The sequence below is a fragment of the Glycine soja genome, chromosome 6, assembly GCF_004193775.1.
Source record: "Glycine soja cultivar W05 chromosome 6, ASM419377v2, whole genome shotgun sequence".
In the NCBI taxonomy this organism is placed as follows: domain Eukaryota; kingdom Viridiplantae; phylum Streptophyta; class Magnoliopsida; order Fabales; family Fabaceae; genus Glycine; species Glycine soja.
Window position 1 is genome coordinate 36,749,837 of NC_041007.1, and position 122,260 is coordinate 36,872,096.

Consider the following 122,260-nt stretch of genomic DNA (forward strand, 5'->3'; position numbering starts at 1 on the left):
GTCAATTTTTATCATTTAAGACAAAACTAATTGTTAAATAAATATTTGTAAAGATATTTCAATATATTTTTATTATAAAAAATAGCTCACATCAAAGATGGAGAAGACTCAAGCTACTTCAAATATGGAATGGAATTATTTGTTGTTGGAGATGTTTAAATTTCATATTTTAGATTTATTGCTTGAATTTTTTTTTGTTAAGACATTATTTATTTTATTGATATAATTGACTAATTATTGAGATTTTATTTACATTTATATTGAACTTAATTTCATTGTATTGTATTTTTATTAAAATTAAAATTATTTTAAAATTAGGCCCGCAGACCGGCCCGTTTGACTCACGGACCCCATGAGGCGGGGGCTAGGGGTGAGAATAGGTCAGGCCAGGCCAGGCTTTAAAAGGCCTGAGCCTAGCCTACGATTAATTTTTGAGGCCTGAGCCTGACCTATAGCCTATCAAAGGCTTTTATTTTGGCTCGGCCTGACCTTTATAAAAGTCTAGCCTGGCCAGGTAGCCTATTTAAAAGCCTATTTAAAAGTCTTCTTCACATTAAATCTTTAATATTCCTAGTTGTTTTTACCAAAAAATAAATAAATAACACACCTTCTATAATAGACTAAACACAGAATGTTAATTACCTCTATCAAAAAGCTTGAAGTGAAAAGGATATGATTTTTGTTTGGTTAGGAATGTAATAGGAAAGTTAAAAAAATAAAGAAACCTGATAGAAAAAAGATATGATTATAGGAACTTAATAGAATATGATAGGATATGATTTTTGTATAGGAACTTATGATAGGATATGATTTTTGTTTGGTTAGGAACGTAATAGGAAAGTTAAAAAAAAAACCTAATAGAAAAAGGATATGATTTTTGTATAGGAATGTAATAGGATATGATAGGATATGATTTTTGTATAGCAACGTAATAGGATATGATAGGATATAATTTTTATTTGCTCTAGAATACAAGAACGTAATAAAAGAAAAAAGAAACCTAATAGGGATAGAAAAAGGAACTGTTAATAGAAATATAAAAACTAATAAAAATAATGAGAAATATAAAGGAACATCTGACTCACACCTTGTAATTAAAATTTTACTTAATTATAGGAATGGAATCTGCTAGTTTTTTAAAAAATAATATATATATATATATATATATATATATATATATATATATATAGGCCGGCCTATCAGGCTTATAAGGCTTTTTAATAAGCCTAAGCTTGGTCTATTTAATTTAATAGACTTTTAAAAAAGTCTGAGCCTAGTCTTTTAATTAAATAGGTCAGGCCAGGCCAGGCTTTATGTAGGCCAGGTCGTAGGCCCCTGTAGGCCGGCTTAGCCTATTCTCACCCCTAGCGGGGACGAACCAATTTATTTGGTTTGTGTAAGAAGCGGGGCAGATTGGCCCGGTCCGCTGCCAATGCAGATTTATGCGGGCGGGCCTTACGCGGGGCAGGCCGGCCCGCTTACCCACCCCTAGATAAAAGACAATAAGAAGATTATTCATATAAGATAGAAGAGAACACTGCCTTATTACTGGATCCATATAACCAATTTATGTATTATGTCATGTACGTAAACAAAAAAAAAAACTGAAAACATGATAAAGTGATGCACACTGATACACAAAACATAAACACATGACAATAGCTTACATAAGCCATAACCTTGTATCTAATCGTAAAGACCCTTCTTCTTTCTTTTTTTTAATAAAAAAAACTACATGCACAAAAACTTCGTCAAATATATATCACAAGCAACATAAATAGAAGCTATCAAGAAGAGAAGTCGTGCACAAAACCAAAAATGATACCAAAAAAATACACTCAAATTTGAATCAAATATCCAATATGACAATATCTTAATTTATCGACAATTAATATGTGTTGTTAAAAAAAAAGAATTCATATAACCAAAACAATTTAGGTATAATTAGAATCAAGTAACTTTAAATTTTAATAATCTAACAGTAATGATGGTTCTAATACCACTTGTTGGAATTTTAGGGGATCCTTATAAAATACTAATAACCACCAGGAATACATTATGTTAGATTATCAAGAGGAGTTATGAAGAATACTTGGATCCATAATGATTGATCAAACAAACACAGCGGAATCTGGACAATAGTCACGAACAATTGGTTTAATGACATTCTTTAACCAAATCACCTTATTCCTTATGAGACTGTCGTTTTCTCTTCAGATGATGAGAAGAGAAATTGTTTCTTGATTTGGTATGTTAGGAACCATAATCGTGCCTTAGGTTTTAAATATATTAGGATTCTCATTATTCCCTAACGGGCCAAACTGATTTCTGCTGATCAAGTCCATATCAATTTTCTATTTAGGTTTAATAAGTTCACTAAATTAGATCACTTATATCAAACTCATCTAAATGCAGATAACAAATATAAATGACAGTATAATACGTAGTCCATATTAATTAATTATGAATTATAAAATTTCTAACATTAGATACAATGTATGAGATCATAAGTTTTAATAGTGCGGCCATTTTTAGAGTATAAACCAATTCATTATAATGGTTTTCTTTTCTGTTAACCATGTAAATTGCATTCTTTTTTTCATATTATACATCAAGTTCTCTGACTTACTGATAATTGCTTCTCCCTTTTCTGTTTTATTTGTAAATATCATTGTCTAATAAGTTCCTTACCACATTTTCCAAAGGAGAGAAAGAAAAGGGCTCTTAGTTATGTACTTTACAGTTTTGCACAAAACAGTTTAATTTGTCCACCCTAATGTTCACTTGTTCTGTATGTAAAGCATGCTTAAAAACAATTAGAAAAATGATGATGCCTCTGTTGTTTTTTTTCCTTTCATTTTTTTAATATTTGAAAATTGAAAAAGATAACATAAGGTGTTTATAAGACACCCCAAGTAGTGTTACAATCACAAAATGTTCCTTCCAACCCTTACAACATGGTTAAAGAATCTAGTTATCTATCTATCAATTGTGCTAGAATTTGTTAGTGTGTCTGATTTTCATTTGAAACCCACTTAAGCATCTTATTTCCTGGTTGGAAGAGTATGCTTTTGTATTATTTTGAATTCAACTTTTTTTTTCTTTTACTCTGATTGGAGTTGTAAGCTGGATTACATCATGAAAAAAGAAAAAACTAGAAACTTAAAATTGATAGATCTGCAAAAAAAAAACCAAAAAAGAGAAAAATTAAATAACTAAGTATACAAACCAGATTTGATCGATTGCATATATATTTAAAGATGATGATTAAAGAAGTTGAATAAAATGATGGTTTAATTGTAAATTTTATCACTCAAATTTTATTGTTTTGTAAATTTTATTATTCAAAGTTTTCAATTCTTATGCATTTTATCACCTTTAATGAAAGATGAATGATTGACTTTTGACATCAATTGTAATTATAACCAATGTAAAAATGCGACTTTTTACGTCCGTTATAATCACAACCAATGTATATAGATATTTTTCTACATCGATTATTACTATAGTGTACAAAAATTTATAAAAATAACCTTTTATATCATTTTGTTACCAATATGATGGTTAAAATGCAAAAGAAAATGGATGATAAAATTTATAAAATATTACAATTTGGATGATAAAATTCGTGAAAATAAACTTGAGTGATAAAATCTATGAAATTATGAAAGTTGAATTGTAAAATTCATAAAATAAACCTTGAGTGTGATAAAATTTATAAAAAAATAAAAATTTAATGATAAAATTTACAATTAAATATAAAATAAACAAACTTCAATTAAGTTGGATAGCAGTTAGGGTGTTACCTATCATGAAAATGAACACCTTCCTCTTGATTGACTTTATTGATGCGTTTGATCTTAACTCTATGACAATGCAGGAGATTTTAATTTTTTCTACGCTTTATTGGAATGTCTACAATGTTTTAAAAAGACCACTAAAATATATTAATTTGTGCTCTTGATAATATTGTCTTTGCAGTAGTTAATTTTATTTTTTTTGGATGAAAAGGATTAGCACTGAAATATTTCAATGCTTTTGTGCAATTTTCAATCACTTCTCATAATTACACATTGCAGTGGTCATGATGCAGTAATTACTAATCTCAAGTAACTGTTTATTGGGTAGTGAAGGAAATTGTAGAAGCTAAGCATCATATATACAATCATTGCAATTAATGGTTAGAAGGTGTTCACTTGGGGATCCAAATAGAGCTAAGTTTTACAGTACTCTTATCTGTGAATGTCTATGCTATGACTGCAAACTACTTTTGTGAAACCAAAAATTTATGGTAGCATATGCTGATGCATACGATTTTCTAGAAGTTATATACTCTTATATAGTTTGGTTTTACCTACAATATAAGTTTTGTCACTTCAAATGTGTATACTGTGTTGTATAATAACATTTTATCAGTTAATAATATGTTTCTAACTTTCTATGAAGAACTCAATTCTTAATTAAAGCTACAAATTACTAAAATGATGACTTCGTTTTTTGTGATACTAATTCTTTCGGTTTGTATGACAGTACTCATGTTCTGTGCCTATTAGAAATATGACATGAAAGTATATATTTTTCCTTGATAGTTATTTATCCATCTCTAACAAAACAGAACATCGAGCTTATACTTCCAAGTGTTAAATTTATTGTAAATATATTAGTCAACGTAGATAAATAGCTTCCTATTTTATAGCCTTCTGTTAAGCGTATGTTTTGGGATATTGCTTCCTATTTTATAGCCTTCTGTTAAGCGTATGTTTTGGGATATTGATTCCTAGTTTGTAGCCTTCGGTTAAGCTTTTTATTAGGCATATACATTGTATATATTCTGAGGAAATCAAGGTGAATGGCAACGAGAATATTCCTGATATTTTACATGGTATCAATTTGCCTAGGGTTTTTCTTTCTTTGTCTTTCGCTTGCCCTAGCTCTGTGTTCCTTGCCCGTTGTCTTCCTCAATCTCCCTTTCCTCTCTTTGTTCTCTTCTCTCAATGGCTACCAACAAATCTTCTTTTCATCCGGCTCTTGCCGTATCAAACATGAGGAATCATGTTTCCATTGTTCTTGAAATGGAAAACGTTCAATATTCGACGTGGGCAGAACTCTTCAAGATTCACGCATGCTCAACCAAGGTGCTTGATCATATCATACCTCCGGCCAACGGCACGGGGACGGTTCCTTCTACCGAGGAAGAGAGGGAGCTATGGTCAACTTTGGATGCCACGGTTCTTTCGTGGATTTATGCTACCATTTCTAGTGACTTACTGCACACCATTATTGAGCCCGACTCAACGGCTATGGAGGCTTGGGATAAATTATGTGATATATTCCAAGATAATCAACATTCTCGTGCCGTTGCCTTGGAGCAAGAATTCTCCGCCACTTCTATGGAGAATTTCCCAAATGTTTCCTCTTATTGTCAACGTCTCAAATCTCTAGCAGATCAACTGAAGAACGTTGGGGCTCCGGTGTCTGATAGTCGACTGGTATTGCAATTGGTTGGGGGTCTTACACAACCGTACCGTGGAGTGGGTACGTTGATCCGTCAAAGCAACCCCCTTCCTCCCTTTTACAAGGCTCGTTCCATGCTCACTCTTGAGGAGGCCGGGATGGCAAAGGAAGCAGCCACTGAGTCTGCTATGATCGCCTCTTCGATTAATGATGGGTCCCCACAACCTACGAAATCAGGACATTCGAAGGGAAAAAATGGTGCGCAACATTCTGGTGGCGGACGGCGCAACAATGGGGGAGGTCTGAAGAATGCAGGTTCTGGTGGTGGCTGGAACTCGACCGGCGGTAAAGGCGGTGGTCGGGGGCAGTCCTCAGGTGGCCACGGTGAAACCACTCCTCCGCAATGGCAGCAGCAACAACCATTTCCATGGGGATGATATAATCCGACCTGGCCTATTCTTCCTTGTCCATTCCCAAATCAAGGATGGGCCCGACCCAATACTCCTCAATAGCGCCAGGCAGGTTTGCTCGGCCCAAAACCGCCTCAGCAGGCCTATGTACATCAAGTAGCATCTCCTAATCCTCATGGACAGTTTGGTTCGTACGCTCCAACCGATATCGAGGCAGCAATGCACACCATGTCCCTTAACCAACCTGACCCGTCATGGTACATGGACATCGGTGCTACATCTCACATGACTTCCTCTACCGGTAATCTCTCGTCTTATTTTAATTAATTTGAGCAATCATCCTAATACTAATATTATTGTTGGTATTGGTCACACGATTCCAATTCTTGGCTATGGTCACACGAATTTGTCTTCCCCATGTCAATCCCTCTCCCTTAACAATGTTCTTCATGCTCCTAAACTGATTAAAAATCTTGTTTCTGTTAGAAAGTTTAGAAAAGATAATTCAATACCCGTCATGGTACATGGACATCGGTGCTACATCTCACATGACTTCCTTTACTGATAATCTCTTGTCTTATTTTAATTTGAGCAATCATCCTAATCCTAATATTATTGTTGGTAATGGTCACACGATTCCAATTCTTGGCTATGGTCACATGAATTTGTCTTCCCCATGTCAATCCCTCTCCCTTAACAATGTTCTTCATGCTCCTAAACTGATTAAAAATCTCATTTCTGTTAGAAAGTTTTCAAAGTATATTTGCCGGCCAAACCTTTTCCCTGCATATAGTCCAATAATATAGCGTAAATTTCTATTTTTTTCTTTTTGATTTTACAGGGAAGGGATTGGTAGTCCTTTACACATGGTTGGGTATTAATAACTTGCTTTACTTTATATTTTTATCACCAGGTTCCATATTTGCTACAAAATGAAATATTACACAGTAATCCTATTTGATTGGTAGTCCTTTACACATGGTTGGGTATTAATAACTTGCTTTACTTTATATTTTTATCACCAGGTTCCATTTGCTACAAAATGAAATATTACACAGTAATCCTATTTAACAGTATCTCACTTGATATTGAGATAAGTTTGTTTTACCTTTTCTTCAATCTTATAAAATATTATTTTAATATGTTGTTGTGTTTTCTTTTATATATAGTTTAAATTAACAGCTAAGTTACAATGAACTGAAATTAATTTATAGTTGATAATAGTCCTCATTATCTGAGATTTGAGAGTGGTGTTAGTGTGCATGTTAGTCACTCGGAATAGTTGCCATGGGATGGGGGTAAGGATGCATGTACCCCCTTTCGTGTAGATATTACTTCACTTAATTAATACTTCTTTCGTGCAACTTTGTCTTTGTACCATTTTTTTTAAAATCAAAGCATGCGCAGAGTTGAAAACCATAACCATTTTTTGTAACTTTGTATGTTTTAGTGAATTCAGTAATTCTTAGTTGGTTTTGATTTATGATTTTATACGAGTGACTTGTGACTTAGCTGCATACCATTTAGTTTGAATGGGTTTGGCGGGTTAATTTTGGTTGAAATTAATTTTGTAGTAATATGATTAAGATATTTTTATTATAAATTTAGTAATAAAACTATAAATTTTGTAACATAATACAACAGTTATTTATGCTCAACATCAATTATGGTCTATCATCGATTTCTTGACATAAAATCAAATATACAAATATTTACTTAAAATTACTATTTATTGATGATTAATTTCTTTTGAAAAATTTAATTAATTATTGTGAAGTTTTTTTTCTGTTAATCATATTTTTTTTATAGAGATTTTATTCTAAGGAATAAAATTTAATTCACTTTGAACCAACATGTTAGAACATATTACTATGTATGATAAAAAAATTAATTTTTTAATAATTATTTTGAAAATGACAATAATTTCTATTGATTGGTAATGTAATATCAAAATTAAACTCAAATTTTAAACCAATCCTTTACGAAGATAAGAGGAAGCCTCATTATTATGGGATCCTTTCTCACTGCCTGCCACTTGGTTCCTATTTGATTTACTCTATATATGTTACCTTTTGCATGATGGCAGCAATTTTTTTATGTAAAAAGAAATGCCATGAAATCAGACGGAAGCCACTTAACGAAATTGGAGGTTGCGCTTTTTCATAAAGGTTCTTAGAAACCTCTCTTCGTGGCTAAAATTTTAATTAGCATTTTAAGCTATTAGAATTTCTACTATGCATTGTTTTTGTTGAAAGTAGTGTAGTTTAAATGTAATTGTCCAATTTTGTTAGTATGTGAAATGTATTAGAGGTTAGGCATAATAGTTGGGTTGTTAACTAACTATGGTTAAGCCTTACTTAGTGTATAAAAACAACATGTAAACCCTGGTCATGTGTGTGTGATTTTTTGGCGCTTAATTCCTATTTTCCAGAAGTTACTATTTTTTGTTATTCACTTTTTTTCTCCCTTGTTCAATCATTTCCAAAATACTAACAAGAAATCTGGATCCTTTCCAACAATTGGTATCAGAGCTATATGATCCACGGTGGCGTACGACGATGAACAATGGCGATGTTGAAGAACAACGACCAAATCTCAGCAAAACTACCAATCTTTGATGGAACCAACTATGAGAGGTGGACGATAGAGATGAAGGTGGTATTCAGATATCAAGGCGTGCTTGATATCATAAGCACCGGCGTCACACCATTAGAGATGAATCCCATGAAGGCACACAAGGTAACTCACCGTGAACAGATGAAGAAAGATGATAAAGCAACCTTTCTAATTCATCAATGCGTGGATTCAAATGTCCTAGAGAAAATCATTGACTATGAGACAACCAAAGAAGCATGGGATGTGTTGGCTACAACTTACGCCAGTGACAAGCAAACCAAGAAGGTGAGATTGATGGCACTCCAGCATCAACTGGGTTTGCTTCAGATGGAATCAAACGAAACGGTGGCACAATTCGTAAATAGGTTGGTGATTCTTGCAAACCAAATGAAGAGTTGTGGTGAGGTGGTGACCGATTCGATGAAGGTTGAAAAGGTACTCACTGGCTTAACACCAAACTTTGATCATATTGTCTCTGCAATTGAACAATCAAAGGACCTAGAAATGTTGAAATTGGAGCAATTACTGGGTTCTTTGGAAGCACATGAGTTAAAGATGAAGAATAGAGAAGGTATCAAGAAAGAGGAGAAGGATTTCGAGAAAGCCTTATTTGTTAAAAATCAGAAGAAAGGTGGTGGTGATTCTTGGAAGAATAAGAAAGGGAAAGGCAAGTGGAAGTATAGCAAACAAGAAAACAGTGGTTCTAAAAGTGAGAATCAAAAGAAAGAAGGAGAAAACAATGGAAAGGGAAAGAAGAAATCAAAGGAGCACATTCACTGTTATAACTGTCAAAAGTATGGCCATTATGCAGATGAGTGCAATAATCCTAAAGTGCCTAGGAAGAGGGGTGAAGAAGCACAACTCGCGCATGACTCTGATGATGAAGAAGTAGTGTTGTTAATGGTCATTGTTGACAGTGAAACAGGCAATGAGGAATAGTGGTATTTGGACACTAGTTGTTCAAACCATATGAAAGGACATAAAAATTGGTTCTATGAAATTGATGAAATAGTGAAAAGAAGCATCAAATTTGGTGATGGCAGCTCAGTAATGGCTAAAGGAATTGGCAAGGTGGCCATAAGAAGAGATGGGAGCAAGGTGACTATCAGTGATGTCCTATATGTTCCTAACATGGAAAGCAATCTGCTAAGCTTGGGACAATTGCTAGAGAAAGGATTCTCAATGCATATGGAAGGTGAACACATGGAAGTAGCTGATTCTAATGGGAAATGTGTCTTGGAAGTTGCTGTGTCTATGAACAGAACATTCAAGGTGGGTGTGAGCACCATTGAGCAGAAGCATCTTCCACATGATTTTTGGGCAGAGGCAGTATCCACAACTACTCACATCTTGAATAGATGTCCTACAAAGAGGCTTGACAGTTTGACACCAGAAGAAGCTTGGAGTGGACTCAAGCCTAGTGTGAAACACTTCAAGGTATTTGGCTCACTCTGTTACAGGCATGTGCCTGAATAGAATAGAAGAAAACTAGACTCAAGGGCTCAAACCACGATCTTGGTAGGTTATCACAGTATTTGAGCCTATAAAATTTTTGATCCCTTGAGCAAGAAAATTGTGATAAGTAATGATGTGATTATGGATGAGACAAAGGAATGGGACTAGAACATTGGTATGGAAAGACAAACCAATGAAACAATAGAAGTTGAATTGGGAGAAGAAGAAATACAGGATGAAGTTCAGATTGACAATGAGCAATATGTGAATGATGAGCAAAATGTGAATAATGGGCCAGATGTGATTGGGGTTGTACCTTTGAGAAGGTCACTAAGACAGATATCTCCACCAGTGAGGTTTCAAGACTATGATGTCTTCCCTGATACTGCTATCAATGTTAATGGTGAGTTGATGAACTTAGTGTTGTTAGTAGAAGCAGAACCAATTTCACTTGAAGAGACACTAGCTAGTCCACATTGGAGAAAGGCCATGGAAGAAGAATTGAGATCAATTCAGAAAAACAACACTTGGGAAATGGTGAATTTACCAAGTAATAAGAAAGCCATAGAAGTGAAGTGGATTTTCAAAACCAAAGTTAATCCATCTGGTGAAATTGCCAAGTATAAGGCAAGGCTATTTGTAAAAGGTTTCTTGCAAAAGCCTGGTCTTGATTTCAATGAAGTATATGCCCCTGTAGCTAGAATTGAAACTGTGAAACTCATAGTTGCAATTGCTAGCATGAGGAAATGGACAGTGAGTCAGCTAGATGTGAAGTCTGCTTTTCTCAATGGTCCATTAGAAGAAGAATTATACACAAGGCAACCACCTGGCTATGAGAAGATAGGCATGGAAGATAGGGTAATGAAGCTGAACAAAGCCCTATATCGCTTAAAGCAAGCTCCACGAGCCTGGAATAAGAGGATTGATGGATTTCTGCAGAAGCAAAAGTTTCTGAAATGCACCACTAAACATGGAGTGTACTTGAAGGACTGTGGAGTAACTGGTGTAGTGATGCTATGCTTGTATGTGAATGATCTTCTTGTCACTGGTGATAGCAAACAGGAGATTGACAGGTTTAAAAAGGAAATGATGGATGAATTTGAAATGACTGATATAGGCAGAATAGCTTATTTCCTAGGTATAGAATTTGTGACAACTAAGAGTGTCATATTCCTTCACCAAAAGAAATATGCAACTGATATATTGAAAAGGTTCAACATGCTTGATTGCAATTCTGCTACTACTCCTTGTGAACCAGGAATAAAACTGTCTACTGGTGAAGACACAAACTTGGTTGATTCAACACTATATAGGCAACTCATTGGCTCATTGAGATATTTGTGTAATTCTAGGCTAGATATCACCTATGGAGTTGGCTTGGTTAGTAGATTCATGAAGAAACCTTGCAAGGATCATCTACTTGCAGCTAAGAGAATTCTTAGATATATGAAGGGCACACTAGAATGTGGAATTCTGTTTCCTGCAGCAAAAGAAAATTCTGAGATAGAAATTGTTGGCTACACAGATGCAGATTGGAGTGGAGATGTTGGTGATAGAAAGAGCACATCCGGGTACATGTTCATGCTTGGAAATGCTCCTATATCATGGTGTTCAAAGAAACAAGATGTGGTGGCATTATCTAGTTGTGAAGTTGAGTATATCTCAGCTGCTTTTGGTGCAAGCCAAACCCTCTGGCTAGGAATGTTACTGGAAGAGCTTAACATCAAGTGTAGTAATGTAATGAAGCTCATGATTGATAACAAATAAGCCATAGACCTTGCTAAACATCCAATAGCTCATGGATGCAATAAGCATATAGAAGTAAAATATCATTTTCTTTGTGACCAAGTTAACAAGAATAAACTAGCGCTTGAGTATAGCAAAACTGAGGAGCAGTGTGCAGATATGTTAACCAAAGCTTTGAAGCCTAAGAGACTAGAAGAAATGAAGAACAAAATTGGGATGCACAAATTGACAAATTTGAATTAAGGTGGTGTATTAAAAGTAGTGTAATTCAAATGTAATTATCCAATTTTGTTAGTTTGTGAAATGCATTAGAGGTTAGCCATAATAATTGGGTTGTTAACTAACTGTGGTTAAGCCTTACTTAGTGTATAAAAACAACATGTAAACCCTGGTCATGTGTGTGTGATTTTTTGGCGCTTAATTCCTGTTTTCCAAAAGTTTTTATTTTCTGTTATTCACTTTCTTTCTCCCTTGTTCAATCTTTTCCAAAATACTACCAAGAAATCTTGATCCTTTCCAACAGTTTTACTCTTAGAATCTTCAGATTATCTTTTGTGACAAACTTATGCAAATTGCAAAGTCTCCAAATCTTCGGACGACATTTACTAACAAATCTATTGGCAAAGTCCAATTTTGGTGGGGAATTCCACCTACATAACTTCAAAATGATCGCTCTATTTTGTTTGTTTATTTTTTTTTCTTCCCTGATATTATATTGCATATTTTCTATTTTTTATATGGATATGTTTATCGTAACTTTCTATTGAATCCCAAATACAAGATAACCACATGTTCACATTTTAATGAAATCTAATGAGGCGATGATAAAAGTAATGGAAAATAGCATAAAGATGTTTGACCCTTTTCTTACAACATTTTGAATTCTCTGATATATTATATGTTTAATCCATTTTTAATTTTATGGGAACTTTTATTTTATGGAATCATCTTGTATTCCAAGAAAGATAAAGATATTTATTCTCATATTTATTAGGAAGTTATCAAAAAATATTCTTGATTATCTTTTATTTTTAAGAAAATTGTATTTTCCATGTTGACATAATTTTTAGGTTTAATTATCTTTTTCATACTTGTAAATCAACACTTTTTCATTTTTGTCTTTTGCAAATTTATTTCTTTTATTTTAATCTTTACAAAATGTATTTATTTTATTTCCGTTTTTAAAATACTTTATATAACACTTTTTTTCACTCTTTAAAACTTTTTTTAATGTTCAATGTGCTATCTAAAATACCTTAAGGGTAAAAAATAAAACAAACATATTTTATAAAATTAAAATAAAAAAATTTAAATGGATGAAAATGAAAAAAAAATTATAAAAATAGAAAATATATTTAAGCTGAGTTTTATTTATTCTAATGGGACAAAAAAATTATATTACCATGAGGATATGACAATTTATTTTTTAATTTCACCGTAACTTTCATTTTTACTTTTAATTTTATTACTAAAATATATATTTTTTCCTATAAATATAAAAAAATATTTAAAATTTGTGGTGGTAAAATTTTTTATGAGATAAAATTAAAATATATTATTTTTTATTCAACTTAAGTTCAGATGACTGTGCAAATAAACTGATCCATTAATCAATTAGATGCCAACACATCATGACACAACCCTATCTCTTCTTCCTTTCTCAGCCAACATCGTTTCTCTCAACCACCATCGCACAACCTCTATCATCAATTACCTGAGGAACAACCTTGACGCCGATGGTGATTCTGATCATGACACTGTCGATTTATGGCTCCACTTACTCGGAAACCCTGAAGATTGGCGAAGGCCTAGGTCACACCAGGATCGGGGTCCCGCACAACGCGGATTGGACCAAGGGTGGTTGTGCATTGTTCTGAGTCCTGGGGTGGCGGTGTGGTTGCGCTACTGGTGGTGTAGGGTGGTGGCGCAACAACAGAGAGATGTAGGGGTGTCGCGGTGATCTGATGTTGATGGTGGGAGAGCGTGATAGATTGATACGGCCCTAAGCTACTTGAAGAAGATAAAAGGAGAGTAAAATGAGAGATATGTTTTCTGATATCCATTTATCTATTTTCTTATTACATTTATAACATTTGAAGCTAACTAAATTCTAACTGAATTTCCTCCTCAACTAACTAACAAAATGCTATAACAGATTCTGGAAAGTTCTACAAGCATACGAGACTCAGGGACTAGAGCTTTGATGCCACAAGCGTTTACACGAAGTCTTGTAGGTACGCTGGTTTCTTACTCCCTCTCTTAGGCCTGGTTGTATTTTCTGTGGTATGGGCTGAGTGTTGGTCTATTGTAGTATTACTATCAACACCCCCTGTGTCGAAAATGACCTTGTCCTCAAGGTTATGAAGAACGCACAGCTCGTCCCATGGTTCCCAAGAGGCCTCTTCAAGAGGTAGGCCGTCCCATTGGACCAATACAAGTTTAACTGGCGGGGACGTCGAAGGATCCAGATTCCAGTCCAGGATGGCGAATGGATGAACAATGGGGTGGTTATCGATGGAGTGTTTAGGGAGAGTTGCCGGCGAAACTGGAGTGGGACCATGGTGTGGCTTCAAGAGAGACACGTGGAAGACAAGGTGGATGCGCGAAGAGGCTGGCAAGAGTAGTTTATAGGCTACTTGGCCAAAGCGCTTCGTTATCTGAAAATGATCGTAAAATCGCTTGGCCAGCTTGGTGTATGTCGGGGCTATCGACGTCTGCCGATACAGTCGAAGGCAAACGTACACCCAATCTCCCACCGCGAAAGAAACATCACGGCGGTGTTTATCGGTAACGGCCTTCATGAGTTCCTGAGCCCGTTGAAGACGGCGTGTTAATTGGGCATGAATGTGAATCCTAGTGGTGAGCAGTGAGTCAACAACGTCATTGGGTGATTGACCCTGGAGATATTGGACCAGCGTAGGTGGTGGTTTACCATAAACTGCTTCGAACGGAGACATCCCGGTGCCAGAATGGATGGACGTGTTATACGACCATTCGGCGAGGTGAAGGAAATGATACCACCATGACGGGTGTTGATGAACATAAGCGCGGAGGTACTGTTCGAGTGTGCGATTGAGCACCTCCGTCTACCCGTCGGTCTGCGGATGGTAGGCGGTGCTCATGTGGAGCTTGGTACTGCCTAACCGAAAGAGCTTGCGCCAAAAATTGCTGACAAAGATAGGATCTCTGTCAGACACCAAGTTGCACGGGAAGTCATGGTGCTTGCACACCATGTCCAGAAATAATACGGCCACTTTGTATGCGGTATGATGGGTGGGTAGAGCGCCGAAGTGGGCCGCCTTCGAAAACCGATCAACCACAACTAATATCACGGTATACCCCTGAGATAAAGGTAACCCCGTAACGAAATCCAACGATAAGTCTTTCCAAAAATGAGCAGGAATGGGGAGGGGTTGAAGAAGCCCCGCACTCTTCTTCGTCTCATACTTCGTTTGCTGGCAAGTGGGGCATTGTGCGACATAACGACGAACATCATCCTTAATTTAAGGCCAATCGAAATTTTGGCGGAGATGATGGAGGGTCTTGGTCACTCCTGTATGACCGCCGAGGGGCGAAGAATGGAACTCCTCCAATAATAGGCGAGTGAATGGTGTTGCGAATGGTATCCATATGCGGCCGTGCCAGAAAAGAAGATCCTGATGGATGGTGAGGTCGGGGTGGGCCGTAGGATGATCGTGAATGTCCTGTAGGAGATCCACATAGTGCGTATCCTGTAACAGAGCATGACGCAAATTCTATAGAAAGAGGAAGTGAGGCATGGTCAAGGTGAGGCAAGTGGCCTCGCCCGGAATGATGCGCGATAGGGCGTCTGCTACTACGTTGGCTGCGCCGGGTTTGTATTTGATTGTGTAATCGAAACCCAGAAGCTTAGACAAATAAGTGTGCTGCTTTGGTGTTTGGATCGTCTGAGACATAAGATCTTTCAAACTCTTATGGTCAGTGAGAATTATGAAAGAGTTACCCAGTAAGTAATGACGCCATTTTCGAACCGCAGAGGTGATGGCGTGTAACTCTCGCATGTAAGCTTAGGCTCCTTGTAACCTGGGGAAGAGGAGTTTGTTGTAGTAGGCAATTGGGTGATCCTCCTGAAGTAGGACCGCACCCATGGTGTGTTCGAAAAGCCGTTTTGTGTGTGTCTTCCTCAACCATCCTTATCTGATGAAATCCCTGGCGTAAATCTAACTTCGAGAACCACGAAGCTTGGCCCAAATCATCTAATAATTCATCGATAGTGGGCATAGGGAATTTGTCTTTCACGGTCACTGCGTTTAAAGCCCGATAATCGACACAGCATCTCCATGTGTTGTCTTTCTTCTTAACGAGCAAAATGGGTGAAGAGAAGGGACTGTGGCTGGGTTGGATCACGCCAGTAGCAAGCATGGAGGAAATTTGTTTCTCGATTTCTTACTTTTGAAAATGGGGATAACGATATGGGCGAACATTGATAGGCACGGTGTGGGGAAGAAGATGGATATGGTGTTGAATATTACGTGGGGGTGGTAGTGTGGAAGGTTCTGCAAAGATGGCGGGGTATCGGTTCAGGATGGAGGCAATTAGAGGGGGTATGGGCTCAGGTGTGGGTATGGGGTGGTGCATGTGGAGGAGGAGCGAGGGCTGGCGGGTAATGAGGTGATGTGGAAGAGAGCCGAAATGCTCTGTGTCTGGGCAAGCCTTTTCAGTTGGTGGGCTGATGCAGGGGAGAAGAAAAGGGGTGCATCTGCACAAAGGGTGATGTTACGACCCAAATGAGAGAAGGTCATCGTTAGTTTTTGGTAATCAGTGGTAATTGGGCCTAGCAACTTAAGCCACTGGACACCCAGGACCAGGTCCGTGCCACATAAGGGTAAATGAAATAAGTCAAGCGTAAAGGTATGGTCCTGGATCAAAACCGGCACCTGAAGGAACTGAGTGTCACATTTGAGAGTATTTCCATTACCCACCATAACCCTAAGAGTTGTGGTTAGGGTGGCAGAGAGGGCGAGGAAATGGGCCAGCCTTGATTGTATGAAATTGTGGGTAGAGCCACCGTCTACCAGTATAACCACCTGATGGCAGCGCAGATACCCGAGGAGGCGAAACGTTTGAGGGGCTGGAGTGCCGTCCATCGCATTCAAACTGATTTACGGAGTAATTGCATGTTCCGCCATGGGAGAAGCTGGATTATCGATGGGATTGAGGTCCGCTGGGGGCTCGAGTTCATCATTAGCGATGAAGAGATGTAAGCGTGGTTTGCAGCGGTGGTCGTGGGACCACTTCTCCTCACAGTGGTAGCAGAGGGGCCGCGGGTTTAGGTGAAAAGGGGGTGGAGGGCAGACGTTGGCCGTGGTGACGGTCCAACAGCTTATCCTCTTGGAGGCGCGCGAGCTCCGTGGCGTGAGGAAGGGACAAAGGTCGTAGTGCTTGTACCTCACGGCGAAGTTTTGGAATCAAGCCTAAAACAAAACAGCTCAACAAGCATGAAGGGGGTAGGCCTAGGGTGCGGTTTGCCAAACGCTCGAATTCCGTGAGGTATTCACTAATGGTGCCGGTTTGCTGGAGCTTGAACAGAGCGCCCTAGGGGTCATCGTAGATGGAAAGGGCGAATCCGATTCCAAAGCTTGCAGCATCGCTGGCCATGAAGGGAAAAAGCTGTTGCGACACATCCATTGATACCAGGATAACGCGGGTCCCTCCATGTAAAATGAGGCAACTGTGAGCCTCTCATTTTCAGGAATGCCTTGATAGTCGAAAAATTGGGATATTTTGAATATCCACCCGAGGGGATCATGGTCGTCGAAGCGCGGGACCTCCAATTTCATGTGGTGGCGGTGAGGGGAAGAGGAAGTATGTAATGGTGTCAGAGGAGGTGGCAGAGGTGAATTGACAACGATAGCGGCGAACCGATCGAAGAGGGCTTCAATTTTGGCAGTCAGGGAAGCATGGATGGTGTCGATTTTGGTGTTTAGAGTGAAATTGTCTTGGGGGAGGGTTTTGACGGCCTCCTCCAGCTTGTCGGTGGTGACCTGGCATGTGTGATGCTCAGGCATGGCGGAGAACGGCAAGGCAGGTCGAACCAGTTGATACGACCCTAAGCTACTTGAAGAAGATAAAAGGAGAGTAAAATGAGAGATATGTTTTCTGATATCCATTTATCTCTTTTCTTATTACATTTATAGCTTTTGAAGCTAACCGAATTTCCTCCTCAACTAACTAACAAAATGTTATAACGGATTCTGGAAAGTTCTACAAGCATACGAGACTCAGGGACTAGAGCTTTGATGCCACAAGCGTTTACACGAAGTCCTGCAGGTACGCTAGTTTCTTACTCCCTCTCTTGGGCCTGGTTGTATTTTCTGTGGTATGGGTTGAGTGTTGGTCTGCTGTAGTATTTACTATCACAGATCTGGTGCAGGAATAGTTGCGTGAGGAAGAAGACCCGGGTCCTCGGGGTCAATGGCGCACGCAACAGAGAGGGAGGAGGTAGGTGGCGGCGTGTGGCGTAGAAGTTGTTTAACGTCGACGACAAAGAGAAGAACCACCGGCGCAAACAACCAACACTCTCATATCTGGAAAAAAAATCAAAGATTAATTTTAAATATTTTGATATTTACGAAGATGATGAAAAATATATTTTAATTTATTTTTATTTTATATTAAAACTTTAATAATATTCTTAGGAATATTAAAAAATAACCAAACACATTTTTATATATTTCAAAGAATAATATTCTCTTTCTTAAACAAATAATAACATTTTCATCTATAATATTCCCGAAAATGTAAAATGAATGATTCCGTCAAATAATTGTCCCTCGACCGTTCATGTGAAAAAGCACTATTATTTTATAATTCTTTGTTGCTACATTACTATCAAGGGATAAATATAACATAATTTGTTTAAAATTTATTCATTCATTTCTGTAAAATATTTTTCAAATTAAATTTTGAGATACAAGGTTATTCGGTGTATACTAAGGACGATGATCTATTTCCAAACAGTTCTATGGTAAAATATGACTAATTTATTTTTTATTTAATTTGTATCCCTAATTTAATATATGTTTCTTTTTATTTTTTAAATAAAATGTTAACAATCCAAAAAACTTCAATTTATAACACATGTTAAAATCTATACGCATCAAAATATATTCTTTTGTTAGTCTATGATATTAGTAACAAGTTATTATTCCTAAAAGTTATGATTAATTTTTGTTGAAAATTACTTAAGGATCAACTAAGATTTAAATCATAAATTATTTGATTAAAAAATAGTTTCTACCACTTGGATCAATGGTTATTGATACACATTAAAATATTTAATCTTTAAACACCACTCTAAAAAAAATTGAACTTTAATAAAATAAAAAAATCTGCTTTGCACTACCTACTGACTTAAAAAAAAAAAAAAATAGGCTACCTCAAACGCTACCTAAATTATGAGGTGTAAGTGTAACTTTCTCAACTGAAATCCGAGTACACTCTTGGTGTTTAGACTACGGCGGTTTCTAGTTATATATTCTAATTAAGTTTAAGAATTAATTATTTTTGTACTTAATCTGATAAATATATTTTTTGTGAATTTTCTAAATAAAATGACACTGAACCCTAGAGCTTAAATTTACAACATGTACGTTCTAAAATTTATACACATTAAAATATTAAATCTTTAAAAAATTAAACTTTAGTAATGAAAAACACATGCATTGCACTACCTACTGACTAATTAATTTTTTGTAGAGTTTTGTTTATTAAAAAAAACTACTTTATTTTTCTTTTTTAAACAATGTTTGGTCCATATTTTTTTCTTTTATATAAAAATAAAAAATAGATTACCTCAAACGCTACCTAAAATCTAAATGATGAGTTGTTACCTTCTCAACTGCAATCCGAGTACACCAAGTGTCTAGCTCACGGCTTCAACTTTTTATTACAGAACATGCTTTGTTGTAAGCTCAATGTCGTGGACCCAAAGAAAGCAACATTGATATAAACCTTTGCTTTAACTTGAGTATACAAGACGGGTCACCCATAGATTAAAATTTAAGCCTCAAGAGGGAACATAAACTATACTTTAATAGGGAATAGATCACCGTCCATCATGACAAATACATGGAAGGTGAGCTCTCCTTTTAGCCTTTAATTTTTTTCTTCTAATTTTTTAAAGGGAGAATTCTCCATGTCCCTTAGCTGTAAGGGAGAAACCCGTGATGGCTTTCCCATTATACAATTTCATTATGAGTGATACGATAACATTGTTGTCATTAGGTGAGTGGGCAGAATCAGAAGATTCAGAAGTGGCCACATTACTTGTTTGGGTAAATTTTAAAAAAATTGCTTTAGTTTTACTTTAAGTGCACCAATTAAAAGAAAGTTAATAGGAACAAATTCTAATGTGCGTTATCATTATATTTTCAATGATTAGATTTGCAAGCAGCAACACTGAAGGTGTGAATGAACGAGATTGTTATAACTTCATTAGTTATATTGATATTGAGTTTGGATTCCAAGGATATAATTATGTTAAATATTTAAAAAAATAATTTTGATGTTTATAATAGTTCTATATTTTTCTTTAAAAAAATAGTTTGTATTCTTATTTAACTTAAACATAATAATCTTTAATAAAAAATATGTATCTTTTTATAAAAAATACCTGCGAGCAGTTACTAATTGATTGTTCTAACAGGGTTGGATTTATTTATTTAAAATAAAAATGAAAAGAGTTAGTATCTCACATGATCAATTATAATCCAAATATCGGGTGAAAAATGTTTTTTTTGTACAGTAACAAGCATATAACTGTATTTCATTCATAATAGTGTCTTGAATACAAGTAAGAATATAATCAAAGACTTAGCTAACATAGAATTTCATCACTCCAGCTAGAGTGTGAATTACGAAATTAGTTTGTCCCCTAACATAATTTTTTTAAGTTAAGAAGTATTGGAAAAATCTAGGTTTGTATTTGTAAGTTTAAAAAAATGTCTATATTTAATATTGAATAATATCTTGAACAAAATTTACTTGAAGGAAGGATAATCGTGGAAAATAAAAAATAAAAAAATATTTGCAACCAGTTTGTATTAATAATTTAACAAATATCATTACTGCCAATTAAGCTAACGTGCCACAATAAATATGCATTATGAAATTTTTTATTTTAAAGAAATGTGAATGAATCTAGGTAAAAGAACGGTTCTTTACATACTTCCCCATAACATACCTATTTTATTATTTAGTCAATTCAAAATCAAAATATGAAATCAGACGAAAAATTCGAGAAGCGCCAGGTACATTTTCCCTTGCAATTCACCTTTGATTCTTAGAGCATATGGGATGCTTCCATGATTTTTTAGGCTAAAGAACGATTTCTTATGAATTTTTCTGCATTAAAACATAATAACGTTACAAAATAGGTTCCTTGATTGTTAAGGATAATTTATTATATAAAAAACTCTAATAATTGAATTTTTTATAATTTCTTATGATTTCTTGCATTGAAAAAAATTTCTATTTTTTATGAATAACATGACACTCAATTCATTGGAGAAAGCATAAAAAGATTATTAAGAAACTCAATTCATTAGAGAAGCTCTTCGTGCAACAACTTCCGTATTCTCCTACGTATATGGTACGTCATGATTAGAGAGTTTTTTAATTAGAGATGAAAGCATCTTAATTAATATCAAAAGTAATTTTATTTTAGGTGCCAGTAGCCGGCTAATATCTCACGATACAAATATATATGCAATTAAAACACTGATCTTTATTGACATATGATATGTATACACACCAAGGATCATCACCAAACATGTAAATTAACCATTTAATGTGATATTATTTTAGTTTAAGAAGTGATTTCAGATTTAAATCTTGTATATACAATTACGATAAATATTTAAAGAAATTTTTTTGACTTCTATAATGATCTATCTAATTCTAATAGAATTATCTCTATTAAATAATACATGTGATTTAGAAAGAAAAAAATACTGTTAAGTTCGTAAATTACATGTTTAAAAGATATACCTACTTTATTATGCTAGATTTATCAAAAGTATTTTAAGATCATTCAAGTCTAAAATTAGAAAATATGGGACCCCACTACATGCTCCAAAGTCGAAATATTACAAGACAATGTTTTGAATAATTCTTTTAACTACAGTCATGTAGACCCATTTTCCATGACCCAGAAGTACCATAATACCATTCTTTCAATTGCTTACCAGACCAAGCATGGAAGCTACCGGGGAAAAAGCATGGCATTTTCTGCATGTGGTTCGGAATATGGAAGCAAATTCTATGCTATTTAATTATGGCATAACAACCACCTTGTGTCTTCATTAATCCCTATGCAAATCTCCAACCTAGAAGATTAACCATGTCCCTTTGTAAGTACCCTGAGGCTGAAATAGTACCCCTTTATATACCTTTCTGATCTATTGACATATTCACCCTCCAAGCAAAACATTTTTATTCTTATTTTGCTCCATCTCTTTAGATCATCACAACTTCAGAGGCTTGGTTTTAGGATTCAACTTCCAAAGGCTTACTCTAACATATCTCTGATTGAAGGGGTTCTGTGAGTTTCTTGTTTTAGTTTGAGCTTTGTTTGGTAGACTTGTCAAGGGGGAATTGCAGTTTCTGATTTGTGAAACTACAAAAAATTGAATTTAGAACTGATAAAGGGTCTAATAGAAGAGTTACCACCATATCATGTTATACCAAACTAGCATTAGAATTTATCATGATCCTTATGGATATTTGTTAGTAATGTTCTTAGTTCTTATATAGTACTAGAAAGTGGTGCTTGAAATTTCAACTACTATTATTGGTGTAGAGGCTCAATCGAGTTAAAAGTGAGAAAGCAATTAAAAGTCTTTGAAGTGAATTTGGATCAATGGTTTCTTCTGTGTTTACCCTTATGTGTGTTCTTCATTCTACAATAGCTCTAACTTGTGGAGCTTTGATGATATTCTACTCCAAAGAGATCTCTGTGCTTGGCCATGGATCTGAGACCGCGAGCAAGCTTCAAGGGACAACACCCCATGATCAGCTTCTGATTGACACCTCTGATTCCTTCTCTGGATTGTTGTTGTTCACAATAGGGTTCCTTCTGTTGATGGTTGCTTTTGTTAAGGACAGAGAATTTCAGAGTTTCTTTGCCAAAGGGTGTGTGATGCTTCACATCTCCATGGCAGTGTGGAGATTCTTCTTTGAGAGGAAGCTTGGGGATCTTGCACATGAGTGGCCTAGGCATGCTGTTGGGGACATTGCATTGGCCATTTCATGGGTCTTCTTTCTTGTGTACACATGGAGAGAGAAATATGATTAGTTAATTTATTTATTTATTTTTAGCAAAGTTATGGTGCTTGTGGTTGTGGAAACAACATGGCTTCAAGAAAGGTCAATTGTTTTGTTTTAGTTGGAAGGAACCAATATTTTCAGGGTTGTTTGGGCATTTCAAAAGGGACAAATTGAGCTCAAATTGGCCTTGTGAATGCTCAAATTCTTGACATAAATGGAGAACCATTACATGAGTTCTGGTCTTCTTCAAAGAGAGAATGGAAGAGCTTGTTGAGTCAACTTTCTGGTTCTGAGGTGCACAGATTCATTATTTAGAATCTGGGTTGGAAACTTTTCCTTGATTGCTTCAATTTCAATTGGGGAGCTCCAGTAATTTGTGAAAACTTCATTTTTCTAGTGAGTCCTTAAAAAAATGTACCAGCTTTTTACCCCCCTTTCTGGCTTCAATTGTGAAAGTTCTGAATTTATATTTTTCCTGTTTTGCATCCATAACATTGGTGCAGGTATGTCTATTTAGGATTTGGCATATTGCTGAGTCCAATCACTAGGGAGGGTGGCATCCTTATGTTGAGAAAAATACCTTTTCAAATTGAGTGAGGATAGCAAGGAATTTTTCCCTCTTGGTTCAACTTCAAGCCATGTCTTTCAGGATGCTGATTTGTTCTTTTTCTAGTTGTTTTCTCTTTTCTTTTATCTAAAGTAGATGCTCTCATTTAACACAATCGCCAATTTTGTTGTAATTTGTTAGTGTTGTAAAGAATAAAGGTCTTAACTTTTAAAGTCACACCTGAATTACATTTTCTTCTTAATTTTCTTTTTTTTAAATAGTTAATTAATTTTTACCCAAGTCTACTAGCCTATGTGATAAGAAACTTGATCTTCTTTAGTTTTGTGAACAGAAAACATAACTACAGGAAGAAAATCAATTTTGACGGTAAATTAAATGTTGGGGCTAAATTTTATCAATTTTAAAGTAAGAGGACTTGATTTGAACAATTGAAATTAAAAAGATTGAAATAACTCATTCGATAAACTATATGAAAAAAACACAATTAAATCTTCTAATTTTACGTGAAAATATTACTTTTAATTAAAATATTACAAGACCCACAAGATTTTCTTTACATCAATTTCATTCAATTTAATCAACTTTCTTTAAGTTTGACTTTCTATGCTTAGAAATTATTTTTTAGTTTTACAAAACAAGTAATTTCACTTAAAACTAAATTAAATGATTGAAAAAGAAATTAATTCTTTTTTATTTATTTTTGACATGAAGACATTCATTCCTATAAAAAATGATACATATAAAATGCATGTTTGATTTTCATTCCAAATTGTTATCACACATATTCTAAACAAATTCAACGAAACCAATAAAAAAAACACAAGGAATGGTCTTGATCTGTTGATAAACTTATCTTTGACCTCACCAACTTTTAGCCATTCTAATTCCTATAGAATATTAAATCACAGATTGAATTTTCATTAAAAAATGCTAATCATATATATTATTAATTTTGAATTCTTTTCAACTAAATCATACGTATTTAAGAATTAATCAATTAACTTATAAGTTTCTAACTTTTACCTCTTAACTTATAGTTTACTATAAGCTTTCAATTACTTTTTTCAAACATAATCTCAATAAGATAAAGTTGGATTTTGAATTCTTACAAAATCCATATATATTACAATTTATTAATTTAGACTTTGAATATTTTTTATTTTATTGAATTTCCATAATACCAAATTTTAATAAATCAAACATTTATATTTATACAATTATACTTATATTTTTGAAAAAGTATATTATGCCTTAAATTGATTTCATTTTAATAATATATCAAATAGTTTCAAAATTTTATAAAAAAATTGTATACTTGATTTACTTATTAAATCTCATAGCTCTTGTAACTTTTGACAATAGGAAAATATATGTAGTTGTATATAAAAATTAGTAAGAGATAATAGACATAAAGTAAAGGAAGCTTATGCATTATTTTAATTAAAGTAAAAAAAAATTAGTCACACAAGGAAATTTTAAATTCAGTTACATTATTGTAGTAAAAAAATCAAATTATATTTACCAATTTATTTTTTTTATCAATGTGTTTTTGAATTTTATATTTCAACATATATTTTATAAATAAATAACAAAAAGTGGACTAATAAATTATTAGTCATAGTGGTACTGGAATTATTCTGTTAAGCAAAGTCTCATATTAAGTCTTATAATTGTAAATGAAAAAAAATATAATTAAAAAAATACTAAAAAGTGACCAACAGTAATATTTTGTATCGATTAAAAAAATAATATAGATATTAGTTTTTGTAATAGTTATATTATATTTAATAAATAACATTAGAAGAAAATTAAATATTATATTTATTAATTATAGTTTGCAGTGAAATAATAATAATAAATTGTATAAAAAAGGAAAAGAAAAGAAAAATAACATTATTTAAATAAGTTGTAGAAGAAAACACCAGAAGAATCGTCTCTCTGTCTGGTCCATTGTACGACTTGCACGCAGAGGCAAGACTCGCAGCCAGGATTGTAAGCTCTCTTCTATCTCCCACTATTTTTTTTTTACACTGCAACAAAACCCTATTTTATGCCTCTTTTTTCTGTTAATTTTCCCGTTCCCCAATACCGATGAACATCGATTTGTTTATTCTAAAGTTAAATTTGTAATTGATTGATGCTTTGATTTTCTTCATCAAATGTTACATTCTTAGGGTTAGTGTGGCTATTTATATATATGAAGCAATTGGGCATTATTTGATATATGATGGTCAATCTTTATATACAAAATTTATTTTATTTTTAATTTTCATTCAGCCTCTTTTTCAAACGCCTTGCGTCAAGGTTCCCCTTTCTGTGGCACTCTGTTTCTGTTTCTTGCTTTTGGTTTTAGGTGTTGACGAGTGGTGGTTTGCTTATTTATGCTTCTTATTCACAAAATAGTGGGAAAAAAAAAAAGTGTTCAACCATTTAACGATGTGGGCATAACATGGTACCATTACCTCCAGTGTCCGCTAGATTCCCCTCTCAGCATTTGAGATAGATTTCTTTTGCAAAATGAATCGAAAATGTGCTATGGTTGTGTTTGAAAAAAATTCTCAATGAACACTTGTATGAGAAAAAAAGAAAGAAGGTACCCATAAGTTAAAATTAGCTTATGTATAAGCTAATTTATAGAAGCTCTCCTATTTAAATTCTTCAGAAGCTGATTTTTAACTTATGCGTAGGTTGTGATTACATGGTTCTGATGAAATAATATTGGCTTCCTTCAGTTTTTTTTTTTTTTTTGTTAGTTTGGTGTTTAAATCATCAACGTCAAATAAGTTCCTTGCGTCCTGAGCTTCCATGTGCAGTGTAGGTGTTGTTGTATGTGTTGGGTTTGGTTGTGGGAAATCCTATAGAAGCTGTATTTGGGAGAATAAAGGTGCTGTGACATAATTTTTAGTTGGACCAATGTATACATTGACTAATGATTTATTTAAGTGTGGGAAAGTTTTGAGTATTGTAATGGGGAAAATATAAGTTAGAGACTAATCTAGAACTTGAGTTGTTTAAGTCTGAATTCATAGGTTAGAAATAATGGGGCTTAGAGGTTACAAAAGAAATAGGATTAATGGGTTTTAGTTGAAGTGAAGTCTTTGAGTTGTAACTTGGAGCATTCCTTGGTAGTTTGACAAAGAAGTCAAATGTCAAAGAAACTGAGATGATTCTAGTTGTTGTGAGATGCCACTAATTTGGAAGCAAACCCTGGCTTCAAAAACTAGTAGCTCTTCTAAACAAAAAGAAAATGGCAGCATGACAATACCTGCCTCTATCACAATTTACAAAGTTATAATGTCTTTCACAATCCATGAACATATTAATGCTCCAGTCAACTTTTGCCTTTATTTTGTCTCTTTTTGTGGAAAAGCTTAACTGATCCCTGGAAGTAAAACAATCAACTTCATTAAACCGTAGCTGCTAAACAGATTTTTAATTGGAATACATACCTTTTATGATAATAGTTCAGAAGCATCTACAAACACTTCTTTTTCTTGCTTTTTCTTGGAAGCCAAACACTTTCATCCCTAATTTCTTGATCAGTCTAGTCAATTTGCCCCACTATGATCCAATTTCTCATTTTCCTTCCTCTATTCACACACTAAGACTTTTCCCGATCACTTTGCTTGATTTTCTTGGTCTCTGGTTTGTGACTCAGGTTCTGCTGCATAAAATCTTGGTTCTAGTTCATGTATTCAGGTTTGTTGATGCCCCAGTTGTTGAAGCCTGTAAAAATGCATTTGGCGTGTGGTTAATGTAGTTCATACATGTTTTCAGATATTTTTAATTAAGAACAGTGTGTTCAGTTAAAAATCAGACTAAGTTTCAAACATTATATAAATACTATTTCATAATATTTCAAAACTTGGCATGAAAATGGAGGACTAATGACTTGTTAGCTCTTGAAGTTCATTTTGTGCTCTGTTACAACAATCTTCTAGTTCATTTTATGGACATGGATTAATAACTTACGGGCTAATAATTTAAAGTAAGATTGGAATTTTTTTCTAAATGATGAATAATTGTTAGTAGTCTAATTTTTGTAGAATATTTTTTGAAGTGGATGTCACCCGAGTTCTTTTAGACTTTTTTTTTGGCTATTTCTATTGCCCACTTATTTCATAATTCATAATTTCATGATACTCACCTATCTCTGCTTAGTGTAATTTCATCAGTTAGCTGATGGGAAATATTTGACTAAAATATGCAACATGAAACTGTAGAGATAGTTGTAACCACTTTTTAGTTAACTTTACTAAAGTTGGTCTCTCTCAAAGTTCCAAAAGTATTATTTTGAGAAGGCCTAAAGTGAAGTGTGTGTTCTACTTTTCTTGAGTAAGGCCACAGTGTGCAAAGAGATTAATCCAGAAGTCAGAATATTATTATTATCATTAAAATTAAGTGAAGCATATTGCGTGGTTAGGAAAATGGTTCGTATGGAGAATGACCCCCTCATGTAAAACATCCATTCCATTTCACATCAGATTTCCCTTTCTCTCTCCTCTATCCTTTTTACATCACCCCTTTTCGTGCTAACTCACATCCTGTACATTAGCCTTAGCTGACTTGGTTCTTTGGGAATATACTTGTAGTTGTATGGCCTTAGTTTTGGGCTTAAACAACTGTTGGTTAACATTCCTATCAGGTTGTTCCTTAATATTAAAATAATTATTCTGAACAACGATCCTCAGCATTCTTCTAATCTTTAGTTACGGTTTTGAAATTGTGACTCCAAACACTTGTTGCAAAAAATAAATAGTAAACATTTCAGTAGCAGAAACAGAGAGTAGCTTCAGTAAAATAAATCCAACTACCCAAGGAAGCATGCAAATGTACTTTGATTGTTGTCGTGTCCTTCAGCGAAAGTCTTCTAATATCTGGTTTTGTCATTTAGTGATTCTTTCTCACCAATTAAGAATAGATTAAATTTCTTGCTAATATCTGGTATTTGATAATGTCTATCTTAAAAATGCTGATGATTTTACCCTCTAGTATTTTTGGTTGTAAAATGTGTATGTTAAGTCATTGTTGCTTGGTTTAGTGACACAGTTTGATTGAAGTTTGCAACATTGTTTATACTTACAAGGATATTTAATGTTGATTCATCTTACATTTTAGTTATTCTGTATCATTAATAAGCATGTTGAATATATGTTTCACTGCTCAGTGTGGTGACATAGTTTGATTGAAGTTTTTCAACATTGTTTATATTTGCATGACTATTTAATGTTGATTTGTGTTAGTTCATTTATCATTGATTAGCCTATTGAATACTTAATTGCGACAATCAGTGATTGGCCTGTCACAAATATGTATAGGAGGAGAGGCAAAGTTAGGCCCAGTAGCAGTAGCATGGAGGTGTATTTCAGTTATGGGAGAGAGGAGAGCAAATATTTATATTAGCTGTTATAAATACAAGAGTAATTAGGAATAATTAAAAGAATATATACTTACCCTAATTAACATAATTATAGAGTCTAATCTTCTCTATATCCAAAATTACTATAATTACATCTCTCTAAGTTCTAACATTAAGTTTATTACGTTTGCTTGTGTCCCATTGACATTTTTTTTCCTAAATAAATTTCATTTTATTGTATTCTCAATCTCCCCACGCTTGCACGAGATCTATCTGAGTTACACTTGTTATTCATTATCATTAGTTTTTTCTTTGGTAGATATAAGACAATGAGTGGTGCGCAACTGCAAAGTGCTTCCCCTGCCTTGACCATACAAGGGTCACAGAAAAATGTAGGTTCGGTGGCTGTGGCAACTGCTGCAGAATCAAAGCCAAAGAAGAAAATCTGCTGTGCTTGCCCAGACACTAAAAGGTTGCGAGATGAATGCATAGTAGAGCATGGTGAATCAGCCTGTACAAAATGGATTGAGGCTCATCGACTGTGCCTCCGTGCTGAGGGATTCAATGTTTGAGGTTGATAGTGAGGAAAAGACATTAGTAGATTAACTCAGTTGATTTTATGAAATTGATAGAAGATTTTGGGTTGCAATTTTCAGGTTGACAGTTTAAATTTTGAATAAAAGCTGGGAAATTGATTGCTACGTAATTTGTTACCTTTTAACTTTTTAAACCAGCAGGTTCTACACTGTTAGTTTTGTTGAGACTGAAATATTTAAATGAAATTACAAATTGTCATATTGTCACTTTCCTGCTGTGTTTAGTTTTTGCTGTGGAGCGTAGTGGTTATGTATTTTACTCAATTCAATTGGTTGGCAGAAAGGTGCTGTTAATCAATAATAGGTTGAATATCATTTTTTTTGCTTGGCAACCGATTCAATTTGTCTAAGTTAGGCTAGTAAGATAAAATTATATTTAATCTTTAAATAAATCGAAATTTAGGGTCTGACAAATTAATTCAATGGAAGTATACCAACATTTTGGTCTAAAAAAAATTATTGACATTTTGGTCCAACAAAAAATTATTGACATTTTGATTTAATGGTAACTTACTGACATCTTAATTCAATTGAAATGTATTGATATTTTAGTCTAATGGTAATTTTTTGACATTTTAGTTCAATCTATTCAATAGTTATGTTGACAATCATTTTTTCACATTCTTGTCTCTCTGTATCACGTAGGTTTTTTTTATTAATAATAACAGATATAAGTTAACAATTGGATGAATTTGTCGCACTTTTTTTTTTTTTTTACTTTTGGAGACTAAAATTTAAATTTTTATCTTTTGGGAATGAATTTGTTTGTGTTCTACACATTTAAGGATGAAAATGACTATATACCTTATGTCTGAGCATCTTTAGATACCTCATTTCAAGTGAATTGGGTGAACAATCTAGGTTGAATGTCATTTTTTTATCTCTGTTAGGCAATTGATTCAATTTTTTTTCTAAGTTAAGGCATCGAGAATCATCTACATGAAATAGAGGAGCAAAGATATTGAGATAAAAAAAAGGAGGGAATGATGAACATTAAATTATATTTTACCCTTAAATGAAACGAAATTTAAGATTTGACAAATTAGTTCAATGAAAACGTACCGACATATTGGTCCAAAAAAAATGACTGAAATTTTGATCCAATGGAAACGTATTTACATTTTGGTGCAAAAAAATTACTGACATTTTAGTGCAATGAAAAATCATTACCATTTTGGTCTAATGGTAATTTAGTGACATTTTGGTCCAATGGTAACTTCTTGACATTTTGGTCCAATCTATTCAGCAGTTATGTTGACCATCTTTTTTGTAACATTTTCGTCCCTCTATGTCACGTATGTTTTTTCATTAACGGTAATAGATGAAAGTTAACGAATTGATGAATTTGTCACATTTTTTTTAACTTTTGGGGACTAAAATTTGAATTTTCATCTTTCGAGGATAAAAATGATTATTTATCCTATGTCTGAGTATCTTTAGATACCTCATTTCAAGTGTATTGGGTGAGAAATTTAGGTTGAATATCATTTTCGATCTGTGCTTGACAACTGATTCAATTTGAGAATCATCAACATGATATAAAGGAGCAAAGATGTTGAGAACAAGGTTATGTAATTGAGATTCAAATTGTGATTGCCAATCTACTTTTTGAATTGTGAATTGGATTGAATCATAAGATTCAAAAGACAACGAAAAATAACTTCAAATATATCATATAAATGATCTATAATGTTCAATGTAATAATTTTAAACATGAAAATAGATGAAAAAAACTTATCAATAAGGTCTCATAAAACAAAATCATTAATTTTATTTGAGTTTGTGATAACTGCTAAATAATAGTGAATTAATAGTGGAAAATCAGTCTAAAATTAACTTAGAATTAATTATTTAGCAGTTATTTATGCTTTAATTTGGAAAGATTTAATTAAATTCGAATTTTGATTGCAAATGTGAAAAGGGAGGTACAACAAGCAAAAAGGAGCAGAAATAAAGAAAAAAGGAAGAAAATCAGAAGAAGCCCAAGTCCAACAAGGCGCTAAGCGCAGGACGCGCTCAGCGCGCAAGAAGGCAAGGCGCTAAGCGCACGGCACGCGCTGAGCGCGACGTGGCGCTGAGCGCGAGGCTTCGCGCTCAGCGAGACTACGAAGGCCCAAGCCCAAGTTTGCACTTATAAACAAGAGGGCCAGCCTAAGAAAACATACACACTTCCTAAGAGCTCAGTTTTCAGACCTCTGGCACTCAGTTCTCTCCTTTTCCTTCCTTTTTCTTACATCCTTATTATCTTTCTTTCACCCCCTTCTCATTGTAAAGCCCTTATGACTATGAGTGGCTAAACCCCCTAGTTAAGGCCTGACAGGCCTAAAAAGCCAATGATATATGAAGCATTTCAAGAGTTATCAATAAAAAGAGGAATTCTCTCCAGGTTCTTTATTTATTTACCGTTCTTTCTTTTTACATCCTGTATCTCTGAACTTGCTTTCTGTTAGGGTTTAATCCACTCGGGAGAGGGTAAAGCCTAATTAGGGTAAGGAATGAATACTTGAATCTGTTTTAAGGGTTAGGCCACTCGGGAGAGGGTAATGCTTAAGAGAACACTAAAAGGAGGAAATTATTGGGTTATCTTTTAGAGGGTTTTTCTTCCAGTTTCTTTCATCTGCTTTTTTTTCTTGCTTATTCTGCATCTCGGACCTTGTTTTTTGTTAGTCTTTAGGCCACTCGGAGAGGGTAAAGCCTAATTAGGGATAAGGAATGAATGTGTGAATCGGTTTTAAGGGTTAGGCCACTCGGGAGAGGGTAACGCTTAATAGAACAATTAAAGAAAGAAATCATTGTGTTAGCATGACTTAATGCCTCAATGCCCATGCTTTAGCAAACATCTATAATGTAATCTTAAAGCATCTTAGTTATTGAGTCTTCGCAAATGGCATTTGGAAGATAGGTAAATAAGGTAGGCTTGTCATTATGAGGCATCAGGGGCAAGTAGATGGATAGATGTGGGGCAGAATTAGTTCACTAGTATTGATAACAGACAAATCCAGAATCCATATATCTAGGCTAATTAGACTTGTCAGGTTTTAGCGATTTTAATATATAGATTTTATTCCCTATTTTTATTGTTGGTTTTTCTTAGAAGTAATTATTCCTTATTTTACTGTTGGGTTTTAGGGGCAAGTATTTAGATTTAGTAGATTTAGATTTTATTTATTTGAATTTCGTAGAAGTAGTTATCTTTATCGCAATTTAAATATTTTATCTTTTAATTTTATCTTTAAATCTTTTATCTTATCTTATCTATTATCTTTGCCTTTTATTTTAAATTTTAAATTTCTTATCCCTTGCTAGATTTAGATTATATTTACTAAATTTACAATTTACAAATTGCAAAGTACTTCACATAAGTGCAACAAAATCCCTGTGGTACGACACTCGGCTTACCGAGAAATTATTACTACGAGCGATTTGGTACACTTGCCAAAGAGCTAACAGTTTGTGAAATTACTATTTTAGAAGAATGGAAGTGAGGCAATGAAATGGCTAAGTAGTGTATAAATTGAAAATACAGTAATGGAATAATTAAACAAAATAAAATTAGAAGTGTTTGTTCAATTTATTTTCCTTTGACAATTCAAGATTACTTTTCAGTTTCTTCATGAGAATTGGTGAAAGAAGAGTGAAAATATGAAAATATGATGAATTATTAAATCATGTTATTTGTATCGATGATACAAAGTTGCGCATATTCATTCATGCATCGTTAGATACAAAGTTGTTTGAAATTCTTCTTATGATATGAATTGATAAGTAACCAAATCATATTGAATTGTGAATGGTAAGATTCTAATAACTATGATCGAGACGATAAACAAACAACGCCCTCAAAGCAGTGCTACTTCTACTTCATTGGTTATCTTTACATCTGCACTTACTATCAGCTTTCTTAACAGTTAATCGTTTTTTCTTCCTGTGTCCATTCACCTAGATTTCAAATTCTGTAATCACTATTCTATTAGTCTGAGATTTTCTATTCTCATCTTGTGTATATGTTGAAGCATTATGCTGATTAGATGTCCATATAGCTGTGGAAAAGGGATTATTGAACGGAGATTTACACTTATTTTAGTCTAATAAACCATAGAATGCCACAACCATGGCTGTTATATTAACTAAGACAGGAACTTGAAATGATTCAGACTGCATGACTACACAGACCTGAAGTAGGATAACAGCACACACATTTATTCATACGAAGATTACATTATTTGGATATTTGTATTGCCAAACACATGGCAATTACATTTTCATACATATTCCTTAATGGCCACAGGTGCAGTCCGTGCAAGTGCAGTTAGTGCCACACTTGCACTTCCCATCATGCTCAGCTGCTGGAACATCCATGACAACAGTCTCGATGTAACTGTGGAGGAAACGAAAAGGAAAAGAATACAGTTATAATAGGCTTTTCATTTTATTTTTTTTATATATAGACCACATGTATCATTCACCTTATTTTGAGAAAATTTTTCTTGTTTTCATTTTTAATAAAAAAATGCCACCTTATTTTCATAATGTGTTCTGTTTTTAGAAGTTTGTATAGACAACAGTGAATTCATTTTGTTTTCCACTTTTCCTGTACAACTTTGAAATAGAAAATGAAAACAAAAAATGTTTCTCAAATCAAACAGCTCTAAAGTATTCAAAGCATAATACAATCGATACCAAAAGTGAACTTTTACCTCTTCTCAGTCTCTACAATAACACCATAGCTGTTTCCCTTGCTGCATGGCATAGTATGAAAGGATATAAGTAAAACAGCCTTTATATGAATCATGCAAGCTATACATCAGATCTCAGTATACTGTATGCATAATATACTCCTATACAGATTAATCCTTTAGCGATCAAATATGGTGATTGTAACATGAACTACATATGTGTAAAGATTGTCTTGCACACAAATGCAGAAAAGAAATGAAGCACTTACGTGCAGCTAGTCTTGTCAGCGCAGTCGCAGTTGCCGCATGTGTTCGACATGTTTGGTTTTGAGGAAGAAAGCAAAACACAAGGAATGAACTTAAGTTTTTGAATTCAATGCTTTGTATGATGCTGCTATGCTTCCAAGCCCTGAACCATGATCCAGTATTTATAGGGGGGAATGAGCAAATCTTACTTGAGAGGTAGCATTGATTGGAGTTCCTCTTTTATTGTGGACCTCACAAGGCATGTGTGGGGCTAGTGAACTTTGGAGAATTGTTATCTGAAGGAATCTAAATCATGGAGGCTTGCTTGGCCTCCTCTTCTCCTCTCATGTCAACTTAATTAGATTCTTGGGGAAGACAATCACATATCAAATAATGCCCTTTTGGTTAGCTCAATTTCTAAAACTTTGGTTTTAACCGTACCAAATGGTGTGTATAATTTATGTAATTGACCCCATCTAGTAGGATAAGACTTTGTTGTTATTTGACTGAATTTCTTGGTTTATATTTTCAAAAATATAATGGCAATTGATACTACGTTACCATTATTTTTGCTTGATTATTATCATAAACTACTTTATTCTACTTTGAAGTTTTTGTTCTTTCTTTATCATCTTTTTCAATCCTTCAATCTCCTTTTTCAATGATACTTATTCTGCTGGAGGTATGTGTCAATAAGTAGGATATTTTTGTGAAATGGTCCTTTTGATTTCCTATCATGAGCTCAGTTCGTTTGGAAAATATGGGCTCTTCTCTTTGGATTTAAAGATCAAGATATGGAAGAATTTTGTGTCACTATCAATATATTCGGGTCAAGTGGATGTCATTTCAAAATAAAGTAGATTTGTCTCTGAAAGTTTCTAGGAGTGAAAGGGTAAATTTTGCTGTGTATAGATGTGCCTGCTAAGGAAGGAATTAAGATGATTGTAATTTCATATCTATTTCTTGATGTAATAGAACTATATATAGTAATTTTGGGTACAATTTCAACATGAATAGAGTGAATAGCTCTTTGTAGTTTTTATAGAATTATGTGCCCTCATAGATAATATGTGAAATGCGATGTCTTTGTGAGGGAGAGACGCACTCTCACACCAGTCACACGTAAGGATGTATTAGGTGAAAGGATTTTTTCTTTATATGAAAGTAAAAAAAAGAAGTAAATTTGTTAACTGATGGTCAAGATTAAAAAGTCATAACTACTTAAGAAGTAAAATGACTCTTTTAACAAAATCACATCTTTCATATTTTAATTTTAATAATTTATGGTAGAATATAGTATTGAATATCAGCTTATTTATCAAATGAGTGTAATTTTTCAAGTAATTACCTATATGGGTAGATATTGAATAAACTACCGAAATGAATAACTTGTGTTTTGAAACACATTTTTACTTGTAAAGAAGTTGTGTTTGTAAATATGACTTTGATTTTTTATATATTTTTTTAGAAGACTCTTATCGTTTGTACAATCACGATTTCAAAGTTAATTTATAATATTTTAAAGAAATCGTCATTTCAATGAAGAGTTTGGTTTTTTTTTTTTGGTAATTTTCTTTCATTTAAAATGGGTTTTATTTCTTTACGATTAATCAATATTTGGAATTTTGAATAGTTACAAAAATAAAACCCTTTTTATACAAAAGAAATTATAAAAAATGAATAAAACTAAACTTGTCAATGTAATGACGATTTCTTTAAAATACTATAAATTAATATTGAAATCGTCATTGTAAAGATGATTTCAGTTTATTAACATAAAAAATAAAAAAACATTGAAATTGTCATCTGTAAGATGATTTCTTCATTTTAAAAAAATAAAGATTATAAAAAGGAAAATCGTATTTACAAGAACGATTTCTTTCATATTAAAACGCGCGTGTTTCAAAACACGAGTTATCTATTTCGATAATTTATTCAAATTTACTCATTTTGGTAATTAGCTAAAAAAATTGCACCAGATGGATAAAAAACCCATCAAATGTCTGTTCCTCTTGTAAAAAAAAGAAAAAGAAGGCTAGGTAATTTGGTGCTTCTCTTGTCAACTTTTTAATGAAAATTTTCAAATAAATTTGCCTTGTTTTATTTCTCAATGATGCGTGAGGGAGTACTTGCCAATAAATTTTTGCCATTTGACTCATGCACCGTGAATGGATTCACTTCTTGATTGACATCAGAAACTAAACTGGATTACTCTTTTCTTTTCTTTTTTATTTATCATATTTTAAGTATAGAGTATTTATTGATTTTGTTAATAACTAATTTTTATAGAAAAACTTGTTCTGACTATCTTTATTATTTTCTTCTAACAACATTTTTCCCCATTTACAATATACTAAAATCTGAAACCTTAAACTGTTTTATTATAATGCCTTTTTTTTTAAAAAAAAAATGTTTCTCCCTTTCAAACTTTCATCTGACGGACAGGATTTCTTCACATCTTATGACGAGGTATATGAAAGTTTTGATGTTTGCAGGAGACTGAGAATATTTCTAAAAAAAAAAAAATACAAAAAGGAGGTAAGTTGATAAAAGGGTGAGGTGTATATATCAGCTTCTAAATAAAAAACCCAAATCTCATTTTCTATTGGCACCCCACATGATTGGAAACTTTTCTTTCTATGATGCATAAAGTAGTAATTAACAAAATCTGAACAGAATCCATAATCACCGGCAATGTTTATTATCATAATCTCATTTTCTATTCGCACCCCACTTGATTGGGACCTTTTCCTTCTTCCAAAAATACTCTTTTGAGGGAAATATGACTCCTTTGTGCAATTTGTATAGCGGAATTAACATAAGTTGATCTAATTGGTAAGGAATGTGCTCATATGCTAAAAGGACATGGGTTCACGAATCTTGTTGGTAGGTAATCTGTAAGTACTTCTATAAATGTTCTTTGAGCCTTGAGGCTTGTCCAAACCCTGGTGAGCCCCCAGGACCTAACTTACCTAAACTTTTACCCAACAAAAAAAATAAATCATATTTTCGTTTAATTTTTTCAGTCCTAGAACTAAAAGAAATTATTTTTTCAATGTGTATTACATAATATAAATAATTTTTTTATGTAATACACAATGAAAATGTAAAATTATTTATGTTATGTACACTATAAAAATATAATTTTGTGTGTTATCAAATCAGATAGATAGTAAAATTATGATTCCGTTGTGCATTTCTATTCAATGGAATCACAATTCTGTTTCACACACACGCATGGAAAAAAGGAACTCACAATAGAGTTGAGGGAGGTTACAAAGACACAAAAAAAGATTCTAGGAGCAGAAAATATTCAATGCAAGTGTTAAAGGAGGTGAAGGTGTGAAATGGAGAAAGGGAAGGAAAAGAAGGAAGTCACGGGTGGGAAGAGAGAAGGGGGAGGGGTGGGGGTGTAAGAAATTGTCTTTATGGGAAGTTTTGTCCTCTCATTAGAATTTAAAAGACATTTGAATAGAAAATATAGGGGTGAGGATAGTCATCTCGTATTACATTCTAGAGTCCCTTGTCTTCTACACCTCCTATTACATTCTAGAATGCCCATTTTGGAACATAAATTTGTATTTTGGAATGGGTTTCCCAAAATATAATGGGAGGTGCTGGATTCAATAGCAGAAGTACAAGAAACAAATGCCCAAATAAAACTCATTCAACTAAATAGAGTGGAACTATGATAGAAGGGCCTAATTCGCTTTTTGCTTGTAAACTTTGAGCTCTAACTCCCAATGGACTAACTATTACTTGCACATGAAGCTAGTGGTTTGGAAAACCCCATGGATACCATATTCTTCTACCATAAATCAATATGAAGAAAAACCATGAGTTTTGTGTATTTTACTTTGAAGAGTAACTAGTTATACATTGACCATGGTTAGAAAAAAATTAGAGTCCAAACAGTTTTAGTGACCAGTAATTTTTTAGACATGTAGGATGGAACAATGAGTTGGATTTATTAATTCCTCAAAATGTAGCAAACCAATGTTTAAATCCAAGAGGTGTCCATATCTAATGTGTGACTATGCCTAGAATAGAATTACTTACAAAGAAAGATACTTGTGAGAAATAAAAAAAATGAAGGAGTTGACTAGGAGACGAAAGAAAAGTATAGTACTTAGAAGGATTTACATTGTTTGACTAGTTCTTCTAATGTTGTTACCTCAACCTCAAGCTAATTTGGCATGACAGAAAGGAAGAGAAAAAATTTCATTGTGTCAAAGGTGGATGGTCCCAACCATCAACTCACATGCTTGTTTAATGAACTAGTATTGGATTGGGATTTTGAGAGAATATTTTGACAAAAACAATCTTGAAGATTTTAAAAGATTATGTGGGATTGTATTGATTTTGTGGGATTTTAAAAGATTTTTTTTAAAAGACTTTTTACAATCAAGATTCTTAACCCAAGATTTTAATGGATTTCTAACACAGATTTTTAAGATTTCAAAGTACTTTATGGATTTTTAAGATTTTGAAAGATTAATACATTTTAAACAAAAAAATAACGGAAGTTACAAAAGTGAATGAAAAAGATGATAAATAAATTATAATGTTTGAATAAAGAAAATAAAAACGATATAAATTTTAAACCTTTTAATAACAAAGTCATTATTGCCTAAAAAAATAATAACAAAGTGATTCTCACTTCATGTTCGCCTAATTATTAGCATTTCTCCACATATCTGAACCTATATTAGTCCTCCATATATTAGCATCTTCTCGTTCCTGCTCTTGTGTTTGAACAATGGGTTCATGATCATTGTCTTCGTAATTTGGTAACACTGAAGATGAAGATGAAGACTCGTCAGTAGGTTCCACTGGAAATTCATTAGAACGACATTCTTTGCGAAGAAAATTATGAAGTGCTGCACATGCCAACACAAGCTCTGCTTGTGTTTTAAATAGAAATGGAGGTGCTGACTTAAAAATTGTGAACCGCGATTTAAAAATACCAAATATCCTCTCAATCACATTCCTTAAGGATGCATGCCGAAGATTAAATAATTCCTTTTCATTTTCAGGGTCATTACCGTGACCTGCAAAATCTTGTAGATGATATCGTACACCTCGATATGGAGCTAAAAATTTGCGTCGATTAGGAAATCCACAATCCACCAGATAATACTTACCTTGGGGCACTTTAAGTCCATTCTTCCTTGCCAAAGCATCACTTAACACCTTGGAATCATGTGCTGAACCCTCCCACCCGCTAAGAACGTACATGAATTCCAAATCAAAGTTACAAGCAGCTAATACATTTTGTGACATATTTCCATGACGATCACGATAACTGCTTACATCTCGTCCTTTTACTGATGCGGGAATATGTGTACCATCAATAGCTCCAATGCAATCCTAAAGTGTGTGTATCAATAATCATAAATATTATTATAATAATCACAATTATAATTATAATTTTGTTATAATTAGATAATGATCACATACCTTAAAATAAGGATAAAACCTTGTGCTTTCCCTTATTTTTGCAGGCACAGTTGAGCATGGTCTAACCATTAAATCAGGTGCTAATGAGTTCAGAGCTTTCAAAATCTTGTGAAAATTTTCACTTGTAGCAAATTGTGATCGGCCAAATGTATTGCGGATTACACAATATCGAGTGTTCTGGCCGACAATCTGTAGGAATGATGTAAGCATTTCTTCAACACAAATAAATCTTGTATCCTCCAAAGGTGTTTTTTCTCTTATAATCGTGCACAACTTTCGAAATACATCAGGATACATCCTATATACTTGTCGAAAGATTGCAGGATCATCGTTTAATGCTTTGTGTATATAGTCATATCCCCGACTAGTAATTTGTCGTCGAGTTAATGGACGTTCAATATGTTCACCACGCATCATATTCAAAAACTGATTTAATATATCTATTAAAGCATAAATTGCCATCACATATGTGTATGTGGCTTCATAAAATTCTTCATTTGTTTCCTCGTCATCTATATCTTCATCATTTGTATCTTCATTATATATATCTCCATCCATTTCTTCGTTCTTTATGTCATGGTCATGGTTATAAGTCAATATCAAAGTTAATATCAAAGTTAATACAAATTCATATATAAAATAAATATAACTAAAGTTTAACCACAACAATTTCACAAAATATATAACCTAAATACTTCAACCATAATAGTTCGACCAAAAAACAAACCAAATATTTCAACCAAAATACAACCATAATAGTTCGACCAAAAAATAAACCAAATACTTCAACCAAAATAGAGACCCAAAAGATATAGTTCAACAAACTCACGATGTTTAAAATAATATGTTAATAATAGATGATCAAAATATTAATTATTCCCTAACTTAAAGTTTATCCAAGATGAGCGTTCTTCCGGTGACATCTTCAAGAAAAAATCCTTTTTTGCTTTAGTATTTAACAATTTAGCTGTCTTGAAACGCGTTATGTCATCCAAATTTGGAATTTCTTTTATAACATCCCAAATAATACCCTCGAGCTCTCTATCTCTATCTCTATCTTTTTCTCTTTTCTCCATCATGTTGGATATTTTTTCAAAATTCACAGCAATAGTCCCAATGCCAACAGAAAGATTTTCCAGAACGTTGCCTTGATTGTTGATCCCAACAGCGCTTGAACTCCCTCCATACTCGGATCTCCTTCGCTTGTGACAGTTTTGTTTTTCTATGGGAACCTCTGAATCTAAAGGGGGGTGGGATGGTGGACTTGGTTGGTTTGGTGATGGAGGCTGATATGCTGGTTCATAGTTATTTGGTGTTATGAATGTATCACTATTAGGATCATATGAAAATTCTTCTATCCCAACAGTTCTATTTTCTGGCTCAAAAGTTGTTGCATCAGTATCATCTGGATCGACTAATATAGAATTATTCCCGCTAGAAACTCCACCCCCAACAACGATCTTGAAATACTCATAATCAACCATACTTTTTCCTCGAAGTTTGCTGTGACTTGGGTGGGACTAAAAAAAAAATCATTGTTAATATACTACAAATATTATAATTTACTAAATTTATAACTATTAATATATTTAAAAGATTATGAACTTAGCTCACCTTTAAGTAATCTTTCCATACATCCTCATGAGCAGTGAAAGTTTTTCCAATTGGGTCCCATCCAAAGCCAGAGTTGTTGCGCATAAGGGTTGACATCATATTATACTGGTTTCGAAACCACTTCATCCGACTCAAATAATGACTATAAGTTTTAGGGAATTTAGTTTTTGCATTGAGTTGAGGAAGTATTATTCGTTCTACATTTTGTTTGCTAAGTGACCCATTGGCATCACGCAATCCCCTATTCATAGCATCCACCAAGAGGTGCAACAACTCATTGGTATCCTCCATAGTCCAAGATACATAATTATCTTTGTCTCTACTCTTTCCTTTGTTATTTTCTTGTGAATCCCCCATTTGATCGCTAATATATATATATAAGAAACTAGTTATTTGACAAAAATAGTTATTGTTTCCTAATTGTCAAAAGTATAGTGACTATATCCCGAATAATATACAATTCAATAGAAAAACCACTAAAAAACTACCTAATAATAAAATAAGGGTCATGCTAACATGCGCACTTAGGGCACATGTTAAGGATACTTCCAATAGTAACTATGTCTTAAAAACAACAATTTTTTACTTTTAATAAAGTAAATTGCACAACTTTCAATACAAAATTTCTATACATAATACACTAACAAGTGTCTTAAGGGCACATGTTAGCATTTTCCATAAAAATAATACTCATATATCATAAAATCATTTTAAAAAAAAAACTATTAACAAAATAACAATAATAATAACACAATAACAATTAAAAAATTATTAACACAATAATAATAATAATAACACGCTGTCAAAAAAATAATAATAACACATTAATAATTAACATTTTAATAATAACACAAGAAAATAATAATAATAATAATGGACGTTGTAAAAAAACAAGTTGAAGAAACAGAAAAAAAAGAGTTTTTTATTTTGATTTGCATATACAGTACTAAAAAAAAAGCAATATGAAATCTTGATGCATATCAATTGCCATTCTTTTGATGCATATTCATTGCCTGGACGTTGAAAACAATATGAATACGAAATCTTGAAGCATATACAACACCCTTTTCTTTTGATTTGCGTAATATACATATAGTATGAACAATATTGACTATCGATTACCATTAAAAAAATAGGTAAAATTGATTGAAAAGTTGTAAGAGAATGAACCTGGTAGTGGTTTGTGTCTTGTTCGGCAGGAGAAGAAAAAGTCTTTGAAAGATTATGAAAAGTCTCAAGGGTTTGGGTGAGATTGTTGGAGGAGTATTTTATGTGTATTTCTAACTAAAAAGTCTCTCAAAATCCATTCCACAAAAGAATCCATCAAAATCTATTTACTTTTGAATACCAAAAGACATTTTAAAAGTGGTAAGAAATCTCAATTGAATACCAACAGATTTTGTTGCCCTGAAAAAAAAATCTTTATTGTCTTAATTGAATACCACAAGATTTGTTTATATTTTATAAAAGTCTTGATTGAATACCACAAGACTTTTTAATCATAAAAAAGTCTTTTAAAAAAGTCTTTTAAAAGGATTTACATTGTTTGACTAGTTCTTCTAATGTTGTTACCTCAACCTCAAGCTAATTTGGCATGACAGAAAGGAAGAGAAAAAAATTCATTGTGTCAAAGGTGGATGGTCCCAACCATCAACTCACATGCTTGTTTAATGAACTAAGTGATTAACAATGTAAATCTAGATGAACAGAAATGAAATCACTTATCATCAATCCAAGAAAAAGGTTACATTAACAATCACAATTAAAGAAATGACTCTTCAAACACAATATGGACTGTGAATTGGTGAATATCAAGAAGATATATGTTCCAAAACTATAAATTTTTTTTGGATCTCACATCATAAAATTCTCTCTTAATGTTATTATTTTTAATAAATTTTAATTGATTAAAAAATGTGTGTTCCCAACATTTGTTATAAACATATGAAACAAACAATATCAAACAAACGTCTGAAGTATAGCATTAAAGACCAAGTTAATGCTCTGATATGTTGATCCTTTGTGTAAAGAATGTTGAATATTCTTCTTAGGATCTATCAAAGTGAAGAAAACAAGAGAACAATTAATTTTAAACTCTTCTTCCTACATAAAAAGACCTGCCACTATTGTGCAGATTTACTCTAATCTAAAGTTGATGTAACTATTGAAGCCAATTGGAAATGTGTTGCTAAAAGAATATAAGCATAGTGGTTTATCAATATGGACTAGAGCCAAAGTTGACATACATTTAATGCTCCAACAAACACCTGCTTCAAATGATGCAACAAACCCAAATAGAAGGTCATTTAGACACAACATTTGATTGTTGAAGAAGCTTATAAATAATAGAAGATTTGAAGTGCTCAAGTGATGATTTTCAAACCATACAATTTCTCAAGCCTTCTTTTTTTTTAAATTCATTTTTTTTCTTAAGTTGTAAAGCTCTCAAAATACCTTTTAAATCTTGAGAGAAAAAGACAGTGAACTCAAATTATATATCTATTTATAAGAAGTTAAATTTATCTGTGTACCAAACCTTCAAACAAATTTGTTGATTTTTTTAAGAGCTATAAGTGGTTTGGTAAGAGTAAATAGTTGGGTTGTAAAAGCTAGAGGATAACTTTTTGTAAGAGCTAGAAGTGACAATAAAAAATACTTGTAACTTTGTTGAAAGTTAACGGAAAATTGGTGAGGTGTCAAGATTTGGATGTAGTCTCAATGGTAAAAACGAACCGCTATAAAATCTTTGTGTTCTTTCTCTTTTTTCCTTTTCTTTTAACTAACTTTGAGTTTTGGTTTTGCCTTTGTAAAATTTGTTTGTTAAAATCTGTTTAAGAGTTTTCGTCGTTTGTCATATCAGTTGGTTAAAACTTTGATTTTAAAGTATTTAGATTATCAGACAATAATTAGGTTTGCCAAAAGTTTGCTAAATTTTTTAAAATCACAATTCAATCCTCCCTACGAAAGAGAAGGGATGATGTTGTACTTAGAAAAAAAATGGTGGTGTAAATACCAAGTGATTATTAGTAATTTGCACTACTAAAAAAACGCTTTCCAATATGGTTTTGAGGAGCTTTTATACAACGATTTTCAACTGTTTTTGAAGTCAGCACCGTGAAAAGTCAAGAATTTGCACGATGTTTCTCAAACTGTCTTAGAAGGTAAATTTTCTAAGACGGTTTTGTGAAAAAATGAAGGATGCTTCTAAGACGAGAATGTTCACTTTCTAAGACGATTATCTAAAAAAATCATTTTAAAATGTTATTTTTAAATAAAAAAATGAGGATTCTAAGACGGTTTTCTAGGGAACCGTCTTAGAAAGTTTAATTTTACCGAAAATCATCTTAGAAAGTAGACTTTCTAAAACAGTTTTTTTTTAAATAGTCTTAAAATGTTTTTTTAAAATGAAAAAAATTAGAGTATTCTAAGATGGTTTTGTGAGAAACCGTCTTAAAAAATCCACTTTCTAAGATGATTTTTTAAATAACCGTCTTTGAAAATGAGGTTTATCATTTATAAATTACTTATTTTGAAATACAATATTTCTATTTGAAAACAAAACCATTGTTTATAGTTTATTAAAAGGGAAATATAAACCTAAAATTATTTTCTTTATTTAAATATAATTAAAAAATTTATAAATATAATAAAGGATTATATGTTTTGCATATGTGTGTCTACAACATGTTTATTTATGATTTACAATAATAATAAAGGAGATATATAATAATTTTTAATATAAAAACTGCCTAGCTTTTCTTATCATCACTACTACAATAACAAATAACAACTAGAATGTGAGTTAGGATGTAATTCTTAATTTCTTAACCAGTTATCCCACAACATCCCAAGAGGAAGTGATTGTAAGATTTGTATCCAAATAATTTTAAAAAAGAAATAGGAAACCAATAAATTGATACCAAGGAATTACAAGGAACAAGAAAAACCATCTAACACACAAAAAATATGTATATAAACTTATCCAAGTTTGTGTACCTATCTCGGACGAGCTAAATTACTACTATTTTCCCCGTATACACAGTCAATAGTATCATTAGGAACCACAATTTTTAGAGTCGCATTAGTCATGATAGTAGATTTACTTCCACTGCAGACCAAAAAAGAAAAATAATTAGAAATTGACAGTTTTGGCATTCTATTTTATATGTTAAACTAACTATTTCCATCATTATTTTAGAAACCATGTTCTTGTTAGCTACAATTTCACCCCAAAGCAAGAATTTCAAATAAGAGCAAATGAGCAATGACCCAATGACCCCAGGAAAGCAATGCCAAATCAAATAGTATATACCAATTATGCATAATTGTTCCTCACTGGACTGATAGAACTTTATGATCAATTTTTGGTAGATATTTCAAGAAGCCAAATATGAACTTTCTTCAAGTTCAAGTATTGTAAAATCCGAGAAGAAAGACTCTAACAACTTGCAAACCTTACACAAGAGACCACCCTCTAATTTTTGACACTTGGCAACTTGATTTTCTACCCTAGAAGAGAGAGATAAATTTTGTTCATTCTGATCAGTTTGTAGCTTCTGAAATTTGAGAAAGGAAGAGTTGCAGATATAAGGTTATATGGGAAAAGGATAAAGGTAGATAGATAGAGAAAATGAGAGCATTGCATGTGATTGCACATTCACATTGCATGCGTCAATTAAGTGAATGTGTCATCTGTGTGTGTGGATGAATTGCCAAAGTGATAAGGTAGTGTTTTTCTTGGACATTTTATATTAGCTCGTAGAATTCAGAACATCAATTCAAACAACTTTTTGCTTTTTTTTTATTGCTGTTTTGATATTCAACAATAACAATATATTATCATTTTATTTTTGGTAAATAAAAGTTAAATGATTTAAGGCAGAGAATCCAAAATAGGCCAAAGCTGTAGAAGTCACAACAACCACTTATCTAACAATTTATACAAAATGACAATTCAATAATTCATAATTTAGCTTGATCAATCCTAATGAATTTCATCAGTCTGTACAAAAAAACAAGAACTAACACCTCTTAATGTATCACAATAAATAAATAACTACATGAACTATTTGTAATTGTAGAGCTTGCGTCCTAGCTGCAAGTCTGGTTTCCACGATCATTGAGACATCAACATCTAATGCACGTGCCTGCAGTGTATCAGTGTACCTGTTTATAGCAGGGAGTTGATAAATTGGAAGAACATTAGTTCTTTTTGGTTCAAAACATGTTTGTAAAGCTCAAGGTCACACTGAGTAGAAGAAGTAGGTCTAGGTTTCAATCAAATTAAAATTGTGAGGTATAAAAACTCTTAATAGTTGGAGGCATTATACCTTTCAGGGTCATAGCTTTTCCAGAGCAATATGTCGTCACGCACTATTGCAGATAAAATCCAAGGGACTTGCCATTTGAGACATTGAGGAAACAATGACATAAGAAATTTCATTCTAAGGCTAAGCATATGACATTATCGCATACAAACCTGTCGTACATAAGCAATGGATTCATTGGAATAAATAGAGCCACAAGCTAGCTGCATTTCTCCAAGAATTGAATATAGCAGGGATGATTTACCCGAACCAATAAGATTATATGCAGTCGATGAAGTGAAAATAGATATAACTAAGGTTGCGCTTCAGATATTAGAAGTAGTTTCAATTATCAAATTGAATTGTGAAATATTGAAATTGTTGATGATGTTGACAGATATAGACACTACAAGAAATTATTTACGATGTTGTTTCTAAGACGGTTCTGAAGGACCGTCTTAGAATAGGAGGCGGTGGAAATTTTGTAATTTGGGGGAGAAATAATGTTCTTTATGTCGCACATTCTAAGGCGTTTAGAAAAAATCGTCTTAGAATGTAAGGTAGTGGCAATTTTGTAATGAGGGTTAATAAGTCAACGACAACTATTGCGTAAGCCCATCTTAGTTTAATTGCGTCTCATATGCCTTGGCCCTTGCTTTCAAAGGCAAGTGCAAGTATGGGGGCTTTAAAAAACAACTTTCCTATCGCAAACGCAACACAAAGCCCAACTCAGTAACACTCTTCACTTCACAACCATCCATTCTTTCACACACAGATCTGAGTTAGGTTAGGTTTATTTTCAAAACACAAAAAAATCCCCAATGTGGCAGCAATTAGGGTTCGTGATCGAGCTATACCTAGACCCTGCATTGGAGAATTAGGTTCTGAAAGCATGGAATGTTCTTGCCAAAAGACAAATCAGCACACACTTGATAGAAATGGAGTCTCAGCCACACATAACCCTATTCTCGGCACCATTTCTAGAACCTTCGAAGCTTGAATCTCTCCTGAAAGCCTTCGAATCGAAGCACGATCCTCTCCCTCTCACTTTCTCTTCCCTCGCCACTTTCCCCAACGACCCCAACAACCTCCTCTTCCTCGCCCCAACCCCTTCCCTCTCACTCCTCCAGCTTTAATCACAACTCTGTGACGCTATCAGAAAGAAAGGCCTCAAAATCGACGATGATTACGCTTTCAATTCCTGGATCCCTTATTGCTCCGTTGCACACCATGTCCCCCAAAACAGAATGCCTAAGGCTTTCTCGCTCTTGAGGGAACTCAAGATTCCGATTTCTGGTTATGCCATGGATATCGCTCTCGTTCAGTTCTCTCTGGTTCGGGAAATCTTCTCGTTTGTGCTCGGCAACAACGTAGACTTCTGACCTATAGTTTTATTTATTTATTTATTTATTACTCTATAGTTGCTAAGGCAAGTTTATTTTGAGTAGCACTAGTAGAAATTTCCAATATTTCCTTTTTAATAATTTGACTGATTTGTTTTCTTTTCTTACTAAATATCTACTAATTATCTGTTGTTTTCTTACTTGTGTTATTCCTTCTAGTAGTCAAGGGGAACAATGAATGCACTAGCAGGCACCAACAGGAACTTTAAGTTGGCCTCTAGGCTTCTGGGATTGGATTCAAAGCTTGAGAAAAGTTTACTAATTCCATTCAGGGAAATCAAGGCAAGTAAAATTGCTTCTTGTGTGTTTTCATGTCCTTGTTTTGGCAAAATTAGTTTACCTGTTTTCACTATACTGTTTCATATAGTTCACCAACTCTAGTTCTAAATAAATGTTTCACAATAATGCAGGTTGAATGTACCATACCTAAAGAGGATGACACCTTGCAATCTTATGTAGGGTTCAGGGTACAACATGATAATGCTAGAGGCCCCATGAAAGGAGGAATCAGATACCATCCTGAGGTTAACACTAAAAAATTTCAATTTATTAATTACTCAAGGTTTTATCTATGGTCGTGGTAAAGACATGCATTCTTTTGATTGAACAAGTAGTCTAGCACTGAATTGAATTGCTATCAGATTTTTGTCAACAATAATCGTTTGATTTCTTTCCCCTAATTTTTTGTATAACTTATAAATAAAAACAAAATGTTGGGATATTCCTCTAAGCAGCCATATCTTTAATAAAGGCTTAATTTTATTTTAGTCCCTCAAGTTAGGGGATTTGTTTTTTTAGTCCTCCAAGTAAAAAATTGCATTTTCTAGTCCTCAAATTAAAAAAAAAAAAATACTTTTTTTAGTCACTGCCAAAGTTTGAGAGACTAAAAACTGCAAATTTTTATTTGAGGAAAGGGACAAAAAGAATGTTTTTCGAATTTGAGGGACTAAAAAATTAAAATTTTTGTTTGCGAGACTAAAAAAACAAACACCCTGAGTTGAAGGACTAAAAACATAATTAAGTGTTTAATAAAAGATAAAAGCTATGGTTCAAATTACAACTTTTTTGTGAACCAGTCCCTGCAACTATTTATATTTGTATATGGTGTGTACTTTAGATTCTCAATTCTCACTCTGAATCATTTAATGGAATATACAGGTTGGCTTCTAAGTTTTTGGCTTTTTCATCTTGCAGGACAGATATGTTATGGTCCTTTTCTTAGGCTTCCTGGAGAATCACAAGAGCTCTCTTTATGTTCCCTTTACTATTTCTCTTATTTGGACCTACCTATTTTAAAGTCAAGAGCTTGTTGTTGCCTAAGTAAGGTTTTGCGCATGTTTTAAATTTGACTAAGTTGATATTTTTTAATGAATTTTTAGTTCACCATATCTCTTCACTTAACATTTTACCTACTATCATTTGCATACTTAATGTTAAATGTTTTTAAATTTTACCATGACACATGATGGCAAGTTATTGAAAGGCTTATCATTTAAATTTAAACATTAAACATAAGAGAAAAAGGCTGTCTTTGAATTAGTTGAATGTGAGATTTTTTTATTTGAGGAGAATAACTTTCCAACTTTGTTCTTTCTTTACCTCTAGTAATATTAATAAATGTGAGATATAGCATAGAAGTCCAACTACTTTGATTTTTTTTTGAGGAATTTTTTTTCGGAAGCATTGACTATCAGTTCTATACTTTGAATTGTAAATATAAAGGAATGTATTCAATAATAATTTTTCTCTGGATTACATTGACTATGAGTTCTAACTTCTAATTTTAAAGCATCAACTAGAGATGTAGAAAGAATGTATTCACAGTTGACCTTATAGTACAAAATGTATACTTCAATATTTTTAGTGGGTGATTTAGAGCTAGCCTTTTCTTGATGTAGAAAGAAGAATTTCAGCATACACCTTATGCCACAAATGCTTACATTGATGTGGGGTCATTGGCCAAACAAATATTGCAAGGTATGCATGATTTCCTATCAGAGATGTTAATCTATAAAGCTAAATTTATCATGGCCAAAGCCATTAAAGTATTTTGTGTTACGTCTGTGCTGTTATTTAATTCTTTATTCAACCATGAAATTCTTCAATGATTCAATGAATTTGGTTGATTTTTCTGATTTAGATATTTTTATAATGATAAGGAAAAAAATAATGGTTCCATACTTCCATCCTATACCCTCTCAAACTAGAGAAGAAAAAGGGAAGGGGTATGGAAGTAAATAATAGATGTCACACAATTGGGTGTGTGTGGTTCAAACTTTCTTGCTATAGGGCATGTGTTAGATATAAAACCATTCATGGTCTGCACCTAGCATGTGCTTAAAGCATATGGTTTGCATGTGATGGTGTGTGGATGTTAATTTTATCAATCTTTTTTTTTGTTGACATGAATGTCTTTTGGTTTCAGCCCCAACAGTCAAAGGTTCTGAAGAATATGGGATCTTATATTTGGCAGAACCATTGGATGCATGTACAAAATTGACATCAAAAGCTTCGGGTAAATTGTGCTGGAAATTATGTGACAACTTCATATTTTGGAAATGTCTAATTAACAATTCTTTTTAATTTAGTTGCAGGAAATTCTGCTGGTATAAAAATACATGCTGTATTTGTATCTAAAGCTTCGGGTGAAATACTAATTTTAAATGCTGGGTTGACTAATGTGGAAATATGGATCATTCCAACTTTTGAAAACAGCATGGTCTATCATGGCAATTTCATTTATTTCCCTGCTAGTTATGTCTGTGGTGCTGGCCACTTGTTTCTTCGTCCGCAGGCATCACATAAGAAGAGAAAGGCCTCGAGCTCCTCTTGTTCATGAATTTCATGGTATGAGTAGTCACCTAGTGAAACCAATGCCAAGTTTGATATTTACTGCTGTTTTGGAAGATAACTGCACATCAAGAACATGTGCTATATGCCTTGAAGACTATTATGTTGGTGAGAAACTCAAGTTTCTGCTCTGCTGTCACAGTAAGTGTTCCCATGCCAATTTTTTTTTTTATAAATTCAGTATATTATTGTGTTGGTTTGATATATTTTTAGTGTATACCTTGGTTGAAACCAAGTTTTGAGGAATAGTCTAAAAAGTTCTTCCTCAAGTTCCTCGGGATAAAATTCACTCGGCTTTTTAACACTAGAATCCAATGGAACAAAATTGCAAGGTGCAAAATTTTCGATCCAAGGGTCACCCTTTCTGAAATATTGTAATAGCTGAAACATTTCAAAACTTAAATGGTCAATACAGAAATTTCAAAGTACTATCAATTTTTAACTTGATGAAAAATTTGAACTTCAAATTTCTAAAGGGTACTATCAACTTTTTAACGTGATAAAGTGTGAGCTTCAGTTTTTTGAAGCGTAAGTGTATGTTTGTAAGCCTATGGGGCATTATTCAGCTTGAATTCCCTGGTACTATATGCAGTTCATTGTTGGATCTAATGTTCATTTGTGTTATAAGACATACAATAGCCGTCACATGTTGTAAACTTCTGGTGTAATATCAGTTACCACTTACCCTTAACTGGCAAATAAAAATGTCCTTGATTGCGAGGCAGGTTTGGATATTTTCCCTGCCATCCTTGTATAATTAAATACAAGCATATTCTTTATCACAATGAATGACACCACTTCCAGAGTTGGAAGATAAGTCAAGGGTAGACGCCACAAGGGTTCAACTAAACTGTGCTTTGTGTGATGAATTTCAAACTTGCACAACATATTTTATTTAGTCAACAAGAAAAAATGACAAAAAACATTGACTACATTTTTTTTGTGATAACATGACTGCATTTTATTTTATTTTTAAATTTGTAGCAGAAAAAGTTGAATTGATATGAGATAGTCTACCAGGTGGAGATTAGAAGAAGGGTGTGGTGGTGGACAAAATTCAGGGGCCTCTTTACAACTCTTTTTGCCTTTGATTTACAAAATAGACATTGTAATTGAAATCAGTGAGCTGAATGAATAGGAATAGAATACACGACAAAAAGATGGTTCGTAGGCATCTAAGTCTAACATTAATATTATCCTTTACTGCTAGCAGCCATACATATGGCTTCTATTTTTACTTTCTCTCAACTTTCATTCTTGTTATTTCCTTTTCTAGTCCTCTGAGTTCACAAACTGGATAAATCTATCACACAAGGTAAAAGCTAAGTATAAAAAATTCTTTAAAAATATAAAATGCATTTGATACTAGTCTATGAATGTGACCTTTAAGTGAATCTTGACCAAAGGAGAAAATTAGCTAAAGGTTGCAAGAATATGAATAACTTGAGGCATTCATTATTAGGACTATGATAAGGTAGAAAACCATGCCAAGCACATGCTTCCTCCCAATAAAACTCCCTAGGAACCAAAACTTAGTAGAAGCACAAAATAAATACATGTATAAGTGAACGGTAATCTAACCTCTGTTGGAATCTTTATAATTATAAAAATGAACAATAAATTGATTAATGTGCAAATAGATACCTAGGCAGATTCATGGACTTCTTTATTAGTGTTAATGAAGCGATCCTTTTTCTCAGCTATCAAAACTTGATGCCATGAATACATATGTTTTGCTTCAAATTTTGAATAAGAATCACAATAATTAAAAAAATTGAGACAAATGAACAAAGAAACAACCTTGCTTCGAGCAAAGAGGACTGAACTGAATGCCGATGTTCAAATCTTGAAGAATCTTCCACCTTCCCTTGAGAAGTGCAATGGCTTCCACAAAAATAGACCTTCCCTTCATGAGCATTCCATCGAACAAGTTTTGGTCAGGAGTCCTCATTCCACTCGACGAAAATGATGTAAGCAAAAAAAAATAGAGGGAAGCACTAATCCCCGACGACATAAGGGCAGACATGGTGGTTGTGGCCACTGATGACCTTGTCCCACACGACATCGCCAGAAGTGAGGCAGTTGCAGAGGAGATAATCACGAAAATGCATGGGGTCATCAGTGTTGCTGGGGGTCTTGACACAAACATCCCAGAAGATCTTCTTATGGTTGGACATGACTTGAAGTAGCAATGAAGGGTAGCCGTAGCAACAATGGTAGAAGTTAGGGTTAGTGTTAGAGTTAGGGTTATTGCGGAGATGGACGAGAGTGGTGTCGATGGCGCCATAGATGTTAGAGAGGTTGTAGAGGTTGGGCCAATGGGCGTCGCAGAGAAGGGCTTCAAGGGACCAAATGTGTTCTGTTGAGAGGGCATGAAAGGCAAAGACAGAGCAGTGAGAATGAGAGAGAGGATTTGGAGGAACTGAGGGATGGAGAGGGGGCGACAAAATAATGGCGACTACAACATCGATTTTGTCTAAAAATGTCATGGATGGAAAGTGAAAAAATGTCAATGATGAGTTCATCTTTTATTTACAAATTTGTCACTGTGTTTTATTTTAAGGCATGCAGTTTTCGAAAGTCGACTTTAATTGGACGTCATAAAATGCTAGTTTTACAGTAGTGCTGGCCCATGCTACAAAAGGTTCAAATAATTTACTATCATCAGTCCTAAATAGTTTTAACATTTTTTTTAACTTCAACTAACGTAAAATAACTTGTAACTCAATAAAGACAAACTAAACGCAAATCCTTCCTCGTCCTAACTAACCTTGAGTTTAAGAACTAAACCATTATATATAATAACGATGGCGACATTATAGTTTTGAGTCACCAAGTAAAATCCACCTATTTACTATCATCATATTTATTAAAATTTTAATTTGTATAAAATCATAGTGAAAAATAGTTGAGAGTGTATACTGACATGTTAGCTAGCTAGCACCTTTTCAATCCAAGGATTATTATATACATATGCATGCATACATTCTGTCTTTGCTCGTGTAACGGAGTCATATATATATATATATATATGTTTTTCAAACTTACGACATAATTATATAATATCACAATACAAGTCACCACTATCAATATTAGAAAATTATTATCCCATAATTTAAAAACAGTTGCCTTTGCCTAATGCTACACGTAAAATGCATTGTCTATTACAAAAAAACCATTGTATTTTTCTTAGAGAACGTTTTTAAACTATGGTAAACTAAGGCATTGCCTTAGCCTTTGGGAACAGTTCTTTCAACAAGGGCAACACAGTCGAAAAAATCGTAGTTTTCGGTATGATAAAGAGAACGGTTTTTAAGTGACATGCAACAACCGTTGCAATGAAAGGCAACAACAAAAACCATTGCAAGCAAAGGGAACCGTAAGAAATGGTTTTTTTTTAATGTTCTACAACAACAGTTTTATATGTCAAACAAAAAACATATAATTGTTTGTTATTATCAATTATAGATGTAGAAAATATTTTTCTTTTGTTTGGGAATATACGATATATTTTCTTTTTAAGGCAACAATTTTAATTCTAGATGTATAAAATGATTTTGTAAGATAGTTTGGGAACAATTTTAAGAGAAAAATAATTTAATTAAATTATAAAAATTATCTTTTACTTTGTTTATAAAAAATTATTTTTATCGATGGCAATGAACTAATTATAAAGTTATACTTTTGGATACACAAAGTAAATTAAAGAAAAAAAGATAGTATGTCATCACAACATTAACCTGTTCAAAATTTGTAGTCATGAACTATGTAAAAGACATAAATAAAGATGACTAATTGGGTCAATAAGGTATTTTCTAGAAAATAATAGCAAGGGTTTTGCTTGGGGCACCAGCAAATTTGCTGGTACACCCAACAATTTTTTTTAAATACCCATTATACCCCTGGCTTATAAGTATCAGTATCCTTCTTCATTTTGCGTCCGAGCTTTAGAGTCCCTTGTTTTCGTTTTCGTTCATCGTCGTTTGTTGTGTTCGTTGCCTGAGAGGTTATTGGTGAGAGTTTGACGTTCGCTGTTGTGTCGTCTTTGGTGGTTGGTCGGCAAGTGGTGGTCGTGGCGGTGGATGGTTTGGTCGACAGCGGAGGTAAGCTTTTATTATTTTGTTTTGTAAATAGGAAATCCATAAGTTCATTTAGTTTTACGGATTGGTAATCCATAAAATTAAATGAAATTACGGATTGGTAATCTGTAAGAAGTATACCGATTACAAATTTTTATGACTCCTTTAATATGCAGATCATGACATCTCCATGAAAGCAGACATAAGTCCCCAATCACCAGTGTCTAGCGAACATGTGATTAGAGGACTTAATTTTGTGACAGCCACTAAGCCTTCGATCTTAGGGGTAGGCTTGCCAAACTTCTCGACCTTTCTTCCATGGGAGCATAACTTCAGCTCAGGACGTTCCTGAAAATGTTAATATAAATCATTTCAACAAAAATTAACAATTACTTACGAAAATGACATTTATTTAAAATTACAAATACCTCTCCACTCCAAACTTTCACGGCCACATGATAAACATAGTCTTGCAACACTGATGTGTCGTGGGGTCCGCTTGGAAAACCCTCAGCATCAGTTGACACATCAACACCAACTGCTTGTTCAGGTTGTTCATGGACCTCCTCATCCGCATGATCCATATCGTCAACATCCTCAACAACAGGTGCAACTTTTCGTTGCCTACGTGCAGATGCTATGGGCCTTCGCCGCTGGGGAGCATCATCTGTATCATGACTGACTTCTCTCCCTAGGGCTCTTCCTATAACCCTTCCTAAAGCTCGACCCAAACCTCGTGTTCTAACCATAATTTCCACATTAAACGAGTCATAAAAATTTGTAAATGAAAGAACAATACTTCAATCAATCTGAAATTACTATCATAATAAATTTTTTTTCTTCAAAACTTAAAGTAATGACCAAAATAAATCTACAATTTTGTTTTTCAATTAAATTTTAATGAAAACTTAAAGTAATGAAAATTGACTATTGATAATTTTTTTATAGTTCCATATCATTTCTAAATTGTCAAATATATACTAATAAACATTTGAAATTTATCATATATAACAAATTTATAAAACACTCTTTAAACTATCAAATATAACAAGATTACTAAACTTCTTAATGCAAAATATTAATATTTATGTAATTAAAATAACAAATTTAACAAATTCTATTTTACTAATAATTTTTAAAAATAATTAAATCACAATAATATATATATATATACACACACACACACATTTTGTTTTAAAATAAAAAATTACTTTATTTCTTAAAAAAATCAACTATAAAAATATTTTTCATTAATTAAAATTACACAAAAAACAACACCATTTACTTATTACAAAAGAAAATTTTAAATGAAAATATTATTTAATTTTAAATAATTATAAAATAATTTTTTTAACTCAAATTGAAAAAACAAAATACGGATTAGGGATCCGTATGAAGCATAGGGATTGGGAATCCTTAAACTTCATACGGATTAGTGATTCATATAAAGTCTACGGATTGACAATCCGTATGCTTTATATGAATCACTGATCCGTATAAAACATACAGTTTGTCAATCCGTAGGCTTTATACAGATCCACCATCCCCTCCAATCCCCTCGCCATGAACACAAAGCCAAGTAAATGAAATAAAAACCAACTTACCACAATGGCAACTACGGTGACGGTGACACGACAACACAAGCGGCGGTGGCACGACAGAAACACGAACGGGGATGAACAAGCGTGAAGAAGAGAATCAAAGGTACTGTGTGCTAGATACTGTAGCGGTGGGGGGAGGAGGGAATTTTTTGAAAGCTTTTAAAATAAGGATGAAAGACATTTTTGCCATTTCACCAAAGATGTTGTGTGTACCAGTAGTTGAGCTGATGCCCAAAGCAATTGCCTAATATCAATCATCATTCATCACTATCTAGCTTTTAAAATAATATTGTAATAGTAAAAAACTAAAATTCTGCATGTCACTCATTAACCATCTTGATTTAGGTCTTCATCTTCTACTTCCAAGTCTTGATCTTTTTCATCCATACCATCTATAAAATAAATTAAATAAATCATAATTAATAAGAAATTTGACTAATTAAAGCTACACTACTAGAAAAATGCTTTTTACGACGGTTATTTTGGACATTCTACTTCGTTTATTAACTGTCGTCGTAAGCAACGTCGTAGAAAGTCTTTACTTTCTACAACGGTTCCCTAAAAAACCATCTTAAAAAAAGATACTCTTTTAAGACGATTCTTAACAAAAATCCATCAAAAAGCCATATTAGAAGAATACCTTTCTAAGACGGTTCTTAGTTGAAAATCGTCTTAGAATGTACTTTTAAAAAAAAATTAAAATATGTTGAGGATTCTAAGACGATCATTCAAAGAACAACCTTATAACGTGTTTTTTAAATAAAAATTAAAAAATAAAGAATAAAGCAATTACAAAATAACACATCAGTCCAAATTTACAAAGTAATAATAGTAAACAAATAAACATTATTGCCACATGGAAACTATTGAAATTTTTTGACAATTCAACTTGTTTTAGTTTTTATGGCAACATGGTCAAATTTTATTAAAGAAAAAAAAAGAGAAAAAGATCAATAAAAAAGAAATCCAAGGCTATGAATCAACCTTCGTTCAAATTATAATGAAATACAAAGTACAGAGTACAAACCTTCGTTCAAATACCACAATAGTAGCATGTGTATCACATTCAATTGAATGTTTAAAATTTGGAGGAAAATAAGCATATGAATCAACCTAAAATTAAAACCTTGGTGTCAATTTTTTTATATCCTTTATAGATAATATAGTGATTATTTAAATTTTCATGAAAAATCATATAAAAGTTAGTAGCCAGACAAAATATGAATGAAAGACACAACAATCGTTATGTACAAATAAACTAAGGTCAATTATAAGTATCACACAAGAGGGAAATATATATTTCTATTATTAATTCAAATAACTGGAAAATAAGAGGACTCTTCAAAGGAGACATTCTTGCAATAGTGTGAGAAATAGGAAAGAGAAAAAGAAAGCAATATCATATTTTGTCAATCATTTTGAGCCTACATTCCTTCCCTTTTGTCATAAAATTTCCTATCATCTTAATTTTTAATGCATAAAGCTCTCTAGCAATAAAAATATAGTAATAGAATGGTATAAGAAAATAAACATGTGAAGCAATCGGTCATTTTTATTTTTTTATATAAAAACATTTTAGTGAATAATGAGCTCATTCTCAGCAATGTAACAAAAATTTATTAAAAAAAATAGTAATAAGAATACCTCTTGTATAATATATTTCCAGAAACTAGCATAATTAAGATGGAAACCACAAGTCTTATATACCCATAAGCTGCTATAAATTTATTGACAAGATTATATTCTCTAAAAGTGTTAGTAGGGGCCTAAGGTTTATATCAAACACGGAGAAGACATCTAACCTGGCTTTTGAAATCTCTTCCTTAGATGGAACATAAAAGCTATAAATCCTAGTTCTCAAACTAGAAATGTGATGTTCCCTTGCCCTTCTTGTCACCACGCACCAATCTCAAAGTGGCACCTCTGCACAACATAGACAGGAACTAACCATTAGCCACACACCACATGGAACCAAAAAAGCATTCATTGATTTTATTTCATTAATAACACGCATTAACATTCTTTATGTTTTTTTAAATCTTTTTTATAGGGAAAATTCTTATTTTTTGTTCAAGTGTTTTCTTTAATAAATTTTGCATGAGTTCATAAATAATTACTTTTGTATGGGAAACAAAATGAAATAAAAATAGGTACAGATAAATTAGGTTATCTAAATTAATTGAGACTATATAACGTAATGATCAGTAAATAAATTAAACAGTGCAAAAAAATAGACATCGGATAAAAAAAATAGTGATACATTGTAGTTTTACTAATAAGCCCAGGTTCTGACCATTGACCCCAAATTTAGGTCCAATAAAAATGGCTTTAGAGAAGGGAAAAGTTTAAAAGTGATAAGCAAATTAAATTTGAAAATGGTTAAATTTACAATGCCATGATATGTTCACAATATCATTTTACAAGCCGTTTTTTGAGATATCAGATTCTATACGCACATATATTTCAACTGCTAAAAATGTGAGTTTAAAAGTAAGATATTTCCCACTCTCTACATCCTGCTGTTAAAATGTGAGTTTAAAAGTAAGATATTTCCCACTCTCTACATCCTGCTGTTAGGTTTATGTTTTGTTATTTATTTATGTATTTATTAGTTCAACTATACAATAATAGAAAATTAAAAAAAATTCAATGAAAAGAACGGCTTGTAAAATGATATTGTGAACATATCATGGCATTGTAAATATCATGTTCCTATCACCGTCACTCTGCCGTATATTTTAAACATGTATATATAATAAAAAAAGTGAGAAATAGAAATATTAAATATATTTTTAATTAGCATTATCATTTTTTTATATTCAACTAATGTAACTGAGCAGATGATCAAAGAGACAACTACTACGTTACTAGGATATATAGCATACACACCAAAAGTGTGGGAGTCCAGAGTGCAACTACTACACTATAGTTATTTCGAGCTGCATAGATTTGAATATCTTAGATCTATAAAATTAACAACAATATGCAATGTAATCATGAAAAGGAGAAGAAACTACCATTGGGAAAAAAAATGCATGCCAACCATAATTAACACGTTGAATGCTCATTATATCCTTTGTTGGCCTAACTAGAGGTTTTATCTTAAGATAGATACCGTAGTTAGAAAGATGCCAAATATATTTACAAGGCTAGCTTATTGATATAAGTTCAGGAAACAAATATGTTTTTAAAGACTACCAGTTACTAATTAATAGTATTCACGCAAGTAATATATTTACAAGGCTACTGCATGCTGTAGTAAAATATCTTGTGAAATTAAAAAAGTAAAAAAAAAAAAAACCCTTCAAATTAGTGTTTCACTATAAATTTCTACAAGATACAAATTGTGTATTCAAATTAACTAAAACAAATGTTTAGGCTCGTATTCAAATTTGCATTGCTTTCAGAATAACCAATAATTACATCAAAAGAAGCCCTTTCCCAACAAAGTCATTTAATTTACAACCACGAGAAGAAATAGTTAAATATGTAAGTGTATAAGACATGAGTACCTGAGACCACCATAAGAAGAATCTAACTATGTGCCAGTCTGAGTTTTCAATCCAATGCCTTAACATATATGTAAAGAAACAGAATAGCTGCTAGTAAATCCTCAAGGGAATTAGCCTATTAATCTTATATAGGAATAACTCATGCACCTGACTCGCCTAACAGGGAAATGGAGGCAAAGAACCTTGATAGCATTGCATCATTTATTTAAAGAGGAGGAACTTGTCATGCCAAAAACTAATATATATATATATATATATATATATAAAATTCAGTTCTATCTTGCTTCTCATATGACTTATTGTACTGCTCACATGAGATTTTCACTACGGTGACTTTGACCGCTGCAATGAATTAATCAAGATGCCTAGTACATGTGTGTAACAAGAGTCTTCAGACACGAATATTATGGAGTACCTGCTGGTGTTGAATAGGAGCTCTGTTGTTTTTCATATATGGAGTGCTCAAAACCTGAAATTAAGAAACAAAAGTTATATTTAAACACATAAGAAAACCCTTTCCGTTTAACTTCTTCTTAAAGCATATAGACTAATTCATCAGCCTAGCAATTGAAAAGCAAAGAAGAAAGGTCTAAGTTTTCTATGTCTATCAACTGTTTGACAAACATAGCTAATTACACCAGAGATATGAAAAATATGTCAGAAATCAAATCAAAAGAATCAACAAACATTTAAATTTCAAATGAGTGCATAACATTTTTTATAGTACATGGAAGAATTGCATGAACAAACATTATCAGTAGACATATAAAGAATTCAAATAGCGACACAAAAGGCATGACTTCATTCATACAAATGAACACAACAGTGATCAATCTAGCTAAGTAGTAAGTACTTTGCGATACATAGAATGATAAACTAGAATCATAATGCTCTTGAGACAAAGGGGTCAAAAGAAAAATGCAGAACAAACCGTAGGAGAAACTCTGTCACAATGCATAGACGTTGAGGTGATGTCACGACCTCATGTAGAGAAGAATATTTGGGTGTTGAAGTCTTTTCATGACAAACACCTTCATACAATGAAATGTCAAATCCATATTAGACAAAAGAAATTTTAGGGGCAGCCACTTGGTAAAATGAAAGTGATTTTGAGAAGAGAAAAGAAATTTTAGGGGACAAAAGAAATTTCAAGAGGTTTTGAAGGGAAAAGCCATCAAAACAATAAAATGAAAAAGTGGAAGAACAAGGTATAGTTCTGTTAGGATATGGAACGTGGTTATACCTTTTTTCTATGGAAGGATATGGTAGAAATGTATGATAGAAATGATGGAAGTAGGAAGAGGATGAGTTTTTAGAAAATTGACACCTTAACTTGAATTGTGCTTATTAGTTTCTTTTCTTACATTACATGGCTTGCTATAACTTATGCCTTTATATAGGTTACATAGGTGATTTCTACACACTTCTATTTTACTTAGTCCTAGAGTTTTCTAGACTCATCTATCATCTACCATCTATCTCTATAATGTTCTAGGTGCTTCTATGACTTTAGATAATAAGATATTTTTCTACATCCATCAAGAAGTTTCTACACACTACAACATCTCCATAGGTGTAGAACTCTCTAGATAATGGACCACCAATTATACATCTATATTTTTCTACATCCATCAAGAAGTTTCTACACACTACAACATCTCCATAGGTGTAGAACTCTCTAGATAATGCACCACCAATTATACATCTATATTTTTCTAGATTAATCTTCAACACTCCCCCTTAATCTAGAAAAGTCTTGAACTCCAAACATGTCTCTGAATTTGATGAACTTCTCTGTTGCAATTGGCTTGGTGAAGATGTCTGCTAATTGTTCTTCAGTCTTGCAGAACTCCATTTTGATTTCTCCACGTTCCACGAGTTCTCTGATGAAGTGGTATCTAATCTCAATGTGCTTTGTACGGCTGTGGAATACTGGATTCTTAGTCATTGCAATAGCTGACATATTATCACAATGAATAACTGTTGGAGTCTTGAAGTCTTGTTGTACATCTTGCAGAATTTTTTTGAACTATGTCGCTTCACACGCAGCGCTTGTTGCAGCCATGTATTCTGCTTCTACTGATGATAGAGCAACTGCTGTTTGCTTATTTAATGCCCATGATATTGCTTTGTTGCCTAGAAGAAACACATATCCACTTGTGCTTTTTCTATCATCTGTGCTTCCTGCCCAGTCGCTATCTGATGTGAGCTATTTTTTATAATAAAAATATATTGAAATATCTTTAAAAATATTTATTTAACAATTATTTTTGGCTTAAATGATAAGAATTGATATTTTTATTATTTATGGCTTGCAAATGTCTCATTGAAATCAACTCCTGGCAGTTGTGAATAACCTTTAGCGATAAGTTGTGCTTTGTGTTTCTGGATTGTTTCATCCTCATTATATTTAATTTTTAAACCCATTTCAGGCTAATGATCTCCTTGTCTTCGGGTTTTTGCATGAGCTCCCATGTATGATTTTTCTCTATCATTTTGATTTCCTCATCCATGGCTTTTCTCCAAACTTCTTTCGATGCTTCCTCAAACTTTTGAGGTTAACAGGCAAAAAATCCAACATTTACGTACTTTGGATTCGGTTTGTGTGGCCTTCTTGATCTTCAAAGTTGTTGTTGGGGGACTTCTTCTACTTCTTCTTGCTGGTGCTGTTGGTCATGCTGTGTTGGTGATGGTGGCAGTGTGCACGGGCTTGGATTGGTTACTTCTTGCGTCTCATTGGCTTCAGTACTCAATTGCCAGCTTGCTTCTTCGTCAAAGATGACATCTCTTAAAATATCAGCTGCTTTGAATCTGATTTGAATAATCGGTAACCTTTAGATTGATCACTATAGCTGACAAAGATGCACTTTTCTTCTTTTTCATTGAGCTTTTCTCGGTTCTCCTTTTGAATGTGCAAATAAGCAACACATCCAAAAACTTTAAAATGATGAACTGTTGGTTTTCTGTTGAACCATGCTTCATATGGCGTCATATTTAAGACTGCTTTAGTAGGAGAACGGTTGAGGATGTATATTGTTGTGCTAACAGCTTCCGCCCATAGATTCTTTGGCAGGTTCTTGTGTTGTAGCATCGATTGAGCCATTTCCACAATGGTTATGTTTTTCCTTTTAGCCGACACCTTTTTGTTGTGGAGTGTGACGAACAATCAGCTCTTTTTTGATGCCATGATCATTGCAAAAATTGATGAATATGTGCCCATTGAATTCTCCCCCGCGATCTGTTCTCAAGATTTTGAGAGAATGTCCACTTTGCTTTTTCACTAGGGCCTTGAACTCCTTGAAGCAAGAGAATGCATCGGATTTTTGTTGGATAAAGTACACCCACATCATTCGAGTGTAGTCATCAACGAAGAGGAGAAAATATCTTCTTCCACCAAAACTGGGGTACTTAATGGTCCCCAGATATCAACATGCACCAATTGAAGTGGAGCTTTAGCTCTCCAAGATGCTTTTGGAAATGGTAACCTGTGCAACTTGCCATAAATGCAACCTTCACAAACTTTAAGGTTAGATGAAATAAAAGGAAGCCCAAGCACCAAATTTTTTTGTTTTAACAATTTGAGGTCATTAAAGTTTAGATGACCATACCTCAAGTGCCACAGTATGGACTCATCCATATTCTCATATTTCAATGCATTGTTTTTCCCAAATGGCATAAATAGAGGAAATACTTTATTAGGAGCCATTTTGATAGAAATAATTTGGCCCTTTCTTTTATCAATGATATTACATTTATCATCATCAAAGATGATTTTATAATTTTTATGAATAAGTTGACCAACACTTAGAAGATTTTGAGTAAGACCTGACACATAAAAAACATCATAGATATATTTTTTGCTACCATTTTGAGTTTTAACAGCAATAGTGTCTTTTCCTTCAACTGTTTGAACATTTTCATCACCAAGTATAACTTTGAATTTTATTGTTGGTCATGGGTTCGAATCCGGAAACAGCCTCTTTGCATATGCAAGGGTAAGGCTGCGTACAATATCCCTCCCCCATACCTTCGCATAGCGAAGAGCCTCTGGGCAATGGGGTACAATGAGAAATCTAGTTACACAAAGCAACTTTTGTTTTTTGTCATGTGGTTTGAACAACCACTATCAACATACCATACATCCCTTGATTCTTGAGAAGATAAAGCGGAGTACAAAGTATGATCAATGAATTCTTTATTTTCTAGAAAATTTTCTTCTTTTTGTCGGTAAAAACAATCTTTTTCGTAGTGTAGGCGCCTTTTGCACTTTTTGCATTTGTACCGACAATCATTTGTATCATGATTATTTTTCTTGCATAATTTGCAATAGAAGCTTGAAGCATTATTACTCCATTGTTTTCCGCTCCTTTTACCACGATTAGTAAATGCTCCTCCTCTTTTTTGAGGAAATTTACCGTGGTTATTTTTCTTATCTCCGTCATTTTTAGAGAAATTAATTTTAGATTGGAATGTTTGCTCTAGTGGCTGCTTAAATCTTTTCATTCTAGATTCATGAGCTTCTAAAGAGTCCATTAATTCTACTAGAGTGAGTTTAGATAAATCTTTTGATTCTTCTATGGCAGCCACAATATGATCATATTTTACGGGAATACTTCTTAATATTTTTAGTATTATTTTTTTATCTTCAATCGTGTCCCCGTAACTTCTAATTTGATTGAAGATATTAGAGACACGAGAGAAGAAAGATTGTATAGATTCATCTTCCCGCATTATTAATGTATCAAAATCCTTCCACAAAGATTGAAGTTTAATAGAAATTACCTTGTCTGTGCCTTTAAATTCATTTTTCAGAGTCTCTCATGCCTCCTTTGCATTTTTTGCTTGCATGATTCTGGGAAAGATCTCTCTACTAACTCCTTGTTGGATGAATAGCAGAGCCTTAGCATCATGTTGCTTGTTTTGCTTGTACTCCTTTTGCTTTGCTGCTGTCCACGTAGCCAATTCTTCTTAGCTTTTTGGGACTGGATAGTCATTCTCTAAAACATCCCATAAGTCTTGTGAGATGAATAGAATTTGCATTTGGATGCTCCAATAATCATATGCTTCCCCATTAAATATAGGAACTAACGTTTGGTTAAAGTTGAAGGTTGGTGGGCTAGGTGATGTAGCAAAGACCATAGGATCAACACTGCTCTAATGCCACTGTTAGGATATGGGACGTGGTTATGCCTTTTTTCTATGGAAGGATATGGTAGAAATGTATGATAAAAATGATGAGAGTAGGAAGAGGATGAGTTTTCAGAAAATTGACACCTTAACTTGAATTGTGCTTATTAGCTTCTTTTCTTACATTACATGGCTTGCTACAACTTATGCCTTTATATAGGTTAGATAGGTAATTTCTACACACTTCTATACTACTTAGTCCTAGAGTTTTCTAGACTCATCTATCATCCATCTCTATAATGTTCTAGGTGCTTCTATGATTTTAGATAATAAGATATTTTTCTACATCCATCAAGAAGTTTCTACACACTACAACATCTCCATAGGTGTAGAACTCTCTAGATAATGGACCACCAATTATACATCTACACTTTTCTAGATTAATCTTCAACAAGTTCCATATTAGCTAAATTCTAGAGAGTACATTAAATCAAACCTCTAGCAATCCTAATAGCTGCCACAAGTAGTAATTATGGATGTATGGTTTATCAGTTAGGCCACAGGTAGTATTTTTTTTGGTTTTCTTTCTAATGATTATATTCATAAAGTCATGTTACATGAATTTCAGCTAACTAACAAAATAAGAAACACAAATTAATATCAAATTATAAAAAAATCAAACTAAAAATTTAAATATTAATAAATGTCATTAAGCAACATGAAGATGACCACAAAGATCCAAAGATACCAACTACAATGATGAAATTAAAAATTATTACTAGTTTGAATAACAAAATTAATAAGTTAAAATGAGGATGACCTGCATTATAGCATCGGGTCCTTGAGTCCACCAACTAGCACATGCATCAAATTGGGGTGCTATGACTTTTGTCTTCTGAACCTAAAAAAAATTCACATTATGAAGAAAAAAAATCTACGTGTCAATATCAAAATATGAAGAAGTATGAATGAAGTAATTCCATAAAACCACTGAATCTAACTCTAAAGTAAACACTAGATGCAGTAAGCTATGCTCAACATAGTGCAGCCCAATAAGATTTTTATTACAAAGCTTTAAGGAATTAAAAAATAATAATGAATAAAGATTTTACGAGAAACCATTCCATTAGGTCATTCAATGGATCTTTTGGAATAGGTGGTAGCACTAGAGCGGGACCCTGCATTCAGAAAGCAAAAATAGTATATAAAAACATAGAGCAAAATACTGCAAAACAGCAGAAAATCCAAAAATAAAAAAGATTCATGAGTAGTTGAATCATAAATGGGGCTATACAATCCCCAAAACCTAATCTACATCAATTTGGTCCTACAATATAACTAAGTGGAACAACAATTGTGTTAAATAACTTTACTTATTTTCTATATCATCCCCCTAAGCAAGAAGAGCAAATGGCTTTAGCACTTGAGGGAGAGCGACACCTCCGACTTCTTTAGATCTGGTGCTCATCATGTAGATCTGATGGTGGTGTTGGTGTTTTCGACGCGGTGGCTGAAGGAGCGGGTGCGTACGGCTCCCTTGGTGGCAGCGTTGTTGTCGTCAAGCAACATGGCAGTGACGAGGGGGGAGAGCACCCTCTTGGCACGGTGGACCTGGCCGTCACCAACAAGGGTTTGTTTGAGGGGCCGTGACGGCAATCTTGGTGAGGCGATGGAGATCCTTGATGGCATCACTGTCGAGGGTGTTGGCATTGCAGACCTCTACAACGCGGTTGAGAGAGAAGTTCAAAGATGGAGTGAGGGGAGTCCACAAAGGCTAGGGCGCAAGCAGAGCAATCACAATAAAAATAAAAACTCACCTCATTCAAAGACGGTTTTTGAAAACGACCGTCTTTGAAATGTTCCTTCTATTTATCAAAATACCACTGTTTAAAAAATAACAACGGGTTTGAGAGGATCGTCGTTAGCATCAGTCGTCGAAACTACTTATTTTAGTAGTGCCAAACTTTTATAATAGAAAATGAAGAATCCAACTAAAACAATATTTGCAGCCAAGAATCCTCATAATTATTACTACAACCAATATTAAAAATCATCAAAATATAGAAACTTCACACCAGAAACTTAATAGCTAAAAAACATAAAAAATAATCAAAATCATCAACCAAATTCCAGCGACTTAACACCAAAAACTTGACAAAGTAGTGATGTAATAAAAAGACAACATTGTTTATTTATCATAAAAAATACTACTCCAAAATCTGAATTTATCAAAATAATAGAATTATCACAAGCAATCAAATATAAAATCTAAATTTCAAGTCCTAGCTCAAAATCAAGCAACAATAACAAAAAAAGAAAAGAAAAGAGAAGAATAGAATAGAATTTAAAGTAAAGAAGATTATTAACAACTATCTTATACTCTTTAATTTGTTAGCAAGGATATAAATCAAGGCATCACATATTATTAGCATTATATATGAGGGAAATGAAACTATAAACAAGACATCACACTTGTTTTTAAAAGGAAATAACTGCAAAACCAAATTTATTACGTCAATCTAGGCTAAAAAGATTAAGCTTGAATCTTACCTTATTATTAATTGGAGCATGTGTTGATGTTGAAGAACATAAAACACTGTTAGTATCAGGTGGAGTTGATAACAAAGCTGCCAAGGCTGCAACATTAAATTCTGATGCTTTGATTCAACACAATCTTTACAAGAAATTGAATTTTTTGCTCCATTGCTGCCATTTCTTGACAGCATTTTTCCTCTGCTGCTGCCATTTCTCTATTGCATTTTTCTTCTATCTCTTGGATTTTATCATTTAATTCTTTCACCTCTTCAGCATGTCTTTTTTCAATTTCTGAAATTTCTTTATTTCTTTTCAAGAGAGTAGGTGTCATAGTTCTCCCGTGGCAACGTACTCTCCCTGATTTGTCTTTGACAAACATAGTCTGGAAAGTTTCAGAAGAAGATTGGCCAGAATTTTCAATCAACTCTTGAAGTTTCCCCTAGTATATTTAAAAATAAATATTAATTAAAATTTAGATATTTATATGCTAACAAATGCTTATTTGATCCATCTAGCTGAGAAATAACAGTTAGTAAATAAGGTGGCATTTCCACATTTGAATCTTGATTTAAGACTCAGTTAAAAGTATAATTAGTTTATTGTGTCATACTTTATATTTTTAGATTTTGTTCCATTGAAAGGATTATATTTCTGGTATTACAATAGTGTAACATTCTGAGTTTTAGAGATATAATAATATTCATACTCAAGCAGTCAAATAGTTTAATTGATACTCTGTCCCAAACTGAAGGAAAAGGAAACTATAAAACTTTATTAGTTCCAACTTCATCGTATGTTTTTAGCCCACTCATATCTACTAAACTAGTAGCTAATTTTGATTGATACTCTATCCCAAACCGTGTTTACTATGAAGATGAGTTTTGGTTATAAACAGAATTTTTGCCTTACACATAGTTATTGTCCCACTACTAAAAAAGCTCTTATATAAGCTTAATATTCCACTTATTTATACTTCCAAGCATAAAACTTGAAAGCTCGGTGATTCTACGTTTGGATACTTACACCATTCTTAAATTTATGGTGAGAAACATCTCCCAACAAAATTTAGAAAATACTCAACACCATTAATGTATCCCTGACTATATCTTGGCAAATTCATCCATTCCTTATCCATTGAATTTATTAGAAGAGTAACAACTAAAAAAGGAAAAAAAAGTATCCAATCATTAATAAATATGTAATGAAACGCACTAACAAATGCTTAAAATTCAATCTCCATACATGCTTAAGTTCAAGTTCCCAAAATGAAGCAACATGTGAGTGATTTAAGAAGAAACACAAATAAAAATCACACAAGTCATACTCTTCAAACTCTAAAAAGTTTCACTTGCTTAAAAATTAAAATAACTATCATATAAAGAGGGGATTTAAGGAGAAGAAAGTACCTTGCGAGAATAAAACAGGTGAAGAATAGTTCCTCAACCTTCTAAAGAGTAAATGAGTTGAATGGTGGAAGAGCCGAAGCTAAATGTTAAAACATAATTAGCATTAGGACTTTGCTATAAATATAAGAGGTGGCAGTTAACACTATAACTGATCCATCTAGCCGTGGGAAATAACACTATAACTGATCACTACCACGAGGTGTCTATCTATGACTCATGGTTGAGTAGCCTGTGGTGACTTTTTTTGAGGTGGGAAATGGACAACAAAATTTTTTGGATGAAAAAGAAAACTTACCACTTCACCTAAACATTAATAATAATAAGAAGTTCATAAAATTAACAAGACACGCTTTAAATATCATAAAATAAGATAAAATTAACGAATGGTTGTCATAACTTGAATTTGCAATCTTTATCTACATTCTTACTTTATCAGAGAAAATGATGTGGCCTTTTTTAACTAGAACTTTACAACAATGTAAAAAACTTTGCTCGGTTCATTAATTTGTCAAATATTATATTTTTAATGAAAAAAGCAAAAAGAAATGTGTATTTATTCACTTGTCCTAGATTGGTTTTTAGTCTGCCTAGGACTATATAATAAATTATACATGCAGATTACAAAATCTTACACGTGACAATTGAGTTTGGACTTTTTTGATTTGAGACTTTCTCAACGAAAATCCTTCCCCACAAATTTCACTCAAAATACTTCAATTTGGATATAAAAAAATTAATAATAATGAAACCACCTATCTAATGTGACTGATAAAGCATGATTTGAAATACCTTGTCATATGTCTCACTTTCTCTAGCTTTTAGCTCACCTAATCAAAGTTATCTCCATCTAAAAGACTAAAACTTCTTTGATTCCCTTATTTCCTTCACCTTCGTGTTTCATGTTCTATTTTACATATCAAAGTTTCACCTTCTTATACCTTGGAGTAAGTTATGCTTTAGCAACTTCTAGTGAATTATTATCCTCGTTTGTTCTGTTTCTTGATTTTATTTCTAGTCTCCAAGGAATTGAAACAAAATACTTTGCCTATTTCCATTTTACAGGTCTTAGGATTAGTACCTCAATCTTGTTTTCCATTCTCCAGTTATAAACTTTAGGAAATTTTCCTAACTTTATATTGTGCATCCCATCAAACAAGGGGAAAACAACACTATGGTCATGAAAGTTTCCCTTGTTTTGGTCCTCCTTTCAATTTTTTCTGCCACTTTCAAAGCATACGGTGAAGTGGGTGCTCAAAATGATCACAATAATGATCCAACCCTCACCAACAAAGAATTTTACAGGAAAGCCAAGAGTTCAAAATCAACCGGATTAAATAAGGAAGAAGATGAAGATGGTGTTATATCAGCAAAGTTACACCTAAGGCACAGGGCAATGAATCATGGGAATGAGCCTAAAACTAATGTACTAGACTCAGCAATCAGGGATTTGGTCAGAATTCAAACTCTTCATAGAAAAGTCATAGAGAAAATGAACACAAACAGCATGTCAAGGAAGCAAGAAGTGAAGGAGAGTATCACCATCCAGCAGCAGAACAACATAGCTAATGCTTTTGTAGCATCATTGGAATCTTCTAAAGATGAGTTTTCAGGTAACATCATCGCAACCTTGGAGTTTGGAGCCTCTCTTGGCAGAGGAGAGTATTTCATAGACATGTTTGTTGGAACACCTCCTAAACATGTTTGGTTGATACTTGACACTGGCAGTGACCTCAGTTGGATTCAATGTGATCCTTGTTATGATTGTTTTGAACAAAATGGACCCTATTATAGTCCCAAGGACTCTATTACTTATAGCAACATAAGCTGCTATGATCGCTGCTGCCAACTTGTTTCCTCGCCAGAACGTCTTCAGCCTTGCAAGGTTGAAATCCAAACATGTCCTTCCTTCTATGACCAGGCAGATGGTTCAAAAACAACAGGAGATTTTGCATTAGAAACTTGAAAGCTCGGTGATTCTAAGTTTGGATACTTATGCCATTCTTAAATTTATGGTAATCAAAGTAGATAATTGACAGTAGATAATTGACTTTATCTATAATTATATTAATTTGAGTTTATTCCCTTTTACACCACAAACTAATGACCATCACCACCCTTCTAGATCCAGGTGGCCATAAACCTACGCCAATCCTCAATCCCAATTTTAAAAATTAAGAAATTAAAATCAAATTAAGGTATAAGCTAAAAATAAACTAAAGGTAAAGGAACTAGAGAAGACCCATGATAAGAGAATTCATACAACCTAATGCCCGACATTTACAGAGATAGTTATAAGAATGAAATTACAAACAAAAGATGAAAACGAAATTACGAATGGAAAACAAAAGTATGGAGAAATACCGTTTGGGATAAGAGACGAATTGAGAACGTGAGGGCAAGGGCAATGAGTGTAGGGAGCGGCGATTCCTTCTCTATAATCTAAGAGGCACTGCATTAGACAAAATGTTGTAGTTAAGGAACTTCAAATGATTTATGAGAACATAAATCATGCAACCTTAATGTGCCCATACATCAATAGCGAGTGAATAACTAAATAAATTATCAATGAAGTGTATTGTGTTCATTATATTTACGGAGAGAGTTAAAAAAATATTACCATTTAGGACCCATAAAAAATTCAGGGGTTTCGAATGACTTTTAGATTTTAAGAACTAATTACAGTGGGGTTTAGGACATGCCGTTTAGGACACGCCGAGGTGAGCCAACGAGCACTGAGAGCACAGCGTTTCCTTCTTTATAATTGTGAGTCAACAGCGTTTCCTTCTTTATAATTGTGAGTCAACAGCGTTTCCTTCGTGTGTATGTGTGAGGGTTTTTGATTGATAGCAATGAGTGTATTGAGTAGGGAGGAAAACCAACAGACAATGTATCGAGTACAAAAGAGAGCCGGAGAGAAAAAAGAAAAGGGAAACTTAAGCGCGCGATTTGGATTTTTTTTCCTAATAGAATGGTTTTCAATTCTGAGTTTATATAAAAACAATTTTATAATTGTTTTTATTAGCAAGGAGCACCGTTATCTATATACTATTTATAAAAAAGAGATATCCCTGAAAAAGCCTAAAATGCCCTTACCTAAGGTTGTGATAGCTGTCCATTTTCTCGGTTTTTTGGTCATTTTGCCCCTTTATTTTTTTGCACCTTTTTTCTGTTGCCCCCACCACGTGTCGCGTTGCATGTACAGTTTCAAACATATGTCACTCCATGATTGGCGGATTTCAATTCTCCATTTAATTTCACTTAATAATCAGAACTCTCCTCTCTCTTCCTAAATCTTCTCTGGATTTGTGGGTGAGTGAGAGATTAGATGGGACCAAAAGAAGAAAAAAAAACACGAGAAGAGGGGTTTTGTTATACGATTTTTTCCTCTTCTACATTATTCTTCTTTCATTGTTTGGTTTTGTTTTTTTACTACCATTTGGTTTTTCCCCTTTGTCAGAAGGCCGTTGAGAAGGCAAAGAAGCTCAGAGGCTTCATCGTTGAGAAGAGATGCGCTCCTCTAATGCTTTGTTTGGCGTGCGTTCTTTTTTAATTTTTTTATTTAACATTAGATTGCTGTTATTTACGATTGAGTTTATGGATTATCATTTTGACGCGTTTTGGTGTGTTTCGTGTGCAGATGGCACTCTGCTAGAACCTTTGACAAGGGCACAAACACTGGTGGACCCTTCGGACATCGCTATTAGGCTTTTGGAGCCACTCAAGGCGGAGTTCCCTATTTTGAGCTACGCCGATTTCTACCCGGTGATGTATTTTTTGGCTTTGGTGTTTTTGCGCTTAATGTTGTGTTTAGGCGCTTAAGGTATTTCTAGCATTCTGTTTCTTTGGATTTTTTTTTTCCTGCTTCTTCAGGTTTTTTTAGATTTGTTGACAGTACGAGTTTTTTTTTTTTGCTTGATCAAGTTTTGAGGGTAATTTTAGGAGCCTCCATTCCCATTTGTTAAAGGGCCAAGATGGTTTTCCCTTTGCATTGAAGGTGTAGGGAAATGATTTGTTGACAGTACGAGTTTTTTTTTCTTTCCCTGTTGTTCTCATGCATGTTTTATTTTTGTTCTCATGCATGTTAACTTTTCATTTTTTTGTGTTTTTGGTCCCTTTGCTGTTGTCCATTTTTTGTTGAGTGGAGAAGTTTTGACTTTTGCTTCATGTTATTGATGTTTTCCTGGTAATTCATGGTTGTTTGTTTAGAGTTTTTTATGTTCTCATGGATGTTTGGTTTTCGTTCTCATGCATGTTTGTTTTTCTAATGTTTTTTATTTTATGTTTTGCTACAACAGGTATTATGTTCCAAGACATTACTACTCCATTGCTTTTTGTTGTTGCAGGTAAAAAAAACAATAAGGAAAAAAACGTTGTTGTTGCTGTTTTTTTTTCTAACATAACAATAAAAAAGGATATGAACATTTTCACTGCAGCTTGGTAGCTAATGTTTTTTACTTTATTTTTTGCTACATCAAGTATTATGTTCTAAGACATTACTACGTTCTACTTCACTGATCGGTGATATGTTTCTTGCCGCCATATCATTCATGTCTACCTTTTTTTTTTTGCAATTGAAAATAGGAGTAGTAAGCATGGGATTGATGAGTGTTTCTGGGTTTTGTTTTTATGTTCCTAGTGTTGGAAGTTTTTTAAGTTCTGTTTTGTTTTTTTTGGCAAATTTCCTCAGTTTTTGTGTGGATTATGGTTTTATTTTTTTTTTTGTTTTTTTTTTACTTTTTTCTTTTTGATCTCTTTGTAGGAAATCGTGCCACTTGAGGAAGTTTTTCAGACTCTGAGATGTGATTCAAATGAACTTACAATAGAATCTGGATAAAGGTATTCAGTTTCTTTAATAATGTTTTAATTGTACATTTTTTGGAATGAAAAATGAAAACCTGAAACAGGAACACAAACTGGAACCCGCGAAACACCACCATAGCAAACCTTACAAATTATTTTTAAAAAATTTAAGAAAACAGTTAATTTATTTATTTATACTATTTGTTTACCATCATAAAAAAACAAACTTTCTCTTTTTTTGAAAAAGAGACTGATTCTATAGAAAATTATTTAAAATAATATATTATTTTCTTAAAAATTTGATTGATACCTAATTCTCATTGTTACAATTTTCCCCCCACTTCATTCTATATTCTTGTATCATTTGTGTTTGATAATTTTTTTAACTTGACATATTTTTTATTTTTTTTGGAATTCAAATTTCATGCAGTTGTGGCTTTATTGATGGATTCTATTTTATTATGTTTTTTCTCCTACTTGATCAAGTGTGATGATGTAATATTTTTTCTTCTACATTTTACTATTGTGCATGTTTCTTTTCCACTCTTTTTTCTCTTCCTTCTATATTTTTCAATAATTTGTCATCGTTTTCCTCCGCAGGAAAGAGATTCGTGAAGCCATCGAAGGTTACAAAGGATACACATACTGATCATGTAAGTCCCTTTTGTTTATCGCTTTGCATTTAACCCCTTTCTATTTTTTTTAATGGATTTGGTGCCAATGGTTCTTTTTGTTGGCAAATGGCTACGAGATAACCCATTCTTTCCTTTTCCATCATCAAATACTTTATTGAGGATGCATGATGAAGGAGAAATCGTTGTTCGAGCTTGCTACACTGCCATTTCTGTAAGTTGGTATTTGTCTTTATTTCGCACATGCTTATGTGTGTATGTGAATGATCATACATTTTTACTTTATGTATCAGCATCATGCATCATTCTTATTTACATGGTTATTTCATTTTAGTTAACATGGCTAATGGCTAAGATAGCATATTACTAATTAAGAATTACAGAGTGTTTTAAAAAAAACTCTTGGCTAAATGAGACAGTTTTGCTGTCATCATGACTTCTATTATCTTTCATATTAGAGGGTTTTTTTAATGGTATAAAACAGTGTCTTTTGCTTAACATAGAGATTCTTATTGGAACCAGGTTGCAAGTGTTTTGAACATTTTGGATGATGAGCTGATCAAGAATGTTGGAGACTACATTTTAAGGTTAGTTTCAAGAAGCAATAACTTTGTTTTTGGCACTAAATCTTATTGTTTGTTTCTAGCTAGGAGGCAATGTAGAAGAGAAACTTCATACAACTTAAACTCTTTTTTTACTGTTGCTTAGATTGTTGATTATTTTCCTTAATAAGCTCAATTGGCAAGCATCAAAATATGCCTGCATCAAGCAAACTCTTTTATTAGTTCTTCAGAAACCATGTGTGGCCTCACAAGTGACCTTTAAGTACAACCACCGGTAATAATTGGATGCTGCACAATGTTAATACATATTTTTCTTTGTTTTTTTATGTTCATTTTCTTGGTGCTCTAAATGGTTTTTGGCATTAAGGAAAACTATTTTATGATCCTTTCGTTAGTTTACCTTAAATGGGATTAGGAGTTGTATTATTTGAAATTTGAAAGTGAATCCTCTCCAATTTTTGGTGCTGCAAAGTGCCTTTGGCAGTTTTTATATTAGACATGGTTTAGATGGCTAATTATTGTTCCAGCTATTTGATGGCTTTGCACTGCAGAACTTATTGTGCTGCAAAGTACCTTTCATTTTTTTATAAGAAAAAAAAATCATTTCTTTGTTTTTAATTTCTTAGTGTTCTGCATTTGTTATTAGTTGATAATTTACTCAATTCTTTGTGAGATTGACACTACTGATTTTTATCTTGACACGATCCATGTGCATTTCCTAGGGGTCTATTTCGGTGTGAAGTATCTTGAATAGATAAGATGATTCGAATTTAAAAGTAATCATAACGCAGTACCTTTTCTTTTGTTGAATTATGCCATACATAAATAGCGGTTGTATAAAGAATAAATATGTAACTGCTTAGTGTTCTTTTACCAAAAATTAAGCATTCCTAGACTCTTAGAATATGAGACCACAACACAATATTAGAGTTAACTCTTGGATCTTTTTTTTTTTTTCTGAGAATGCTGCTCCTTCATTTCTCTTTCTTTTTACCCTGTTCTAGCCTTCTAGGTTATATTTATTTATAAATATTTGGATTACTTAATTTTGATGAGACCTTATATGGTATTACAGGCAATAGGTACATACCATTTTATGTGAGTTCATTGCCCTGCTTGATATTGTTGGTTCTGCTTCTCCAACATAGATATGATTTATTTGTTAAGAATGTAATGGATTTAAACTTTCCAATTCAAAGTTAGTTTTCAAGTTTATGATTGGGTGAATGAAGTTGTAATTTTGAGTAGGAAACTATAGAATTTAGAAGCATTATGTTGGTTGCTTTGTTATGCAGAGAATCACTCAGGGACAGAACAAAGTGCTAATTACTGATAGAATGTGGGCTAGGCTTCTATCTTCAACAAATCTGCCCAGCTTTACGATTGCTAAGACTGTCTCTGAAGAAAAAAGGGAAGAAGAAGCAAACGGTAATGTCCCTGAGTAAGGGCATTGTTCAAATAAGCATTTGGCTTAGAAAGAAGTCAACAACATTTTTCATCCTGCTATATATGTACATGTTTATTGTATTCATTTTATCTTATATCTATTAGAAGCTTTGTTTGTCCTAGCAATCTGGCTTTGACCTTTGTCACAATTTACCTATATGACAAAGTTTTTGTGTAGCAGTTTAGGTTGAGTGACTCCATTATCAATAATCTAATTGATCGAATACATGTTTTTAGTTCATTAAACTGCTTGATTATCTTGAGTTTCACGTGAATCTTAGATTGTTTACAACTATATATGTTGATTGTTAACACTTTTCCACTTCGTGCATGTTACAAATTTTCATGTATAGCATTGGCTAGGATGTCTACTGAGTATCTTATATATGGATTTTTTTTAAAGGAGGTCTAGATGACATAAGAAAGGTTTATGCAACTTTTTACTTACTTTCTTAGTGACAACATTTGGAAAGCTCACATGGCATTGCCATTATTATTATTATTATTATTATTATTATTATTATTATTATATGATGTAGGTGCTTCTTTTTCTTTTTCTTTCACTGCAGCTTGGTATCTAATTTAAAAAAAATAAATAATAATTCAACCTTCCATAAATAACAGTAGCGTGTTAAGTACATTATCTTAAGTACGTTCCTTGCTCATAGTGCAACATAAAAGTATAACCTCTTGAGTTTTTTTAAAAGGAAAAATATAACCTCTTGAGTATTTTTTTTAAGGAAAAGTATAACCTCAAATTCATTTAACTAATTTAGTTCACCTATTTTTAAAATGAAGCAGATTTAGTTTTGTGGTGTTTTTCTATCTATAATTCTAAATTCTAATTTTCTATTTAAAATCTTCACAAATTCAATTGATTCACTACTTAAAAAAAAGCTTTCTACATCACCAAATTAACATCGGTTATAGCTAAAACCGATGTTAACGAAAGCGCGGTGGCATTTTTGTAATTAAATGGAGTTACTTAACATCGGTTTTAGCAAAACCGATGTTAACTACTTCATGTTAACATTGGTTATTTAAAAAACCGATGTTAACATGATGTTAAGATGAATATGGTAACATCGGTTTGGGCAAAACCGATGTTAACTTCATAGAGTTAACATCGGTTTTGAGGGAGCCGATGTTAAGGAGTTGATTTTAACATCGGTTTGTTAAAAAAACCGATGAAATGTATTTGATGTTAACATCAGTTTTTACAAAACCGATGTTAATTACATTTAGTTAACATCAGTTATCCATAAAAAACCGATGTTGTTGTGTTTATAAGTTAAAAAAATAGAGATTTCAGAAGTCGCGCGCGTTTGAAAACCTTGCCCTACCTCTTCTCTTTCTCCTCCCGCCTGAAATCGCTGTTCTCTTTCTCCTCCCGCCCAAAATCTGCCGGAAACCGCTCCGTCGACACCCACATTGTCGTTGGTCGAACCCACAGAACCCCCTACACTGCCGGAAAACCCACATTGTCCTCACTGGAACCCACAGAACCCCCTACGCTGTCGGAAAACCCATATTGTCGTCGCTCGAACCCCATAGAACCCACATTGTCCTGGGTCGAAGAAAACCCTAGATACAGAGTTGCTACTAGGGTGCTGAAACAGTTGTCGGTGCTCAAAGGTCAAAGCTTTCTCCGCGAGGTACGTAGGTGAAATTCATGTATGCTAAGTTTCGTTGTGAGTGGTTTGACCCGAATTGGGAGTGGCATCGGATAACATTTTGTTTGCGATTGTACAGGCTCCGCTGACATGCGTGTGTTGCTGGGTTCTCTTCATCAAGGTAACACTAACTTCTATACTTCATTTGACCTATTTTATTTTTTCTGGGTAGTAATAAGTAATGTTGCATGATTTTTAGTAAGGTGTTATTCTGTTTGCACTATAACAGAGAATCAACCATGATTTCAGTAGATGGATCCACAGGGTTATTGAAATTGCCTGCAATTGCTTTAACATTTTACTGTCCAACAGAGTGGGCTTCACTATTGTTGTTTTAACATATTTTTTGTTTCTTGAGCAAGTAATGCTTAAGTATAGATAATGTTTTTACCCAAGTGGATTTAAGGAACTGGGTTGCTTGCTCTCTTTTCTATTTTATTCGCTTAATTGTTGAATGCTTCCAGACTATTTATAAACTATTCACTTGCCTCGTATTGGCAGTTTCTACTCATATCCTGTTATTGCAAATTATGCTTGTAACTGTTTTAAATAGTTAACTGTTGATATTAAAATAGGTTATTGCATTTAGTTATGTTACGATGCGGGATTAAAATAGGTAACTGTTGATAACTGTTTTGGACTATAAAAATAGGTAACTGTTGATATTAAAAACAGTTACCTATTCAAAGTAATTGGGTTCGTCAGTTCTCATATTCTTGTATTGCATTTAGTTATTATGCTTGTAACTGTTTTACAAAAACATATCCTGAAGTGAACTGCTTATCTGAAAATGATGAAGGGTTTCAGCCTTTATAATGTTAGGATTTTCCACCCAGGTGTCACGAATCTGCAACCCCCTCAAAGCATTTCTCCTCGTCCTCAAATTAATAACTCTATGAAAATAGGATGTGTTGCTGTCCCCCTCTTTGATCCATTTGCATCTTGATTTCTGCTTATGTTATTTTTATTCAATAATCTATTGCCATTTGCATGTTATATCTGGCTATAGAAAATAAATCTTGGGTTATTAGATGAGGGTTATTCTGGGAGGGTGAGACATGATAAATTATACTAGGCTCTTGCAATAATTGACTTCTATGTTGCTACTACCATTTAGATTGTTTAAATGGATGTGTGGCTTGATATTGTATTAACTGACCTTTATGTTATATAGATCTTGAGGCTTGCTAGGGATCTTGGAGATTTTCTACTTGTTGGAATACACAGAGATCAAACAGTCAGGTTGGCAACCTTTATATCTCTGCCTCCATACTGTATTTACTTTTTTATTTTTTTTTGTACTTTTTTTTTGGAAGGCATAATTTTTTTTTTGATCAGCAAAGATAATTATATTCATATATATAAAAAGTACCAGAGGTACTTGAAATACATGTAGTTGGATGGCCATAATCTGGTTCCAAGTCAGACTAAAATAGAGTTGTTCTGCTGTTGTTCATTATCAAACAATGGCCTCCTCCATGACAAGTTCCACTCCCATTCATTATCCTTGAAGCCTCCCATCTGCTGGATTGAGTTGCTCTGCTGTTGAGAGATTACAAACAGCCTGGGATACTTTGTGATTAATGAGACCTCACCTTGTATCCACTCATCTTCCCAGAATTTGAACTTGTCCCCTCTCCCCACCTTCCACGATATCCCTTTTTTGATCTTCTCACCCTGTTGTGTATTCTGAAAAATTATCTTTAGATCCCTCCACCATAAAGAGTCCTTATTACTGCATAATGTATAATATATTATTGAGATAAACAAAAACAGTACAAGTGGTACTGAATGAAAATATAATACAAAGCACCTCTGGTGCTGCCTCCATTTACCTAGCAAAGCTTCATTAAATTTAGATATTTCTTTAATCCCCAAACCACCTTCCTCCTTAGGTAAGCAAATAGCTTCCCATTTTACCCAGGGAATTTTCTTTAAGGTGCAGTAACCAGTGGTAGGCTAGGATCATCCCTGTCACTTCGAACCAAGTCCTAGAGGAAAGCAAAATATTGCATACATCAATTTGAGAATTTTTCAAGGCATAATAACCTTCTGTGCAGATTCAGTTACCAGTTGGAATTTATCAGGTCTAATTTACCATTTTATTCGCAAACATTTAATGACCGTAGATAATGACAGACCCAAAAATTTGTAAAAGTTTAAATACATAGACAATAGTAACAGTAAAGGCTTAGTACATCAGATCAAAATTTAAAGGAGATTAGGATGAACTATGAATGTTCAAATCCAGGATCTAGCTTGATCATGATCCTTGAGCATGCAAGCCCTTTGAAAGAAAAATTGTCATCCAGTTTATTGTTCATTTCCAGTTTCCAAAATAAGTTGGCATCCAAGATAGTAGTGTTATGTTAGGAGTGATATTGGGCTTCAGTGTGCATTAAATCATAGTATCACACTAGTAATTGATCTAGAATATTAGTATAAATAGGACTAGATATTACTTTTTTTTTGGAAGGCTGAAAATATATATATTATTAATAAAAAAACCAGTACCAGTGGTACCAGAGATTATAAATACAAAGCACCAAGGTGCTACCCTCCAACAAGACCATCACAAAAGCCAAATAACAGCCAGATCCAACCCCAACTAGGCAAGGAAATTGGAAATATTAGAGGACCAGTAGTGGAAGGTAGTACTAAACTTTTTATCCTTAGCCTTTAACCATGACCAAGCTAAGAAAATAGCATGGTCCATGACTTTACAAGGATCAAAAGGTTTTCCTTGGAAAATCAAATGATTCCTATGCTGCCATATAGAGCTAGTTAATGCAACCGACCACTCATATCTTGTACTGTGGTTCACATTTGCCCCAAACCCATCACAGAACTGATAAAAATGGTGAACCGGGGTAATGGAAAGGGGACCTACTACCCGAACCCAGCGCATAGATTCCCACCACAGGCCATTTGTCAGCTTACAGTTGAAAAACAAATGACATACATCCTCCTGCACATAGCCACATAAGGAACAGGTGTCTTCCTGAGTAATAGCATTTCTTCTTAAAAGGTTGACCTTGGTAGGTAGTCGATTTTTAAGTAGTCTCCAACAGAAGATCACAACCCGAGGGGGAATTTTCAACTGCCATATAGTCTTAAAAATGTTGCCATCAGAATATACTGAAGTGGTGTTCATGCATAAGCTATAAGCTGATCTAGTAGTATATTGACCATTAGATTCAGCCAACCACAACATATTATCTTTCACCTGTCTTTGAATAGGAACAGAACTGATTTCCTCCATAAACTACACAGCCAAATGGCTTTCATGATCAAAGAGATTCCTCCTCCACCTCATGTCCCACCTCCAGCTATTATGATTAAAATGTCCCATTTGAGAGATGTGGTCCTTTTGTTGTCTACTTATGAGGAAAAGCTGATTATACTTCTGCTGCAGGGTGTGTTGTTCCCCTAGCCAGTTATCAGTCCAGAATTTAATATTCTCCCCACTCCCAACCTTCCAAGCCTTTATAACATGAATATTCTCCCACACAGCCTCTCCTACAAAGACAGTATCATCAGCATACTGCAAAATGTTGATAGGCTCCTTTTTCTTTCCAACCAAGAAGCTTCTATAGAGGTTTTTGTGGACTGCTTGTCTCATCATACCAGTAATACCTTCACCTACAATATTGAATAGTAAGGGAGCTAGGGGATCCCCTTGTCTCAAACCCCTTGTAGGGAGAAATTCCTTAGAAGGGCTGTCATTAATCAAAATTGATATAGATGCTGAGTGGAGGCAAGCTGATATCCAGACCAGATATCACTTGTCTCAATCTATTTGCTAATAACTTAGCTATCACCTTGTACATACATCCAATCAAGGAGATTGGTCTGTAGTCATCAAATGACTGGAGGTGTTTGGTTTTGGGAATTAGAGCTATGAAAGAAGCATTACTGCCTCTAGGGAAGCTGCCATGCACATGGAATTCATCTACAAATCTTCTGAAGTCAGTTTTCATCATTTCCCAAAATTCTTTAATGAATTTGAAGTTGAAGCCATCAGGTCCAAGACATTTGTGCCCATCACAACTCCACACTGCTTCTTTGATCTCCAAATCCAAAAAAGGAACAGCCAAAAACTCCCTCTACTCCTGGTTTATTGAAAAGAATTGCACTCCATCAAGAGTGGGTCTACAAAACTGCTGCTCAGTAAATCTGTTGAGGGAAAAATTCACAGCCTCCTTCTTAACATCATTGGGGTTCTGAATCCATTCACCCTGAATGAGAAATCCTTGAAGACCATTATAATGTCTTCTGAAATTGATGACTTTATGGAAATAAGTTGAGTTGCTGTCCCCTTCTTTTAGCCATTTAGCTCTAGATTTCTGCCTTAATAAAGATTCATAAGCTGTTGAGGCCTCCCACAATTCTTGCTGTAATTCTCTCTTAGACTTTATCTCATCATCAGATAGGCTTCTATTAGATGCTAAATCCTCCACTTCATTGAGCTTCTTCTGAATTTTGTGGATCCCCTTATCATTTATGAATTGTGCAGTCTGCAAATGAAACAACTACTAGTACTATTGTAGACAAGTTTTCCTTCTCCATTACTCACGGAAAAAGCTAAACCCATTATCATTATGGTTCTTCTCTATTTGAATACTGGACAACCCTCATATTGTTGATAAAAGGCTTTAAATACACTGTGGCTAATTTCTGTATGGTTTTTTTAGGTTTATCATTTACTACTGCTAATTGGCGTTGCTGTGGAAGCGCTTTGATTATATCTTTGAAGTCTCGAACTCAGGTATTTATATGTTTGATTCGAAAAATAATTTGAAATTGTTGTTGTATGCATTACTGGTATATTTGTAACTTATGCTATGCCTGTCTACATGACCTTTCTTTCATTGGACTGATATGTTCATGCGTTCTGTATATATATGTTGTGACTGCCATTGCTGTTCTCTCTGTCTTGTATTATGTTTTTTTTTATCAGCAAAATTATAATTTGTATTGAAATAAATTACCAGAGGTACTAATTACAAAGTTATGGACTATTATATGTAGTACATAAGTAGTCTAATAGGTCTACTTGTGTAGTGTACAAGTATTTCTAAAACTATGTGCACTCCCTCTACAAAAACAAGAAGCCTTGTCTAATATTACTTGACCACTGATTATAGTGGACTGTGAAGTCCTTCTCAAATTGTCTAAGCCAAGTCCAAATTATAAAGATAGCATCTTCAAAAAGCCGATTAGTATCAAATTCTACATTTGCAAACAAAATTCTGTTTCTGAGCTTCCATATAGACCATGTTACTGGTAGCCACCAATACCTCCATCGCTTAGCCCTTAATCCTTCCATCTGGATAGAAATGTGCTACATGAAGTGTTGTTTCGGGCTGAAGGGGAAAACACCTTTGATATTCATCCATGACATCGATTCCCACCAAATTGGTTGGATTTTGATGCAATGAATAAATAGGTGATTTGTATGTTCCTTTTTCGCAGATTCTGCTTTGTGGGCAGTCTGCCCCTGCATAATCTCCAAGCAAATACCGCAATTTTGCTAGGTATCTTTGTCTTCCATAGTTCCATACTCCAATCCTCCTTCTGGCCACCAGCAATTTCCTCCCATATCAGATTGTAGGCGCTGCGAGTTGTGTAAATCCCTGATGAATCTTCTATCTACTCCCAAATGTCAATTTGCTGTTGCTGTATGCTTTGTCCTTGTACCTCCCTAAGGAAACTGATGGCAATATCAATTTCATTGTCAAAAAGCAGTCTTCTCCATGAAAAATTCCATTCCCAGCCCGTGTCATTTTGAGTTCCCATCTGCCTAATGGTGTGATTCTGCTGTGAGGATATAATAAACAGCCTGGGGTACCTTTCTGCTAGCGACTCCTCTTGATTAATCCACTTATCTGTCCAGAATCTAACTTTCTCTCCATCCCCCACCTTCCACCTCATGTTATTTTGAATAACCAGTCCCTGTTGAGATTGATTGAAAGCTTGTTTTACATCCCTCCACCAAACACATTGTTTTGCTGAATTTCCTGTTTCTTCAAGGTTCCTCCATCCACCATATTTGGAATTCAAAACTCTGGTCCACAGCTCACCATTTTGTTGCATTAATAGCCCCTATAGGTATGCCAAGATACACAAAAAGATGAGTTAAGCAGCTGCAGTTCAAGTACTTTGCTGCATCATGCTTCCATTGATCATAAATCCCGACAGCTCCGAATCTACTCTTACCAAAATTGATTTTTAGACCCGATAGTTCAGCTTCAGATTCAAGCTTGTTAAGCTCAGCTTCTAACTTCTGGACCCTTTTAACATTGCATCGCTTTGTGTGCATCTTCAACACACACACACACACACACATACACATCCACACCCACCCACACACACACACAGAGAAACACATACACACACACACAGAGAAACATATACACACACAGAAACACACACACACACAGAAACACACACACACACACACACAGAAACACATACACACACACACAGAAACACACACACACACACATACACACACACACAGAGAAACACATACACACATAGAAACACATACACACACACACAGACACACACACACACACACACACTGAAACACAGAAACACACACACAGACACACACACACACTGAAACACACACACACACACACATACACAACCACACACACACAGACACACACACACACACACACACACACACACACACACACACACACACACACATACACAGCCACACAACCACACACACACCCGCTAGTCTCCACACTCAACAATTTTCTGCCTACTCTCCACACTTGTCTCAATATTAGAGCTGACAAAGGAATTGCCTTTGGATGGCACAAACCCTCATGATACACACACACACACACACGTATGCCCAACTACAATAATAAAGCATAAGCACCCTTGAAACCCAGCATTTGAAATTACTTACATAAACAACTGCTGATGTCTATATTTGTCTGTGATTGAATTTTACCTTTTGTATGTTCTTGTATGTGATCAGTGTAATTTTCTATATAAACAACTGTTGTTCATGGTGAGTGAACCTTAGATTCCCGTTTGAGACTAAATGCAATGACTCTTGCGGACAGTTTGCATTAGTCATTGTATTTAGTCTTGAATTGTCTGTTTGGACAGTTTGGGGAGGCTGGTATTTTTATGTTAGATTCATTCGTGAAGGTTATTGTTATTCTCATTAATTTGATTAAATTTCTGTTCAATTCATTTCAAGTTGTTCTCTGGTGCATACTTGATTATCGGGAAATTCATTTGACCGATGTCATGTCGTGTACTTGGAGACCAATGCAAAATGCTGCAGAAATTTAGTCAAATTTTTGTAAATAATGGTAACCCTGACGTTTGAGGCTAACATAAAAGATAGTCTTCCTAAGTGGGATAGGGCCACGCCTATAAATAAAAAAGTGAGATTTGCATGCATGGATTTGCTTAGATGGATCGAAGTTGGATCAATCAAAGTCGCATGAGCCCAGAATATGAGGATGGCGTCGAGCAGTTTTTGCAATTTGCTTTAGAAAGAGGTTGACCGAATGAAGAAGGAAAATATTATTGTCCTTGCATCAACTGTTTGAATGGAAGACGACAACTACTTGATGACATACGGGACCATCTATTGTGTGATGGGATGAAGAAGAATTACACGACATGGATATGGCATGGTGAAGTGACTGACATGCAGAGTGGGTCCCAATCTGAACCGTTTGATGTAGAAATGGGAGATCGCTTAGAGGACATGATTCGTGACCTTGGACAAGAGTGTTTTCAAGAAGCAGACGCCCCTGTGTATGAAGGATTGCAGAATGATTCAAAGAAGCCTTTGTATACGGGGTGCAAGAATTCCTTAACCCTGTTGTCTGCGGTGTTAAGTCTGGTTAATGTGAAGGCCAGGTATGGGTGGAGTGACAAAAGTTTCACCTCACTGCTTGAGGTAGTGCACAATTTGCTTCCAGAGGAAAACACACTGCCTAAAAGTTACTATAAGGCGAAGAAGATACTGTGTCCCATGGGTATGGAGTATCAGAAGATTCATGCTTGCCCCAATGATTGCATACTCTACAGGCATGAATTCCAACAAATGTCCAAATGCCCTGTGTGTGGGACTTCGCGGTACAAAGTGAAGGACTGCATGTGATCACTCCAAGTGTAGAAGATTTGTTACAAGCTCACTTGTATGTCTTGAACAACAGTAATGAAGTTTTGCCATACATAGTTAAGCATGAAGCTTTAGTCAAACAGAATAATCTGAAAATGTCAAAGAATTGGGTGTTGAAAAAGCATAACAAGACTTACTGTGATTGGTTTAAAGATACAATCTTTGAAGATGAGAATGCTTCAGAAACATTAAGAAAGCTAGCAGATGGGCCTAAAAGAAATGTTATAACCTGGCAAGGATACGACATAAATAGGTATTCATTTTACACAAAAGCACAAGATGACAAAAGTACAATGCAGAACAGCGGGGTCACCCTAAGGGCTGAATCTCAACACTTTGCAAGTGTCAATGATGCCAATCCCTGTGTAGCGTCCATCCCTTACAGTATGTGTTTTCAGATGTAAATGGGTTGACAGCAACACCGGTGTGCACACCGATGATATAGGATTTACCCTGGTAGATCTAAAGAAACTTGGTTACCACAATGACCCTTTCATCATGGCAGAACAAGCTAGGCAAGTATTTTACGTGCAAGACCCTTGTGATGAAAGGTGACGCATGGTTCTGCAGGGCAAAACAGTTGGTGTTAATGTAGAAGATGATGATTCATACATGGACACCTATGTTAGTCCTTTGACTGCTCAAATCACTGGTAACGTTGTCGGAGAAGAAGAAGTTGACGATGTTCATGCAAATCGAAATGATCATGATGAAGGAGAATTGATTAACATCGGCTAATGTAATTTTCTGCAGAGACAGAGGTCACCAAACCTAGTAAGTGACAACTACATTTTTCTCTGATTGAGGCATCGGTTTTTTGTTTCAATTTGCCTCCTTAGGACTTCATCCAACTCATGTTTGTCGCCAGTTTCATCATCCACCACCCTTTTTTTCTCTGGCTTCTCACGTTCATTGTTGTTAAACCCATATTTATGCTCTCTTCCCTTCATGTCTTGTTTTATCACAACTTTAGCTTAAACTCCCATCTTCAGCATAGTTGAATCTCCTGTCTCATTGTCCAATGACACACTTTGATGGCCTATATCTCTTTTCTTCGTATATTCTAGTGCTTCAGCTTCAGAATGCATAAAGCAATCAGAATTTTCTAGTGATCACCAAAGGCTTCTGCATCAGCATTAACACTCTCCACCCTCTTTGGTTTATGCTTCTGAATTTTCTTCCGTGCCTCCTCGTTATAAATCTCAGCTTTATTCGAGGTTGCACTAGAACGATCACCACCAATCTGTGCTTCTTCCTCGTCTATCAGGTCAATATCTTTCCTTTCAACTTTTGTTTTGTAAATTACAGTGTAGTTTTCAAAAGCAAAGGTGAAACGAAAGATATTGAGCTGGTAGAGGAGGAACAGGCACGGATTGGTGCTGATCCTTCTAGTGGGACCTCCAATAAATCTAAGAATTATAAGGAGGAAGCATGGAAGAAAACACAGAAGCATAAACCAAAGAGGGTGGAGAGTGTCAACACTGATGCAGAAGCCTTTGGTGATGACTGGAAAATTCTGATTGCTCTATGCGTTGTGAAGTTGAAGCAGTAGAACATACGAACAAAAGAGATACAGGCCATCAAAATGTGGCATTGGACAATAAGACAGGAGATTCAACTATGCTGAAGATGGGAGATTCAGCTAAAGTTGTGATAAAACAAGACATGAAGGGAAGAAGGCATAAATATGGGTTTAACAACAATGAACGTGAGAAGGCACAAAAGAAAAGGGTGGTGGATGATGAAACTGCCGACAAACATCAGCTGGATGAAGTCCTATGAAGATCCTCCTCATTCTCAAAGAGGGGAACGAGCAACAATTTGAAGGTTGTATATTCAGGAACTAAAGAATTCAAAATAGCTAGTAATAAGAGGGATTTGTTTTTGGGATTTTCTGAGCACCAAGAGTGGCTACGCAAGAAGTTTGCACTTGAGGAAGGAAGGATATTTGCAGCTAATAAACAAGTTTCTTAACTATTTGTCCTTAAGATTTTACTGTTTCTTTTTGCTAATATGTAAATATAAAGGGTATAAGGGTATTCCGTAAAAACATGGTCTATATTTACTTCTAAGATTGTTAGGAGTAAAAATGACCATGTCCCTATGGTATAGCCTTATATTATTTATATTTACATATAAGAAAAAAAACAGTAAAATCTGAAGGACAAATAGTTAAGAAACTTGTTCATTAGTTGCAAATATCCTTCCCTCCTCAAGTGCAAGCTTCTTGCGTAGCCGCTCTTGGTGCTCAGAAAATCCCAAAAACAAATCCCTCTTATTACTAGCTATTTTGAATTCTTTAGTTCCTGAATGTACAACCTTCAAATTGTTGCTCGTTCCCCTCTTTCTTTTCTGCAAAAAAGAAAATCAAATGCTGTGAAAACATGGATGAAGTCCTAAGAAAATCAATATCAAAGAAAACATGGATGAAATCACAATTAAAAAGCACAACTACCTATCTTTCAGAGTCCTTTGGTTAATTTGTCTTGTCTCCTTATGTGGTGGGGTTTTGTTTAATAATGCTATACTTTTGCCTTCCAAAAAAAACTTATCACTAATCCTCTTTTCATTAATCCAATTTTGTATGTTATTGTATAAAAGATCATGGGTTCTCCATCTGCCTCCACTACTCCTCCTCCTTCTCCTCCTTCTCCTCCTCATCCTCCTCCTACTTCGGACGCATCGGCTTCGACGTCTGCCGTGAAGCGGACACGCAAAGCCTCATGCCTACGATCGTTGTCCACTAGACCACTTGGTGTTGAGAGACCAGTGGTGCATGTTGATCCTGCTACAGGGAAGGCCGACGGTCCCCACAAGAAGAAATTAAGAACATATTTGGGGATTGTGGCACGTGATAAGGTGGACATCACCTACGAGAACTGGAAGGAGGTCCCTACTATTTAGAAGGACCTGATTTGGGAGGATATTCAGGTATTTCTCTTTTCTTATTTGATTGTGTGTAATTAATAGCCAAAAAATTTCATTATCGTAACAAATAAACTTTGTTTCATGTTGTCAGGCGGAATTTGATATCCCAGAGGCTTCTGACAGTAGGACGAAAAGGAAGTTACTATAGACCGTGGGGGAGAGATGGAGGCAGTTTAAATCAAACCTCACGAGGAAATGGGCCCTTGCAGCCGATCAGGACGGTGTCGAGGACACTGTCTGTGACAAATACGACATCAGCAAGGAAAAGTGGGCCCAGTTTTGCCAGACTCGCAAAGACCCTTCTTAGGAGGTATGTTCCTTTGCCATTTAAGTTGTTTTTCATATTAAACATGATGTTGTTATACTTCATTCTACCCATTTCAAACATTATTGTTTAATTTTTTCAGGATGTGCGCATGAAGGCACAGGCCATCCAGAAGCAGAATACTGCCCCCCACGTTTTGTCTCGTGGGGGTTATGATTATTTGGAGTAGAAGCTCCTGGCTAAGAAGACCAAGAAGAAGCTGAAGGAAGCTGCACAGTCAGGAAGCGTTGATGGCGTCATCAACCCTCCATCCCCGGTCAGACGCCACGTGAAGTGGAAGATGGCCCGCACAAAGAAGACAGGGGAGATGACGACTAAGGCCGCAAAGGAAATCGCTGAGAAGATTGTAAGTCATTTTCAACTAACCATTACAATTATGTTTGAATATTTTGAGAATGCCATGTACCACTGTGTGTTTTCTGTGCAGGATTCATTTGAGGAGCAGGCCACACAGGGATCGTTCGTCCCCTATGGACGTCAGGATGTTCTGGCCGCTGCTATTGGACGTCCAGAGCACCCTGGACGTATCCGTGCTGCTGGAGCCGGTGTCACCATCAAGCAATACTTTGGATCAGCTCCACGGACGTCCCACAGCGCTTCCTCCCTGCCTCCTGACGAATTACAGCAGCTAACCCAGCAGATCAGGGACATGCTAGAGGAGTCCATCACAGAGAAAGTGACGAGGCAGGTCATGGCATCCTTCAGCCAACTTCAGTCACAGATGCAATCTCAGGCACCTCCTGAGCCTCTGGTTGGTCCTGGTCCCTCCAGTCCTCGGGTGAGCACAAAGGGGAGTTGTGTTGATCCCTCAGGAAACGATCCTGAGACGGGTGACTCTGACAGGTGCGGCTTGTACATAGAAGCAGATCCTGCCCGCCTGGTTGCCGTGGGGAGAGTTTATGAGGGATCGACTCTTGTTCATAACACTCCTTTGTTGCCTGGCCAAGTAAAGGTGAGTGTGGACGAGGTTAAAGATGCAGATGCTCCAGTTCCTGTACCCACTGCTGAGGTTTCCTTAGTGGGGCAGGCACTTCACACCTTCCTTGCTTGGCCGACACATCTGATCAAGTCTTTATCACACCAGGTACTTATTGTCCTTACTATATGTTTCTTCTTTTTAAATTAATTCATTAAGCGTGCCTTAAATTTGGCTATTTAACTTTGTTTCATGAACAGGTAGCTGTGTCTCTGCCAAAACCACCTCCGAAGCCCGATCCGGAGGTCGATGATCCGCTTTATCTGATGAAATTGACCATCCCAGAGCTTTTCTTGAGGCCTTATCAGGTTAGATGGGATGCCACCGTGTTCGGGGTCGTTATTCTAGATTTCCCCCTGTACATAAAGCACGAAGACCTCTCCGAAATCGCACACGGTGGTCAATGTCTCAGCATATCAGTGTTACAGTTGTGGATTCTGTAAGTCTTTATATAAAAGGCTTTTATTTACCTAAGTTATGGCTTTCAATTCATAAATATTTAACTTTGACTTAACATAAACAGGCATCTCACTGAAACATGTATGCGAGTGGGGAATTCTGATATCTATGGATTCCTCGAGCCTCAGTCCATTCAGAGGTCTGGGCAATCGCAGTTTGAATCTGAAAGTTACATAAAGAGTTGGATGCAGAGTTCACAACGCGATGTGTATCTTGGAGCCTACCTAAATGGGTAAGTCACAAAATAACAAAATTTAATTAATGTTTACTAATGTACTAACCCATTTTAGGTTCCACTGCAGCGGACATTGGCAAATGGTGGTCATCCTGCCCAAGGAACACTTAGTTGTCTGGTTTTGTTCATTGCATAACAGGCCAGACAACTACCTTAAGGGGATTATTAATATGTTAGTGTTCTTTTCAATACATTTGCATTGTAATACCTCAACGTACAACACCAGTTTTTAATTGTTACTCATATGGAACAGTGCTATCAAGGGTCTTGATGATGCTCCACAGCCTAAATCAAAGGCTCCTGCTAGGTGGATTGTCGTCAAGGTACGTCATTTATATAAAACTTCCACTTATATATATTTCTTTATGTGTCTGTACACTAGTTGTTTAATTAATATCCAAATTTCATTATGTATTTAGTGTAATAGACAAAAAGGAACTACTGAGTGTGGCTACTATGTCATGCACTGGATGTCCACCATCATTTTAGGAAGTTTTAGAAATAATTGGGAAGCGGTAAGTTTATTTCAAAGAAAATCGATTTATTTATAATTTGTATTACATTATTAACTTAATATGATTTATTTAATCATGCAGTATTTTAACGACCCTAGACCATTGGAGCCTGAGAGATTAAAAGCATTGCGGATTCAGTGGGCACAGTTTTATCTCCGAGTTAGAGATCAGGCCTAGGATTTAGGGACATTTTTTTACATTTTCTATGTAACACGAACATTGAATTCATTTGTTGATTGTTCTTTATAATATATAAATCAATTATTTGATGTTTATTATCATTAAAATTGCTTGAAAGTAGAATAAAATGTTTATTTGCTGTGAATTGGGCCTCCTGAAATTGCATTTGACAGGTACAATTTTGGGTTTACTGTAAAAACAAAAAGTATATATAAAAAAAATTGAAAATAACATCGGTTATTAACAAAAACTGATGTTAATATCATAACCAATATCGGTTATAATAGAAAACCGATGTTAACGTTTGTATATTAACATCGATTTTTTGTGTATAACCGATGTCAGCGTTTGTATTTTAACATTGGTTATCTGTGGATAACCGATGTCAACTATTGTACATTAACATCGGTTAATTATAAATAACCGATGTGAATATTTGAATAGTAACATCGGTTATTTATAATTAACCGATGTTATACACAAAGAACTACACCAAATAAGTGTAAGTATCATCAACGTTGACATCGGTTTTCTAGAAAAACGGATGTTAAGGGCATACATTAACATCGGTTATTCTAAAAAACCGATGTTAAACTAAGATATTAACATCGGTTTTACTGGAAAACCGATGTCAACATTCATTATGCGTACACTTTTTTTGCTGTTGTTCATTGTTTTTAACATCGGTTATTTAGAGAACCGATGTTGTCATATGTATGTTAACATCGGTTCTCCAAAACCGATGTTAACATTCATACATTCAACATCGTCACTTTCAACATCGATTTTAGAACCGATGTAGAATGTTCTAAATATCGATGTTGAAAGTGTATTTTCTAATAGTGATTATTGTCAATCTATTTTTCAGAATAGTTACAAATTAAGATTTAAATTCAAAGCAAATTTGACCAAAATTGAGTTACATTAATTTTACCTCACTTTCAAAATGGTTTTACATCAATTTTTTTAAGGAAATTTCAAGATGTCTTTGATTGTGTTTTTGTTTTTTTAATCTATTTTATACAATAATTTTAAAAATAGAGATGTTTTGATTTTTTTAGTTTTTTAGTCACCATAACATTGCATTAGTATAAAATATTAATCAATTTTATTAATGACTAATTTTTTATAAAGGCATATATTTATTACTACTAAATAAGTTATTTATACTAATACAACTTAGTTTTATTTATTAATATTATCTTATTCATATATACTAATAATATTAACTATTAAATACTAAAAAACAATAAATATATAATAATACTAAAATCAATATAATATTTAAAGTTAGAAACTTGGATAATGAAGTAATCCCATCAAAGTCATGGAATAATGTACAAGAGAGATGAGACAGGACTATCTACACATAGAAATTCCTATGATTTGTGCTCCAAAATATGGTTTCAATTGAGTTCTAATCCTTAACATCTATCCAACTATTGAGTAAGGGGAACACACTCAAGCTCAACCTCCAACTCGCCCCTCTCAATATTTTGTAGCCTATATGAGATTTCCTGTTTGATCTCCCCTTCATCAAGAGATATGATACCATCTCTAATAAGGGTGTTGTCATTGCTTGCTACAAATTTCCCAAGTTGCAATATATTTAATGTTTAATATTTAATTGATTCGTGTTTCAACCTTATGGATTTATCACTTCTTTCTTCATTCTTATTAATTTGTGTTTCATTTTCTTCTTTACAATTGTAGTCATGCTATTTTCATATTTCTTCATTCGTTATTCGTTTTTGTGATCTCTTCTCTCCACCATGAGTAGGTCAGGGCAACCACGGGATTTGAAGACGTTAGTGTTCCTTTCATTTATAACTTGAATTTTTGCACTCACTGCGTATTGATCTGCAATTGTCTAATTTCTGTTTGTTGTAAACATTTATATTATAAATGTTAAAATTATTTTTATTATTTGTTTAATCCTTTGGTTTTGAAATAGGTAGCGACAATTCCTAGAGAGAGAAAGAACCAAGAAAAAGAGATTGGAGAAGAAGATAACAAGCTCTGATAAAAAAAACATTTATATTATTATTATTATTATTATTATTATTATTATTTTTATTATTATTATGTAGGCTCTGTTCTTCTATAGTTTTTTAGTTTATTTTCTAATTAGAGAATAAATAAAAAGGATTAGGGAAGAAAATAAATTGTTGCTTTGTTGAGTGGAAGTGCAACTTGACGCGCAATATCAACAAAAGATATTATTATTATTATTATTATTATTATTATTATTATTATTATTATTATTATTTATAGTTATTTGTTTCATGTTTTTCCTTCCTTTATGATTTTTTCCGGTTTTTTCCCCTTTCTGATTTTCCCACTTGCAAGGTGATTCACAAAAAAACATCCAGCCGATAAGTTTCTTTCTTTGTGCTTTTTTTTATGCATGTTTATTATTATTATTATTATTATTATTATTATTATTATTATTTTGATTGAAGGTTCAAGCTATTTGAGAGGTACTTCAACTTCAAATTTTATGCTATTCTGTTATAGATTTATCTCTTCTTTCTTCATTCTTATTAATTCGTGTTTCATTTTCTTCTTTAAAATTACAGTCATGCTATTCTCATATTTCTTCGTTCGTTATTCGCTTCTATGATATCTTCTCTCCACCATGAGTATATTAGGGCAACCACGAGATTTGAAGACGTTAGTGTTCCTCTCATTTTTTCACCTGATTTTTTTTTAAAATAAAATATCATGCTCTGTTACACTCGCTATGTATTGATTTGCAATTGTCTGATTTCTGTTTGTAGTAAACATTTATATTATAAATGTTAAAATTATTTTTATTATTTGTTCAAATCTTTGGTTTTGAAAGAGGTAGCGGCAATTCCTAGAGAGACAAAGAGCCAACAAAAAGAGATTGGGCAAGAAAGCTCTGCTAAAAAAACATTATTATTATTATTATTATTATTATTATTATGTAGGCTCTGTTCTTCTATAGTTTCTTGCTTTATTTTCTAATCAGAGAGTAAATAAAAAAGATTAGGGAAGAAAATAAATTGGTAATTAGAAGACAAAAGGATTGGGATGATAGTGACACTGATTAAACTACCTTTTGTAGTTTACAATTTTTGAGAAATTTTTTTGAATGATGTACTTTGAACAATTAGTTAATTATAAATATTAACTTTCTTCATAATTTACTTCTGAATTTAATTTTAAGCCTATATTGCAATTAAAAAAAGCTTACAAAGTAACTTGAGGGTTCTAGAAACGTTGTTGCATTTTTTGTTCTTGATATGACTCTCTTCTCATCTATATCGCGGTCGTTCCTGTAGGGTATATCTCAGCCTCCATTGCCACATTTACCTCTTCTTTTTCGGATTCACATTTCTCTTTCTCCGCCACAACACACTCACCTTCAGGTATTTCCTTCTTCCTTTTTGCATTTCTCTATCTCCACTGCAACACACACACCTTTAGGTATTTCCTTCTTCCTTTTTGTTTTTCTTTTTCTTTCACTGCTTTGTTTTTGGGAAAGTTCGATTTGTTTACCAGTTTGCCTATGCAGTAGTCCTACACTTCTTTTAATTCATTCATCAAAAATCAATTGGCAGAACCACCCGTGCGTATGCACGAGTGTCATACCCTAATTTCGTCCGGGTACCATTGTTTGATGGCATGCAACCTTTTTTTGACCGCTTCGAGGTACTTGGCACCCTTTGTTGCACATTACGTGAAGTTCCGTGACATGCCGGAGATCAAAAGGAAGCATTGTTACACAATTCGTGAGATTCCGTAACATGCTGGAAATCAAAAGGAAGCATTGTTACGCAATCCGTGAGGTTCCGTAACTTTCCGAAAGCCAAAAAAGGAGTAATTACGTGACCCATAAGGTTCCGTAACCTTATGGAAAGAAAACAAGTATCGTTACGAAATTCGTAAAGTTCCGTAACGTTATGGAAAAAGAATCACCAAAAAAGCAAGGGGTGTATTTAGTAAAAAAGGGGGTGCAAATAACAACCAGACCCACTTGGGCCTTCCAGGATGTTCCTCCACAAGGTGGTTGCTTCTGGAGGAAGCAACTTGGCTCGCCTAGGCGAGCTGGGTGGCAAGCTCCTCCCCTATTTTCCTATAAATAGAGGAAGGAGTGAAGGTGAAAGGGGTTCAACCCTTCTGGTACTTCGTAATCACTTAAAATTAGTGAGGAAAATTGTTTCCGTGAAAAAAATCCAAGCCGAGGCGCTTCCGTAACGTTTTCGTGGGTGATTTCGCGAAGATTTTCAACCATTCTTCGTCGTTCATTGTTCGTTCTTCGTCGTTCTTCGGTCTTCAACCGGTAAGTTCCCGAAATTGAACTTTTCAATTCATTCTATGTACCCTTGGTGGTCCCCATTTGTTTTGCGTACTTTTATTTTCGTTTCATTTACTTTCCGTACCCCCTTTTGACGTGCTTTAATCATTTGCTTAAGTCATTTTCTCGCCTAATAAAAAAATAAAATAAATTTCCACCGATAATTTGATTTGTAATATCCGTTAATTTTTGTTAAAATGAAATCTGACCATTCGGTCATGCCGTAACCACGTTGGAAACCAAAAAGAGGTAAAATAATAATATAATAATAAAAAAATATTTTTTAGTAAAACAAACCAAAAAAAGCAATCGGACGTTTCTCTTTGAGATTTCTCTTTCTTAATTGAATTGACTAATAACTAAAGTGAAACTAAGGCTAAAATCAACTAACAAAGTCAAGCTCGTCCGCAAAAAATCACTAAAAAGGATTTTAAGGTTCGGTACCTCAGTTTTTCTCACCAAGTAAAAATGGATCATTTTAAGGTCCAACGCCTTAAAAGGACCACTTTCCAAGTAAAAAGAATCGCTTGATTCGTCCTTTAGAAAGAACTACGTAGGTCTGGTTTCCTCTTCGATGGAAGGTACGTAGGAGCAATAGCCCCGCTTTTGTCGACCTCAAAAATAAAAAAGAAGTAAAAAGTTTAGATACGCAATTTCACACAATTCTAATTTAAGGCTGTTGTCCTTTGGGACAAACGTGAGAGGTGCTAATACCTTCCTCAAACGTAAATACAACTCCCGAATCTGGAATATTCTTCATGACCGATTTCCTTCGGTTTTTCTGACGTTTCCCATAAATAAACGTTGGTGGCGACTCCTCGCATTTTCCTCCTTTGGAAGACGCACCCGTGAGCCTTGCCTCGCCCGCCCGCAAAAGGGTAGGTTGCGACAACGGGTTACCGACTAGTTTTTTATATTTTAAAGCAATGGTTTATAATTGTTGTATAAAAATTTTAAAATTCATTAACTGTTGCCTATTAAATTAAGAGAATGGTTTTAAAGAGTTCCATATGAAATTATAAAATTTGTTGAACTACACCAATGGCATAAAAAACCGTTCTCTTCTATAATTTAATACAACGGTTTTTTTCTAGTGCTGAAGTAGGCGTTGCATTAGACCCAAAATGTTGTAGTGTTGGTAAGTTGTTAATCTCAGTCTTCTTTCTTGTTGTTTTGTTCAGATTCTAAAGCTTTGGAATGTTAAGAGATTAGATTAGATGGGGGTAGAAATGTTGGTTTTAGGGAGCTCTATTTCCAAGTAAATATGCTTTTAGGAGGAAACTGAAATCAAGATTTTTGGTACTGTATTCCACCTGAAACCCATGTGGATAGATTTTTCTTCCAGGTTTACATTACTGGTTTAATCATTTTACTATCTCTTTAATGAAATATTGGAGCCTTTCTTGTGTAATTAATTATTTTTTAATTAATATAAATTTTACATATTTTATTAATAAACATTTTGTTGGCACCACATCTGTATTAATTGACATCCAAAACCTCTTTCATTTTTAGTTAAATTAATATGAATAACTAGCCTAAATGTTACTTAAAATCAATTTTCTCTTGTTAATGCTCAACTACAAGAACAATAAAAAAATTGTGGCTGAAAAAAATTAAAATATTTTGGTAACGTATCAGGGGTAAGGAAATGTTGAAAGATAATGTAACCTAACCCAGTAGCAGAGATGTCTAGAGATATAATCTTTCAACTTTTAGCAGCAATATAAATTCAAGATTTCTTTGCTTGGGGTATTCTGCTTTTGCCCAATTTCGGGTCTCTAACTCCAATATTGAAGAGATTCATTTTTTTTTCTTTTGTCTTGGTCAATTTATTTTTATTTGTCAAAATGTATATATAGTTCATTTTTTTTTAGTGAAAGCAGATAATAGGAAATTTTCTTACATGTTTAAAAACCATGTACGTCCATCCTTCATGCATGCAGAATTATGGTCCGTGTTTCATGGAATTAATACAATTGGCCAAATAGTTCATATGGAAATCCAAGCTGACTCAGAAGATGCTGTGCAATATTTAATTATTGTTGATGAGGCTCACAATTGCTCTCACATTGTTTGAGCTATTAAAGAGTCCATGGGTCAACCAATGATATAGTATCTGTTAAACATGTTTTTAGGGAGTAGTGTAAGATGTTTTTGCCAAACGTGGACTCTCTTTAAGTCACGGATTGGTATTTTTTGTGCTTCCCCCTTTGTTTGCTATTTCTAGTTTGCAGTCTAATGATAAGTCATCCTTAGTTAGACTTCTCTGTGTAGTTTTCTATTTTCTTTTGGACGTTAGCCCCTTTCAGTTAGAAATAAATAAAGAAGGGTTACTCCTATGTTATATGGAATCCAACAATCTCTCCTAAGATGTCTTTCATTTTATGGCTTGCTAGAAGAAATCGGTTGCTTACTCTTGACAAAACTGCTTTTTTGAACAAGGGTTTCCTCTGCCCTTTATGTTCAAATGAGGCTGAGTCAAATGCTCATTTGTTCTTTTCATGCAGGGAATCTCTCTAAGTTTGGGCTCACATTCGTGATTTGACTGCTTTCTGCAGGTGTTTCACTTCTTTGCAGCGCATTAGTGACTCTTTAATTAGGGGCAGATCCATATTAGGTGTTCAAGGAAAATTTCATTGTCTGACTATAGCAATTACGGTCTACTGCATTTGGCTATCTAGGAACAAGCTGATTTTTGAAGATTATCAATTTTCTGTAATAGAGATTATTAGCAAGATCAAGTTTCTTATGTATAGACAAGCGCACCTGTTGCATTTGTTTTAGCATCTTGATCTAGACCTTCTTGTATTAGGAAGACTTTTGCTTTTCTCTAGCTGCGCGATATGTCCTGTTTATTGTTGTATCATTTTGGATTTAATATAATTTATATTTTTCCCAAAAAAAAGAAGAAAAAAGTTATACCTTTTGAATGAAGTAGTGACGACAAAAATAGTTATACAAGATAATAGGTATAAAGTAAAAATATCTATATATTAGTAATTATTTATTCAAAATAATAAAAAATATCATTTTCTTAAAACTCGGTTGATTTTTTTTTCAAAAAAAATTTTTTGTAATACACCCCACACAAATAATAATAATAATAATAATAATAATAATAATAATAATAATAATAATCACTTTGGATGCACATGCATTTTTAATTTGGTTATTGCGAAAACCATAAAAAAGGTTTAATGATAATCACCTTATTTGATTATCCCGAAAATCTCTTAAAATTGAGATAAAAAATTATAATAATGGTTTTTCAATAGCCACTTTGGATGTACTTCTAACTTGGTTGTTGTTAGAGTTATCAAAAGTTAATGATAATCACTTTGGATGCGCTTTTGACTTGATAATCATGAAAACTTTCTAAATGAAAAATTAAAAAGACAAAAATAATAAATATATCAACACACAAATATTTTCTACAAAAGAACTAGGTAACTTTGATTCTTTATTGCACTTAGAGATATGTAGAAGTAGGGAACAACTCTTGTCGAGACAAAAAGATAAAAAAAAAAAATATAAATGGGAAACATAAAAAATGCAATATCAACCTTTTTTTCATAATAGTAAGATTCTTTTAAATAATAAAAATTTCCTTGTTAAAAACAACAATAAACAAGATATCCAAAATTTTCTTTTCATTTTTGAGGGGTAAAATAAATAATTTTAAATTTATTTAAATTTGCACATTAGTTTTGAGGTAATTGTCTTAGGACAAACACCATAGGATGTTAACACTTTCTCTACATGTAATTGACTCTTGAGCCCAAAATATGGTTTTGAGACCATTTTCCTTCAAAATCTTAACCACAAACCCCAACGCTCCTTCCGCCGCACCCTAAAGCCAATGTCATCAACAGCCACACCAACTCTGATCCCAACAAAATTCAACAAAGAAGACATGAAAATGCAAGAGAGGGGTTCATAGCTTCTAATGATGAGAGTCTTGTGGTGGAGGAGTTCACACTTCGACATTGACAGTGACACGATGGTCATGAGAAGATGACAACGATGAAAGCACCACGACGGTGATGAAAGCTTTAATACGACGAGAGCAACCAAGGTTTAAGGGCAAGGCACGAGAGTGTTTCAGATTTAGGTGTGAGAGCTCAAGTGATTCTTTTCTCAGCAAATTAATTTTTAGATTCAATATAAAGATGGTTTTCCAAAACTGTCTTTAAACTTGTCCAAACTACGACGGTTTTCATCAAAATCATTTTCGTATTGAATGGATTTATAATGGTTTTACCTAAAATCGTTGTTAACACGTCCACTTGTTTACAAAAATGCCACTAGTCATTTGCTAACGATGATTTTGGTAGAACCCTCGCCGTTTCCTCGTTGTAAAATGTTTTTTGTGTAGTAGTGTAGGAGACTAAACTTTAAGTGGTGGGGAGAAATATTTGCAATACCATGTTGGAGATTTGGGTTTTGAATGGGAAGAGACTCCGCAACCAACACTACAGGAGGGCTACTATGCTAGTGAAGAAAGGGTGACTTCGTGCCATCTACCTCCTTTTCAGGTTCTGGCTATCTGGGTCTTACAGGAAAATGGGAGGGAGTGGATCAAAACTTTGTTGTGGTAAACATCTATGCTCCATGCAATATTAGTGACAAAAAAAAAATCTTTGTGGGAGTAATTGTTACAGGAGAAGACTAGGAAAAAGGCTATGGTGTTTAGTGGTTGATTTTAATGCTGTGAGGAAGAAGGAGGAAAGAGTGTGGCCTTGTAATCCCTCAGATACACAATTATGTGAGATTGATGATTCCAATGACTTTTGTAGTTTGATGGATCTTTTTGATTTACCAATGATTGGAGGAAACTTCACATGGTACAAGAGTGCTGGCTCGGCTAAAAGTAGACTAGACAAAATCTTACTTTTGGAGGATTGATTGATGCGTTGGCCTAACTCTTTTCAACTTGTTACTAACTACACTTTCTCGGACCACTGTCCTATTATCTTGAAGCATAAGGATGATTATTGAGGTTCAAAACCTTTCAAGGTTATCAATTGGTGGCTACAAGAAGGTGGATTCCATGATCTTGTCAAGTTAACATATGAAAATACTCAGGTATAGGGGTGGGGGTTATACAAAGAAAAGGAGAAATTGAAAACCCTCAAGAGAGTGATCAGAGATTGGAACAAAGGGTGTTTTGATAATCTGGAAGAAAGAACCCGTGATATAGAAAATGGTATTGCTTCTCTGGACGTAAAAGATGAAATTGGTGGCCTATCTAGCAAAGAGTTGACACAAAGAGAACTTTTGTGGGAAGATCACTAGAAGGTATCAAGAAAGTTTGAGTCTCTCCTTCACCAAAGATAAAAAATTAATTGGTTGTGACAACTTGATAACAATTCTAAGTTCTTTCACTCAACCGTTCATTGGAAAAGAAGGTCGAATGGGGTCAAAGGAATTTGGAAGGGTGATATTTGAATAGAAGAACCAAAAATTCTCAAAAAGGAAATAAAGACTTTTTTTCATCAAAAGATTAAAGAGCATGATGATCTTGATATTAACTTGGATGGGGTATTCTTTAAATCTATTGGTGATGAAGACAATGCGCTTTTGACATGCCCTTTCTCAAATGAAGAAATCAAGAACACGGTGTGGGAGTGTGAAGGAAACAAGAGCCCCGGCATATCATATAGGAAGATATTTGTTGTGCCCTTTGTGAGTTCCTTGCAAATGGGAAGATTTCTAGGGGGGAAAATGCATCATTCATTGCATTAATCCCAAAGGTTGACAATCCACAAAATCATGGCCAATTTTGACCAATCTCTCTAATTTGTTGCCTATACAAGATCATTGCCAAGCTTTTAGAAAAGGTTGAAAGGGGTAGACAAATCGACTTTTGTAGGAAGAAGAAATTTACTTGATGGTGTTGTAATAGCTAATAAAATTATGGAATGGGCTAGAAAAATGAAGAAACCAACATTGCTTTTTAAAGTGGATTTCAAAAAAGCATATGATATGGTTAGATGAAAATTCTTGTATTATGTCATGAAGAGAGTGGGTTTTTGCCAAATATGGATAGCATGGATAAGATGTTGTGTTGCATCCACTTCTATATCAATTTTGATGAATGGAAGTGTTAGAACAAGTGAGACAATGGGTGAAAGTTTGAAAAAGAAAAAAAACACTTTAAGTCCCACATCGCTCAGAGTAAACACTTGAATAGTGTTTCACTCTATATATATAGAGAGCCCATTTCTTCATTTTTTCTTGTCCCAGTTGAGAAGCATTTCCTCAACTTTTATTTCTCCCTCCGATATTTTTTGGTTGGCTATTAGAGTGATAGTCTGCTTGCACAACTTTTGGGTAGTGCCAGGAAATGTCTTAAAGAAAGCGACATTGTCCGCGACTCAGCCAGTAATTTGTTCAATTTGCCATAAATTATTTTTACAACAATTTTAAGATGTTTCGGTTCTGCCATGGCTACCGTAGAGATTACTGGCTCGAACAACAATGACCTCAACAAACCTTTTAGGTTTGAAGGGTATCATTTCAAACGTTGGCAACAAAAGATGATGTTTTCTTTAACTATGAGGAAAGTTGCCTATGTTTTGAACATTGATATTCCAGTGGTACTTGAAGATGCTTAGAAGGAAGTGAAGGATAAAATGACTATGGAATTAGCTCTCTGGAAAGAAAATGATTACCTATGCAAGAATTTCATTCTGCATGGGTTAGCTGATGATCTCTATGATTATTATAGCCCATATAAGTCTGCCAAATTAGTTTGGCTGGCTCTGGAAAAGAAGTATGATACTGAGGAAGCTGGGACTAAAAAGTATGTTGTTAACCGCTACCTCAAGTATCAAATGACTGATGATAAATCAGTAGAGTCTCAATCCCATGAGATACAGAAAATTGCTCTTGATATCATATCAGAGGGTATGGCTTTGGATGAGCAATTTCAGGTTGCTCTCATCACAGACAAGCTGCCTCTTGGCTAGAAGGATTTCAAAAACCTTCTCAGACACAAGACCAAAGAATTCTCTTTGGAGTCTTTGATCACACGTCTGCGCATTGAGGAAGAGGCACACAGACAATATCAGAAAGATGAAGTGTTGACCGTGTCTCACAACAACACCATGACTCAAGAGCCATACATAGATGTGATAACTGAGATCAATATGATTGAGGATCAGATGGATAGTGGGTAGACACTGGCGCCTCCCTCCATGTCTGCTATGGTCGTGCTATGTTTAAAACATACACGAATGTTGAAAATAAAAAAGTGATGTTGGGTGATTCCTACACCACTACTGTTGCTGGAACTGGAGATGTTTAACTGAAGTTTACCTCTAGAAAGACTTTGATCCTTAAAGATGTGATGCATACTCCAGAGATGAGAAAGAATCTGGTTTTTGATTTTCTTTTAAACAAGGCTGGGTTTACTCAGACCATAGGTGCAGATTTATTTACTTTGATCAAGAATGGGGTACTTGTAGGGAAAGGGTACGCCACTGATGGCATGTTCAAATTGAATCTCGATATTAACAAAGTTTCTCCTTCTGCTTACATGCTATGTGATTTTAATATCTAGCATTCTAGACTTTGTCAGATAAATAGTTGTTGCATATCTAACATGAGTAACTTAGGTTTTATTCCAAAGCTATCTTCAAATCACTTTGAAAAATGTGTTTTTTGTAGTCAATCTAAAATAACTAAAAAAATCACATAAATCAGTAGTTAAAGAATCTGAGCCATTGGACTTAATACATTCTGATATATGTGAATTTGATTGAACATTGACTAGAAATGGAAAACGATATTTTATCACTTTTATTGATGACTACTTTGATTATACATATGTATATCTTATGAAAAATAAAAGTGAAGCACTTGACATGTTTAAGTTATATGTAACAAAAATTGAAAATCAATTCAATAAGAAAATTAAGAAACTTCGAAGTGATAGAGGCACAGAGTATGATTCTAGTTTGTTTAATGAGTTTTATAATTTACATGGAATCCTACATGAGACGATTGCTCCATATTCACCTGAAATGAACGGTAAAGCTGAAAGAAAGAATAGAACTTTTACAGAATTAGTTGTAGCTATTATGTTGAGTTCAAGTGCAACATCTTTTTGGTGGGGCAAAATTTTATTAACTGTTTGTTATGTGCTAAATAGAATCCCCAAATCAAAAAGCAAGGCATCTCCCTATGAGATATTAAAGAAAAGACAACCAAATTTGTCCTATTTGAGAACTTGGGGATGTATGGCCTATGTAAGGATCCTAGACCCCAAGAGGGTTAAACTCGTAAGTAGAGCCTATGAATGTGTGTTCATTGGTTATGCTATTAAAAGCAAAGCGTATAGGTTTTATGATCTAAACACAAAAGTGATCATAGAGTCAAATGATGCTGATTTTTATGAAAATAAATTTCCTTTTAAATTAAGGAATAATGGGGGTACTTCATCCAATCATCTTCCTGCTATTAGTAGTGAAAATCTTGCACAACCAGAACTAGAAATAGAGCCTCGAAGAGGTAAGAGAGCAAGAATTACTAAAGACTATGGGCCCGATTATATGGCCTATACATTAGAGGAGAATCCATCAAACCTCCAAGAAGCTTTGTCTTCTTTGGATGCTGACTTGTGGCAAGAAGCCATTAATGATGAGATGGATTCTTTAGAATCTAACAAGACCTGGCATTTAGAAACTAAAACCTGATGGTACTGTGGATAAATACAAGGCTCACCTTGTAGCCAAGGGTTTTAGGCAAAGAAAGAATGTGAACTTCTTCGACACCTTTTCACCAGTCACTAGAATAACATCTATTCGAGTGCTAATATCTCTTGCTACTATTCACAGTCTAGTGGTACACCAAATGGATGTTAAAACTGTTTTTTTAAATGGTGAATTGGAAGAGGAAATCTATATGGAGCAACCTGAAGGGTTTGTGATTCATGGACAAGAAGATAAAGTCTGCAAGTTAGATAAATCTTTGTTTGGTCTAAAACAAGCACCTAAGCTATGGAATGAAAAGTTTGATAACTCAATAGTCTCGAATGGGTTTAAGGTGAATGAAAGTGACAAATGCATTTACTACAAATCTGTAAATAATATTTGCATGATCATATGTGTATATGTCGATGACCTTCTCATATTTGGTTCAAATATTCATGTAGTGAACGATGTTAAATCATTGTTGTGTAACAACTTTGATATGAAAGACCTTGGAGAAGCAAGTGCAATCCTTGGTATTAAGATTACCAAGTCAAAAGAGGGAATTTCTCTGGATCAATCTCACTACATTGAGAAGATCTTAAAGAAATATGACTACTTTGACTGTAAACCTGCTAGTATTCCATATGATCCAAGTGTAAAACTGTTTAAGAACACTTGTGAAGGTATACGACAAACTGAGTACGCAAGTATCATTGGCAGCCTTAGGTATACCACTGATTGTACTAGACCCGACATAGCCTATGTTGTGGGATTATTATGCAGGTTTACCAGTAGACCTAGTATGGAGCATTGACACTCTATTGAAAGGGTAATGAGGTACCTTAAAAGAACCATAAACCTAGGATTACGTTATAAAAGGTTTCCCGTTGTACTTGAAGGATACAACGATGCAGATTGGAACACTCTTTCAGATAATTCCAAAGCAACCATCGACTATATATTTAGCATAGCTGGTTGGGCTGTTTCTTGGAAGTCAAAGAAACAGACTATCTTAGCTTAATCCACTATGGAATCTGAGATGATAGCACTAGCAACTGCTAGTGAGGAAGCAAGTTGGCTGAGAAGCTTACTTGCAGAGATTCCTTTATGGGAAAGACCAATACCAGCTGTGTTGATCCATTGTGATAGTGTCGCGGCTATTGCAAAAATTGAGAATCATTATTACAATGGTAAGAAACGACAGATATGTCGTAAGCACAACACTGTTAGAGAATTACTCTCAACATGAGCTGTTAGAGTGGATCATGTACTCACTGATGATAATTTAGCAGATCCTTTGATGAAAGGATTAGCTAGAGAGAAAGTCCATAACACTTCTAAAAGAATGGGACTATTGCCCTTACTACGATGATTATTCATGATGGTAACCCGACCTAAATGACTGGAGATCCTAAGAACTAGGTTCAATGGGTAATAATAAGTTATGAAGTGATATGAGATGAACATGTTGTTATAAGTGAAAGCAGCATGATTCCTGAAGTAACAAGAGGATGAGTTGTGAAAAAATTCTTAATTCTTAATGAGATCTATACTCTATGTTGAGTGAAGTACCTAGGCTACAAGAGTACTCTTGATAGACTCGCCTATGTGAATGTGGAAGTGGGGGCCGCTTCATATGAAATTTTGGGCAAAAATTTCTAGAGCGTTCACTATACCGAGATAGACGTGCATGGCCTTTAACGCACAGACTTTATAGAATACACCTATGAAAAGGTTGTGTGTGGTTTGATGTCGGAGATAGAGTTCAAGACTTCGAGTCACTCTAGTAAAATTTGAATCTTACTCACTATGCAAAGGTTCAAGTTGTATGACACCTTTATTTATGCACAATTTTATGAAATCCTCGAAAAATATTTTTTTTCAAATTTCAAGTGAGGGATTGTTAGAACAAATGAGACAATGGGTGAAAGTTTGAAAAAAAAAAGCTTCAAGTCCCACATCGCTCAGAGTAAATACTTGAATAGTGTTTCACTCCTTATATATAGAGCCCTTTTCTTCATTTTTTCTTGTCCTAGTTGAGAAGCATTTCCTCAATTTTTCTTTCTTCCTCCCATATCTGAGCCGATGCATTTCCGGCAAACTTCTCCCTCTTTCTTTCTGTCGCTCTAAATTTTCGGTTGGTTATAAGAGTGACTTTTCAAGTCATATTTTCGGTTGGCTATTAGAGTGACTTTTCAAGTCATATTTTTCAGTTGGCTATTAGAGTGACTTTTCAAGTTATATTTTCGGGTGGCTTTAGAGTGACTTTTCAAGTCATACAAGATGGTGTAAATCTAGAAAGGTTCCTTCAGTGCAGTGGGAATCTTATACAGTGATCTAGGCTGTTTTATCCTAGAAACTTCATGGTTGATAGTTTGCTTGCACAACTTTTGGGTAGTGCCACGAAACGTCTTAAAAAAAACAACATTGTCGACGACTCAGCCAGTAATTTGTTCGGTTTTCCATAAATTATTTTTACAACAATGCCCTATGGAAAAATTCGTGGGGCAGACAGGTGTCCGTCAAGAAGATCCCCATGCTCCTTTCCTTTTTATCATGGTTGCACAAGGTTTAGATGGATTGATGAGGGAAGTTGTGAGACAAAAACTTTTTGAAATGGAAGGTGGGGATTTTTCTATATTTGTGTTACAATGTGTAGATGATACGCTTTTCCTAGGAATACCATCTTTCGGTAACATCCTTACCTTGATGGTGATATTGAGATGTTTTGGAAATAGTGTCGGGGTTAAAAGTTAACTTTTCCAAAAGCAAACTAGGAGGAGTGGAAGTTGATCACAATGTTTTGAGTAGATTTGCAGCTTGCTTAAATTGTAAACTCATGGAGGTGTCTTTTACAAACCCAAGGAAACAATAGACTTAGAACCCCTTTATGGCAAAAATAAAATATAGATTAGCTAGATGGAGCTCTAAATTCCTTTCCTTTGGCGATCACGTATGTCTCCTCAAATTGGTACTTTCTCCCCCCCCCCCCCCTTTTTAAATGAGAAGTTCAATTCATGGTATTTATAGGAGGTAAATGAGAAATAAATTATTTCTAAATATATCACTAAAAAGAATCAACACAATACACCTAGTTGATTGGAATTGAAATTTTTTTGTCCCTGTTGTTGCAAGCATATAATTCACGCAGAAATTAAAAAATAGATAAAATTGATTAAACAATAAATAATTGTTTCCTAATGTTATGGACAAGTACAATAATTTTATTCTAATGTGATATCTAATATTATTAATTGCTTAAATATGTTTTTAGTTACTATAAAATGAGCGAGTTTAACTTTTGTCTCTGCAAAAAAATTATTTTTTTCCTCTAAAATTTGAAATCTTCATTTTGGTCCTATAAATGAGCGAATTTTGGTTTAGTAAAAAAATATTTGATTTTTATCCCTTTAGAATTTGAAATCATTGTTTTTGGTTCATAAAGTTTAGTTTGAGGTAGATAAATAGTAGGGTTTACTATCTTTAGTCCTTCAACTTTTTTTTTATCTATTTTTAGGCATTTAAATTTTTTTTCGTTCTAAATTTTAGTCCCTTAACTTTTTTTATCCTTCATTACTTTTAGTCCCTTAAAAAAATTAAAAGTAATGACAAAAAAAATAAAGGACTAAAAGTAAGAATAAAAAAAAGTCAAAGGACTAAAAATAGAAATAAAAAAATTCAGGAACTAAAAATAAAAGTTCTAAACAATTTAGAGACAAAAGAAATAGTTTACCCTAAGTAATATTTAATTTAAGAAAAAAAAATAGAGGTATCACATGCTAACATGATACCATAGACAATAGTGGGACATCTTCAAATAGTCACATATAATAGTTTTTCGAAAAAAACAATGATTTCAGCTATTGAAAGATAAAAAAAAACTATAATCACTTAAATTAAAACTCAGTCATTTTACAAAAAATAAAAGTATTCTTAAGCCATTTTTATTTAACTTTACCGTCACAAATTTTCTATTCTCTCTTCATTAGATTTTTTAAATAGTTACTACAGACTATTTTCTTCATGTCACGACGATAATATTCTTAGGATTTGTTGGTTAGATATAATAGAATAAGATAAAACAACTATCATATCTTGTTGTAATTAATTGTTTGGTGCACTAATAGGATATAACTTGTTAATCCTATTGTCTATCCTATCATATATATATATATATTGATGGAATGTATTTCTTATATTAAGGATCAAGCTAGGTTAGAAAGTAACATGATAGGATAGTCACTATCTCCTCTTCTCACTACCCGCATCCCCACCATATTAGTTTTGTGCTTCCAACACAGCTTGGTTCTTCTGAATCATCGAGGCTAAAGTAGCTATCAATAGATCTGTTTCGCTCGCCTTCTTTGCCCCCGATGAACCCAGATCCAACAACTGTCGGAGAATTTATCTGGTTACCTATGCTGATCAGCTTCAAAGGTGGTGGTCATTGTGCGATTCTAGAGGAGGAAGGAGGTTCTCCTTCCTTTTATTTGTACTTCAAACATTGTGGATTGGCCGTTGAAGACTTGGGATTGTGCGTCTCCACCTCAGTGATAGAGTGTTTGAGGTTTTTGTGCTGAATGTTTCCCGCAAACGGTACCAATGTTCGATAGGAGCAATCTAAATAAGGTTCTGACACGGTGGCTTGAGATCTGATTTGGTCATGACGAACATAAAGGATCTCAGGATCAGAGATCTGGTTGGGAATTAATTAGGATTAGAAATGGAGTTGAAAGTTAGTTGAGTCCTTCGGTGTGGGGCTTTTATAGAGACACTTTGGCGGGAGATGAGTCGGTTGGAGACACGTGGAGCAACATTGTTCCAACTATCTCGGTGGAGTATCTCGGATAGACTGAGCCTGAGATACATCCGTAACAGAAACTTAGTTGAGGGCATTTCGAAGGCTAACATGGATTTTGACGGTCTCCTCGGTTCTTCTTTACGGGATAACCATTCCTTGGGACCGCAGCCTACTCCTGAAGGTGGTTTTATTCAGTCAGGTCCCAAAAGGCTGCTTGTGGAGGGAGTGAAATTAACTTGTAGGTTTTGATGGAGGCGGAGACTGACATTAGAAAGGATTCGTGTGAAACCTTTATGATCTCTCTTCCACTACTTCAACTTCTTTTATCATGATTTCTAGATATAATCCTTCCTTTTAGTGTTCATGGATTTTGTTCGGTTCTTCATTAGTACTGTTTTAGTCTAATTATTTTTACATGGACTATGTATTAAATTTATCATTTTTAGAATATTTAATAGTTATTAAATGCTGATAATATAATTGGATTCCTTAAATAAGTTGATTCTTGCCTGTAATATAAAAAAAAAAAATTATTGAGAGAGAGAAAAAAATCATTTTGACGATTTCAATACTTCAAAATGTTAATCCTAAATTCTTAGCTTAGTGTACATACAAAAGAATAATCATACACTGTAAAAATGTGAGTTTATATCAATTCTAAATTCTACTGTAAATTATTTTAAGCAAATATTTCACGTAATTTGTCATCGGTGATTGGGCAATTATTTAAATATTTTTTCTATTAATACATTCATAAGTTTACTCAAATTTTACACTTACTGTATTTTTTTTAATGTTTTTACGAAAGTACTTTTTTTTACTGCACCTAAACTACTTATACATTGTTTTTATTTATTTTTAATTTAGAATGACTAACAAAGAAATTTGAAAATAGGATTATGAGTAAATTACTCAAATCCTCCGTGTTAGACCAACCTAAGTAATCATATGCAAGGCAGGTTTAAAAAAGTATTTAATTTATATAAATATACAATTTCTAAATACACATAAAAATAATGTCTAATTATGACCATTTGAATTTGAATTTGAATTTAGTTTATTACTGGTATAAATTTGTCAAGATTGTCATTTAATATTGTGATCTAATAAAATAATTAAGACTATTTAATATTGTGATCTAATAAAATAATTAAGACTTCTCATATGATAATCAATATTCGTTTATGTTTATAAGATCCAAGTTTGAATTGATACTTATTTTATTTTATAAGATTCAATCTATAATGTTTCTGGTATTAATTTTTTTTAAGATTATAAATATCCCTCATTAAAAGATGAGAAAAAATGTATTGACAAATAATTAAAAGATAAAAGAGTACCAATGACAAGGATAATTTTAAAACAATGATAAATTTAGGAAAAATGTTAAACATTGTCCTCAGGAGGTTAAGAAACTAGAAGAAAAATGATATTTAGTAAGATGTGCAAAATTATGTTACCCATTACATTTTTTATGTTCTCATGTGATCTTCACAAATACCTTCTCTTTTTAGTTCCTAAGGACATTGGTAAGCAAAACTCATAAATTTAAGACAAATTTATTGTTATAAACTAAATTAACTACTTTTCTTAACCTTAAAAAGTAAAATGAGTATTTTTTTTAATATCATATGATTAATAATGAATAAAAAGTTTATATTGAAAGTAAATTGAATTATTTTGAAGTGAATAGTAAATTAAAATAAAATCTTAACAATATAATTGAATACAAATTAATTTAGAGCAAAAAATACTCGCTAACTAAGTTCGGCAAGACATTTCAATTAACTTTAATTTTTGTTACTAACTAAAATGTTTGTTTGAATATTCGGTAAAAAAATTATTTTTAATAACCTCTATAACTTTTTAAGACGCTACTTGAAGTTGTGTTTTTTAAAACACTATCTTCTAGTTTTTTTTATATATTTTCTTCCACTTTTATCCTCAATATATTTATTTATTTTTCTTGTTACCTTTTTAAAAAATTATGATTTTATTATTTTTCTATCATTTTACACTTTTCATCTACTTTAATAATTAATTTTACCAAACACTTATAATAATAGACTAGTTTTTCAGTCATCGGCTAACTTTCTAGCTTCCAGCTTGTTTCGGTTAATTTTGTCAAACATAGCCACACTCTCTTAACTTTTTTCAAATTATACATAACATTCTTTTTTCTATTCCGTTACTAATCCTATGTTTGAAACTTTTTTATGTTTGAAGCTTACTTAGACCTCTTTATTGATTACAAAAATGCCTCTTGCAAAGAAGATTATTATAATAATTTAAAAAATAGTGTTTGTGTAATTTTACAAAACCTCAGGGATAATTGAAATATTTTCTCATTTTTATAATAAAAATGATTAAAACTAATTTTTGTTTTGACAAATATAATGATGTCACCCCTTTTTAATTATGTCTTTCTTCTACATCGACTTTGAATTTTCAGCTTGTGTTACATTTGACAAAAGAAAGCAAAGATTAATGTAGCGTTTAACCAATCACCATTTTTATAAGCTCTAAAAAAATTATAAGCTACTTATTTTTAGAATAAATTATTCAAATAAGAAGTTTTAAAATAAATTACTTTGTGAAGTTTTTTCTTCTTACCAGATTTGGCAAAATAGTGGTGCTCCTTCGTGAGTCTCTCCACAAACTGTGGTGTGGGATACTTACAAAGACACACTAACACTCAAGTTAAAGGCACAGGGGTATGCAAGCAATAGTAAGTGAGTTGGAATTGAAATACTTTACCTGAGTCTCGATGGTCTCTTATAAAGGAAAAGATTGGATAATCTAATCTCAATCTTCTCCTTTTAGATAATGTAGATAGGGAAAGATAAAGTAATTATCTTATCTTTCCTCCAATAAAAGATACTCTTTGGTATTAGGATTATATCTTTATCTTATGACTAAGAGATATAATTTCCCTCTTACCTTATTTAAATCTCTTGGATATTCGGAATCTGAGTAACCTACTTGGCCGACCATCAAGTATGGTGGTTACTAAGTGCGAGTAGAACATATGTCCCTTAAGCTCTGAAGTTGACTATAAGAGCTTTTAGTAGTAAAAAATTTATAATGTAGTTTCTGCCAAGTCTGAGTGGCTCTGTTGGTTGACTTAAGGAAGAATTCGAGTTCTTCCCAGGGTTCCTAGTTCTAAATCGTGTGGTTTTGTTAGTTGGCACTCAAAAAGGCATCTCCTTAGCAATCATGTCTTTTTTAAACACATTTAATGTTTTCACACCTTTTCGATAAAGGCATAACTATTATGTCCTTTGGTTTCTAAAATTCTCTCGGGATAGCCAATGGTCATGCCTCCTCAACCGTTGATGGGAAATGATCTAACGATCCAAACGAATGCATTTTCTCAGTTGCTAGAAGCTTCAAGAAGGCCGAGAGACTTTCTTCTCCATTCTCACTTTCTATTTTCATTTCCTCTGCTCATCTTCTTCAATTGTCTTCTTCGTATTTCCAGCCACCCTTTTTCTTTTCTCGGTATGCTTTTTAACCCTCTTTTCTCTTCTTTGTTATTTCTTTTTTCTAGGGGTTCTGAGCACTCCGGCGGCCAAATGCTTTTGTCTGAGGTTTGCCTTATTTGAGAGGATTCTAATGATGATCCTACTCACCACCATGGTGGCTCTGATGACAGCAACAATCAAGGTTCCTGCATTTCTGTTGGTGGCATCATCGCCATCACTAGCAAGGGCCCTCACCACCTTGTTGGTGTGCATCCTGATCTTGTGGGGGATGAGGGTGAGTCTCCCATGTCGATTCCTCCTTCGAATGTGATAGATCTGGACTTAGAGGCTACCGTCGTTCAAGTTGTTTAGGTCTTTCCTTGTTATCCTTTCATTCCTCTTCCACTTCATCCTCCCGAAAACCTTGTAAAGTGAAGAAGGAATTCCCCATGTAACTTTATCGGGTTATCAGTAGGTTGATGGGCAAAGTTAGTTCTTATCCGAGTAGCTTTCTTTCTAATGATTGCATTCTTGAGTTTCTCGTGTCTGTCGAGTTTTGTTACGTTGATGTTCCAAAATGATGTATTGATAAGTGCCATATTTTAGTTATTTTTGGGATTAAAATGTTAGTACTTATCTTTCGATTGTAATAGTTTTCTTATAAACTACCCTTAAATCTAGTTGTTTGATATATTATACATTTACTAATGTTTTATTTAAATATGAAAGATTCATCCATGATTTTGTAGGTTTTGATGGTTGTTTGTTAGATCCAGAAACAAAGTCAAAGGGGGCAAAATGGTCATTTTTCAAGATTTCAGACACCTATTCACCCAGGCTAGCGACCAACTTGCCTGTGCTAATCAAATTTCTTCAGCCATAATCAATACAATCGCCTGGGCAAATTTGTGCCTTAAGCACTAATTAACAATTCACCTAGGCGAGCAGTAGCTCGCTTGGGCGAATTGGTCTGCATCTCTTAGCTCTTTTCTATAAATAGCCATGTCTTTGAAGCTGAAAAGGACATCCAGTAGCAGAGATAAAATGTGAGAAGTTGTGGAAGTTAAGAAGAAAGAGGAAAGTAGAGCCCCAGCACTACAGAGTTGTGACCGTGGATTGCATCTTTCGTCATTTCTCTTGTTACTCTTTTGTTGTATGCAATGATCGATTAGTTTTTCCTAAGGATTGGATGTAATCTTTGTACCATTATGTATCTCTTTTGATATTATATATGTATGAATCTTTTCTATGCATTATTGGTAATTTCAATTTGATCATAATGCTTGATTCTATTTGATCATTAGTTTCATGAAATTGGATTTTAAGTTTGACTGGGAAGTACTCTTACAATTTGAACTGAATAAAGTTACTTTTTACGTTACATTGCTAGGAATAGAGCATAATGTTTTAATTGCAAAAAGCATGAGATTATGATTGTAATGTTGGGGTATTTACTTCATATGCGAGGGATCGATATTCGATAAATATTCTTAGGTCTCAAGTGCGAGGGGTCGTCTCGGGGTAACTTAATGTGTGCATCAGTAATGTTAGAAAATGATTCATATATGTTAATCTTATTAGGATACTGGTGGTATGAAGGATAAAATTCAATCTTACATTTTCTTGAATTAATTAACTTTGTTTTTATTGTTTCTATAATTTTACGTATTTGTGATGCAATAAATTTTGTTAATTTTGTTATTCCATTACTTTAAGTTATCTTCTATTAGTTAAACAAAACCATGATATTTTGACTAAACTTGTACATAACTATTGAACTGATAACCTTTATCCAAATGAATTAAGTAACTCAAATCCCTACGGAGACAATCTCTTTTTACAAATCTATAACCTACGACGACAATTGGTATGCTTGCCGAAAGTCTAACATGAATATTGAGCCTTGCTTGTGGTTGATCGTGTCTTCATGTTGCTTCATCATGTGAGACTCACATCATGTTCATGTATTTTACTCTATTCTCAAACCTTCATCTCATTATCCCTTTTAAAAAGTTTGAGATTGATATTCTAAGAGAGTTGAATGTTGCTCTTAGCTAGTTGCATTCGAATGCTTGGGGGGTCATCTGTGCCTTTAGTACTTTATGCGACATTTTTTCTATGACCTCAACTGCCAACAAGTTCCTTCATCACTATTCGGTGAAGGAGAACAAGAAAAGTGGTTGGATTTCTCTCATCGGCGTTCTCGATAAGGATGTTGTTGGCCCTTATACCTCTTCAAACAAAAATTTCAAGGGCCACTTTTTCTGAGTGTGTCCAGAGGTTGAGTCTTTTCCGATTTATTTTTCTTGGCAAATGCAATCCTTTCTATTGGCTCCATGTCTTACTAAGTTTATAAAAAAAAACCTATCGTCTATATGTTCGATTCGGATCAAGACAACATGGTTGTTTTGTATAAACTTCCTTGGAATCCTAATTGTAAGCTTCTAGTGGATCCTCCTTTTTTAAAGACTCCAAATGTTGACTTGGACTGTGAGTCGAGTGCTTTATCCTTGCCCTTTTTTTTCCATGGACAAGTTTTGATTACCAATCCGTGGAGAAGGATCAGGTCGAGAAGGCAGCTAAGGCCAAGGATGAGAAGGCAAAGGCCGAGAAGTCTCAAGTTGACAAAGCACGGGCCGAGAAGGCTCAGGTTGAGAAGATTGCTATTGTTCGGGGAAAGTGAAAGGAGAATCATTTGGATGATTGGGTTCCTTCACCTTACACTAGGGTCATCATAAGGGACTCCTCTACTCTTCAGGGTAATGGTCGTTTAAAAAACCCAAGGTAGTACCTGGTGTTATTCTAAAAGTCGAGAGTCACCCTTCCTTCCTTTAACGGACGAGGTGTATTCTTTATAGGGTAAGAATTTTAATTTCTAGCCCTCATTCAAAATTCCATGCTTGGTCCTACTGAAATTGATATGCTAAGGACGGTTGGTCCTCACTTTTCCATGGATTATGTTACTCATTTTACGACCAGGAGTTGGGGAATTTCCAAGTTCCACGAGGATGAGTTTGGGAAGATTGAGAGCACCTGCCTCTAAGCCAAAACAAACTGTGCCAAGGCATATAAGGCTTTGGAGGAAGTCGTCAAAGCCAACGACACTCTACTAGAAATTTTGAATGTCTTTTGAGGACATTGAAATAGACCAAATCTCGAAAGGAGGCTTTAAAGGCCTTTGCTGCAGACTCAACAAAGACCTTGCAAGAGGAGGTTGAACATCTCAATAAGGAGTTCGCTCTTTTCAAGATTGATGCAGCTGCAGCAGAGGAGAAGGTGAAGACTAATCTCGGTGATGCAAAAGCTGAGATCTTGAAGCTCATGAAGTTGGGTTTCAGAAGGCCTGTCGATAGGTCAAGTATTTCTTGAAGGATGTTGACCTCTTCTTCTTTGATGTAGATAAAGATGTAAATGGCCAAGCGGATTTGGTCAATAAGGCGGATATTTCTGCCAATGTGATGCTTGAGTCAGCCTAATTTTATCTTGTGTTATTTTTTCTTTTTTCTTCTTTTTGTAAAGGGTTTCAAGACCTAACCTATTGAATAGGGTCTCCTTTCATCTTTGGTCTACTAGAAAAATCACTTAATTATTTTTGGTCTTTCAATTATAGCCAAGTAACTTGTCTTTGTCTTTTTGTAGCCAAAAAATAAGTTATTTGTGGCCTGTTTTGAGCTGACTCCTGGTGTTGATCTTTGGATTTACCCAAGAAACTCGGTCTTTTGGTCTTTTTTATAGCCAAAATTTTTGCCAAGTTTTATGTGGTCTAAAGTCGACTGCACATAATAGTCTTATTTAAGCCGTTTGTGAGTTTTGATCTTTTGATCAATAAGCCAAATGTGAGTTTAGTCTAATTGAATTTCTTTAGTCTAAGTAACCCATTAGTTTACTCAGATCAATAAAAATATGTGATGATGATAAGAGCTTTTTTATTCAAAAAAGAAGTCGTGTGTGCCTCATTAAAACCTCAAACTAAAAACCTCTTAGGAAAAATATTAGAGTAGAAAAAAAGTGCATCACCACTTACAATTCTAACTGTAATAGAATTTGAGGTGAGTGATGTTCCATGTCCTAGGAATCTCCTAGCCAGATAGGTGCTCTAGTCAATAGGTTTTGTTTTCGAGTGCTTAAGTAACTTTGAAAGGGCCTTCGCAATTGGTTGCAAGCTTGCCTTCTCTGGTAATCCATTACATGATGTGGTGATTGATTACATTTATTCCAGAACTTGAAAAACAATTTTAACGCGTGTAAAAGAAACATGAAGACTTGATTTAAATTAATCAAATGGCCAAATATGCTTATTAGAAAAACCTTTAAACAATTTAACCTAAGTCTTGAATCTTGTAGTTTCTTGACTTGTTCGTGTTCAAGATTTTTCGTGTTATTTTGCTTTCGCCTTTTCATTGTTTGCTTCTTGACATCATCAAAACCTACAACATTACATAATCATACGTATGAGAGTCGAAAATGGGTCTCCCCTATTGTTGATTAAGTAGAACAATGGTAAGCCTATAGTATGGTTGGTAGTTCTTTATCCTAATTACCTTTAGCCTTCCCCATTTTCTTTTTCACTTCTTCGATTGTGACTTTATTGGTTGGTTCAGTTTGACTGTTGCTCTGTAGATGTTCGACTGAAGTCACTCTATGCTTTATGCCCAGTCCTTCAAGGAACTCTTGAACTCCTTTGTCTATGAATTGTATCCCATTGTCAGAGATTAAAGTGTTTGGAATTCTGAACCCGTAAATAATATTCTTCTAATTTTTCATACATTTGCTACCAAAATGGTGACTATGGGCTCAATCTCTATCCATTTGGTGAAGTGATCTATTCCTACTAGGAGGTATCTCACTTGCCCTTTTGTTGGTGGGAATGGGCCAAGTATGTCAACTCCTCATACTATGAAAGGCCATGGTGTCACTATGTTGTGTAGTTCCTTAGCAAGGAAGTGAGAGATGCTACAAAATATTTTACATTCTTCACATATTTAGTCGAGTCTATTCTCATGATCAATCAGTAATACCCACTCTAAGTACCTTGGTTATTAATGATCTGACTCCTGAGTGCATTCGTCATACTCCTCTATGCATCTTGTTCATGATGTACTTGACCTGACTTTGACTTAAACACTTCAATAAGGGGTTAGGAAGCCTCTTTTTTAAAGGTTTCCTCATTCTATTACATAGATCATCATTGGCTGCTAGCACTCAGGCCACTGAGTCTTCTACTTCTTTACTCATCTAGCACCCAAGTTTGGTGCACTGTGAGGGATCTTTGCCAAGTTGGAAGGGTTTGACTTCTTTTGTTGGCTTGGCTCTTGATTCTACTTCTCTTGGACTGAGTTTGGCCTCTACTAGGCTTTTATTGAGAGTTGTGCTTTAGGTTCTACTACCTTCTTTGCCTTGCCGATTTGGGGCTAGTTGCATAGCATTCCCTTGCCATTACCTGATCATCTTGGAATGAGATGATTTTGTCAACGTCATCTGGAAACTTCATTGTTAAATGTGGTGTTGATATAATGGATCTCAGTTCATTGTGGGAGGGTCATCCGATGAGCCAACTATATGAGGTGTGTGTGTCGATCAAGAGATACTTAATCATGATCGACTTTGAACCTTTCTCATCGTCAAAGGTAGTTAGCAGGTGGACATATTCGATGGTGTTGACAGCCTCTCCCATGAGGCATATAAACTGTTCCGGGAATGGCTCTATTTAAGTCTCTAGTATGTCCAGGTGTTTGAAGGCCGAAAAGTACAAAATGTTTGTCAAGCTTCCATTGTCGAGTCTTGCATACTAGGAAGTTTTGTGGAAGCAATGACTTCCAAGATTATTTTGATGATGCCAAAGAATCAAGAGTTAATCAAGTTTCAAAGAATCAAGATTCAAGAATAATTAAGTCTCAAGATTCAATCAAGTTTCAAGAATCAAGATTCAAGACTCAAGATTCAAGAATTAAAAGAAGACTCAATCAAGATAAGTACTAAATTTTTTTTTCAAAACATTGAATAGCACAAGAATTTTTCACAAAATCTTTTACCAAAGAGTTTTACTCTCTGGTAATCGATTACCAGAAGGTAGTAATCGATTACCAGTAGCCAGCATTGTTTTCAAAACTAATTTCCAAAGTTGTAATCGATTACCATAATCATGTAATCAATTACCAATGTTTTAAAACATTAGAATTCAAATTTCAAGAGTCATAACTAGTGATAAAACATTTTCAAATCATTTTTAGCTTGTGTAATCGATTACACAATACTTGCAATCGATTACCAGTGTTTTTAAATGTTTTGATTTTCAAATTTAAACATGAAGAGTCACATCTGTTGATGTGTAATCGATTACACCTTAATGGTAATCGATTACAAGTGACTAATTTCAAAAAATAAATTACCAAAAGTCATAATCCTTAAAGTGACTTGTTTCCGAAGAATTTTTCAAAGGTCACAACCTTTAAGTGACTAGTTTTCAAAATAGTCACAATCTTTTAAAGTGATTAGTTTTAAAGAAATTGCCAAGAGTTACAAACTTTAACTTGAGTCATCAAATGATTATAAATATGTGACCGTGGCATGAATTTCAACAAAAAACCTTTTTACAGAACAAGTTCTTACAAAAGTTTCTGATTCATTTCTCAACTTCTTTCTAAGAGTTTTTGTTCAATACTTTGTTCAAAAACTTGTGTTATTCTTCTTCTTTATTCACTTATCCCTTTGCCAAAAGAATAGAAGGACTAACCACCTGAATTCTTTTGTGTCTCCCTTCTCTCTTCCAAGAGAATTCAAAGGACTAACCGCCTGAGAATTCTTTTGATTCTTCCCTTCCCTTTAAACAAAATATTTCAAAGGACTAACTGCCTAAGATATCTTTTGTTTCCCCTTACAAAGATTCAAAGGACTAACCGCCTGAGAATTCTTTGTCCTAACACATTGGAGGGTACATCCTTTGTGGTACAAGTAAAGGGTACATCTACTTGGGTTGTTGTACTGAGAACAAGAGAGGGTACATCTCTTGTGGATTAGTTCAAGTGAAGGATACATCCACTTGGTTGTTCAAAGAGAACAAGGGAGGGTACATCCCTTGTGGATCTTTGGCTTGTAAAGGATTTTACAAGGTTGAAAGAAATCTCAAGAACCGTTGGTTGCTTGGGGACTGGATGTAGGCACGGGTTGTTGCCGAACCAGTATAAATCTTGTGTTTGTCATCTTCTTCCCTACACTCTTTAATTGTCGCTGTGTACTTTTAATTATCGCTTTTAGTTTTGGTTAAGTTTCTATTTTTGTTCTTTACTTTCTTAACTTAGTAGTAAAAGCCTAGTTGAATCTAGTATTATTAAGAAGGATAAATTTTTAATTAGTCAAGACACATTAATAATTAATTCAACCCCCCTTCTTAATTATTCCAAGGCCACTTGATTCAACAAGTTTTCCATCTTTATCTTGGTGACCATCAAATCATTGTGGCATTGGTCAATATCTCGAAAGTCATCACTAGTGAACATGATAGGGCACATACTTGTAGTTGGGTTTTTCTTTTTGTTTATACCACCATGATTGATTTGAGGTTGCAAACATAGCATTTGTATATTGAGTTTGAGCTTGCTCCCTCGTCAAATGTTCGCAAGGGCCATTGTCATCAGATGGTGTGGGCGACTTATTGTATTGAATGTCTTGGCCGATGAGTGTACCAGTGAAGTATTGCTCCCCTTAGGGTTGTTGGGAATACTCGACACATGATGGCATCATCATTAATGAACAAGTTCATGTAGGTGAGGAATGAATCCACGTGTTCATTTGGGTACGAGAGTTTATTGAAACTATCTATCAATCATCAGTGTCTTTCATCCAGGTGGTAATGGTGTCTCCATGATTTCATCAATGAAGGGATGAAGCTCTTTCCCTCTACATCATGTTAACTTCATCAGTCTCTGGTAGATGAGTCTGATGGGCGCCGATTGCCAAGACTGAGTGCACATTGTTGTCCTCCCGAATCTTCTGGTATTGTTCTATAAGGGCGGCGTTCTCCTTTCGAAGGTTTTGACCATTCTATTGCTTCATGGCATTAATCTTCTTTTGTAGAGTGACGATTAGGAATGATCGCTAGGCACCAAACATGTGATCTTCACCATAGTTACTAGGCCCCCGTTTTCAGGGGTTCCTATGTCGGACATGCTAAACAAGTTGGTTGCCTGCCCTAGTGGTGGTGTGACCCCCTCTACCCAACACATATATGTACTAATAATAAAAGGAATAGAAATGTGAAATTAATTAAAAGTTTTAAAACACATTTAAATAAAAGGATTTCAAAAAGGATAAAAGGTTCACGTTCACTTTTCTAACATCATAATAGAACTTGCCTAAATAAATAATAAAATCATTTCGGCTCAAAAACAAGGTCGTCCATTTTGAATAAAAAGAAGTCAAACTAATAGCGCAAAACATAAAACAACTATATTATTCATGGAATTGTAACATATGAAATAAAACCTCATGCCTCGATGTCACATTTATCAGAGCATTTCCCTGGCAAAGGCTAAGCCTCTGCATCTCCAGCATGGAACTCATCATATGTTAGCTCACTTGAAACAAAATGACATTCAGCCCAAACACAAACACACACCAGGATGAGTTATCACATTCGTATATAATAAAACACTAGAGCATGTGAAATATATAATAATTAGAGCTGAATTTACATAAACAACATCATTCCACAAAATCAAACACATTATTTACACTTATTCAAGTTT

At 34.1% G+C, this 122,260-nt stretch overlaps 7 protein-coding genes, 1 long non-coding RNA gene and 1 pseudogene across 9 annotated transcripts; 7 read left to right on the plus strand and 2 right to left on the minus strand.

The window, feature by feature from the left end:
* The first annotated feature begins 4,994 nt into the window (after positions 1 to 4,994).
* On the plus strand, positions 4,995 to 6,159 carry LOC114416181 (keratin, type I cytoskeletal 9-like). The gene has a single exon (XM_028381050.1). The coding sequence runs from the start codon at positions 4,995 to 4,997 to the stop codon at positions 5,889 to 5,891; it is 897 nt and encodes a 298-aa protein (XP_028236851.1). The 3' UTR covers positions 5,892 to 6,159.
* A 15,657-nt stretch (positions 6,160 to 21,816) lies between these two features.
* Positions 21,817 to 23,772, plus strand: LOC114416868. Its single transcript, XM_028381911.1, has one exon. It carries the CDS (start codon positions 22,582 to 22,584, stop codon positions 23,014 to 23,016), a length of 435 nt encoding a protein of 144 aa, XP_028237712.1. The 5' UTR covers positions 21,817 to 22,581; the 3' UTR covers positions 23,017 to 23,772.
* Positions 23,773 to 25,461: 1,689 nt separating this feature from the next.
* LOC114416869 (cytochrome c oxidase copper chaperone 2-like) lies at positions 25,462 to 29,720 on the plus strand. 2 transcript variants are annotated; one of them, XM_028381912.1, is made up of 2 exons: positions 25,462 to 25,548; positions 29,235 to 29,720. In XM_028381912.1, the coding sequence occupies exon 2, from the start codon at positions 29,245 to 29,247 to the stop codon at positions 29,485 to 29,487; it is 243 nt and encodes an 80-aa protein (XP_028237713.1). In that variant the 5' UTR covers positions 25,462 to 25,548; positions 29,235 to 29,244; the 3' UTR covers positions 29,488 to 29,720. The 2 variants fall into 2 exon arrangements, with proteins under 2 accessions (XP_028237713.1, XP_028237714.1); XM_028381913.1 differs by lacking the exon at positions 25,462 to 25,548 and adding an exon at positions 27,215 to 27,255.
* A 3,441-nt stretch (positions 29,721 to 33,161) lies between these two features.
* On the plus strand, positions 33,162 to 34,542 carry LOC114416870. Its single transcript, XM_028381914.1, has 3 exons — positions 33,162 to 33,889; positions 34,209 to 34,250; positions 34,457 to 34,542. Exons 1-3 carry the CDS (start codon positions 33,790 to 33,792, stop codon positions 34,516 to 34,518), a joined length of 204 nt encoding a protein of 67 aa, XP_028237715.1. The 5' UTR covers positions 33,162 to 33,789; the 3' UTR covers positions 34,519 to 34,542.
* Positions 34,543 to 39,036: 4,494 nt separating this feature from the next.
* Positions 39,037 to 39,701, minus strand: LOC114416871. Its single transcript, XM_028381915.1, has one exon. The coding sequence runs from the start codon at positions 39,669 to 39,671 to the stop codon at positions 39,105 to 39,107; it is 567 nt and encodes a 188-aa protein (XP_028237716.1). The 5' UTR covers positions 39,672 to 39,701; the 3' UTR covers positions 39,037 to 39,104.
* Positions 39,702 to 47,491: 7,790 nt separating this feature from the next.
* On the plus strand, positions 47,492 to 51,796 carry LOC114416872 (annotated as a pseudogene).
* Positions 51,797 to 54,817: 3,021 nt separating this feature from the next.
* LOC114416873 lies at positions 54,818 to 55,961 on the minus strand. The gene is made up of 2 exons (XM_028381916.1): positions 55,574 to 55,961; positions 54,818 to 55,493 (listed from the first exon to the last, which is right to left on the minus strand). The coding sequence occupies exons 1-2, from the start codon at positions 55,892 to 55,894 to the stop codon at positions 55,323 to 55,325; spliced, it is 492 nt and encodes a 163-aa protein (XP_028237717.1). The 5' UTR covers positions 55,895 to 55,961; the 3' UTR covers positions 54,818 to 55,322.
* Positions 55,962 to 73,078: 17,117 nt separating this feature from the next.
* On the plus strand, positions 73,079 to 74,163 carry LOC114416875. The gene is made up of 3 exons (XR_003667610.1): positions 73,079 to 73,146; positions 73,622 to 73,669; positions 74,086 to 74,163. It is a non-coding gene; the product is annotated as an uncharacterized LOC114416875 (long non-coding RNA).
* Positions 74,164 to 74,730: 567 nt separating this feature from the next.
* LOC114416874 (protein farnesyltransferase subunit beta-like) lies at positions 74,731 to 77,013 on the plus strand. The gene is made up of 3 exons (XM_028381918.1): positions 74,731 to 74,972; positions 75,281 to 75,345; positions 76,617 to 77,013. The coding sequence occupies exons 1-3, from the start codon at positions 74,832 to 74,834 to the stop codon at positions 76,645 to 76,647; spliced, it is 237 nt and encodes a 78-aa protein (XP_028237719.1). The 5' UTR covers positions 74,731 to 74,831; the 3' UTR covers positions 76,648 to 77,013.
* The last annotated feature ends 45,247 nt before the right edge of the window (positions 77,014 to 122,260 follow it).

What these genes read in the sequence shown, in the direction of transcription:
- LOC114416869 (XM_028381912.1), top strand. Translation starts at nt 29,245, where the DNA reads ATGAGTGGTGCGCAACTGCAAAGTGCTTCCCCTGCCTTGACCATACAA.
- LOC114416181 (XM_028381050.1), top strand. Translation starts at nt 4,995, where the DNA reads ATGGCTACCAACAAATCTTCTTTTCATCCGGCTCTTGCCGTATCAAAC.
- LOC114416870 (XM_028381914.1), top strand. Translation starts at nt 33,790, where the DNA reads ATGGCCACAGGTGCAGTCCGTGCAAGTGCAGTTAGTGCCACACTTGCA. An exon ending in TGACAACAGTCTCGATGTAA is followed by an intron (nt 33,890 to 34,208) that starts CTGTGGAGGAAA and finishes GTGAACTTTTAC; the next exon opens with CTCTTCTCAGTCTCTACAAT. An exon ending in CACCATAGCTGTTTCCCTTG is followed by an intron (nt 34,251 to 34,456) that starts CTGCATGGCATA and finishes TGAAGCACTTAC; the next exon opens with GTGCAGCTAGTCTTGTCAGC.
- LOC114416868 (XM_028381911.1), top strand. Translation starts at nt 22,582, where the DNA reads ATGGTTTCTTCTGTGTTTACCCTTATGTGTGTTCTTCATTCTACAATA.
- LOC114416873 (XM_028381916.1), bottom strand. Translation starts at nt 55,894, where the DNA reads ATGGTTAGAACACGAGGTTTGGGTCGAGCTTTAGGAAGGGTTATAGGA. An exon ending in TGAAAGTTTGGAGTGGAGAG is followed by an intron (nt 55,494 to 55,573) that starts GTATTTGTAATT and finishes TAACATTTTCAG; the next exon opens with GAACGTCCTGAGCTGAAGTT.
- LOC114416871 (XM_028381915.1), bottom strand. Translation starts at nt 39,671, where the DNA reads ATGTACGTTCTTAGCGGGTGGGAGGGTTCAGCACATGATTCCAAGGTG.
- LOC114416874 (XM_028381918.1), top strand. Translation starts at nt 74,832, where the DNA reads ATGGATTTGGTGCCAATGGTTCTTTTTGTTGGCAAATGGCTACGAGAT. An exon ending in CTTGCTACACTGCCATTTCT is followed by an intron (nt 74,973 to 75,280) that starts GTAAGTTGGTAT and finishes TATTGGAACCAG; the next exon opens with GTTGCAAGTGTTTTGAACAT. An exon ending in GTTGGAGACTACATTTTAAG is followed by an intron (nt 75,346 to 76,616) that starts GTTAGTTTCAAG and finishes TTTGTTATGCAG; the next exon opens with AGAATCACTCAGGGACAGAA.